The sequence below is a fragment of the Ambystoma mexicanum genome, chromosome 1p, assembly GCF_040938575.1.
Source record: "Ambystoma mexicanum isolate Mex_15411 chromosome 1p, UKY_AmexF1_1, whole genome shotgun sequence".
NCBI classification, from domain to species: domain Eukaryota; kingdom Metazoa; phylum Chordata; class Amphibia; order Caudata; family Ambystomatidae; genus Ambystoma; species Ambystoma mexicanum.
The window spans coordinates 1,111,701,252-1,111,845,430 of record NC_090921.1 but is presented as its reverse complement, the minus strand read 5'-3'; the positions used below and the strand labels follow the sequence as shown (position 1 = coordinate 1,111,845,430).

The following is a 144,179-nucleotide window of genomic DNA, read 5'->3' as shown; positions in this document are numbered from 1 at the left end:
AAATGCAGCAGCAAGTCTTCTTCTTCCAGCTGGGCGTCGAGGGTCAGCAGTTCCAGTTACTCTTGAGTGGAGACTCAGCTTCTGAACGCTTCTGAACAATTTTCAGTGGTGAGAGGTCCCCAGATATACTATCCTGTCTCTCATCCACACTGCTGGCACACACACAGCAGCCAATCACACAGAAGGGCATTCATGCAGTCAGTCAGCCAATCAGGCACACATTGCATTCAGGCCACACTCCTCCCTTTCAGACACTCACAACAAGGAATGTGGATTGGGGCAAGTACCCAGCCATTCAACACTACACACTGCATTCAGGCCAGTTTCGGGCAGGGCTGTCTCAGTCTTTGTCTCACATGCCAGAAACCAGACAACCACAACAAGGAGTGCATATTGGTCACCCACTCCATTCACTCAGGTCCCACCCACAGGAGGTACCCACAACATACAGTCAATGGGAAGGCTCCAGTCAGTCTAGCTGGGCCTTCACAACAACACCATATATGGACCTTCCACCCAACAGCCAGTCAGGGGGAAGGGACAGAGTCAGGGCTTCCCAGGACTTTGGGAAAAACAAGACAACAGGCAATAGAAAGCAAGAGGCCACAGGGGCCATCTTGTTTTCTATCAGGAATCAACTGATCCCAATGGCAGGGCCTGGGTATCCCAAAATGGGGGACACCCAGAGCACTTGTCAAATTCAGCATGGAGCTGCCACCAGCCCATACCCTGCTCTGTGGGCCACCCACAGGTGCCCAATAAAACATACACTAGGGGCACAGGGTGGTACCCCTACCCATGGGTGCCATAAGGGTATCCCATGGGTCTGTTCACCAAACCAAAAGAGAGAGCTGCACTGCCAGGAGTCCCACATGGACTCCTGGGCAGAAAACACGACAGAACACACGATAAAAAGCAGTAAAGGACAAGGATTCAGAGGCCCTGTCCCTCTGATGCATTTCCAGCATCACAGTCGCCCCCCCCCAGACTGAGGTGGAGGGTGCCTAATCTCCCACGGGATAGACACCCTCATCCAGACGGTCAACATACCTTCTGGAAAGGCCATCTGCATTATCGTGACTCTTCCCTGGTCTGTGCTCTATGGTGAAGTCTAGCCCTTGTAGGCTAATCGACCACCTGAGCAATTTCGGATTCTCACCCTTCATCTGCATAAGCCACTTCAGGGGCTTATGATCTGTTTGGACTTTGAAGGTGGACCCCGTAAGGTAGGGCCTAAAACGCCTAAGGCTCCAAACTATACTAAAACATTCCTTTTCAACAGTAGCCCACCTAAGTTCTCTACCCTTGAGTTGTCTACTGATGAATATGATAGGATGTTCTCTCCCTTTGTCATCTAACTGGGACAAGACAGCTCCAATTCCGGTGTCGCAGGCATCCGTCTGGACGATAAAGGGTCGGCTGTAGTCAGGCGCACACAATACAGGTGCCCTACACAGACCTTCTTTCAAGCCATCAAAGGCCCTCTGACAGTCTTCGGTCCAATTAACCTTCCTAGGCTGTTTGGGCGAATTTAGCGCTGTCAGGGGTGCAGCTATGGTTCCATAGTCTGCCATGAAATTGCGATAGTACCCAGTGAGGCCCAAAAAGGCTCTCACCTGGGTTTGAGTAGTGGGAGTCTCCCAGTTCTGTACGTCCTGTACCTTACTGGAAAGAGGCTGGATTTGACCCCCTCCTACCTCATGACCAAGATAGGTAACTTTCCCCTGCGCTATCTGGCACTTGGTGGCCTTGATAGTGAGGTTAGCCCTGTTCAAGGCCTGCAACACCTTATCCAGATGTGTCAAATGCTCTTCCCAGGTGGAACTGTAGACGGCAATGTCGTCTAAGTAAGCCACACAAAAGGCTTCCAGCCCACTGAGCGCATGGTTGACCAATCTCTGGAAGGTGGCAGGGGCATTCTTCAACCCAAAAGGGATGACCCTAAACTGGTAGAGTCCCTCAGGGGTGGAGAATGCCGTCTTTTCCTTGGCATGGTCCGTCAGAGCTATTTGCCAATAGCCTGAGGTGAGGTCAAAGGTGCTCACAAATTTGGCAGCACCTATGGTGTCCACGAGCTCATCAGCCCTGGGCAATGGGTGCGCGTCAGTTTTGGTGACGGCATTGACTCCTCGGTAGTCCACACAGAACCTCCAATCCTTGGTACCCGCCTGGGAACTTGCCTTGGGGACAAGGACCACTGGACTGGACCAGGGACTGGTTGAGGGTTCAATAACACCCAGATCCAACATCTTGGCGACCCCAGCCTGGATGTGGTTCTTGACGGTATCTGACATACGGTAGCACCTGCTTTTGACAGGCACACTGTCACCAGTGTCAATTTCGTGCTTACACCATGGTGTAAGGCCCGGTGTCAGTGAAAACAGAGAGGCATACTGCTGGAGCAAAGCCCTGCAGGCCCTCTGCTGCTCTGTTGTCAAATCTGGAGAGAGACGTACTCCCTCCACTGAGCCATCCTGAGGGTTGCTATGCAGCAAATCAGGAAGGGGCTCACTCTCATCCTCTTCTTGCCCTGAAGCTAGCAAGAGACATGAGACCTCTGTTCGCCTGTGGAAAGGCTTGAGCCTGTTGACATGGAATACCTGAGGGGCTACCCCAGAGGGACCCATGTCAACCAGATAATTGACTTCGCCCATCTTGGAGATTATCCTGAAGGGTCCAGTCCATTTGTCGGCCAAAGCCCTAGGCTTTGTAGGCTCCATCACGAGGATTTCCTGTCCCGGAGTCCAATCCACTTGCGAAGCTTTAAGGTCATGCCAGTACTTATTCAACTCCTGGCTGGCCTTTAGATTTGCTGTTGCCTGACCCATCATTTGTGTCATCCTCCGCCTGAGGCCTAACACATAGTCCCCCACTTGCTTGGCGGGACCTGGAGGAGTGGCCTCCCAGCCTTCTCGGATCAAGGCGAGGGGCCCCCTCACGGGATGTCCAAAGAGTAACTCAAAGGGGCTAAAACCAACACCCTCTTGAGGTACCTCTCTGTAAGCAAACAGCAGGCATGGCAGGAGGAGATCCCATTTCCTCCTTAGGGGCTCTTCCAAAGCACCTAGCATGCCCTTGAGAGTTTTGTTAAATCTCTCAACCAGACCATTGGTCTGGGGGTGGTAAGAGGTGGAGAACTTGTAGGTTACCCCGCACTCTTTCCACATGGTCTTCATGTAACTGGACATGAAGTTGGATCCTCTGTCAGAGACAACCTCCTTGGGGAATCCAACACGGGTAAAAATGCCCAGGAGAGCCCTGGCAACCACCTTGGCCGTAACCGTCCGAAGGGGTATCGCCTCAGGGTACCTGGTGGCATGATCTACCAAGACCAGGATGAACCGATGTCCACCTGAAGTGGGAGGGTCAAGGGGACCGACGATGTCGATGCCCACCCTCTCAAATGGGGTGCCAACCACTGGCAACGGCTGCAGTGGGGCAATGACACTGCCTCCAGTCTTGCCAGACAACTGACAAGTTGGGCAGGTCCTGCAGTGGGACTCCACTTCTACTCCCATCCGTGGCCAGTAGAAATGGGCAGAGAGCCTCTGCTTAGTCTTCTTGGTCCCAAGATGACCAGCCAAGGGCACCTCATGCGCCAACTGCAGTAGGAAGGGCCTGTAAACCTGGGGTACCACCAACCTCTTGCGGGCACCAGGTTCAGGCTTAGTGGGCTCACTAACAAGGAGCTCACCCTCCTAATAAATCCGGAAATTCCTAGGCACCTCTCCTTGTGCCTGGGCCAGGGCCTGTTTCCTCAGTCCCTCGAGAGAGTGGCACTCTCTCTGTCCCTTACAGAAGTCCGCCCGGGAGGGTCCCCCTTCAGCTAACAAGCATTGAAGGTCGGGATGATCCTCCGGGTTGAGAACCTCTCCCACAGGAGAGTCTTCTGCCTCTTCTCCCAAAGGAGTTGAGTTTGGGTTTTCCACTGGACCCAGCCCGTCCGGAGCATGGATCCCAATGGGTGCTGTCGGAACAGCAGGAAGAGAAGGTGCTCCCTCCACAGAGGTGGCCTTCTTGGTCTTCCTTCTTCTTGCCTTAGGCCTCGCCTTTGGTTCGGGTACCTGACCCACAGCCAGACCCGGTGTCACCTGTGACCTAGTGACTGCAGCAGCAGTCATGGGAAGACCATCCGAGATCAACCCTAACTCTACTAGATCATTCCCTAACAAAATGTTAGCAGGGACATTGTCCTGAACCAGGACAGGAAGCTTTGCTGTCTTGTCGCCAATCATGAGTGTGACTAAGGCTACAGGTGATAATTTGGGAGGCCCACCAGCTAACCTGGTGGTTTGCAGAGGAGCACCTTCATAGTCCTCTGGCCTGAGCAGGGTCCTGTCCACCACTGTCATGCTTGCCCCAGTGTCTCTCAAACCAGTAGAAGGCTGGCCATTCAAGAGGACACTTCTCAAAAACCTACGGGTGTTCTGTGGGATAGTCGCCAGTACTTCCACATACTGGTCCCAGGCCCCAAGGGACACTAAGGAAATCTCCACCGGAGCACCAAATGTAATCCCGGCAGAGGAGGGGAGGACAGTGGCCTCCACCTCAGACACGGGGTAAGGGTAGGTCAGGCTGACAGCCTGTACTCCAAGTGCCTTACCTTTACACTTGGGGTTACCCCTTCTGTGATCCAGAGCCCCACAGTCCCAACAAGCGCCAGGAGTGCGGGGTACGGTACTGGAACCACTGGGAGCCTGCTTTGCAGCAGGTGGACCACTACTCTTATTCCCACCCCCAGATGATTTATCCCCACTAGATTTTTGGGTCATAGGAGAGGAAGGTTTTGGTTTACCCGACTGTGACTGCTTGGGGGACTCCTCAGCTTTCTGAGAGGCCCCCTTCTCTTTGTCCTTGTCCTTCCCACTGGAGTCCTTAGGGGACACCCGGTGGGAGACCCACTTGTCAGCCAACCTAGCCAGCTTAAAGGGGTCCAAAATGTTCTGGTCAGCCACATACTGACGCAGCTCTGGTGAACAGGCTTCAGAGAAATGCTCAAAAAACAAGAGGTGGGACAATTCAACAAAAGTCTTAACCTTGTATCCATCGATCCACCCCATCATGTTCATGTGCGCAGCACTCACCCAGTCAACCCAAGACATATTCTCCTTTTTCTTAAAATCCCTGAACCTTCTAAGGTATTGGGTAGGTGTCTTGCCGAACTTGGCAATCAAAGCAGACTTCATACACTCGTACTGACCACTTTCTTCCACACTCAGCTTCAGAATACAGTCATACCCGGTTTGAGGCACTCTGCTTAACAAACACTTCGCCCAATCTCTTTTATCCACATCATGAATCTCACAAGCCATTTCAAACGCTTCAATCCATTGGAGGATATCCGAACCCTCCACAAATACACCAACCAAATCTTTCATAAACTTGGTGGCGGGGGACCTGACACTCTCACTGGTTCTAGCTGAAGTCTCCACTCTAGCTTTCTCTAGCTGGATCCTCTGACATTCAGTGTCCTGGCTCTTGAGTGCAAGGTCCTTATTTTTGAGTTCAAGATCCCTATTCTTGAGCTCCACTTGTTGAGCCAACTCCTCTTTCTTAAGCTCAGCATCTATTTCCAACTTGCGGTATTCAAAGGCCAATTTCATCCTTAATAACCCAAGCTCTAAGGAATTGCTGGAGTTTGGAATAGAGGCAGCAGGAATGGCGGCATTCCCAGAAACAGATTCAGCAGAAACCCCAGGGGCAGAGTCCTCATTGGTTGCATTCCCCCCCTCATCAAGAGTTTCACTATCAGTCTGGTAGTCCACCAGGGCAGCTATCAGCTCAGCCCTAGACTTCTCCACAAAGTCTAACTCCCTAGCTTCACAAGCACTCTGGAGAGCCTCCAAGCTCATCCGAGTTAATTTGCCATTCGCAATAGACTCCATTGTTTGTAATGCAGTTACCTTGTACACAACTAAACCTTCATTTAATAAAGAGCCAATATCGTTTGTAAGTGGCACGGTTATACACTGATTCTTAAAACCATAAGCATCCCACCACTGCCACCAGTGTGAGAGACGGGCCTCAACGACCGGTGGGGGGTGTCTGTACTTCCGCTCCCTATATGGTGGAGGAGAGGCACAGGAGACCCCAGCCAAGATTCTCTATTCGGTAGCAATGGTCGAGCAATCAAGGCCTAGCTTCTCAGGAGGTGATGCAGGCTGGTTCTTAAGTACAGTGTATCCCCAAGCCCTCACAAAGGAATATCCACACTCTGTATTGGTTAGAACACAGTCTTTATATAATCAATAGTTAAGGTTATGTACATTTATCATAGTAACTCACTTTGTACTCTGGCAAAATCTACAATGGCAAATATTTACAATCCTAAAGTGGTACCACCCTAGATCTCATTGAAGTGCATGAACAATACTGTACAATGTCACACAGACCAATAGAGTGAAACCAGCAATAGAGAGAGGGGAGAAAATAAGAGGGTTGAGCAATAGGCAGAATACTGGCCCCTACCACTGGGCACAGTTCTGTGTGGAGATCCCCCCACCTGGGCAACCTGTAAAATAAAGAGATATAACACAAGCCCAGTCCATATATTGCTCTGCAAGTCTTATTCTCTCCTATAATGTTTTTACCCCCCCAATGTACCTGGTGGAGTCGAGTTCCTCGAAAAGGCGTCGACAAACGTCGAGGGACTCGCTGTTCGGCGACGGGGAATCGACGGCCCTTCTTGAATGCCTTCCCTTTCAAGCGGGAGGCACGGGGCGTCGAACGTCCGTCGACAAACGAGGTAGAACGATGTCGAAGAGGCGGCAGCTTCGTCCGAGCGGTGCTCGTCGGCGTCGGGGCATCGGCGTCCTGCAAGGCGGAGGTGTGCGGGGCACCTCGATGACTATAGTTCTGGACCGCAAAGATTGTAGAGACGGGAGCCCAGCAAGGGCGTCGAGTCGTCCGAGTCTTTGAGGTCGTCGGGTGGCGGGAAACCCACCGGCAGGTTTCTCCTCGGCGCGTTGGTCGTCCTCGACTTTCTCCGGCAGGATAAGCGGTCGACGATGCGGTCGAGAGAGTCCTTCGATTGAATGTTCTTAGGCAAAGGAGCGGACGGCTCCAGTCGTCGGCGGCACGGCGTCAAGTGGTTCCCACGGCTGGGCAACACAACTTCGACGGGCCACCAGCGGTTCGACGGCAATGGACTTCGACAGCGTCGATGTCCGGGTGCTTCACTTCGATCTCCTCGGCGGTCCCGTCTCGGGTCGGCAGCCTTTCGAGGGTCTGACTTCCAGGGCGCTTCGGCGAAGATTCAGCGGTGCTCGATGGTCCCTCGGAGCACGGGAAGAGGGCGCCTTACCAGGTCCTCTCTCGGGTCAGTCCTCGACAAACACGGCAGCCTTCGGATCGGTCAAAGCAAATGCAGCAGCAAGTCTTCTTCTTCCAGCTGGGCGTCGAGGGTCAGCAGTTCCAGTTACTCTTGAGTGGAGACTCAGCTTCTGAACGCTTCTGAACAATTTTCAGTGGTGAGAGGTCCCCAGATATACTATCCTGTCTCTCATCCACACTGCTGGCACACACACAGCAGCCAATCACACAGAAGGGCATTCATGCAGTCAGTCAGCCAATCAGGCACACAGTGCATTCAGGCCACACTCCTCCCTTTCAGACACTCACAACAAGGAATGTGGATTGGGGCAAGTACCCAGCCATTCAACACTACACACTGCATTCAGGCCAGTTTCGGGCAGGGCTGTCTCAGTCTTTGTCTCACATGCCAGAAACCAGACAACCACAACAAGGAGTGCATATTGGTCACCCACTCCATTCACCCAGGACCCACCCACAGGAGGTACCCACAACATACAGTCAATGGGAAGGCTCCAGTCAGTCTAGCTGGGCCTTCACAACAACACCATATATGTACCTTCCACCCAACAGCCAGTCAGGGGAAAGGGACAGAGTCAGGGCTTCCCAGGACTTTGGGAAAAACAAGACAACAGGCAATAGAAAGCAAGAGGCCACAGGGGCCATCTTGTTTTCTATCAGGAATCAACTGATCCCAATGGCAGGGCCTGGGTATCCCAAAATGGGGGACACCCTGAGCACCTGTCAAATTCAGCATGGAGCTGCCAACAGCCCATACCCTGCTCTGTGGGCCACCCACAGGTGCCCAAAAAAACATACACTAGGGGCACAGGGTGGTACCCCTACCGATGGGTGCCATAAGGGTATCCCATGGGTCTGTTCACCAAACCAAAAGAGAGAGCTGCACTGCCAGGAGTCCCACATGGACTCCTGGGCAGAAAACACGACAGAACACACGATAAAAAGCAGTAAAGGACAAGGATTCAGAGGCCCTGTCCCTCTGATGCATTTCCAGCATCACAGGTTCATCTTGCCAACTTTCACATTTGTATCTATTTCAATGTTCATGGCTTACGCTTCCCTTGCTTTCTTTACAGTTCTTAGGTCAAAGGCTTTTGACCTACCGTGTAATGAGGCCCTAAGAGCTGAAATAGTGATTCCATTCTAGGGCTCTGGATTTTAGGGACTACCCTGGTTGCCATAGAAGGGCTGACAGGTTTATTACTAAGATTGAAACATTTTAGGGTCACGGTTTGTGTCAACCAGGCGAGATCCCACTCTGACACCATATATAATGGGGCAGAAGCAGGAGACTGACACAGGGAGGGCATGTTTGTTGTGCGGGAAACCTGAAGGTGTCTCCCTAGCTAGTCCCCGGGGATCTGTCATCCAGGTGGTAAGGACATAGCCATCGCTATTGGATCCAGTTCCTGGGGGTGGACCAGTGAGGGAGGATCAACTGGATGGGGGGGGTTTTCGAGGCGTGGGACACCGACGGGTGAGACAAGGTTTAACACCTTTTCCCCATCCTTTTTCGCAGGATGTTCCAAACCACTGCCCCATCGCCCCACTTTTCCAACACAAACACTTTCGCACAACACAAAGGACAACGGCGTAACACCAGAGCCGTTTACCTGACATGTCCCAATACAAGGGTCAGGCAAAGTCAGGCAATTGATCAGAATCACACACACCTTACCGCCCTCTCCCTTCCCCACAGGGATAAAACGTGGAGCCAGACAGCACAGGTTGAGCAAGGCAAACCCGGCAGATAGCACAATGAGACGGCTATCACACGGCAGTTCAAGAGAAGGAGAAAGGCGCCAGGAATCGAGAGGGTGGCGAGGAGAAGAGACCTTGCCCTTTTCGTCCCAGACCCGCTGAACATTCACGGAAGAGAGCCTAAGACTGTGAACAATAGCACAAGAGTCTTGCAGCAGATGTCAATGGTACACAGAGGAAGCTTATGACGATAAGCGGGATCAAGGGAAGCTAACGCACCCATGGTACCGGCCTTGACTCCTGGAAAGCCAAAAGCAAAGCAGTTTATCACAGCCGGTGAGTCGAGGGGAGAATCATTAAGAACCGGCCTGTGTTGAGTGAGTGAATTGCCAAGTTTGAACCAAGTTTAAGGAACTTGGAATGAACTGTAAAAGTGTTAAGGGGAGACCCGCTGCAGAGGGAAACCGGCACCCTCCCTATGAGATCCTCCCGCTCAGTATCACCCCCAGGGGGACTATCGGGTAGTGGCCTCACCACCCTGGCCTGATGAGAAGGGGCTGCCCATAGGGGAGAAGGTACAACATCCGAAGGTATGTCACACAGGTCACTGTCTATGCTGGTGCTCTTGCTGAAAGAGGTAACATAAGTGATATTGAGTCAGGCTCACATTCATTCACCAGGCCTGGGCAGAATTCCTACGGACCTTTTTCAAGACTTGATAGAGGTTTGGGCCCACTTATTCACTATTATTTATAACACCATTTTAATTAAGGGAGCACCATTTCAAAAAAGGGAGCAGAGCGAGCCTGTCAGACTACAGGCCCATCTTGTACTTGACACCATCTTCAAGATATTTGGGAAAGTTCTACTAAAAAGACTTGAATATTGGGTATGCTCAAATAACACCACAGCAGATATCCAATAAGGTACGACTTGACCTGGGGACTGGAGAGCAAGCCCCGCATTTGTATCTAGTGACTGCATATTCCCTCCACATTAAGAAAGAGCCAATCTACCTGGCACAGCCTTTGATAATGTGAATGGGGCCACACTTCGTCACATGCTCACGTCGATAAATTGTCCAACTGACCTGCTGAACATACTTATTGCCATAAATCATAATACCCAGGCATGTGTCTGAAGTGGTGACCAGGGTCATTGCACCCCTTAGTTTCCAATAGTATCAGGGGTATGGCAGGGTTGCATGCTAGCCGCTTTACTTTTTGTTTGTATTATATATAAATGGTTTAAATGATTATCTTGTGAATCTGAATTGTGATGTACCAAAGTTTGGTACTAGGGCCTTTCCCATACTGGCATATGCAGACAACACAGTGCTCATGGCATGTACACAAAGGGCACTACAATTGTTAATTGAAGAATATACCCACCATTTAGATCTAAGGGTGATCATGGTAAAATCTGCTGTTAAGGTATGCAGCCCAGGGAAAAAAGCACCCAAAATACCCAAGATGTTTAGTAATAACTGTTATACCTAGAGTCTTAGAATGTGATTATGTAGGCATTAGTTTTTCTTCAGATTTAACAGGAGGCTGGCACATCACGAAACAGGCCCCGTGAATGCAACAGTCGTTGGGGGGAATTTTTTGCTTTGCTGCCATGTGCAAGTGCCAGCGCTAAATTTGATTTTAACCGTGTATTGCGCCAAAACCAAAGCAGCTATAACATATGGTGCATCTTAATGGGGCTTCTCAAATATTTCCAAGCTCCAAGTTATTGAAAATGACTTTTTAAAGAAGTAGCTTTTGTATCTCCCAAGACCTACTCCAAACTTTGCAGTGCACGCTGAGTTAGTTATGAGTTACCTGAAGGATGACCTATTACTGGAACCAGTCTTACCCTGGCAGCAAATTTGGTCAAACCCTTTGGCTACACTAATCCAGTTTATTATCAAAGAGATATGGGGCCTCATTACACGGATGGCGTTAGGGATTTACCGGTACCGGTAAAATACCGGTAAATCCCTACCGCCTTACTACGAGGTCCCTTTGCGGGTTGGGGGATTTAACGCCTGCTTTTTGCAGGCGTTAAAATCCAACCCGCTAAGGGACCTCGGAGCTAATTACGGCACCGCAAAATTGCGGTGCCGTAATTAGCGCCTTGCCCATTCCCATAGAGCCCTATGGGGCAGAAATGGGAATGGGGAAGGGCAATGGCGGAAGGGGGATTTACCGCCCCTCCAACCTTGGAATGGGGCGGTAAATCCGATTTCCGCCAAGGCGGTGTCAGTATTTTACCGGCATGAGCCATGGCGCTAATAGCGCCATGGCTCACCGCCTTCTGTGTAATGAGGCCCAAGGTGCCTTTAGAATTCCCTGGCTTCAATTAATCCGAAGGTTTTCATCAAACATCCAGGCACAAGCACTTTTGACCCGACCTTGTACCCTGGAGAAGACCGTGAATAAAGATCTTAAAACTCACTCAATCTCTTTTGTCAAGGATAGAAGAGATTCTAGAGAGATGTTAACCCCTTTTAATCACAGACACATTATCGTGTGTTCCCCAGACATCATCCAGGATTATCTTGTGTGGAGCGATAAAATCTATTTATCACGAGGGAATGTTTTAACTGCATACCACTGAAAACCATAACTGCAATATGGCTAGGACAGCGTGACGATACTAGCTGTCCACGGTGTTCTGAAGCAAACGAAGATCTGTTGCACTTTGTCCAGTTTGCCACCATGAGAGAAAAACATTATTTTTTTTCTGGTTTTAAAACAGGCTGACTTTTCACAGTGCTGCTGTGCTTTATGTGACCTATTAAGACAATTCGCCTCTCGGTGCGTGGGCATGTATGACATGTGTCAGACAGGCTTTCTAAATAAGAAATCACCATCTTGTATTATAACTAATTTCATTTGTTTTATAATCCTTTCATACTGCATTTCCGTGTATTGTGCTTGATGTTTCGTGACGTTTTCTTATGTATTTTTTTAAATCAATTTATAACATGTTCTATGACTTGTATTGCTTTGTGGACTATTTATTTCCCCAATAGACACGTTGACTGAGAGAGTTACCTGCAGTCTTATTTGGACTGCATCCCTACAGGGCAGCAACAGGATGGACGAGCGTGTAGAGAGCTCTGGAGATTTCCTGGTAGGCTTCTGCACCCTGGGTTCCTTTTTTTGTGGTAACCTATTTTGTTACATTTTATCCACATTTTCTCAGAGGAAAAGGGTTGGGCTTTATGAAAATGTGTAACATGGGGCCACTTTGAAAATGATTTCCAGGGCCTCTTTTTGGTTCCCAGTCCACCCCTGCACAGGAACTGTGCTGGTCAGTATGTTCTGGGAGTGCATTCACATGTGTTTCCGGACCATCCTACCTCCCCTGGAGAGGAACGCTTGCTTTTGTTTCAAGCGCTACATTCCCAATAGATGTACATAAGGGAGGTGTAAGCATTACATGGCATTGCTGTTATTAAAATCATTATGGTCGTTTACTGTCCCCTGTTTCAGAAAGATTTTTTTTTAAAAGGCGAGATATTTTTGTTACCTTCAAGCAGGGTATCAAATTATTTATTTACGACCACTATAGAAAGTTACTTGTATTCCCAGATGAAGGCTATAGACACAGCCCTGCCGGGGAGGGACGGTTGTTTATCCATATTTTTCCACAATTGTATTACACCGGTTTGTAATGGATTATAGGAGCAGTATCAAACACAGAGTTGTATCGGTGTATATAGCTGGTACGCTTTACAGATTAAATTTTGCCCAGAGCTGGATTCTTGAAATAAATAAACCAAATATAAATAAATAAATGTAAAAAAAGGGCCTCATTACAAGTATGGCGTTAAGTGGTAAAATTGGTGTTAAATCCGTTACCGCTAAATTTACCACTACGACAGATTATGAGGTTGGGCCTGGAGTGTTTTGGCTTATGAGGTTTATCATTTCTGTACATGAGCTTGACTTTTAAATCGTCTAGAAAGGAATTTCAGGTACTAAATATATTCAAGACACTTTATGCCTTGTATAAACAGTGGCGGGGGCAGCACATTCATGAACAACTACATTTTACACTCTACTATATTTCTGTGTGTTGTTATCTTGCATTTGTCTAGCACCTCATGCCACAGTGTATGGCTTTGAGGCGCTTTGTTGTAGCCACAAGTCTTGTTATTGGCACTGGTACTCAGTAGTGAACCCCTCTTCTCTTTTCTAGACCTGACGCCCTCTCACGCAATGAGGGAGCTTTATTGCAAATATTGTTAGGTCCATGATAAAGGGGTTGCACATTCACCACTTGGATGACTTTTGTTTGTGGCAAGAAGGGTGGCAGAGATTGTTCAAACATGCTGGGGGCTTTTAAGGACCTGAAATCAGAGTGGTGTATACCCTCAGCCAAGGATAAAATGGTGGGATCTGCCACCACACTGACATTCCTGGGTACAGAGATAAACTCCGTGGTATTGTACGATTTGACCGTACTGAAAAGGTCGCATGCACAAAAAGTTCTAAAAATGCTACCACCAAAGGTTCGGACACCAAAACTTCAAACCTTTGGTGGTAGCATTGTAGGTAAGTATTAACAAACAAACAAAGACTGCAGGGGTGTCCCCCGCAACCCCCGCTCACTATTCTCTATAGTATAGTGAGCGGGGGTTGCGTGAGAAACCCCTGAAGCCCCCGTTAAAAAAACAAATTCAAAAAAGGACCCTGCGCTGCACAGAAGTGAAAGGGAACTGGCGCTGCAAGGACACAGCATGAAGAAAAAGTTAAGTAGGGTATGTTTATGTTGGGGGTGGGGGTGCGTTGAGGGTGTGGGTGTGTTGTGGGTGGGGGTATGCGTATGTAGGGGTTGTGTACGTGTGTTCGCATGGGAAATATGCAAACCTTTTGTGGTTTGCACATTTCTCATGCAAACTTTCCGGCCGCGGGAAAATCAGCCGCGGTCGGATCACGTAGATCCGACTCCATATCATGGGGTGACAATATGGCCCCACAACAGGTGGCTGCATTTTGACAGGCTATCATGGCTTTGTTAGTCAAAGAGAAAGCAACACTAATAGCAATACAATCATTGATGGGGAAGCTAAACTTTACTCTCAGAGTAATCCCAGCTGGTAGAGTATTCACCAAACATATTGTTTAAAGACAGTGTGACTAGGGAAAACTCTGGGTCATACAGGTTTCCAATGGAATTATGGAAAAAGCTGGGCAACCGGACCATTACACCCCTACATAACCTTTTTTATCGAAGTAGAGAAGCCGGTGTTCTACTCCCGGATCTACATCAGGCCAGTATTGTGGTTATCCCTAAGAAGGGCAGACCCCCTAACGTATGCTCCTCCTGCAGACCCATTTCACTCATTAAAGGGGAAAACGAAATACTTGCCAAGATACTGGCCAATTGCTTACTACAGGTTATTTAATCGCTGGTACATCCTGATCAATATGGGTTCTTTCCCAGCAAGTCCACTGCCCTAAATATCAGGCGCCTGCACTTAGCGATCGAGCAGGTTGCTAAGATCCAGCGGTCCCTAGCACTCCTCTTTATTGATTTCCAGAAGGCGTTTGACTCAGTGTCATGGGGATGCCTATGGGAAATCCTGACACAAATGGGTTTTGGGGAAAACTTCTTCCGGTGGGTCTAACAGATTTATGCAGCTCCAGCTGCAGAAGTTAGGGTAACTGGGATGAACCCCAGATCTCTCCCTCTGGAGCAAAGAACCAAACAAGGTTCACCACTTTCTCCCCTTCTGTTCACTTTGGCCATGGAAACGCTTACGATAAAATTGAGCTCAGACCCAACTTGGAAAGGCTTCCATTGGCCAAGGGGACATGAAGATAAAGTATTTTTATATGTGGATGACCTACTGATATTTTTCGGAAACTCTATATACTCATGACCGATCGTAACACAAAGAGTTAAGGAATACGCAACATTTACTGGACTGAGGGTCAACTTGCATACATCAGCATCTATCCCTATACAAGGGGGATCTGGTAATTCCCTCCCAATTGCCCCTACTCTATCTTTTTTTTTTTAACTTTGTTTATTTTAAATCAAGGCAGGATGGCAAATATACAAATCATGACATATCACAAGCAATGCGTATTCAGGTTCTTCGATCCCCAGTCCTCATTTCCCCCATCAGGCTTCCTCCCTCCCACCTCCCTTCGGCCTCCCCCCCCCTCATGTTTGGAGGTGGAATTTTCTTTCTGGGTTGTCCAGTTCGCCCATTAGCGTCTATGTGTCTTCTCCAGGGTCCTCTTGGTGTTTCAAGATCCGTCGGGCCCTGGTCGGTTTGTAGGTCTGGGCGGGGAAGCGCTGGTCGTATTCCAGCACTGGGCTCCAAACATTCTGAAAGGGGTGGAGCGTTCCCGCCTGTGCTGCCGTGACCACCTCCGCGATCAGGATGTCCCAGAGTTTAGACCACCATTGGGCTATGTGAGGTCCTTCTGGGGATTTCAGGCCCTGACCAACACCGTTTTCCCCGCCAGAAGGCAGTGTGTCAATAGTTTAGACTTGGTCCCGTAGCGCGGGTAGATCGCGGGGATCAGGGCTCCCAGCAAGACTGGTTCAGGTTCCAGAGGAATCGCCGTTCCCGTAATTTGTGCGATGGTCTCTAGGCATGTCCTCCAGAACTGTCGTATCTTTGGGCAAGCCCACCACATATGGAAGAAAGAGCCTGGGTGACCACATCCTCTCCAGCAGGCATGATCCACATGTGGGTTCATGTGGTGAAGTCGAAGGGGCGGGTAATACCACCGGAGGAGCACCTTGTACGCACATTCCCTATTGGTAACGCAGGTGGAGGAGGTATGTGTTCTGGTTCAGATGTCCACCCAGGTTTGGTCCTCGACCGGATGGCCCAGGTCCGCCTCCCATTGAGCCATGCAGCGGGTCTTTGTGGACAGGAAATCCCTTAAGAAGCGCCTATATAGGGTGGATACCCTGCCCCGAGTTGGAAGGTCCCCCAGTGTCAGCTCCAGGGCGGTGGGCGGGCGAGTTGCTGCCTGCAGAGTCTGGGGGTGCGAGCACCAGTGGCGTAGCTGGATATAGGTGAACCTGTCCCTTTCCTGGAGTTGGAACTTCTCCTTGCATTGGGCGAAGGTGAGGGGTGTCCCTCCCATATATAGCTGGTCTATGGTCTCCAGCCCGCCCTTTATCCAGTTCCGGAAATTGCAGGGGTCTGCTCCGGGTGAGAAGGATGGGTAATGAAGACCGGGGAGCGTGGGCTCAGTCCTCTGGGCACTCCCTTCTGCTTTAGAGCCCAGTCCCAGGAGCTAAGGGTGTGTTTAGTTGATAGGAGGAGGTCTCCCCAGTGTGTTCTAAGGGGGGGGGCGGAATGTGTGGCAGAAATCGCAAGGGTAAAGGTGTTTGTGATTGTTCCAGCTCTATCCACCTGGGGCGGTTTGTTATGGTCTGCCATGCCTGAAACTGTGCTAGTTGTGCTGCCACACTATAGGCCCTCAAGTCCGGGACCCCCAGACCTCCTAGCTTGGAGCCCCCCAGCATCGTTTTGAGAGGGATTCTCGCTCTCTTACCTTTCCAGATGAATTTCAGCATTTTCCTTTGGATGTCCTTGAGGGTTGGTGTCGGGATCGCTACTGGGAGGGAGGCGCAGGCGTATAGGAACCTCGGCAGTAGGTTCATCTTGCATTCTGTGATGCGCCCCAGCAGTGAGATCTCCTGGGTCTCCCATCATTTCAAGTCGCCTTCCAGTTCTTTCAGTAGCCGGGGGAAGTTGGCTTTGTATGTGTCTCTTGGGTTAGCCGGGATGTGGACCCCTAGGTAGGGGATGGCCTTCTTCACCCATGTCATCGGGCACATCGTCGTCAGTATCTCCCGTTCTGCTGGAGTGAGCCCGATGACCATGGCTGAGGATTTGTCAAAGTTTATAGTGAAGCCTGAGACTTCACCATAGGTGGTAAGTTCTCGTATTGCCTGTTTCAATGATGATTGGGCTTCTGAGATCGTGAGTAGGACATCGTCCGTGTATAGGGCGATTTTATGTTGGTTGGGGCCGACCTACAGCCCTTTAATTTGATCGTTTCCCCTAATCCTTTGGGCCAAAGGCTCCATGGTGAGAGCGAAGAGTAAGGGTGATAGCGGGCAGCCCTGCCGGGTTCCGCATGATAGGGGGATCGGATCGGAGCTGAGCTGTGTCCATTAATTCTTAGACTCGTACTTGGGCTCTTATAGTTGGCCAGCACCATTGTCTGAAAAGTTGACCCGAAGCCGAAGGCCTCTAGGCCTCTAGGGTAAGTTTCATAAAGGGCCAATCTACTCGATCAAACGCCTTGGCTGCGTCCAGAGCCACTAAGACCAGTTTTTGGGAGTTCCGGGAGGCGAGGTCCACCAGGTTCAGGGTTCTCCGTATGTTGTCTCCCACTGATCGATGGAGGATGAAGCCTGCTTGGTCGGGATGATTGATCTTCGGGAGAATGCGATTCAGGCGGTTTGCCAGGATTTTTGAATATATATTTGCATCAATGTTTAAGAGTGCTATTGGTCTGTAAGAGGCTAGACTCCTTGGGTCCTTTCCTGGTTTGGGCAGGAGGATGGTCGTTGATTCCTGCATCGATGGGGTGACCGCGCCTGTGTCTCTGAAGGAGTTGAACAGGGTCACCAGATGGGGGGTCAGTTGTGGCCTGAAAAGTTTATAGAATCTGGTCAAAAAGCCGTCTGGGCCTGGGGCTCGTGTTTTAAGCGACTTGATGGCCTCCTCGACCTCCTCCCCCGTGATGGGATCCTCCAATTCGTCTCTCGTTGTGTTGGCGAGACGGGGAACCGCTGCCTTCTGTAGATATTCCACCTGTTGCGGTCGGTTCGGAGGGGTTGCCTTCATGATTTGGGTCAGGTAGTCTGTCGCGAGCTGTTGTTTTTCGGGCTCCGAGTATCGGGTGACCCCCTCAGGATCACGCAGGCCTGCAATTGTGTTAACGCGTCTCTGTTTGGCTAGTTTGGCCACCAGGAACCTGTTTGCCTTGTTGCCCTTCGCGTAATGATTGTTTGGCTTTTGCCATCATTAGGGCGGTTTGTTCCGCGTAGTGGGCTTCAAGCTTTTTCCTCGCTGTTCGCATGATCCGTTGCGTTTTAGGGGACCAGCCTTTTTCTTTGTGGATTGCCTCAGCCTCTCTTAGCTCGTCCTCTAAAGCTATTCGGGTCTGGCGTCTGTTCCGGTGGTAGGCCGCTCCCTGAGCGATGAGGGAGCCCCTGATTACTGCCTTCATGGCGTCCCAGTTATTTGCCAGTGAGGTGTCCGAGGCTGGGTTTTCGTCAAAGAAGTTTTTAATTCCTGTCGCGATCTTGTCTCTCGTAGCCATGTCATTGAGAATCGGGTCATATAGAGACCATTTGCGTGGGTTATTGAGATTGGGGCCCTGAACCCGGAGTTCCAAGAACACTGGAGCGTGGTCGGACATGGCTCTCGTGCCGATGAAGACCTCTTTGACTGAGGGGAAGGTGTGCGGGGAGATCAGGAATAAGTCAATCCTTGAGAAAGTGCGGTGTATGAACGAGTAGAAGGAGTAGTCTCTTTCGTCGGGGTGAAACACCCGCCACCAGTCTATTATCTCCAGAGACCTGAACAGCCGGAGGAGGCTGAGTGCTTGGGCGAAATCGCTTGGAGTCGGGGGGTGTGACCGGTCTTTAGTGGGGTCGGGAACCCCATTGAAGTCCCCTCCGACAATTGTTTGGCCCTCCACAAAACTAGCGAGGGTCGTGCCCAAGGAGTCGAAGAAGAGTGATTGTCCCGTGTTAGGGGCATATACCGAGATGAGGGTGTATAGGTCTCCCAACAGGAGGCATTTGGCTGCTGTGTATCGGCCTTCCGGGCATGTTTTTGTTTCCAGGATTTGTGGGTTCAAGTCTTTTCTAAAGAGAATCGCTGTGCCCCCCTTTTTGCTTGGGCCGGAGGCAAAAAATTGAAGCGGGAATGATCGAGAACGAAGCCGGGTCACGTCCGCCGGCAGCAAGTGGGTCTCTTGGAGCATAGCTATCGCAGCGTTTTCGTCCTGGAGCTTTAATAAAATTGCCTTTCGTTTGTTAGGGGAGTTCAGTCCGTTAACATTTAGGGAGAGGATTCGCAGAACCTGGTGGTCCAGAGGTGTCCCATTCTCTATCTCTTGAGTTGGGGGGGGGGGGTCCGGGTCGATGGTTTAGCTGCCATGTTTGTCATGAGATCTTGTAGTACCATCCTGCACTTGAGGTTTTAACGCGGGGCCCCAACGGGGGGCCGCAACTTTAACTGGTGGGTAGACCGACATTGTAGGTACGGGCCTACCCTTGGCCAACGGGGCCGGTTGTCCCATCGTGTATCAAGTACTGTGGGTTTCCAAGGAACGAAAGTTGGAAAGTGTCCTTGGAGTGGGTATGAACCGTGGGTATGGTCCGCCGTCTCCGCCCTCGAAGCTCGTCAGATTAAGCGTTATGTGGTGGATCCGAATTCAGGCCGGGTCAGAGGAGACCAGGGAGAGATGTAGTTGGAACCTGGAGGTGCGGGGGGCGCCATTGTTCATCTCTTTTTGTTGATCCGCTGGGTTGATGACCATGGCGTACGTTTAGGTTTCGGGGAGGAAAGCGGCCCGGAGTCCTCAGCTCCCTCCGGGGTTGGTGTGGAGAGTTCCTGGGGCGAAGATGGATGCATGATCCTCTCTGCATCCTCCAAGTGACTGATCCGGCGTAGGGTGCCTTTGTATGTGAATTGTAGAGCCGCTGGAAACAGCCATCTGTAGCGGACTTGCTGCTCCTGAAGGAACAGTGCCAGGGGTCGGAGTGCTCTTCTTTTCTGGAGGGTGAGTGGTAAGAGGTCCTGATATATTTGGAGTGGCGTGCTCTGAAATGTAATTTCCTCCCCTTGGCGGCTGATCACCAAAATCGCTTCCTTGGTTGTAAAGAAGTGAACCCTCGTAATGACATCTGGGGGGAGGTCAGAGACAGCCCCACGACGCGGGCGAAGTCTGTGGGTGCGATCTAGCAAGAGCTGAGATTTATCCAGGTCTGGGAGGAGGGCCTCAAAGAAGCGTCCCACGTAGTCCGCTAGCTTGTTGTCGGGGACAGAGGTTGGGACCCCCCGAATGCGGAGATTATTGCGGCGCGCCCTATTTTCAAGGTCCTCATGTTTAAACTCCAGGATCTTGCATTTCTGATGCAGGGAGTCAATGGCTCTTCGCATTTCCCCTAGAGTGGTGGCGTGGTCCCGCGAGCGGTCTTCGATTTCTCCGAGCCTCTGTTCGGCCTCCGTAACCCTTTGGTCTTTCTGTTCGATTTTGGTGGTGAGTTCTGATAGGCATGAGCAGAACTCCGACTTGATGTCCGCCATGAAGGCTATCAGGTCCCCTTTGGTAGCGAGGGCTCCCCCGTCCTCTTGTTGTTTCTGTGGAGTGAGTTTGGGAGGCTCTTGCTTCTTGCTTTTATCTAGCGTAGTGAGCATGGTGGAGATATCTGCGCCCTTGCCAACCTTCGTTTGCCTAGACATGATGATCGTGTTTGGCGGTCTTGGCTGGAATGGTTGCGGCGAGGCCAAAGCTGTGTGCCAGCCGCCTAGGAGAGTTCAAGCATGGGAGTGCGAGTGAGACGTCGGAGTAGGTGTGATTCCGCAGTATACTGGGTCGCTAGCTGGATGGATGGGCCGGGGCGCCCCAGGAAGCACTGAGTGGTGCGTGAAGGGAGGGCCCGCGAGGTCGGGCTTCTCTGGGTGGCTCTCGGGGCTTATCTCGTGGCCTTCGTGTTTCCCCTGTCGACCTGGCCGAGTGCAGCCCCTGATGAAGTTCTCACATATTCATCGGGCAACCCCGGCACGATCTGGCTGGATCCGTGTTGGCCGGTCCGTCTGCTGCTCCTCTTCGGTCCCCCTGAAGCCCGTCGCCATCAGGTTCGCAGTATGTTGTTGAGTTCCGGCGCTGCCGCCATCTTGGTTTCTTCGAATGGCGACGGGGAGCGGTTCGGTCGCTAAGTTCTAGGAGAACGCTCCAGCGTTCAGAGGTCATTGTAAGCCAGGTTGTGCCTCATCGGTTCCGATCGCCGTAGATGGCATTGGCGACTTGGATACTCGGTCAGAACCGCTTGAATTTGCCGGCGGCGGCGGACATCCCACGGGCGGCCTCAAGGGAGCGACCACATTGATGGCGCTCCAAGCCACGCCCCCCCTACTCTATCTTGCAAGATGGATTCAAATATGTAGGAATATATATGTAAGTACAGGTTACTCACAATCTCTCACATGCAATTTACATCCCTCCCTGGAATGATTCATTCAAGATGCAAAACATTGGAAGTCTTTTACGATAGCACTGCTAGGGAGAAGTGCTTTATTCAAAATGCTGATGCTACCTAGGTTTACATATATTCTCCAAACCTCTCCACATATTGTGCCCAAAAAGGAACTTGACAGAGTGGACATGGCTTTCAGGAAGCTTCTACATGGAGGATCCCAACCCCAAATCGCCCTGCATACGCTACAATGCTTGGTGTGGGAGGGAGGCATTGGATTATCCAACATTTGACACTAGTATTGGGCGAGTCAACTGGTGACGGTTATTATTGGTTGCTTGGGGACCTCCAATTGCCCGATATTAAGGCCGAATGCGCATGGATCAAAGGGATTATGCCGATACCAACCTCTATACGGGGAGAGGGAAATTCGGTCTTCCTAACGCAACACAACACACTATAAAGGATAAGGAAGAACGTAATTAAAAGTATTGGTTGGGGTGACAAGATTATGCTGACAGATTATGCTGACACAATAATTGTGGCACAAACCGGCCCTACCTGAAATTAAAAAGATAGGCATATTCCCAGTATGGATCCGCTGTAATATCCTGGCGCAAACGGGCGAGTACCGGTTTGAGTACCGCTTACCCGCACTACCCGCTGTACCTGTTTCTGCTCTGCGAGGACTTTTGAAGTTGGACTGCTTTTTCTACTAAGAGTGAATCTCTGTTTGTTTCGGCTTCTCCACCGCCAGATCCGCCTAGTCCAGGCTGGGCTCAACAACTCCGCCCCTATCACAGCGATTGGCCGTGCGAGGAGTCACTCACCTCTACAAATTGTTCGCGCGCGCACACGGGCGAGTACCGGTTTGAGTACCGCTTACCCGCTTTGCCGCTTTTACGGTGGAGGTGGCCCTTTTCATTAACTTTATAGAAAAGTAAGTGCCCTACAAGATCAGCTTCTTTTCTTTCTTTCACTGCTGTCCAGTGTTGCCCAGTGGTTTAAGCTCCATCTCGTGGCCGTTGATTTAGCACAGGCCTGTATGCCAGTGAGTGCGTGAGTCATGTCAAAGCGTAGACAGGTTTATTCGTTAAAATCTGACATGCCTCCCATGATAATAACTAGCTCTAGTCCCAATGGCAACCCGAACACTGCCCCCAAAAATTTGCTGTCTCATAAATCCATTGTGTTGACTCCATGTCCACGACCCACGAATGACCCGGGCATACTACTATTTAAACCGACCTCCTTATCCACACCGAAACCAAATGTTCAGTTGAAACCACAGGCTTTTCAGCCACATAAAGCAAACACTAGCTCTGGCCTACCAATACAACGACCATTCAACAAGCCCATTGCGGGACTAATGGCATTTGGCGAAATATCTGATAACACCATGTTAAATTCACCTCGCCAACAACTCCCGCAATTGGTTGTAAATTCTTCTGAATCTTCTATGTCAACTGACTACACCGCTGATTCCCCAGACAATCAAGAGGTTTCTCTTTATGCAAGTCAGTGCGAGTCTCCAATACCGATTCGCATTTCTCATAACTCACTACATAGTTCAAACTCTGACTCCCCATCCCCAGACCACTCCTTATCTGCTATTTCTTATGTACACCCAACCCCGCGGCGTCCTGCAATACAATCAAAGTGTGAGTCAGCTGAAACTCATCCACAACTGTTACAAACCACCCTGGCAGCAATTAACACAACTTTATTATCCATGTTTAAACTCTTTGAAGTTCTGGATGCTAAAATAACGAAGCAAGAATCAAAGTTGGATGAATTATTAGTATGGACTCCAAAGGTTAACCTGGCTCCTCATGCTTTTCCCCCCGTAAACCCAGGCATACCGTGCATCGATTTAACCAATAAAACGATTGCAACAAGGTCATCTTTACCGTGCATTCCAACTCATTCTGTACTGCCTGCTGTCCCCCACATTATTACAACAAGCCCTCCAAAACAGTCTCTTGCTCGCATGACCCCAACAAATAACTCATGGGTCAGTGTGCAAGAATTTACTGTGAACGATCATGTGTCGGCCCCTGTAATGGACTTCACTCCCTCCCCTTATGTCTGTACCAAATATTACGCATAGCACAGTCCCTGGCTCTGATCCAAAAATTAAGAAGATCAGAGCTACCACTAAACAACAACCACACAAAAAAGGAAAACCAAAAATATGCCTATTCCACGCGTGACTAAAGCATCACTAAATGCTTTTTTCAAGAAAATTACCATTCCAAGTGCTGATGCTCCACCTGTCCCAAAAAGCATTTCAGTTGCCCCAACTAACCTACCATTGCACCCCAATGACCAAGCCCCCTCTGCTATCATCGAAGCCTATGAACCACTAGATGCTTTGGTCAACACTCTTAGTGCTGACTCAAATATCAAACATCATGACCTAGTGTTAACCGAGCAGCCAATTCCCCACATGGTTAACGTACCACCTGTGACCAAACCCACCGAATCTGAATGTCAAAGATCCCTGATTTTGAAGGAAATGCGAAAGGCGTTGGACGCCTATATGGACGAGTGTAACCATGGGCAACCCCAACAACTAACGAAGTTAACCACTGATATTTCATCAAAATCAGTATCTTGGTTCTCCCCGGTGGCTCAACAGGCAAAATCATCAAACTCTGCAACTCACGGTGATGCACATGTTTTCACACGCCCTTCGTGCCTGACTCCACTGATTTCAAAATACACCCCGGATCGACATATGCAGACACGCCATAACGGCTTGAAGCCTAACAAAAATACCCTTTCCCGGCACTCAATTCCTAAGGCCTCTACCTGTCATACATTGATTCTGCAATGCCGTGAGGGTGAATACCCAACCTACAATCTAAACCGACAAAGCGTACTTAATATCTTCAGTGATGTCCGAGAATTAGAAGACTTGACTTCCCAGGACATAGCCCAAGTGGAATATTTGAATGACGATACAACAGCTATTGTGAGGCTTTGGATTCCTTCAGGCATTGTTTTGAATACGATCTGGTTAGCCAAGAGGACCCTTTTTAATATGGGTTTCCTATTGGCGCAAGACCCAGCCCGTTTGAAGGAATATGTTGAGGCCCCTCCCCAACATCTATCACAAATATATTACAGTTCCGGTGCTGACCCCCAATTTCCTAATAATTAACCACCAATTGCACCTCAGTCTCATGTCATTAAAATAGCCTCTTGGAACACCCGAGGCTACACTCATTTGCACACTTCTGTACAATCTTTGACGGACTATGCTATAATTGCACTTCAGGAGACTTGGTATTTGGTCCCCCCTACTTGGGACAACTTTGATGTTATTCTGTTACCAGCAAAGATGGGATTACGTGGTCGCCCTTCATCTGGTTTAATGGTTGCAGTTAATAAGAAACTTGGCTTCAAAATGGAGGCGTGGTTAAATGTTAATATCTTTTTGCAACTAGTAAAGATCACCCACAGTGACCATACCATAGCCCTTATTAACATCTATCGCAATCCGGCAGGTCTATCTGACATAGCCTTCTTTGCGGGGTTAACGGTCCTGTTAGATGAAATATCGGCAACTCCTGGTATCACTGATACCCTGATCATGGGTGACTTAAATATGGACTGTTTATCCCCTGGTAACCAAAACAAGACAAGGGCCTTATCCACCTGGTCCCATCTTATGTATGAGCGCAACATGCGAGTAATCAATGGCTCAGTGGAACGTGATATCCCCCCGAAACCCACATGGCAGCGTGGTAAGAGTCAAAGTATCATTGATTACATGTACATTGACCACTCTATGTATAGTAGTGTTATCTCATTTGAAATAATTGCACAAGCTGCAAGTGATCACCATCTTCTTTCATTACATCTTAACTGGTCAGGTACCCCCCTCATCAAACAATGGATGACCCAACACCTAACGGTTAATAATGCAAAAAACCGCCTAAAATGGTCTGAGAGAACCCTTACACAGTTCTCAAATGCACTGCTCGCAGTTGATAACTCATATGAATTAATTGAGTACACCAATCTTCTTGAACCATACCGGAATACAATCGTACTAAACCCAAAGATAAAAAAACACAAACATCTTTACGACCCTATAATTAAAGCACGCAGGGCCGAATATCGCAAGGAAAAGAGACTCATCCTTAAGTTAAATAACACCGATACTCACAGGGCATTAAGATCCATTAAATGTAAATATTTGAATTGGATTCGTGGACGTCGAGCATGGATGTTTCAACAAGACAGTGAAGCCATGCTGCGTTCAATCGAGTCCAAGAATTCGGCTGAAATATGGCGCCTCCTCAATTCGAATTCTAACTTATCACAGGCACATGCTCAAACAGGTGCGGTTACCGAAGCTGCTTGGATCGCACATTTTTCAGACTTATACTGTGATCCGCTCTTCCATCATAACGCATATAAGCCCCAATCCAAAACTCAGTGGAACCTTATCTGCTCCCCGGCCCTACTTGAAGAACTGATCACAAAGTTGAGCTCTTCACGTGCCGCTGGGCCTGACGGCCTACACAATGCCATCCTGAAAGAAAACCCGAGGCTATGGGCAAAAAATCTCCATGCCATTTTCTCCGAAATTATGAAACGCCATATTTTACCAACTTCGTGGCTATGCTCTGTCATAGTCCCGATTTATAAGAAGGGTGATCGTGCTGATCCTTGTAATTATCGCCCTATTGCCCTTCTATATGTCCCGGGCAAACTTTTTGCTAAACTAGTTCTAAATGAATTCAATCTTTGGACAGACCTCGCTGCCAAGCGAGATCGGCAACAAACGGGATTTGTCGCAGGTATGGGTACCTGTATAAACCTGTTAACTTTAAATGCAATAAAAGCCCACAGCCAGTCTCACAAACAATCCATTTATTTCGCATTCATTGATCTACATGCTGCCTTTGACTCTGTCTCACGTGCCCTGCTTATGAGGAAACTAACAAGAGACAACTGCCCCCCAGATCTTCACGATATTATCTACGCATTTCATGCAGACACTTCGATTCGTGTAAGGCTCACTTTAGATGGCTTGTTGTCTGCCCTGATTATAACAGACCGGGGCCTAAAGCAAGGGTGTTTATTAGCTGCAGCAATTTTTAATTATTTCATCCATGATCTAACTCCAATTTTTCTACAGATTGCCTCCGATGCTCCAGTCCTTAAAGGTCAAAAAGTTACTAATTTAAACTACGCGGATGACATAGTTCTCATTTCAAAAACGCCGCAGGGCTTACAGAACCTCATCGATGCATTTAACGTGTACCTAATTGAGAACCAACTGATAATCAACATTAAAAAAACCCAGATTGTAGTTTACAAGGCAAATCGGCTACATAAATTTAAACCCAAATGGTTATTTAATTATACTCCACTGGAAGTTGTGCAATCATATAGTTACCTGGGTTGTGAATTTAGTGGCTCGCTCAAACCGCACCATCAAATTGACCCCATGGAGGCAAAATTGACTTCAGCAATTTCGCAATCTAAAATCATCTTACATAAATTTGGAAAATTTACAATTCAACCGATAATAACTTACTGGTCCATGAAAGCAATCCCCTCTATTCTGTATGGGGCTGAAACCCTATTGAATTTCAATCACGTACATCTGGAGAGATTTGAGGGAAAGTTTTGGAGGGCTGTGCTCAACCTTCCCCATTGTGTTCCAAGTGCTTGGTTGCGATATGAAGTAGGCCTTGTCTCCATACACGCGATTTATACTTGGCGATGTTGTATGTTATTCCGTAAATGTCTTATGGCAAACCAAAAAATGAATATGTTATCTGTAATAGGTGCCTTCATGCTAACAACCGACAAGAACTTTGTAAAATCGTGGATTAATCTGTGTTTGGAAGCCTTAGCACCTGCTAACATTTCAATCGACAAGTTAATAGCTAATCCCGTAGGTTCCAAAACAGCATTTTATAATCTAGATTGGTCAAATACCATCGATTAATGCCAAAAGTATCGCCAACCATGTAAGTTTCGCTTCTGGCCCAAACCAATGAAATGCCCTGAATCTTATCTTTTAAAATTCCCCTCTGATAAATTAAGAGCAGCTTTCATGAGAACACGATTCGATTTATGGCCCACTTACCAGGTTCAGGCAAGGCGAAATCTGCGATCACGAGCCCTACAAGCATGTCGATTCTGTATGCAAGTTAATACAATTGAATCCTTGGAACATTTAGTCTGTTACTGTCCTAAATTGAATGCCCTAAGGTTAATACATTTCATGAAAGTACTGCCTTGCATAGAAACTGTCGACCAAGAAATTAGATGGACCTTCTTATTGTGCTCTAATACTTATCTTTTGCAGATTGCACTAACCAACTTTTTATTATCCTTAAGCTTAGATAAAAGTTAAACGAGATGTAATCTAAGTCTTATGCAGCTTGAAAACTAAAAGTTAAGGAAAAGAGGTAATCCCTCCTTTTTTTCCTCTTAATTTTATTTTCTATAATGTTAGTGAATTATTTATCTCTGAAGTGTATCTATTTTATCTTAATTTTATTATGTATTAGTTAAATGTGTATATATGTGTGATGAAGGGCAACAACACTTGTGCTGCTTGACTCTGTACATTCTATCATCAAATTCTTCTAAAACTGATGTTATTTTATGATTATAACAAAAATTCATCAAATTATTATGTTCGTATATTGAAAAGTTGTTTCAACAGCTAAATCAATAAAAAAAAAAAATGTATTTTATGTAATAGTACAAAATTGTCTGTGATAAAGGCTTTAGTGCACTTTTTGGAAGCTATATTGCCATGCGAAATCAATCTGCAAAACTAATTTTGAACCGTGAATATCATTTGTAAATATTCAAAGCTATTTTGTGCACTTGAGACACAAAATGTGTGTACATTTTTACCTTTTTCTTTTATTGATTTTAGTAGTTGCTCGTTATCGGATGTATCGTTTTCCTCATGGTTATTGTTATTGTTTTGATTATCGAATGGAATGTGAAAATGTATATTTGTATTAGAATTTTGAAAAGTTGATTTATTCAGCTATATCAAAGTAAAAAATAAAAAAAATATCCTGGCCCTGAAAAACATTGGCCCTCATAAATTTGCTGCTATCCCACCGGTATCATCAAAAAGTTAACCCAATTTTCACTACCAGTGTGGAAGGATTAAATACCAAGCCATGTAAGTATAGGTTTCTTGTGCCAGCCCTCAGGCGTAACGAACCATGAAGAGACCTCAGATTCTCAAAGCAAAATCTACCCTCAGTATCACCACTGCTGCTGCTGGGTCCTGTGCTTCTGGGAGCTCCTTGGTCCCTTCCTTGGATATGACATGTGAGGATGGAGACACAGCTTGTGGTTTTTGTTTGGTTATTTACCCACCCTTTGAAAGACCAGGGCCATGATAATCCCTATGGCCGTTCCCACCCACTAACTTCTCCTCCCAACCGAAAACACATCCTACTGGGATCTGTTTGCACTCGCTCTATTAAGCAGTACATCAAACTTCAGTTTGTCCATGATTTTTCTAAACAGTCTTCTGAGGGATAAAGGGCAGCTGTAAATGGCTACTGGTGTAATAAACATGTCTTAAATCAGATCTGCCTTCAGCCACTTATTTTATACATTTTATAAGTCCTGTTAAAAACAAGCAACAACAAAAGCTACCGTTTTGGGCATCATATGCCCAGGTAATCATCCATGGGGGAGGAGGGACAGCTCACGGCCAACGCGTTTGTCTTTTAAGCAAGACAGCACTGTGCAAGCAGGTTTGCGTTATAAATGATTTTAACATTTGTGTTATAATTATATTTTCTGGCTGCTGCGATTTTATGGCCAGGTAATAACTTTATATCAGTGCCCAGCAAGTGACTATCTCAGTCATACCCACACAAAAGCCCAAACTGTTGACTTTGCCAATGTGTGTTACTATTCTTGCAATTGCATACTATCTAAACAGCGTCAAGTGGCCCACTGCCAAAGGTTGTATTAGCAAAAGTCCCTACAGTTAGCTCCGCATTTTGCTAGCTTTCTGCACGCACGGGTTCCCCCACTCCCACACGCAGCGGTTGATAGCTTTGTCGTGCGAAGGTTTTAACGGGGATCTTGCCCTGACTCTGTCCTGACTATCTGCAAAACCAACGCGAGAGCATCCTGAAGCACTGCACCATTTCCGGGTGAAAGCATCTTCTCCTTGCCAAACGATGTCTATCTCTCCCAGCCAAGCACGCCCTTTCCGGGTGAATAGTGTCTCCACTGTCTCGCGAGGCTCTATCTGATCGTGCCCTGGTATAGTGTCTCGTACTCTGGGCAGGTGCACTACACTATACAGTGTAGCCGGGAGGAAGCATTGTCTGCCTGGGGTTTTATTGTTGATTATTATATAGCGCCAAACTGTAAACTGGACCATTGCATCAAGCAAGAGGAGCGACATGCACCGGCAGGATTCCAACGAGGTGAGTCGGGGCTCGTGCAGGGCACAGGCTGTGCCTCATAACTCGGATGATGGGGGTCGGGATTTGGGCTTCACCTACAATCCTACATTTTCCAGGCCTTCCTCGTAAAATCCGAAGGTGAGCTCACCCGGTCTTGCCTTACAAGATGTCACCTATGCCCAACGTACATATGCATCCCCCTCACTTGCACACAGCGTGGGCTGCAATCTGCAAGTACTGGCTGGCACAACATTGCCAATGGTTGTCTTTATGCTTAGCTTGACGTTAAATTAATAGAGTCCAGTGCCCGCAGCTAACAGTCCACTGCCCTATACACCTAACGCCAAACATCCACTCATCACACACTAATAGTAGGGAACATGTGTTCCATTCAATTTCTCCTGGCAAGTAATAGACACTGATGTGGAAACCACATATAAAGAACATCTTTGGGTTATGCCCAATTTTTGGCCATCGGCCTTACAAAGCCAGTCTGTATATACCCATTGTAATGCACAACGGGCGATTGCTTATTTTTCTTGCTGGAGCCTAACTAGTGGCATCCAGCTAAACTCTTCCACATGATGTCCAAGCAGTCTTATATAGTGTCAAGTTAAGTTAATCTGTCAGATGTCCCAAGATGTTGCGAATACTATGTGGGCAATTTTTGATCACTCTCACAAAGTACTTGCTAATTTAAGCCACTGATTCACCTTTTTGTGGCATGAATTGTAGTGATGCTAGACCCGTTATCTCTTTCCTGCTAGGAGCCGCTTGCTTTAAGTTAACGCTTTGTGCTATAATGATGTTATATTTTTTATTTGGAACTCGTCGTCTTTATTTCAGTGGCGGTATTCATGAAAGTGTGACATGGCATCTAAGTACAGTTTTATATCTAGTGTTTTCGAGGCTAGTGATTCAATGAGGCATTTATAATCACACATACAAATGTGAAGAGAACATTTCAAGAAAACTACTCTCTCGTGTAAATCACACGCACCATTTTACCATAAAACACAGGTTAATCAAGCTTACAAATGCCTCCCTCAGAGCCCACTGCATGGGTGTTATAGAACCAGTTATATATTCAGGATATGGTTCTATGTGAAAATGTCGCCAGTTAGGCGATTTTATTTTCCTTGCACCCCTAAAATCCTTCCCCCACATATTCTAGGACGGGTATTAATAGCTCCAGTAGTAGAATATTTGGGCAAAGTGTTTCATTTTCGTGGGAGTGGGCATTTGGGGAAATGTCGCCGCTTGGTGACCCTTTCCCAGACAACTTTTTCACTGGATACATATAACTTTATTTATCACACAACTTGACATCACTTTAAAAAGATGTTTGTTGTCCGGCAGAGCTCACAGTCTTAACACTAAACAAGCCCTCATCTTCGAAAATCGAGTCACGGCCTCATCCATGCCCATGAAGCACACTCCATACCCTAGTCGCAGAGGCGGACTCTTAACTCCACAACAACAGTCTTACTTACCACACCTTGGGTTGGGCTAATGAAATTGTGAATATTTTGTGTTGAAATGCAAATTTTAGGTTTCGCAGGCATGGTGTTGCTCGCGGAATCAATTTTTATTTGGGAAATGGGCAAAGCAAAGGTGTAATTCGACAATTTTACTTCCTCTGTGGTAATTTCACCCACTCCTACTCACAAGCGAGACTTCACTCTCGCCTGCCCCGCCACACCCATTTTTAGGAGTGCTGAAGGACCAGTTATAATTGCCTTCTACTCGATCCGGATGCAGTGTATGGGATTTTACACATTGCACTATAGTGGAAAAAATAAGGAACTGATGGAATGAGGGGGAAAATCCCACCTGAAACCACTGGATTCAGTATGCCACCAATGACCAGTTCCATCATGCGACCAGAATCTTTTTAATTGAACTAGATTGGATTTCCCCCCAAAGCATAGATCCCAACCACCGGATCCATTAGAAATCACTTGTACCTGCTCAACTGGAATTTCCACTGAAGGCGCTGCAGAGGCCTTCTCTAACCATCCCCTGTAGCCTTCTGTCTCTCGCCTCTGCTCGCCTGCCCTACTCACGGCTAAACAGTGTCACACCCCATTCAACACAGTATACTCCACTTGGTCTCCAGCTCTGACGTGACTTTAACATCATTAACTTGTGCAGCCCGGCATGAACCACACCAGGACGCTATCCGAGTGCACCAGTGCACAGGAGCGCACCCTATATCTGTTTATACAGCATTTTATGTTACATTTCTGTTTCTTGGCTGGGCATGCGTAGACTGGGAATGTTCATGCAGATACATTTCTTATCTCAGTTTTCCTATGGTCCTCCAGTCTTGTACACTGGGTTCGGGAGATAACAAACATGCTGTCTATCTTGTGATATCATTGACTTTCTCTGACACCGAAAACACAGAACTGTTCATCAAATACATTGTTTGTTTATTTTTAATGCGCATCAAACCCAGAGATAACAGGGCGCAGCAGTAAGAAGATGCAAGGCTTACATAGTTACAGATGGCAATCAAGGACAATGTAATGAGCAAAATCTGGTAATGAGATTTTAAAAGCAAATGTATGACTTGTTTCTTTCTGGCTTTCAGCGTGAGGGTCAAGTATACTGGACATTAGCTCAGATGTGCGCACACCTTCTGCACTCTCTGCGAGTACCCACAAGGGTTTCTCTGGGTGTGAGGCTGAATAAATAGAGGGGTACGGGGCCTGAAAGTTGAAAAAAACAATTCCACAATGAAAGAAAAGGGGATGCATTCTTACACAGCGAATATTTCATGGAATGACCTTCACCAGACGGTAGGTTTGATCTCTACGTGTTAGTTGTTGATGATGAGGCGGCCTGGTCGCAAGATCAGGCTAAAGTGGTTGGAGAAGAAACACCCAATTACTAGGGGTCGTGGGCTTTGCTAAGGGTGTAGAACAAACTACACAGTCTGTTAAACATTGTTGGTGCCAAAGAGTTTGACTGTGAGGTACATTTGGGGAGTGTCAGATTGTTACTGCCAATAAGAGTCAAGTGACCATGAGAAATGTCAGGGTAAAGGTTCTGCATAAGAGAAAGTTGTGTTTTTACTGAGTAGAGCGTGTTGCAAATGCTGGAGTGCCTTGCAGTTAAGTGTGAGTGCATGAAGCGTGGAGTGAAAGGGTATTTTTGTAGTTGAGAGCTTCTGAGCCGTGTCCTGATTTAAGTGATGTGGCCTCAGATATTTGCCAGATCACATTTGTGCGATTTGGCAAATACCCTGTCCCTACCTCTCACATGCAGATCAATGCTCTAAAAACTGCCACAAAGCTGTACGCTCAGGCACTGCTAGTGTCGTGGGAGACCCAGGAATTCCTCTCGCACTTGAGCTTGTGAGCATTCAGAAAGAAACAGTAACATCACCCAAGAGGACTTCACAACCTTTTGGGAACCCTTTGATTGTGAACCAAAGCCTGCATGCAGATCCTTGTATTTCAAAGCGTGTCCCAGCGAGAAGAGAGGAATCCTGAGGTCGGTGTACCCAGCAACCTGCACGGAGGGAGAAGCTGCAGACTGCAAACAAGGGGCCCTGTGTGCAGGTAACACAACTATATAATAAAATAGACACAGCGGCAGGAAGAGGGAGCAGTCAACCTCGGAAGCGGGCAGGACACTAGAAGCAGAATCTACACCTCACAGCAGGGCAACACAAGAACTGGCGACTGCATAGGCAGCTGCCTGACACTAAAATGGCCACCAGACCTTTTAACAACCCAGAGAGCCGTTGATATGCAGTGGAAGGGGCAAAAGGAGAAAATGAGAAAAAACAGCCTAAGTGAGAACCCCACACAGCAGAGTACAGAGGGCTATCATACAGACGAAGCAGTAGAAAGACTGCTAATAGAGACCTATACAACGTCAGATAAATGAGAGGGGGTTGAGCAGTGGGGGAGAAAAGAGCCAACAGGGTGGAGAAAGAGGAGATAAGCAAAGGAGGAGAGTGAACCCGGAGGAGCCAGAGGGGTAGCAGGGGAGGCCATGGTCACGGAGATAGCCCTGGTAAGCATTCCTGAACAGGGACCTCAAAAGTCCCTTGAGGAAACTGGGCAAACGTGCCAACTTGCTGTTGGGAAATTTAAAGGAACGGTTTTAAGAGCTGGACCCTTGGAGTCCTGACAAGGGCCACTAAGCTTGATATCCTTGATAGTGGGATGGGCACTGCATACCCTTAATAGTGCACTGGGGCACCACAACCCCTTATGAAAAAGTGACCCATGCCCTATCCTGGTGGCTGGATTACAACAAGTGAGCAGAACTCTATAATCCTGTGACATGGACACCTGGCAAAAAAGCAGCTGCTTGCTATATGACTGTGTCCCAAGGAAACAAGAGGCTGCGTGGTTTATCTCAGTGAATGAGTTTGAGAAAAGAAGTGCCAGGGCACTGTGCTCCTGAGGCTTTGCGTTTGCGCTAAGAAGTGACTTGGGCTACATCTTATTCCCTGTTAGGAAAATCTTTCCCATCACTTTCAATGGAACCACAATATATCAGTCTATGATTTGTTTGATCCTGGACACATTTTTGGGAGTGAGGTCTTTTTCAACCTCACTCCCTGGCTTAACTTATTATTTTGGTGGACATTGGTTAGTCCTTAACCCTACCAGTGCAGGGATGACGCTGCCGCCCACCCAATTTTATATGTTAAAGCACTACAAAATCCTTTAGGACTAGGTAACATTCTCACCCCTTTTTGTTTACCTTTTTGGATATTTGTAAAGCCTAGTGAGGCCCTGACTGTCAGAGTGTCAGAGAAAGGGGTCCTGTGTCCCCAAAGCTGAAAGGAGAATAGAAAACCAGGCAACAATGAAAATAATTCTGCAGACAAAAAAGGATACGTCATACTACAGACAGGTAACAAAGGCAGTGAACAGAAGAGGGCAGGGAATACAACTAAGACACGCATGCAGAGTGTCCACTTGTCAGGGGAAACTAGCCTTCTGAGCATGTTATTACAGTGCCTCACTCTGATGCTCAACGAAAGGAGCAGCATGAGTATGCCTCTGTGTCTGAACCCTAATGCACAGATGTGAAAACAATACTCACAAGAACAAAGCCTCTCTGCGTCCAGCAGGATCAGAGCAGTGACTGGCCCCTAAAACAGGAGCATGCACACTGTTACCAAATACAGCCTGATTAACAATAATGAGACACAACAAAGGAAAGGGACAGGCATTGCCTGATGGAAAACCCAGCAGCCAAGCGCCGGACAAAGGAATTATACAAGTGAGGACTAAATAAAATAACACTGACCTTCACAGAACTATCCAGGGAAGAATAGGAAGTTGAAGTAACCAAGGTTCAAGACAGAGATCCAGGAATCAGAGAATATTCCAAAGGACTGGGAAAAGCAGATTGCAAACTATTAACTGAAATCAAGGAACTGAGGGCTGAACCGCAGACACATTCTGGATAGAAACTCTGGATTAAGTTAACGGGACCAAACTACAGACTGGAAACAAGGAAACTACAGACTGTAATGCTGGGACTGAATCAAGGAAAGTACAGGCAGAGAGCAAGGGGTTGAAGGCCCAAGAGAAGGGAGAGTGTAGACAGTTAAGCAGGGGGAAACTGCAGGCAGGCAATTGCAGTAGCCAATTGCAGTACAAAGTAGGAGGGTCTGGAAACATGCTCAATGCAACAGCAATGTGCACGACAGGTCCTGCAGGTGGCTGCCTAAATACTGACATACCCTGTGCGGAAGCAGGCTCGTTAGCAGCACTTGTAGCACCACACCTGAAAGTACTCTGCCTACTCCGTCTCTGGGAAAGGGAAAGCAGTACTCACCTCTAGGGCTGCTGAGATTGTAGTTCTCAGACAGCTGCACTGGAATCGCCAGATTTTGAGTTCTGCCAAAAGCCACATATAGGTATAGGTGCAAAGTAATAGTGAAGTTCCAATAATGTACAAAGGTTAGGTAACTTCAGAAATGTGCATGAATATAGATCAGGATCAATTGTGATAGTAAATTGTAAACCCCGCCGGGTCCATGGAGGGCTCCTTTTAGTGTCTAGTTAACGGAACCGTGACACAGACTGGCTAGTGGCAGTGGTACATTTTTGTAACACATTTTGAGTGGACTCCTGTGCACCATTTTCTTTTACTGAGTGGCAGCTTTTTGGGCAGTATGCTGCACAAAATGGCTGGCCTTGTCATAGAAGACCCGTCTTTGTGCTTCACTGACCTGGTGGCCATCTTCTTCCTGTTCGGAGGAGAGACATTGGCAAAGATGATCCATCCTTCTTCTCCAGGAGGTCTGCCTGGGAAGTAGGGCCTGGAACTGGTTTTGTTTTGATGAACTACAGATAGCTGACAACTGCCGAATCACTGGACCCAGCCTTCACAGTTGCCATCTGAAGAATCTGCTACACCTCCCACCCCATGGCCTCCAACTCTGGAAGACTGTAAGGGTTATTGTCCTTAATGGCCCCAACTTACTTGGGGCTGTTGGTGTTGATCACGGCTTGAGGGGTGCGTTGCGTACCTGCTTTGACAGCCAACTGTTCCATACTCCTACTCGGAGTATGGAACATTCTGTCTGGGGTCCATCTGGATGGCTGGCATAGGTAGCTGCCCATCCTTTCGCACTTAAAGTAACTCTGTTTTACTATGAATTCTTTATGCAGACTATAGTACTACCGTGATGTTGAGCCCCAAAGCTTCTTAAGGGAGAACTTTGAGATAATTAGTCAACTCCCTCTAAGTATCCAAAACCCTCCTACTTACCTTGAACATTGGTGCACTCTGTCCCTAGTGTAGGGCCTAGGCTCACTGGAGCTCTTTTTCAAGGAATGAGTCATTTGTTACGTTGGCACTGCAATGTAAACGGCTCCCCCCCCCCCCGGACAAATCTTCATCATTTGCACAGCGTACATGTGTGTATGATGCCATTTGCCCTGCACCTTTGCACTCCGCAGTGCAAAGTGAGTAAACGCATGCCAGGCAGCGTTTACTTTTCATTGTGAGCACTGCTTGCCATGCTTGCACGGCGAGTGGCGCACACAATTACAATGAAACCCTCCCCGACGTGAGCATGTCGGGATGGTTTAATTTCTATTGTGAACACTGCTTACCATGCACGCATGGTAATCGGTGTTCACAATTACAGTGAAACCCTCCCCAGAGTGTTGAATTGTAATTGTACATGCTGCCTGCCATGCGTGCATAGCCGGCAGGGGTCCGCCTGCTTTATGCTGGTGCTTAAACCTGGCAGGCTCCATAAGGATCTCCACATTTGCGTTGGTATTAAAATCCATGCCGGCGCAAATGCTGGAGCATTTGTATGGCGGAGAGGAAGGGTAATGTCCCTATGCATTTGTTTACCTTCACTAGTGCTTTTTTAGCTTTACCTTTCTCTGAAAATGGAAACAAACACTTGTAAAGGAAAACACAAATGCAGGTCGAGTAATGCCCCAGCTCCATGCTGCTCCCACAGCTCTAATCCCTTGGCAGTAGGGGTGATGGGGTGCAGCAGCAGCCCTTGCATTTGTGTGTTTTTGCTTTACATGAGAGTTGACTGATGCAGGCTTTATGTGCATTTGCCTTGACGTTTGTGAAGTGCTCAAAGACCGCGAGATTCTAGGGAATACATTCTACTGAAAGGCTGCTGCATATTATCCAGCTAAGATTTGGAAGTGGGAGTAAAATGATTGTTTAGGGAGTACAAAAAGCATGTCCCATTCCCAATGGCAGTCTTTTATAAGTAAATACAATTGTTTTAACTCCAAACCGGAAAGGTTTTTGTAAAATATTTTTCTTTGTACAAGTTTATTATTGATGCCCATTAATGGATACTTCAGATCAGGCAGTAATAATCCCAGAGCTGCTTTCTGTGTCCATGCGTGTACTATTGGTCCAAACATATCAATGGACTTTTCTGAACGGAAACAGGGGGACAAGCTCCTATGTGTATTTCCTATTTTAGTTGGATGTATTTATACGCCCTATTGTTAGTTTTTGGGAGTATTTGCCAATGTGTACGAATACAAGTTGCCGATAGAACCCCTCATCTCTAGGACTGCCACCAGAGCTGGGCAGAGCCCTTCACAAGCGGGGCGTGGTTTACATTTGACTGATATTGCCACAGCCCTACAAGCCGTCAAGAGGCTCTGGCTGCTGGAACGTATAGCTCAGTGCCTATTGTGTGTGCTTCAGAGATCGATGTAGTGTGCAGGTCCCAGGCTATTTCTCATCATCATCGGGCAATCTTTATTTGGTTAACATGACCCGGAAAACCTTGTGGAGTTTGTGGTGGGGGAAGGGTCATGTGTGCGAGTGGGCTGAAGGGAGGAGAGTGCAGCTGCCCTGCCTCCCCCAAAGATAAAATACAAACATGTACATCACATTCGACGTCTGGGATAAAAGTCAATACAATGTGCACTTGACATGTTGCGTTCTAGAGCGGATTTATTAAATGAAAAGTAAAAATACAGTTAAGACATTTAAGCAGTCAAGGCAGTATGTCTTTAGAACCACACACAGTGAATATACTTGCTGACAGGAAACACCAGATTCATGTCAAATGACTTCCTGATCAGTAGCATTGCTTCTTTAATATTTAAAACTTTCTTTAAAATAAGCAATGGTTTTAAGTATTTGGCTATCAATGCCTTAAAGCCATTGCACAAAAATAGAAAGTGACCTGGAGATTCAGGCATGTGTCCACAAACCTGGCACGCTCCCCAGCAATTGGTAAAAGTAGCAACGGTTACAATGTTACACCTCCGTTTTAAAAAGAGTGCCCGTGGAGTAGATGGCCTAACCTCCTACAGTAATGTTCAAAACCCACTTTGGTTTTACAAACTAGGTATTCAGGGCCCGTGCAAAGTAGGCTGCATGCATCGAGCAATTTCCTCAAAGTGAAGTCCACAGCTGACTTTTTTACGCTCACCAACTGTGTTTTGTTGGTAGTAAGTGGGTTTGTCCATAAGGATTCATAGCCCAGTTCGTACTAAATAGATGTTACATGACGCGGCCAAGGCAACACTCTCCATACTTTCAGACCCATTACATGAGTAAGTGCTGCTCTATACTTGGTTAAAGACGGTGTACACCAAACCCTCAACCAATAAAGGCCTGGTCTAAGACTGACCTGTATCGCCATCGGGCAGAGACCCGGCTCCATATGGAGCGATACGTTCGGGCAGTCGAATGGAACGGCAAGCATTTTCTTCAAAAAGAGGTTTTCACTGTCGCTTCGCTGGGGAGGCAGCACCTGCATGGGTCCTATATAGAGTTAATGCTGATGATACCCCCCCTATCCCATGGGAATTAAAAAAACGTCAAGATTGCCCCACTATGTCTGCTGAGGCTATGGCAGACCTTGTGAATTCGGGCTGCCCAAAAAGGCCATTCTCGAAAAATCTCACACCAAGATAATCCTAGAATTTTTTTACCTGTTCCAAATTGCAATTATTTATGCTAATTGGATGTTTTGAGGGTTTGAGGAATCTAGGCGTAAACACTAATGCCTTGGTCTTCTCGATGTGACTTAAAAATGTAACTCCTTACATTTATCTAAAAAGCTTTTCATGGTCGCCCTTAATCCCATTGGTGAAGTGGACAATAGCACTGCATCGTCCTTAAAGAATAAACCCGGAACCGATTCCTCAGCCAGTCTTGGCTGGTCCAAGCAGTTCGCACGAAGTGCTCCAATAACCATGTCGATATATATAGAGAAAAGGAGGGGGGCAAAGACATAGCCTTACCTCACACCCTTTGTTTACTGAAAAAGATTTAGCAGTAGCACCCCCCCTAGGGCTCAATGCACGGAAGCCATATTGAATGAGTACAACTGCTGGATTATGGCAAGTAGGTCTTTTGAAACCCCCCTTCTTAGCAACACCTGCCACAAGATTTTCCAGAGAACTCATTTGAAAGCCGTTTTGAGGTCTATAAAAACGGCATATAGTCTTGACCGCCTCAATGTAACATACTTTTGGGTTATTTATTTATATTTATTTATTTTGGATTTGTAAAGCACACTGCAACCCATAGACATTGAGGCCCATTCCATGAGTAAGTGCCGCTATGAGGTGCATTTTGAAGCATTGGTCGATCGTGCTCCTTCCTTTTTGAAACCCAGCCTGCAGAGGGCCGATGATGTCATTGGTGTCTTCTCAGGCCTGTAAATGCTTTGATTGCTTTTGCGAATATTTTGCCTACACTGTCCAATAGTAATATGGGCCTATAGCTCCCTGGTTCTTCCCTTCCACCTCTTTTATAGATGGAAACTATTATAGCGTTCCTCCATAATAGGAGAACAGTTTTTTGACGGATAAACATGTTAAACAACTTCCATAAAATGGGGGCCCGTACCACTATTTAGTTGCTGTCTATTGGAATGAGGTCTGGGCCAAATGCCTCCCTCCTTTCCTCCCCCCATGTTGCGACCGAATTGCTTCCTCTATGTCACTCAGGGTTACCTCAAAGCTGGGGACATCAACGTTCACTCCAACCCCCTGCACAACCAAGGCGGAACAAGGCCCGACTGGCTCAAGGTCACCTTGGCCATCACCATAAAGATGCATAAAGTGTGTCCTCCAGGTGGTTGGGGTAATACCACAGGTCAAGCAATTCCCTCCTCTCGCTCCATGATTGCGAACCAGCTTCCAAAAGCACTGGATATCTCCCTGATCCGCTGCCTGTTGAAGGTTGGCCCATCTTAACCTAACAAAAGCCTCCTTTGTTTTGATAAGCAATCAACGATGAGCACCCTGAGGCCTACAGGCGTGTTGGCGCTATATAAAAACCCATTAGAATAGAATAGAATTTTTAAACTCCCTTTTTGCGTGCATAAGACTTGTCTACTTTTGGAACGACTCTCAAGCTTCAAATGAGCTCCGATTTGGTTAACCTACATTCTGAGCCAAACCATTCTTCCTTTTTGATGGAGTTTTTCTTAATGCTCTCCATGGGGGTTGTTAAAAGTGGTTGAAGGAGGTTTACCACCTTTTTGAATTCACCAAGGGTTACAATGTCCCCTCGACTAGGGACAACACTGGTCCTACATAGTGTTGTTTTAAATAGTGGGGTGATAAGCTTGGCCCATTTAATGGTACGTCTTGCAGTGCCTGTGACACCAATTGCCACTGCTCCAACGTTACCTGATTCTAATCTTTTTGGTTCAATGGGGTTCTTGAAAGTTACCTTGACCGGTCTTTGGTTACTTTCTAAGCATGCGATAACTTCGTAATCGATAACCCGCTTCCAATCTTTAGCTAAAAAGCAGGACAAAATCTATTCTAGATGAGCAGTTAACTCTAAAGTAGGTGTCCTTAGCTGGCTGGCCGCCCGATAGGCGGCCGTTGCATGTCCTTAGCTCGAGTTCGTTAAATATCCTTGCAGCTTCAATTGCTTCAGGATGGGTCCTCTTGGGGAAGTTGGAAGCAAATGTCAGGATGTCCCAAGCCAAGTCTTTGTCATCCCAACATCCCACAAGTCCCCTACCAACAAAATGTGTTGTTTTGTGCTAATACCCCCCTCTCTTATTAAGTCTTGGACAGTCTGTATCGTATTGGAGTTTAATTTGTTGCCAGGGTGATTGTAGATGTTAAAGACTAACAAATCGTGCTCTTTGCTAAGTCGTATTTTCAGGTATTGCAGGTGAGAGAAGGCTGTCTCACATGATGTCACCCCCCCCCAATATAGTGCTGTGCTTAGCCACATTGATAGTCCTTCTAAAAGGTCTGCCCTTGGCTCCCTTGGAAGCCTTTAAAGAGAAGACCTGAAACCCTTGGAAAAACAACTGCTCTATTGCCCAAGTTTCTTCAAAAAGTATCATGCCACTAGCCGCCACCCCCCCTCCGAACATTTTTCCAACATCACTGACTCCATTTTAGTTTTTCTTTAAAACCATTGTTTCCACGTTGAGAGGAGTGCAGTGCTTAGTAAAAAGGAAACAAAAATAATCAACAGAAAGAAGATTGAATCTGGAAGATTTTAAATCGGAAAACGAGCAGGACTGTGTGCATTAGACTCAAACTTAAGTACTCGATTTCATAATATAACTGCCTGGTAATATTTGTGCATAATTCACAGTAAAGAAAAAATTGTAAAGGAAAAGTGCAATATGAGCATAGCAAATGAATTTCTAAAGCACAACATTTTGACTGTGCATGCCGGAGGTAACCCCTCTAAACATGCCACATAGCATTATTAATGCTGAAAATGCTAAGGGCTGTGTCTCTGTATTTGCTGGATTTTTTTTTATTATCATAGTTGCTTCTACTAGTATTCTGGGCTCAGTACATAATTGTTGTGCAAATATCTGAGCACTGCTTTAAGTGGGATGGAAAATGTGTGTAGGGTGCTGGCGGAAAAAAACGGTGGTGTTCAAGCATTGTCTTCAAGTGAATCAGGCAACGTCAACATATCGCAGTACAGCTGCTGCTAGGAGGTAATGCAACATTTAGCAAGTAGTAAAAATAAGACAGTGAGGTAAAAGTGATTTGCCCATGGTCACAATTTGGGGATGCCGTGATTTGAGCCCTCTAGAGATAACAACGGGCAAAGCACACCTGTCTTAGTGAATTTAGTGGTATTATCATAGCACTTCCTAGTGGTCACTTACATACTCCTGATTTTGGGACATAAATGGACGGGCCCATGAAGAGATAAGTTAATTAACTAGGAACATAAGATGATAGTGATGCGAGGAAGCCGGGATTGGTATTTATGCGTTATCTTGGTTCCAAATTCTACATCTGCTTCAATCTCAGTTTCACATAAACATACATTTCTAAAATTAGATGCAATACCAGTACTGCCACCAAATGTGTATTGGTTAACATGATGGACATTATTTTCTTTGTTTAACATGTTTAACATGAGGACAAAATGCAAGGAAACTGATTTTATCTTTCATTGCTGTTCTGTTTTATTACTGCAATGTGATTTCAATATTTACTTGTTATGGTTGAGCTAGGTCGTGCGGGACCAAGGGCTAGGGAGTTGTTTGCGTTCCCGCTTTGTTTGCAAGCCCAGGAGGGCCACTGTAGCAATACCGTCTAAGCCACGCCCCCTTGCACATAAGTGCCTGCTGCAATTTCCACAGGGCCGAAGCCCATGCAACCAAGGACGAGGGAGTTGCCCTCCCGCTGGGAGTTTCCCGACAGCGGGGAGTTTAATAACTTCAGCACAACGTCATCCGGCAGTTTTTAACATCCCCGTGGAGAGGGTTTCTCTATTGTCCATGGAGACGTAAGGTATTAACCTGAACTTTAAATCCTGCTCAATTTACTTGTAGAGATTAGTAGATATTTGGGTGGCTTCATCCTTTTCCCTACATAAAAACTTAAGTCGGGCGGGGAGGGGGAGACGGACTATGGCTACCCTCTAAGTGGTAGCGCGTCCCCCCACCCGCTTAGCAGAAGTAGTTTGACTAGATTGGCTGCCTTGGATCGCAAGATTTGGGTTACTTTCGGTCTTTGTTGGTGCCCTTGTAGCAGTTAATATGGTGAAGCAAAAGGCCAATTCAGCTTTTTCTACCAGTCTTGGAGCCAAGAGAGCGTTTAAACATTTTAAGCCAATTCATGAGGTGTATGAACTTATTCTGGAGATTAAGGACTTATTGACCGATATTAGTTGCAGACCTCCAGCAAATTGTGGTTCTAATTCTGTCAATCACGAAGTAGGTCATGCTAATCTGGACTTAATTGGTCTAGAAGATGAGGACTTCATCCCAAATCAAGAAAGAGCAGGGGCGACAAGATGTCCAAGGAAGCAATCTAATAAAGACCCTGACAAATGTATAGTGGCAAACAGCATTGGAAAGGAGGGGGGTAGAATCTATGTCATCCCAGTTAGTGACTTGAAGTCAGCTGGACCTGTGGCTGAACGAATTATTGAGATCCATTTATTATTAAAAAAGGCTCCTTATGCCCAGGCCATCTTCATTGATGCTAATGGTGTCATTGATGTCGATGTTGATACTAATATTCATGTTACAGCTGCCCCGGTGTTATTAGTTGATGAAGCTGTGGTTCCATTGTGTAAGACACCTCGAGTGCAGGTCGTTGATGTCGAAGTTTGTGGCGTTTCTGACGTTAATACTGTTCCGGTGTCACCAATTGTTAAAGGGGTGAATAAGATGGATGAGATGAGCGAGATGGGGAGTGTCAGGGATTTAATTAATTTTTAACATCCTCCCATACTTGCCCAAGTGGCACCTGGTGTTAAACTATATAATAGTTTTTTCTTGTTACAGAAGGTGTCTGAGGATTTAGAAATCAGAAGGAAGGGGAGCCTGGGAGGATGTGATTGGTAACATTGTCAACGACCGAATAGCCCCAATTGTTAGGATGGAGGTTGGAACTTCAATTGGGGATATAGTCCCGGGGCACGTATTTAGCTCTGCCCCGACAATGGAAAATCTATGGACAGGGGCCTGTGCATGTGAATCTAACTTGAACTTGAAATATAAGCTAGAGAAAATATTGGAGGAGATTGGCATATTGAAAAACACCATGATTAATCTAGTGAAGATAATTAATGCACAGTCACCTAAAGTTCACAAAGAGTCCCTCGCAACACAAAACGGCAATTCGGTTACTACAGGGGAGAAACTGTCATCTGTAATAGATTTGGTTTCAACACGAGCTAAATGTAATGTGTATGCTGTCGATGGAAATGAAATATATAGGCAAAGGAGTACCGACAATGTAAGAATTATGAGTGGGGATGTGAGAACAATGAGTACCACACATTTGGGGACCCATCAGACTGTCCCTTTTCAGACATCTGTTACTCGCCCAACACCTGGAATTCAAGGGTTGGCATCTAACGTTAAACGGCACACCCCAGGCAATTACCCTATTAGTGAACAGCTTACGGCCAATAGGCTCAAAAGGGGTTTAACTGTTTTTATGTGCAATGTCCTGAAACTAATGATGGGATCTTATGAGACTGAGGCCACTTTGGCAAATAAAAGCATCCATTGGATTTGACACGTTAGGGGCTGTGTCTCCATTATAAGAGAAGATAATGTTCATTGTGTGAGGGGACCAGTGCTGTATGGACAAGGTGACTGCATTCAATTAACGTTAAGGGATGAGGGCCTGGTGCAGGGCCTATTGGCCATGGAGACAAGATGCTATCACACTAGGGAAACATGCATCTCCTTGAGGCTGTCTCCCTATGGTGGACATCAGTGGGATGTACAGGGAGCTGTGAATCTACCAAGAATCGGGGGCTGGGGGGTCTGCATAGCACGCACAGGAAGTTACGTGGGAGCCAGATCTGGATGGGTTAGACTGACTTCCCATTTTGTCGGCCCGGCAGCAACAAATCCAGTGGAAACAAGTAAGTTAAGGGGAGTGAAGATATTATCTTGGAATGCTGTGAGCATTAGAAGACATTTGATTGTTTGCATACAGAAAACTTGGGCCCTAACTAGGATTGACATCAAGGGGTTTAGATCGTATAACACTATGGCATTAAAGAGCCATAGGGAGATACCCTTGGGGGAGTCATCCTCACTTTGATAGCTATCGACTCAGGATGGTTCGCTGAGTTAAGCCGAGATAGCACGCCAGACCGCCAATTAGTTATTGCCAAAAATAAAGAGGGTCATATTTTGCTTATATTTCATTTGTATAACAGACCAAATGAAGCTACGCAATGAGGACGATATTACTGATACAGGAGCTTCAAATATCCTGGGATTCGACTCCAATGGGCAAGATGCACATTGTAGTTGGGGGCAATTTCAATATTCAGTTTGAACCATTAAGAGAGTTGGAGGAACTGTGGGATGAGATCGACCAAGAGTGGGACATCCCTCTGTTAGCGACAACCCCCCTAAAACGGGCCCATAAACATGCCATGGAGATAGCCCTTGTTTTGTATGGCCTGGACTGGAGGGCATGTAATGGGAGGTGTAAGGGTGATCCTATGGGAGAAGTACATTTTTGGTATTGACCGTCCCTCATGGATCAATTACATCTTGGTTCCATTACATGATTGGGCACTCACTGAGGACTTCATTGTTGTGGACCAAAGATGCAGCGATCACCAGCCACTACAATTGGTGTTAACATTACGTGGTAACTTGGTACCCCGGCAGGAGTCATCCAGACCACTTGTGATTATGGGTAATGGCAGGCGTGTGATTAAGTGGAAGCACATAGTCACTGCAGGCTCAAAGCAATCTATTTATGCAGATGCCTTGAATGACATTACTTACATTTGTGAGGCCCATTCTGGCGTGAGGGAGATTATGGCTTCATATGACAATTTGGTAAAGGGTCTAGCGTCATAATTTAAATAAAATCACCAGTCGTGACAAAAGGGAAGAAGAATCAAAACTTCCCCTGGTAGGACGATGACTGCAGAAAGTCCAAGCGAGTATTACTTCATTGTCTTGCAAAAAATGGTAAGTTGGACAAGGAAGATTTAAACTCCTATAGACATTTATATAAGCAAATACTACAGGAGAAGAAGGAAGGTTATTATAAACTTAAGTGGCTTGAACTTGAGGAGGCAGCTATTTCGCAAGATTCTACAACTTTCTGGGACCTTGTGTCTAATAATGAAATAATTTATGATAATAAGATACATTCTATTATCGCACCTGAAGATTGACTGAGCCATTTTACAGGGTTGTACAGTTGTGACCAGAGTTGGGAGGAAGTAAGTACACAAGGATGTGAGCTAGAGGATTTGGAAAGCAATGGTTCTACTATGGTAATAAGATTGGAAGAGTTCAATCAAGCAATTCTAAATGCAAAAAGTAATAAAGCATTTGGCCCTGATGAGATCCCTTTGGATATGATAAAAGATTAACCAGATATATGGGCAGTGGTTTTATAAAAATTATTTGAGACAACTGTCAAGTAAAAGCAAATTCCAGAATCCTGGTCTAAGGCCCTGATTGTGCTATTATATAAAAAAGGCTACAAAGGACTCCTCTGTAACTATAGGCCAATTTTCCTGTTAGATGGGATGGGCAAATTATATGCCAATGTGATTTTGGGTGAACTCAAACAACTTGGTTTATCGTTTTGGCTAGAAATAGCGGCGAAGTAAGGAAATTCTATGTAAAACATGGTGAAAGTGCGGTATCTCTAGCTCTCAACATCTATAAAAATCAATCTGTACCGGTTGCTTTGTATAGAGGGGAACTGTGGGGGTATTGCAACGGACATCAATTTCAGATTATGAAAAATAAATTTGTAACAAATGTGTTGCCCCTCCCGAAGAGTTTCCCTAATGCACTTTTGCAGATGGAATGTTGCCTAGATTCAATTACTGACCAGCTAGCTAACCAATTTTATTTTGGATTAGATTATGGACACCTCAAGGTAAAATACCCTGGACTGAAAATAAAGAACAGTCCATAAAATAAACAGTTTTCCCGTGCTTGACTCAACAGTGCTTGCCCTTACTCATGAATGCAAAAATGATAAACACTGCAGGAAATGCTAAGATACATTGATGGAATTGTCACATCCTTTGGCAAATATTCTAGACCCGGCTGTGCAGCCCTGCAAAATGTTACGCCAAACAAAAAAGGCCCCAGAAACCATAGCTCATTATGAACTATTTCCCACTTTTAGGCAAGGTATGGGGCCACTGAGCAACCAAACATAAACATTTTAATGCTGTTTAAAAGGATTTCCCCCTCTGCATTTAAACCCTTTTTCCTCAAGTACACCTTCGCCAATAGGACCCAAATCACATTCCCTTTTAGAGCACTAAAGATGTCAGATCGAATTAGCAAGGACGGCCCTCTGATGGGATCAAGAATGAGGGCCCTGAAGTAGGATTTGCAATATTGACACCAAGCAGCAATTCGGTAATACTGACAGTAAGCAGGGCATTAGTAATGGTGATCTCAGGCAGGGGTAAGCAATACTGATGAACAGGTATGGGATTGTCTATAATGTTCAACTCTGCATGGGAATTATAAAGCAAGTAGGCAGCTGATTGCCACAATGTCAGCTAGTAACCATTGCTAGAAGATCACCTCTAGTTCAGAGCCATATCTCAGATCTCAAAGATAAGAATGGAGCAGTTAGCAAACAGTTTCCGTTCAACAGCAAAGTTGATGACTTTGGATCAAGAAGATCCCAATTCTAATCCTGGCTTCTTCATTGGACCAAAATTGCTTGATCGTTGGCAAACTTGAGAGTGCCTAGAAACAATTGGAAGGCCGACGAGGGCGCGCCTGCCACCTGGGGAGCGGAATGAAAAAACAAATCTAACAGATCTGGGTGTAAAACTGGAAGACGGCTGAACCTGCACAGAACCAAAGAAGTACTAGCAACTAGGTCACCCAAGGGATTAACCAACCCGGATTGCAGGTTTTGTAAAATTGCTGGGCAGAAAGAAAACCTCTGTCACCTGTTCACAGAATGCAAGGCCCTAACAACAATAAGGACCAAACACTTTGGACGGTTTCTCGAAGATTATGCAACCGTGACTGCCGGAGAATGGTGGCCAACACTGCTAAGAGGAGAAAAAATTGGCGTAGCAATAGCAGCAGTAAAGTTCATAAGTGAAACACTCACCCTAATAGATGAGGTCGTAAACGTGAAGAGGGACTTTTACAGGACCCTCACAAACTGAAAATGACCATCGTAACAGAGGAATGTGTCTCTTAGGAATGCCTTTTGCAAAAGTTTTAAATTAAACTAACATGCAATAAAGAAAAAAAAGAAAAGAAAATTGGAACCCCAGTATACTCGCACAATATTTAGGCATTAATAACTGTCGCAGAGGGCAATGCTGTTATGCGATCAGGAACCTCCGACTCATGGGCCTGTGCCAAAGTAGAGAGCACATAAGCATGGCTAAAAGGGCATCATTATTTGTAATGCCCCACAGTGACAGGCTTTAAAGCTATTAGTACCCAGCCGTGGGGCCAGCTAGCAAGATTTGGCCTTCATTTCCTAAATCGATTGCCATAGAAAAATTGCTAAACGATAGCGAACAGGAAACAGATGCCGAACAGGAAGCAGATGCTCAGAGGCTGTTTGAGGACAGCCTTTTCTCTATTTTAAGAAAGGCTATTGTTCCAGGATGAGACAAAGCTGGTACAAGGCAGGCCATGCATGAGGTCGGCAGGCAAGGAGACGAACAATCTGAGTGTGGTAGCAGTGGCCGACACCTGGAGTGGGGACTGATATCTGTGATGAATCCTATGGAGGGTGGCATTATAAGAGAGGATCACATGGGAGCGAACTGTTGTCAGCGAGAGCTTGTGTCTCCTTTGGGTGTGATTCAGTATTCTCTTGCTCCTGTTGACGAAGATCTTATAATACCTCAGTTGTGAATGGCTTGTTGTCACCCTACAAATTCTCCTTTTTGTAGAACTCAGAAACCCCTTCCTTTAAGATACTCTAAACAAAAACCCCTTCATACCACCAACATACACCACACAACACCACACATACATGACAACTCCTATTTCTGATGTTTTTCCAACTAAAACTCCTAAACAAAATTATTTTAGTAATCCCCTAAATTTTAGGGACTTAACATCCTAAAAAGCCTCAAGTACGGAGACGAAGAAGAGGAGGAAGGAGGTGATGCAGTTTGAGAAAAGCCCAAGTTGAATGTGCCGACTAGTGGTTTGGTTAAATCACAAGTGCACGGAACATTTAAAAATGGCATCAGCATTCCAAGTAGAAGCGGAACGAGAGGAGACCGGGCTGGAAGAAGTTTGGAAACCAGGCACATCCATGCAGCAGTTCGCAAGTGCGAGAATCACTTACCGACGTAGCGGGAAAGAAGGAGAGGCGCTGCAGCCACCTTTGGAGGAACATTGGAGTGCTGGGAGCAGCAGGGAAGCTCTCGAAGATATGGCCGTGCCGAAAAGCAGCATTCTCCATTCCAGGTCACAGTGAGAAGCCAGTATGAGAGCGTGAAGCTTATGGGAATGCTGCAGTAAGGTCTGCAGCACACCAAAGGCTGTCCCAGAGAGGAAGCTTCTTCACAGAGACATGTCGCGGGTCGCAAATGCTATGAAGTATCGGTGAATCTGCCCAGAGGCATTGGGGACCCTGGGGCGTACCGAGGGGTGTGTACACAACCGAATGCATTAAGAACATTTGAATACCGAGCAGATCAAGTACAACAACAAAACTTGAACAAGTCCCCATTATGTCAGGGTGGGTAAAGTCGGAGCAAGGTTACCTTGAGCAAGTAAATACCAAAGACAAAAAAAAACATGACACGATTTGACAAATCCCCATGTATGACATGTCAATGTGGGGAGAATTGGAAAAAGTATTCCTTTAAGCAAACATATAGAAACACAGTGAAGTGATATAACTGTGGCATATTTAAAGAACAGTGAAATCGAAGAGAAGTCTTGGTGAAAGAAGCATACCAGCCAATCCACCCAAAAGTATAAAAGGTTATAAGACATTGTGGCAAAATACCGGGCAGCGGAGTATACCGGGGTATCTGAAAGGGCCATAAAGAAGAGCCTGGCCGACAAATGTACCAGGCACTTTGAACTTAAATAAGAACTTTAAAACTGTGGGAACATGCCTGGCAGGAAGAGTACACCAGGGGATCTGAAGAGCCCACCAAAGGCTTCCAGGCAGGGGAGTAAACAAGGATGTCCACTTAAACCAAGAAAGAGTTGAATGTTATGGAATGTATTGTTTGTACAGGAACTTTCTAAACCTAATTTGAAGAACCAAGGAGATTGTGGTTTGAAAGAGACTATTTTTCCATCCTACCTGAACATTAAGAAACTATAGTTTAAATTAGACTTTGTTTTTCTACCTATAAACCCAGGGGAAGGGAACCACCCTCTGGATCCAAGGGTTTTTCGTTGGAAAATACTTTTCTGTTGGATTTGCTTATTTTCTTTTGATCATGAACACTTTTTGCCAACTATAAGTCGGAGACATTTCCTTGCACTCATAGATGTTTATTTGAGGCTGACGGCCAGATTAGAATGTTTTGGACACAAGGATCGTTTTAAGTTAAAATTTTGACACAGAATCATATTTAGTTTTAGTTTCTTAGGCAGGGGAACTCTCTTTAGAATAGGGATAGAGAGGCAATCATCCAACACATTTCTGTTTAATAAATAAGTCTGAAACTGAGGAAACTATATCTTTGTGTCCGCTTCTCATTTCTGACCTCTCACACATCCCGATAAACACATTTTTATTATTATTATTTTTTAAACCTTTATTTAAATTGCACATTAGATACTATAAAGCGTTGGTGCAGCGGTTGTATGTTCACACATTTACGTTGTTCTATCATCAGTATTGTCAGCAGTTACTCTATTGTTCAGGTATTGGCAGAAACATCCCCATATGTCTCTTGGTCTGTTGGAACGGGGGAGTAAGCTAGCGTATACCTCTTCTTGGTCATTAGCCCATACCATATCATTCGTCCACTCTTCTATTGTAGGGGGGGATCACCTTCTTCCATCTCATTAATATGGTGCGCTTAGCCAGCAGTAGTCCAATGTTGATTAGCTTGCGTTTCGACGCATTCATTTTAAGTGTTTGGCCTAATAAGCCCATAGACGGCTCCCAGTCCACCGGCTGACCCACCATTTCCTCTAGTGCCTTACAAACTCCACCCCAGTATTCAGAGAGTTTCCCACATGACACAACATATGCCTCAGTTCGGCTTCTTCGCTTCTGCACCTAGGACACTTCCCTGTAGTTGTTGCATACATTCTTTTCAGGCAAGCTGGGGTGAGGTGTATTCTGTTCAATTTTTTAAAGTGGATCAATCTGAACCTGGAATTAAGCGATACCTGTTTTGTAAGGGAGCACAGCTGCAACCAATGTGGGTCTGTGAACGTGACCCCCAGGTCGCTCTTCCATTCCTTCCTAACATCAGTCACACGCATCCCCCTCATGCCTAGCACTATCCTGTTCAGTGCTGAGGACGTCCCGGGGGAGATACCGTAACTGAGGCATGGATGTAACTCTGGTTCATGTGGGAATCTGTCCCATGTCGACTTTATTACCGATCTGAGCCTAAATATTGTACCTTCTGAAGTGAGGTGGCACCTATCTGTAGTTTAATATCCTCCCAAGATCGCCAGTTTCTGTTGCATAGTGCGTGTAGGGGAGTGACCAGTGTATTAAGATCATGACCTCTCTGGCTTTACTGGAATAGGAAGTATAGTATTGGTGCTCTCCCCAGCCAGGGGCAAACCTGCACGCCTGATAATCAAGGAAATGTGTTTCCTGCAAGTATAGTATCTGTGCTCCTTGCCGATTTGCATATGCAGCCACCTTTCGCGCTTTCTTAGGGAGATCAAGGCCCCTGACATTCCAGCTTAGTAATTTAAATCCTGTGGTATCAGCCATTGTCCTGAATGTATCGGTATACGAGTTCATTCAGTGTGTGGCTGTGTGTGCTATGGTCTTTACCTGTTGTATCATGTCTGTGCAATGTTTTAACATTTTTACCCCAACTTACAACCCACCCCTAGATCCCCCACCCTCATAGTACCCTGAACTTTGACTATGTATTCCCCTTCTTTCGGTACCCCATCTCTCCCCACAAAACAAATTAACGAAACTATGCACTCGCATAGGGGGATTCTTTTTCCGTGTCGTCTGGGTGTAGCGGCAGTCTATTTCGATAAATTGGTTCCCTCATGCTTGCCACCCTACCAGCATTATCCCGCATTTCAAAAACACATCATAAATACCTTAGATATTACAAGTTACAGACTCCTTCAAACACAGGTACATTAGTCTTTCATATTATGCCATTCTTCTGTAATCCTCTGTATACTTAATGGTCTGGTCTCAGGTTTCTTATCGGTTACTAGTATTGCTTCATCAATGGCTACTCGTTGCGACTTCACATTCTATCCCGATCTGCTTGGCGGACCTGCATTTGGTGAGAGTCTTTGTCTCGTCTCATTCCGTCTCCCCAGAGGGCTGTTGTGAAGAAGTATGTCTTGCTCTTGTATTGCATGCGCAGCCTCTCAGGATACAGCATGGCATAAGGGATCTGGCGTTCTCTCAACATTTTATTCACTCCCATGAATGTTCTTCTTTCCTATTGGACCGCCAGTGTATAGTCAGGGAAAATTCGGAATACGTTGGACCCCATCTGTAGCTACTGCTTTTCCCTGGCCGTTCTTAATAGCAGGTCTCTGTCCCTGTAGTTCATCAAGTGAGCTATGATAGGCCGTGGGGGCACACCTGGCTAGGGTCTCGCAGTGAGCGATCTATGTGCATGCTCGACCAAGAACATTGGAGACCAACCTGGATGCCCTATTATGCTCTCCAGGAATTCTTCGACTGCTTTTTCCATGGGGCCGTTCAAGGCATCCTCAGGGACTCCCACAATGTGTATGTTATTTCTCCTCAACCTTGCTTCCAAATCCTTGCATTTCAGTTTAATGGTGTCACGCCACTTCGGGGGAGACCGAGGTCCAGGGCGATCGCTCTCCCTTCTCCTTCCTGGCGGATCTACCCGCGCTTTCGCGTCTGGGGAGCCGCCAGGAGGAGAGCTTCAGGAACCGCTGTTGGTGGGCTACGGCGCATGCGCGGGAGACCACTGTCTCGGTTCCGCGCATGCGCCGTAGATCGGGCCTGTACATCGGGAAGGGCTTGCCTTCCAAGCCTCGTTTTGAGTCCGCCGGCGCTCGGAGGTGAAACGGCTTGCGTTTCAGGCCTCGCGGGCGCCGGCGGCCCATAAAAGGAAGCCGCAACAGAAGCTAATCGCGTCTCAACGCGGAAGCTTCGTTCGTGTTGCTCGCTCCTGGTTTCCTGTGATTCCAGCTTCCCGTTACCTTGCCTTGTCCTCTGCCTGCCTGGACACCCTTCCCTGCCTGGGTATCCTGTCCTACTTGCCCTGCATACAGCCTGCCTGGGTATCCTGTCCTACTTGCCCTGCATAAAGCCTGCCTGGGTATCCTGTCCTACTTGCCCTGCCCACTGCCTGCCTGGGTATCCTGTCCTACTTGCCCTGCCTACAGCCTGCCTGGGTATCCTGTCCTACTTGCCCTGCCTACAGCCTGCCTGGGTATCCTGTCCTACTTGCCCTGCCTTCAGCCTTCCTGGGTACCCTGTTCTACTTAGGGCCCTGTTGCTTGCTTACCCTTTTGTCTGCTTGGGGGTCCAGTTAGCTCTAGGTCTTTTGGGTCCCTCTGGTTCTAATTTCAGTTCCTTGGTTCCTTGTTCTTGCCCTGCGTCTCCCGGGTTCAAGGGTCCCCCTCTGATTTCCCCTGGGACCTTTAGCTCGTTCCCAATCTGGTTCCCCTTTTTCCAGTCTGACTCCGCCTGGTGCTTGGTGTTCCATCTTCATACCAGCTATCCGAAGTTAGCCTGCAGCTTGGTGCATCGACCTTCAACTTGGACCTCGCCTTGTTTCAACTCTTCAGACTGACCGTTGCCTCTCCTGTCTGTGCTTGCACAGTCCCATCATCACGTTAATCGGGAGAGTGCTTTCCGTGGCGCTGGGAGTCTGCCCATCCTCCACCCTGTGCCATTTGGGTGGTGGAGAGGCGGGTTCCCCGAGTCACACACTCATCATTCAGAAGACTGCAGTCTGGCGGCCCCAACAAGATCCACATCAAGGAAAACAGGTACGCAATCTTCACGAACATCTCAGCTTGACAGATTGAGACGCCTGCCTTCAGACCTTGAGATGGAAGATTCGCAAGAAGTGCGGAATGAGTTACAAGCACTCAGGGCAGAGATGATCGCCTTACGCCAGGAGAACCAGACCCTACGCCAAATGATAACCCAAGGGGTTCCGAGTACCTCACAGGTGGAAGGATCTTTGGCACACACAACGCCAATCAAGTTCGATGGAGACCCACGACGGGTAGCAGAATTCTGTAATCATTGTCGAATCCATTTTCTTTTTAGATCGACACATTTCAATAACGACAAAGCCAAGATCGGTTATATCTTGGGTAATTTGACGGGCAATGCTCTGGCCTGGGCAACTCCGTTTGTGGTTACCAATAGCCCAATTCTGAACGACTTTGCAGCTTTCGAAAAAGCATTTCTTGAGGTCTTTCAGACCCCCAACCTGGCCTCCGCTGCGCAGAACCAGTTGATGGATCTAAAACAGGGGAACGTCGACGTAATAACATACATCAGTCGATTCCGTCTACTGGCAACCGATTCCCAATGGCCGGAAATCACACAAAAGACACTGTTTCGCCGTGGGCTAAGAGAGGAGTTTAAGGATGAGTTACTCCATATACCCGAACCCGAGACTATTCAACTTCTAATTGAGCAGGTGCTCCGAATTGATCAGAGACTGGCAGAACGGAAGGCAGAGAGACGTCGGTTCGAGAGGGGCAGTTCCAGGACAACCAGTTTACCTGCCGGATCCTTCGGGTCTACTGAATCTGGACCAGAGCCTATGCAACTAGGGGCTATGAGGGGTCCTTTATCAGAGGAAGAGAGAAGACGGAGAAGAACTTTACGCCTATGTCTCTATTGTGGAGCTGCTGGGCATTTCCTGGGTACGTGCCCTCTACGGTCTCAGAAGAAAAAGGCGGAAAACTAGTGGACCTGTCGTGTGTTGGGAAGGCAGCGACAGGTTCCTCTCTCTCTTCAGTCCTTTCCGCGTTCTGTTCGGTTCTACATCCCATGCAACCTGCGGTACTACAGACTCTGAAGATTCGAATCAAGCTACCCGGCAGAAGTTTGGAGGTGTTTGCTCTGCTGGATAGCGGGGCTTCCGGTAATTATATAGATGAAACATTTGCTTCTGTGAATCGGATTCCACTCCTGTCCAGAGCCACTGCTCTGTCCGTGCAAGTCATCGACGGAAATCCTTTGTCCTCTGGCCTTGTCCGACAATCCACAGTGGGTCTATCTCTTCGGATCGCCAACCATCTTGAAGAACTCGCTTTGGACGTCATAAAGTCCCCCACCTACAAGGTGGTTTTGGGATTACCTTGGCTACAATACCATAACCCGGTAATTGATTGGAGAAAGCACACTCTGACCTTTTCCTCTGTTGTTTGTGCTCAGAAATGCTGTGTGTCTACGCCAACTCGGGCTCCATCGACCCCCTTGAATCCTAACGGAAATGGGGTCCGTGTGTGTTCTGTCTCTCATGTTCCTCAGGACTATGCCGAGTTCGAGCACGTGTTCTCTGAACCGGGCGATATACCTCTACCACCGCATCGCCCGTTTGATTGTTCAATCGAGTTGTTACCTGACTGCGTGGTACCTCATGGGAAGCTATACGCTTTAACACGGGAGGAGAAACAAGTGCTACGGGATTACTTGTCGGATTGCTTACGAAAAGGGTACATCGTTCCGTCTAAGTCTCCTGCGGGGTTTCCCTTATTTTTTGTGAAGAAGAAAGAAGGTACCTTGAGACCTTGTGTTGATTATCGTGAACTTAACGAAATAACAGCTAAAGACCGGTATCCACTCCCTTTGATACGCACTATCCTGGATACTTTACATACTGCCCGGATCTTCACTAAACTGGATTTACGTGGAGCGTACCATCTGGTACGTATCAAGAACGGGGACGAATGGAAAACGGCTTTCAAGACATCATTTGGGCATTTCGAGTATAAAGTCATGCCATTCGGTCTGTGCAACGCCCCAGCCGTCTTTCAACGATTAATGGACAACATCTTTAGTGATCTCATTGGTTTGTCGGTCTGGATATATCTGGACGATATCTTGGTTTTTTCCAGATCCATCGAAGAACATGTAGAACACGTTCGTGAGGTCCTTCGACGTTTATCTTCCAATCACCTATTCGCAAAGGCTGAGAAATGCAGATTTCACTTGTCCAGCATTGAGTTCTTGGGATTTGTGATCAATCAGGATGGGATAGAGATGGACCCCAAGAAATTACAAGCCATACAGGAGTGGAATCAACCCCATGACGTAAAATCTCTACAACGCTTTTTGGGATTCGCAAATTTTTACAGGCGCTTTATACCACTGTTCTCTCAAATCTCAGCGCCCCTTACCCGTCTGACCAGCAGTAAGATCGCTTTCAAGTGGGATTCTCTCGCTTCCCAGGCATTCGACACCTTGAAGTCGGCCTTTATGGTCGCCCCTATTCTGCGCCATCCTCAGGATGATCTACCTTACATCGTAGAAGCGGACGCATCAAACTTTGCTGTGGGTGCAGTACTTCTGCAGAAAGATCCAGAAACCTCCGTTGAACATCCGGTGGCCTACTTCTCGCGCAAGCTGAGTCCCAGTGAAAGAAACTATGCCGTTATCGAGTTAGAACTGTTGGCTATAAAAAACACGTTCGAGGAATGGAGGCATCATCTACTTGGAGCCCGTTTTTCGGTGGAAGTAAGTACCGATCATCGCAACTTGCAGTATCTACGCTCCTTGCAATGCCGAACACCCCGACAGGCTAGGTGGGCCTTCTTTTTCTCCCCTTTTGTATTTCACGTCACATACATTCCGGGAACAGCTAATCTGAAAGCGGATGCTCTCTCACGATCCCTGGAGAAAGGGGAAGAAACGCCTAGTTTGGATCAGCCTCTGCTTTCCCCCCAACATTTCTTATTGGCTTTGTCCTCTCACCTACAAGCCATCGCTGACGCCACCTGGACGGATCCTGAAAGACCGGCCCTTCTTCGGCGCAAGTCCGTATCGGAACATGATGGACTCCTGTTTTTCCGGAAGAGGCTTTACATTCCCGAGGGTTCGGTTCGTGAAGGCATATTACATGGGTTTCATGATTCTCCCATTGGTGGGCATCGAGGGGTGAGAGCTACATGTGAACTGATATCTCGACAATTCTGGTGGCCTAGGTGGGCTACCGAGGTTAAGGGATTCATCGAGAGTTGTCCCGTCTGTGCTCAATGTAAAGTCCCAAGGAGACGACCTCTGGGATTACTGGTACCCACTGAATTGGCACCATACCCGTGGCATACTATCGCCACTGATTTCGTGGTTGAACTACCTCCCTCTGACGGGTACACTTGCATCATGGTCGTGGTCGACAGTTTCACTAAATATGCCCACTTCATTCCATTCCACAAGATCCCTACGGCTGCTCAGATGGCTTCCGTCTTTCTCCACGAAATCTATCGATTACATGGTCTTCCAGAAAAGATAATCTCGGATCGTGGTTCTCAATACCTTTCTGCCTTTTGGAACAAGGTGTGTAAGCATCTGGGTATACGTAGAGCGTTGAGTTCTGGTTATCATCCACAGACCAACGGTCTTACTGAAAGGACTAATCAGACCTTGGAGGAGTACCTCCGTTGTTTTTCCAACGCCACTCAGTCCAACTGGAAGGCATGCTTGGATCTCGCTGAAGTATCCTACAACAAGACTATTCATGCTTCCATTGGAATCAGTCCGTTCTTTTGCTCTACTGGTCAACATCCCAAATTGGTGCCGTTCCATCCTGTACCCACCAGTACCGTTCCATCTGCTGATGCCTTGGTCTCTAATATTCAACGACAACAAGAATTGGCATATGATATCCTGAAGAGAGCTAAGGAACGGATGAAGGCCCAGGCTGACAGGAAAAGGAGTTTGGAACCAGATTTACAAGTAGGGAATAAGGTGTGGCTGTCCTCCAAGAATCTGCCTCTGCGCAATTTACCGGTTAAACTGGCTCCCTGGTACTTTGGTCCGTTCACGATAACCGAACGGCTATCCTCTGTGGCCTTCCGTCTTCAGTAGCCTCCCTCTTGGCATGTACACCCTGTTTTCCATGTCTCCCTTTTGAAACCCTATGTAGCAGATCCCTATGGTCGGTCCTGTCCTCGCCCTGCCTCTGTCTTAGTCCAAGGGGTCCCAGAATTTGAGGTACAAGAGATTTGCGATGCCCGCTATCATAGGGGGGTGCTCCATTTCTTGGTGGATTGGAAGGGGTATCCGGCTTGTGATCGCACTTGGGAGCCTCATCAGCATGTGCATGCCCCCCGCTTGGTGCGGAAGTTCTATGATCGGTTTCCTTGGAAACCCGGGGCTCCGGGTCTTCCTGGGAGGGGACATAGTGTCACGCCACTTTGGGGGAGACCGAGGTCCAGGGCGATCGCTCTCCCTTCTCCTTCCTGGCGGATCTACCCGCGCTTTCGCGTCTGGGGAGCCGCCAGGAGGAGAGCTTCAGGAACCGCTGTTGGTGGGCTACGGCGCATGCGCGGGAGACCACTGTCTCGGTTCCGCGCATGCGCCGTAGATCGGGCCTGTACATCGGGAAGGGCTTGCCTTCCAAGCCTCGTTTTGAGTCCGCCGGCGCTCGGAGGTGAAACGGCTTGCGTTTCAGGCCTCGCGGGCGCCGGCGGCCCATAAAAGGAAGCCGCAACAGAAGCTAATCGCGTCTCAATGCGGAAGCTTCGTTCGTGTTGCTCGCTCCTGGTTTCCTGTGATTCCAGCTTCCCGTTACCTTGCCTTGTCCTCTGCCTGCCTGGACACCCTTCCCTGCCTGGGTATCCTGTCCTACTTGCCCTGCATACAGCCTGCCTGGGTATCCTGTCCTACTTGCCCTGCATACAGCCTGCCTGGGTATCCTGTCCTACTTGCCCTGCCCACTGCCTGCCTGGGTATCCTGTCCTACTTGCCCTGCCTACAGCCTGCCTGGGTATCCTGTCCTACTTGCCCTGCCTACAGCCTGCCTGGGTATCCTGTCCTACTTGCCCTGCCTTCAGCCTTCCTGGGTACCCTGTTCTACTTAGGGCCCTGTTGCTTGCTTACCCTTTTGTCTGCTTGGGGGTCCAGTTAGCTCTTGGTCTTTTGGGTCCCTCTGGTTCTAATTTCAGTTCCTTGGTTCCTTGTTCTTGCCCTGCGTCTCCCGGGTTCAAGGGTCCCCCTCTGATTTCCCCTGGGACCTTTAGCTCGTTCCCAATCTGGTTCCCCTTTTTCCAGTCTGACTCCGCCTGGTGCTTGGTGTTCCATCTTCATACCAGCTATCCGAAGTTAGCCTGCAGCTTGGTGCATCGACCTTCAACTTGGACCTCGCCTTGTTTCAACTCTTCAGACTGACCGTTGCCTCTCCTGTCTGTGCTTGCCATTTGGGTGGTGGAGAGGCGGGTTCCCCGAGTCACACACTCATCATTCAGAAGACTGCGGCCCCAACAAGATCCACATCAAGGAAAACAGGTACGCAATCTTCACGAACATCTCAGCTTGACAAATGGTGCCCAAGTCTTTGGCCATGGTTGTTACTGTACTCTGCAGGGTCTCTATGGTGTCTTCCACTGTATTGATCCGCGTTTCAGCCTTGGTAATGCGCTGTGTTGCTGTTTCCATTTGCATCCGCATTATGGTGATGTTAATATTTATGCCGTCCAGCTCATCGTTCATAGCTGCAAATTCCTTGGGTTTTCTCATATGCATAAATGTTTACCTATTTTCTTTCTTTTGTAACATGTGTACAATGCATTCTTTCATTTGACCATCATATTTGATTCATTTTGACTTGTTGCCCCTTATTGTCACCTAACTTGGTGCCTTGTTTGTTACAAATGGCATTTTTACTTTATATTTTGATCAGTATGTGGCAATATTGTGTTGGATATATTAATGTAACATATCAGCCTCAGATGAAGAGCCAGTTGAGCTCTAAACACGTGTCAGGCTGTTTAGACCACTCTGCATAAATACCCGACGCAGTCTAATATTTGCACTTCCTTGGCACAGTGTGTTTGTGGACCATCTGTTTATTGTTAATGCACTGTGGTAGTACATTGGCAGTGTACCCACACCTCACAGACACCTGCTGCCTGGTGCTATTTGCTTATCAACTGTACAAGCGCTGTGGACATTTCTGACTTACTCTGCCAATCTCTGTTGTGGTCTTATCTGTTAGAATCTTAAAACGTTGGCCTTTCCAATGTACTTATGAGATACAACAATATGAGTACTAACGTTTTATTTCCTACTCCCTAGGTTTTTTCGTTTTGTGCTTGAAACTCTTAAAGGGAAAATGTGTTTAAAATGTGAGCTGACCATAATCAACAATGCAGACACCGCATTGAGTGGTAATGCTCTTGTGCAGTATACATGGTATGTTATGTTGATTTATACCATGCAGGGGTGGTCTCTAGGCGCTCACACGGCTTTGCAAGAAAAGTGGTCGGGGTGTGTTAGTGAGCATAGGATAGGTTCAGAACCAGGAGAAACTGGCACCTGTGTGCATTGTCTTGCGTGTGTTGGTTGAGCGGCCCAGCTTGTAACCGTAGGGGTAAGACTCAGTGCCTCGAATGTGTACTAGTGTTTATGTTGGGTGTGTAGGTTGTATGTGATTAGGGTGGATGTACGATCGTGCACACTGGTTAGTTGTATCCGGAAGGGGGGGGTCCAGTGTCACGGTTGTCTTTTAGGTATTTGGTGGAGTTGTGTTGGTGTGTGGGTGTTGTGAATGGATTTATTGAGTAAGTGCTCTGGGATGTTTCATCTACGGTTATGTTCTGAGTCTTTGCGAGAATTAGAATGAATGCTAGGTGTGTGTGTGTGTAGTGTGGCTAGCCCATAATCATGTATAATGGTGTAGGTTATGTTGGAGGATTGGTTAGTACATTGGTTAGTCTCGACAGTGCCTCAGAAGTATGTCTTCAGCGCATATCCGGGTGCCACTCATTGGTACCCTCCAACACTCTTAGTTGTGGTCCTTTGGCCAGCCCCGCCTCCTCTCCTAGCATAGCGGCTAACTTCCCCCACGGTTCCTTTGAATGCAATGGGTTGGTTGCATCTAGTATGTTACTAGTTACCTGTCAGGATTAGGAATAATTGTGCTTTGGCCTCTTGTGAGATTGGCTGCTAACTGGACGCACGGCTGGTTCCAATAAATTGAGGAAATTATGCACAACCGAGCTACCCAAATATCTGGGCGAGACATGGTTAGTTGAATGCTTCAATTTAATGTGTCGCATGGCTGGTCTTTCCTGAATGTATACATTTTGCGCGTGGGTGTCTTTCCCTGAATCTGTCTGCTATGGGGAAGGCTTCTTTTCCCTGATCTCTATAGCTGTGGCACTTGACTGGGGAATGGGGTGTGGAGGAGGTGGGCGGTCGGGTATTTTTGGTCCTTCTTGATTTTGCTGCTGTCATCTGTGATCATGTCCCTTAGTGCGTTTCCTTCATTAATTGTTTCCTGAAGGTGAGGTGGTCTTCTGTGGTTTAATTTCTCTGTGGTTCTAATATCTTTGGGCATTGTGTTCCATAGGTTCGCAATTAGGCGTGAGAATGCTGTTCCTCTGAATTTCCTCTGCTCGTACTGTTTTGTCTCAATTTTGTAGGTCGTCGCTTGATCTTAGGTCCCTTCTTGGCTGGTAGCAGCTGATCTTGGCCTTGAGGAATTCGGGTCCTTGTCTGTGTAAGGATTAATGGGCAATGCAGAGGGCTTTGAATATAATGTATTTTTTTACTGGTAACCAATGTAGGCTTGTCAAAGCTGGAGTGATGTGGTCTCTTCTGTTTAATCTCAGGAGGATCCTAGCGTCAGTGTTTTGGACACCTTGCTGTTTTTGATGAGTCTTTCCGGCGTTCCTAGGTAGAGACTGTTTGCGTAGTCAATTCTTGTAGTCGATTCTTCTTCTTTTTTTTTTTTTTTATAACTCTGTTTATTGCATTTAAACAACACAACGACAACATAGATATTAAACGTAGGCATTCATCAGAGAAAAACAAGGCAATATCGACAGCGGCAAAGACACTGCTGGGCTGAGGGGCCGTGAGACGGTTGCGAGACCGATGAATGCTGTTCATTGAGCATCGAGCCATTTCCCCCATATCTTTTCAAATTTGCGGGGACAACCCCGCGCGTTATAGATCCGGCGCTCTGAAGCTGCACATCTGTCCAGTTCATTGCTCCACCGGTTCGGGCACAGTGGGTCTGCAGAGCCCCAGTTAGCGGCGATGAGCCTTTTGCCCGCCCCCAGCGCAACTGGCCAAAACATTTTTTTTGTATTTTGTCAAGTCCACTTCTCCCCAGATGCCCAGAAGTGTCATTTTGCGATCCTTAGGAATTGGCGTCGCTAAAGACAGTAGAGATCGTATTGATGCAGTCCCCCCAGAAGACTTGTATCGCCTGACCGTCCCAGATCATATGGTAGAAGGTGGCCGGCATAGTTTTGCATCTAATGTATGTCCCATCCTCGGCCTCCCCCCCACTTGGCCATGACAGTGCGCGAGTAATAACAGCGATGGAGGATTCTAAGTTGTATTAGTCTAAGGTTGGCTTCTATCCCAATTTCTCTAGGGGACATTAATGCATCTATCCAGTCTTCAGGTTCAAGTACACCTACTTCCCTTTCCCACCTTTCTTTGAGCCTATCGAGTTGTGTGGCCCCGAAGGAGTTGAGTGCCTGATAGAGGGTAGAGGTGACCTTGGAGGGAATGCGTTGCGGGAGGACATTGGTCTCAATGGGAGAGCAGGGGGGAATAGTTGTTGTATCTGGGAACTGGGTGCGAATGGCGTGGGCCAGCTGCGCATGCCGAAACTGGTCCATAGGTGCCAAGCCGAACTGCTCCTGCATGGTCTCGATGTTTAGGAGGTGACCCACCTGGATCACATGCGCTAGTGCATTTATCCCTTTTGTCCCTCAGTGTTCGAAAGAGCCCATTTTCACTATTTCCAGGAGGTGTGCATTATGCCATATGGGTTGGGATAGTGTTGGCTTCCCTTTCCAGCCGGCCAGTTTATGTGCGTCCCGCCAGGCACGGCGGATATGGTGTGTTATTTTTGGTAGCGTTGGGAGTTGGTTGTTGTTGGCATACAGGACCTGTAGTGGGGGTATTGGGGACATGGTCTCTATTTCAATACGGATGTGTGGTAGTGTGGAATCTGCGTGTAGCCAATTATTTACCACCCCTATCTGTGTCGCTAGATAATACGTGCATATGTAGGGTAGGCCGATGCCTCCCTCCCATACCGATCTTTGGAGCGTGCTAAGGGCAATTCTGGGTTGTTTTTCTCCCCATAGCAGTGTGCAAAGATTCTTATCAATAAGTGTGGAAGTTTCCCAGAGGATAGTGGGCGGGGTGTTTTGGAGAACATACAGTAGTCTGGGGAGGGTCATCATCTTGAATAGTGCTGCCCTACCTATTAGCGATAGGGGGAGTGATTGCCAGTGGGAGACATCTCTATTAAACCGTTCTAGTACGGGCTGAAGGTTGAGTTGGAGGAACCCAACCAGTGCCGGGTTGAGCAGTATGCCCAGATATTTAAATTCCCTGATACAGACATGGTAGGGGCAAGTCTCTGGAATCGCAGACTCGCCACCTTGGATCGGGAAGTAAATGGTTTTGGCCTCGTTCACCTTCAGGCCCGCAAAGTTTTGGTATTCCTTAAGGATAAGGGAGATGGTCGGGCATGAGGTACTCGGGTTGCTGAGGTATATAATGAGGTCATCCGTGTAGAGCGAGAGTCGATCTTCCCCTTCCCCGGCCAGGCAAATCCGGACCAATTATTGTTTGCTCTGAGTTCTATTGCTAGTGGTTCGATGGCAAGGAGGAAGAGGAGTGGAGACAATGGGCACCCCTGCCTCGTACCTCGGCCTAGAGGGAATGGTTTGGAGGACCTGCCTTTCACCCTCACCGTGGCCTCTGGGAATGCATAGAGGAGTTTGACCCATGATATGAATGTTTGTCCGAGGTTCATTCTATTGTAGTCGATTCTTGGTATCTATGACTTAAAACAAATTGGTTATTCAGTATTCAAGTAAGACATGATTTGCAATCTGTGTTTTCTGCTTCTGTCCAAACGGACAGTATTAATGACTGCTGGTGAAAAGAAATTAACGGTAATAGCGCCAAGAGGCTATGCAAATAGTAGCAGCCCACGGCATAGAACATAGTAACATGTCAAATAGTAGGTGCTAGGAAAGAGATGAGGAGTACAGTTTTGTCCACTGTAATATTTCAATACATCCTTGTAATCTAAATCTCCTTGTTTAATGTTTAAATTACAGGTTGCATTCTTTGATGGTTCTGCCTATTTCTCTGAAGATGAGTGGACGCTTCTGCAAGAATGGCAGAAAGAGCTTTATGGGAATGTCATGAAAGAAATACACCAAGCCTTGATCTCCTTAGGTAAAGTGGCACAGTCTTTATTTACTTGCAGCTTTTGCATTCTGAGAAAGCCAGGATTTTCAGTATGTGTTTTTGTATCTTTATGTATTTCCAGCTTATAGCAACTTTGTGCATGCAACAAAAAAATCTAAAAATGATAGTCCCTATTCCGTGGCCAAACCTCATACCTCTCGGACCTATTTTCTCTTTGTGCTTTCTGAACAGCCTTCTGAACGTTAATGGCTTATTTAAGCAATAAGCCCCGAGCAAGGGGTGCGGGGGGGAGGTTAAGGGAGGGGGCATTACAACTTCAGGTAATGCCCCGGGGCCCATAGTTACAAAATGTTTAAAAAATGACAGCCGGGGAAGGGAAAATGAAGTGATGGTTAACGGGACAGCTCAGTGGAGCAGCCAATACAGAAAGTATCTATTGTTGAAGAAGTGTGAAGAGTAATTAAGGGGACGAAAGAAGACAGGCAGTGATATCTGGCCTCATTATGAGTATGGCGAAAGAGGTAAAATATGGCAGTGATGGATTTACTGCCATATTTACAGCACTGCCATATCACAACTGTTGAGGTAAGCTTGAGGAAATATTTCCACCAATTAGTTGGAGGCACTTTCCCAAGGAAAGAAAATTGAGGATTGACCACTAGCGAAATTACCACCCATGTTAAATCCTCTAAACAGCAATGAGGTCCAGTAGGACTCCTTAATGGGGAATAATGTCACCTCCCTGCCAGTCGTAATATGGCAGATTTGACGCCAAAATGAGTCGTAATAATGGTAAGTGCGTTTGGTGGAATTACCACAGGTGATGGCATCTTTGCCGTTGGACCTGCCACATGTGTACAGCATCTGCAACTAGCAGTCTCGACTCAGCACTGTCAGGCAATTAGAACTTCCAGGCCATGAATTGTAACCGCCATTTGTGATGAGGTTACTTTAGAGGGGGTGTAGGAAAGAGTTGGGAGACCCTGGGGGCCCTGGCCGTCTTCCCTCTCCGCAATGCTAGCCCCCGAGACAGAGTAGAGGGGATTGCTAACCCCATCCCCAGCCTCTTGTGTCTTGCATCCCATAGGGCTTGAGGCCCACTCCGTGGTCCATAACATGCAGGCAGAAGATGAAGCCTGTAGCGCATATGAAATGCTGCTTGGCAGTCTCTGTCACTGGGTTCTGTGAGCTATGTACAACAATTCAGCCCCACACTGAGATGGGATGGCTCGTGATTATTTCACAGAGGCGAGAGATCAGAGCTTGAGGAAGTCAACAGTTGTACACCAGGATAAAACTGTACTGGAGTCCGGAAGTCATGAAAGAAGGGCCACCAGACTCCAAGAATGAGGACAGCCCTTTCATCTCCTTGGTGAGTGGAGCTGCAGTGTGGTTAACCACACAAGTAAAGAAGCATGGGGAAGTTGTATTATGTTGAGGTCCCCATTCAATCAAAGGACCCGCCCCATATTAGCAAGCAGCTGCCACAAATCTCACAATTATTACCCTATTTACCATCCTGTATAGAGTATAAAATAAGAGCCAACCAGATGGAATGGGGTGTTAGGTGATTGATGTAGAGCACGAAGCATGGTAAGTAGGGAGTAAGGCAGAGGAGATGGGAGGGAGAGGTTGGAATGGAACGAGCGAGAGAAAGTAAAGACAAGGAGGAGGAATATATAGAGAGAAAGAAAGGCGAAAAGGTGCATTTGAAACATCTAAGGAGATGGGGAAGAAAAAAAACAAATGCTTGAAGCAGTAGTGGAGGGAGAAGTGAAACACTTAAGGCAAGAAGACGAGTTGGAAGAGAGACATTAAAGAGAAAGGAAGGAGAGGAGTTGGAGGAAAGACATCTTGGGATAGAGGAGAGACATCTAGAGAAAGAGGGAGGAGGTAGAGGATAAATACACTAAGAAAGAGGAAAGAGAGAAAGTGGAAGAAAACACTTTCCTATAGGATAAGGATTGAAGGCAGAAGATGTGCAGACAGAGATAGAGGAAGAAGAACACCTAGAGAAATACAAATGGAGGAGAGGAAACACCAATAAAAAGAGCAGCCGGGGAAACATCAAAGAAGTGGAGATTAGAGGAGAGAGAAAGCAGGATGGCGGAAGAGTCAGAGAGGAGACGGGTAAACAACCGGTGGAGCGAGAAAACCAGTAGAAAGGGAGAGCAGTAATGGGAGAGAAGAGAAAGAAGTAGAGCTCTTTAAGAGCTGGGCCAGGAAGGTGCTCCTAAACTGGTGGAGAGGGCCGGAACAAGGGCTAGACCCAAGTTTAAGATAGGAGACTAGGAAAGGTTGTACTGTCTAGCACTTAGTTGAGAGGGTGTACTTCAAAACCAGACAGGTGTCTGTTGAAGTACCATGAGGTTGAACTATTCATGCAGTGTCTTGCTCCTGATTCCCCAAAGGGTGGCCTAAGGTACTGGTGTGAGTATAACGTTGTTTCATCAACAGTCATTTTTACGATTGCCTTTTAAACGAGTATAACATTACAAAAAATGTCATTGCAATTCTTTTGGGGGGTAAAGGGCAGATAAGGGGGGTAAAGGGCAGATAAGGGGTTGTGGGGTCGGGTATAGTTAAAAATTGGTGGGGTGGGGGGTTGGGAGGCGAAACACCCCCTTACCCCCCAAACTGAATTTCAATGACCTTTTTTGTAATTTTGTACTCATTTTAAAAGGCAGTCATAAAAATGACTGTCGATGAAAGAAAAAAGAACCCGGGCGTGGTGGTACTTGGTTGCAGAGTCCTGGAGGTCCAATGCAAGACCCTGGCGGCCCCTGCACCAGGCAAGAAAGACACAGAGTGAAGAAAGAGGAGTTCAGGTCATCGACATCTTGGCAACTGTGACTGTGTGACAGCTTGACCCACCCCGGGCCGCTGATTTCCTGGCTCACTAGAGAAAAGAGGACAGGACAGAGTACTGTGGTACTAAAGGACATACATGATCTGGTAGGATACACTGCTGGTTGTTGTTTAGTTTCTAACTCCATCACTGTTGGTTAATTCAACCTTAATCCCTTTTCGTATCAAAATAAAAGTAACTAGAGACTTAAAGTTGGTTATGAGATATCTGATGGTCCACCGGCAATCACAAAGTCTGGAAAATAAGGCCTCAAGTCTGTGACATTGACCCAATATTCCTCAGACCCCAACTTCGAAAACCCTCAAGGAAAGCCTATATCTGGCAGAGCCCATATTAAAGTGACCAGTAAGTGTGTGATATATAGAACAATTTAGTATCCCATATAGCCTGAACTCAGAGAAGACATATAATTTAAGTAGTATAATCAGCTTCTAGAGCACCCTTTGCCATCATTGATACCGGCAAGCATAATCTGAATTTTGCAGAATTTCATACAGCCTGTAGCATTCAAAGCATACTGTGCTTGAGATCTAAAGTGTCATGGTAAAGATGTACATCCAGTGAAAAGTCCTAGAAGACCAGGGCAGAACCAAGGTTTACCGATCAGTTAGATTTATGTAGCTTTTACTGGTAACAAACATGATTTCTCACAAATAATCTGCAAACATGAACATAGCCCATAGACCTTTATAACCTTGAGGACTGCTGGAATTGTAGGCACTGGATCCCTCTAAAACAACAACATGTGTTATGTTCATACAGCTTGGTGCCCCCCTACCAGTGACTCTTATTTGTTTACCAAATAGTTCAGAAAGTAGCGGATTAGCCAATGGTTCCAATACTAAGATGAAAAGAAGTGGCGATAATAGAAACACCTTTTTTCACAACCGATGTATCTGAGATGATGTCCCTGGTCTTAATTCTAGCTAGGGAGTAATCATAGAGGAGTTCGACTAGTTTCCTAAACTTAATTCCAAAGTTCAGTGATTCTGTGACGCCGAGCATAGTGCCAGCCTACTGAGCTGAACACCTAGCATAGTTTGAAATTGATGGAAGCTGGGGGCTGTTAAGCTGCTGCATCTACCCTCAGAGAGCCAGTTTAGCTTAAGACCAACAGTTACCAGGAGAAACATTTGGCTCCCGGGCCAACTGGTGCCTTACAAACATGCATATGTGACATTAACTTTGAGTGTTTGAGAATGTAAATGAATAAGAATTAGGACACATCTACGACACATTTAAATATAGAGGATCATACATAAGGGCAAAAGGTTAGTGTGAATCTCAAGTGGAAGTTAGATTTGCAGCGTGCTGTGTACTCACTCCTGGTTCCTCAGCGGTAGCCTAATGGGTGATGCCTGACATGGAGGAGCCGGTTTTAGCTACTGCTCATCAAATCTTCATTTTGAAACCTGACCTAGTGTACATTTAACAAAACGTAACTCTTAAATTAATCATCCAACCAAGTATGAATACTTTCTGAGATCTCATACTCCTGCAGAATTGCTGTTAACTGAGTGTGTTACCCTGGACAGAAGTAGTTTAATTAACGCCATATGCATGCACCTCTATGCTGCTCCTCTACTAAATTGTCCACCTTTATATTGTCTTAGATTTGGTGTTGCCATCCCTCTACATGCTGCAGATTCATGTTGCATTGAATTTGTCTTTTATAAGGCTTCTTTCTGTGAACCCGTGAATTACCTTGCTTTGGATTATAAATATATGAACAACCTGTTTTCTTTTTGAAGTCTTACATTTATTGTAAAATGAAAAATAATGAAATAAATTACATGTCATGGTGCTTAGGTTCATCATGCTTTTATGACCCAGCACACAACCATTCAGGGATTCATGTAGGGAGTAAGTGCAGAGGTCTTAAAGCCGGAACCTTGCTAAGAATTGTGTAATCAACACCCAGCTATGACAGGGGCACGTAGGGAGTGCAATTATTTGGATCTATGCCTGGGTTGAGCTAAACCATTATTACTGCTTCCCTCATTGTTGTAGGTAGCCTACGGCTCAGTCACATTATATTCTTCAGCCAAATTGGGCAACAGGGTATCTATCTACTTGGCTCCAAGAGGATGACTCCCCCCCCGCTCCCCCGCCCATGTTCCATAGTGTGGCTGTTGTGCTTTGTGATCTGCCCTTCCAAAGCATGTAAGTGGAAGTATGAAGGTTATTGTGAAACTCCTCTGCCATTTGTTCATCCTCTACTGTGTGGGGTGAGAGTGCAGAGGTCCGATTATAATCAAGGAATACACCATTATATGTTCTTCTGATTTCTAATTGTGCCATCTGACCTACATATACTCATTACATTTTGTCTAACTTCAGACTTTTTGTCCTACCAGGGCTTCTCTTATATGTGTATTGCATACACTCTCAAACCTGAAAGTCTCTTATACTGGTTTGGTTCTTCCCTTTAAAGCAATGCTCACTTGCTCTTGGTTCTTCATATGCTTCATTACCAACTTTTCGGGTTTGGCATGGATGCCAATACGCCCCACTGTCCCTGCTTCCCCCGGGTGAACTAATCGGCTTTTGCTGGCATATTCTGTTTCTCCTGTGGCAAGTCGGTGGTGGTTGCCGTTGTCTCCTTCCTTCTCGTCGCCTCTGTTTCTCAGCTTCTCTGCCTCTCGTAGTTCCTGCTGTGCTCTTCTGCGTCGTTTCAGGCTTCGGTAAGGCAATCTGCAAATGGCCAGAAGCCTTCCGTCGGCTTCTGGCATTCCCGCAGCGTGTTTTTGCTCGCACTCTGCTTCCATTTTCCTTGTCCTTGAGCTGATTGGCTTCACGGAACACTCTCCAGCCCCAAGGTCTCTCTATCTGTACCGATAGGAGCAGCGTTCTCCCGCCAGTAGCGTGCCTTAGTCAGCTGCTTGGCCTGTTTAAATTTCCCGGCTGCAGGTATGTGCTCGCAACAACTAGATCGGATCTTGTGCTCTTGGCCTTCACTGGTCTGTATTACTCGGTGAATCTTCTTCGTCACAGTATTCTTGTATTTATGGGAATGGAAGTCCATTCTTGACGATTTGCATGTAAAGTCTGGGTACGTTTTCTCAGTGATCTTTAAGGGCAAGTTAGTTCTGCATGACCTTTAGGTAGAGACTTAGAAGGTGTTTTCATGAGTCTTAAAAGGCCAGGCATATTTGGATGGATTGCATACAGATCTTGTGAGAAGGTTTTCAGCACCCTTCCTAGGTGGATGAGGGGAGGTATGACAATATGCCATTAAGGCATTGGGCATGGATGGGGTATCCTCAAAAGAAAAAGGGGGATACCATGTCTCATCTGATAACGCCATGACAATCCCCCGGAGAGTGTCTCCCCCCATGTGATCCTCCCTCATATGGCCGTCCCCAGGGTCAGGATCAGGTAGCGGCTGCCGTCCCCTGGCTACATGGGGAGAGGTCACCGCTGATAAAGAAGAGATGACACAATCGGATTCATCACACAGGGCAGGGTGGGTAGACAACAGGACAGGAACCAGTGAGCAGCCCTAACTCGGTGAAAAGACCCATGTGGAACAGGAGAGCCAGTCATGAGTGCCAACCTATGCAAGACGATCTTGCTGCAGTGTTTGATGGGCACCACATCAGTTTAGTAATGATTTTGCCTATATTCGCTCATCAATTTACCCTAGGAGGAAAGCATTTTTGCACTTTTTTTCCTGTGGTTAGATGGTTAAGATGCTCTATTTGACATTGGATTAGAGCAAAATGTTAATGGTTATGTGTTTTAAAGAAACACTTATTTTATTTCAAGCCCCAACTAATTTGCTACGTTGATTTCACCTTCAATGAACCATTGTGAGTTGGAGTTTTAACCCCAGATATGTTGACTCCATATGGATCAGCCGTGTGACACTGACTGGAGCAACAGTGGGCGCTGTCAACAGTAGACATGGAACTGCCTCGGCGTGCAAGAAAATAATGTGGTCCCTGGGGGGGGGGGAGAGGGCGGGGGGAATAGAGAGAGAGAGAGAGAGAGAGAGAGAGAGAGAGAGAGAGAGAGGGAAAATAAATATTGCCCATGTCAACCCTGCTTAATGTGGCATGCAGTGTGAGCCATAGAACCCCGTCTTGATGCTAGACGCACAGTGCGATGGAAACACTTTCATATCTAGTAAACATGATCTGTGAGCATTAACTTATTATATTGAAATACAGTACATTTGAGGTTTTTTCAATAGTCTGTGCTTGGCGCCAGCAACCTTGAGTCCGGTAAATTACAATCCTCTGCTATAAACATAGCTGTTCACTGCTCTGCAGAGGTTTTGTTCAATAGTCCTGGCCGAGCGCCAGAGACCATGAGCCTGGTACATTAAGATTCTTTAGTATACGCAAAGCTGTTAATTGCTCTATTGGCTTTTTCTGGGACAAAAGCCAATTTTCAAATAAATAGTAAACAAAAGATAAAAATGCAAGCGGAGGAACTACAAAACGCTGTCCTTCTGTAGTTCATACAGGAGCAATGCTGTCCGCAGATATTTTTGTTGGAAAGATGCCTAGTGCTGGATGATGTGACCATCCTTGCTATTGCTTACACAAGACAGATTAGTTCACTGATATTATTTGTTTAGAAATATTTTTAGTGATGGATGAACTTTAGCGGTTTCAGGTGTGGAACAGTGAACATCTCAATAGAATAAATAGACCTGACTCAAAGCCTAGACAGCTGTTTGGGACGGCGCAGCTGCCAAGTATGTGAGAGGTAGACGCAGACGACTGGAAGACTGAAGAGAGAGCATAGGGGCTTTCCAGTTGCAAGGGGCCAGCCCCTCTTTTTTTCTTTTACTGGATTCTAAAGCCACCAATCTGGATTCTGGCTGTTGTGAATCATTTGTAGTCCCTGAAGGAGTCTCCCGATTGACATTCGAGCAGAACGTGGATTCTGTTTGTGCTGCTTGGGCAACAGTTTTGTTTTTTATCCCCAATGCAAATCAGCTCACCACCTAAGAGCAGACACCTTATTCTGGATTGGCTATATTGTGGCACCAATAATCCCAATGGACATTTAATTCTTTTCTGAAGCATTTTATCCTATTGTTGATGCTTTTTTGATGAAAAGATAATTGTGCATTAATGGGTGGCTTTTTAAGCTTTTTAATATTTGTGGGTGGAATTTTTCAATTTTTCTTGAATTGTGAATATTCCCAGGCATCCAGTAATTCCCAGCCCTCTCAACTCTCACCTTCTAAAGAAAGTGAGCATGGAAGGCCTTTTACCCTTCATTTGATATCACATTGAGAAAAGGTATTGATTTATTGATTGAGGCAGATTCTTCTTTGAGGTTGTCTATCATGATTTGGTGAGGCAGATGCTAGATGGCCTAGCATGATTTGTGAAGTTGCCTGTCACAACCTGGTGAGGCAAGTAGTTGCTTTTTAAGGTGACTATGATTTTCTGGAGAAAGTGGATCAGTCTTAGGGGGTCATTATAAGTTTGGCGGTCTATAAAAACAGTGCTGGTATTTGCGTATACAAGCATTTTTCCAGACCGCCAAACTACAAGTTTGCTGGTGGGGATACACTGATTTACCTCCAGCTAAGAGCTGGAGGTAAATCAGGCCCCCACTGGCATAAAATAGCCAGTATTTCCGTCACCGGAAATACCAACAATCCCTTCCATGGAGTCCATGGAATGGGGATTTACTGCTGTTGCCGGCAACTGGAATACCGGGATATCAGGTTCTGGTAGCAGTAGGTCTGTTTCCCGGTATCCCGTCAGAATTACCGGCGGGATACTGGGAAATTTATAATGACCCCCTTAGTCTTGATTTGTGGTAGAGGCAATGACAATGATTTCAGCTTTTTCATTAATTACTTTTAGCTTTTTAAGTGGGTTGTGTATAGTGACGATAATAATGGCAATGTTTCTTTATTATACATTTCTCATATTATTTTTTAATCATTGAGTGTACATTCCTGAGTGATAAGTATTTCAGCATGAATTTAAACAATGGGGCGTCTATCTAAATGCATTGTGTATTGATGTGTTATATATGGAACTTGTCTTTTAATACACATATGAAGGATTACTGGATAGTGTAAGCAGTGGAATATCAATAAAAATATATGTGACATTGGTTAACCCCTCCTGTGCTGATGAATGAGTAACAGCCACCCAATGCAGGGGTTTGATCACCTGCTCTCATTACAGATGCGCAGCGACAGGTATATGCTTTTCTGTACCCCTACTCTTACCTGTGAGAAACCAAAAGGTGTCTCACTATCTAGACCCCGGGTATCTCTTTCTCAGGTGGCCAGGGCACGGCCATCACCTTTGGATCAATACCCTGGGGGTGGACAAGTGCGTGAGGATCACCTGGGTGAGGGGTCCTCTGGGAGTGCGGGTTAGATATCCGATGACAAGATGCGGTATCTCCTTCTTCACAACACAAACCTACCCAACACTTCCTCCACCTTTTATAGGTTGTTGTAAGTCTTGTGCCTTAGCCCCCTCCCCAATTCCAACACCCTATATCTCACAAAAACAAAGCCATTGCCCTTCTTCTGACAATGATTTTACCACCTTTCGAAAAAACTACAACTCCCACAATTCCTACCTCCACTCTAGAAATCACATTGGCCAAACCTCTGGGACGAAGAAGAGGCGAGAGGGAGCTATGAAGATTACCCATAGTAACCAATGCACCAGGGATTCCTATTGGCAGCCACCATTTTGTCCCTTTACAATCATTCCCACCTGAAACCTGTTAACTCTCCCAGGAAGTATAAAAGTCTGAGCACACAGGCACACTCTGAGCGAGCTGGGGATGCTGCACCCTGCACAAAGGCTGAGAGGAGAACATTTGAGCTGAGAGACCCTGCAAGGCCTGGAGAAAAAAGACTGCATAACTGCTGGGCCTGTGAATACAGGGGAGGCTCTAGTGTGGAGAGGGAGTTCTAACTCCAGGGAGCCAAACCATGTGCAGCTGGGGGTTACTTGGCAGTGCCCACACTAGAGCTCCTCCCTTGGGAAAAACAGGAAAGCCCAGGCCTTTGAGGGGCAGGTGGCGAGACCCTGACCTCAACAAGTTTTCCCCTTAACCTCCTGCAGCTCACAAAACCCCAGAATGCTGTATAGGGGAGCTGACGAAGTGGGAGCAAAATAAGAAAAGTGCATTCTGTTACATGAAGTCCAAAGACTTTAAAACTTTGCAAATCAAGAGTGGTCCGAGCCCGACTGAGGGAGATCTGTGTGACAAACTTTTTTTTTTTTTTAAAACCTTTATTTATAACCGACAGGTGCTACACATGTATATGGCAGTACAGTTTTTGGCATATGGCTACTTGATTTCATAGCAGGGGTACAGGTATACATATCAGAGATGATTAACCAGAGGCCTCTGGGCATCATAGTGAGTCCGTAGTATCCGATTCACGGGAGTCTCTAAGGTAGGTGTGTAGCGGAGCCCAAATGTCTTTGGTCTACATACTGCCGAAACACTTTTTAAATAACTCTCTTCACACTCCTGCACATATACAAGGTCTCGTAGCCAGGCCTGCAGGGTAGGAGCAATTCCTGACTTCCAGGCCTTAAGGATATTTCTCTTGGCCACTGCCCCAACTATGGCAAAGAATCTGCGGGTTTTTGTTGAGGCCTTACCTATGTCACCCAATAAGTATTTCTATGGCGTGGCCGAGATATTCACCCCAAGCATGTCACTGGCCAATCTGGCTACTTCCTCCCAATAACCCCATATAGGGGGGGAAGTTCCAGTACATGTGTATAGTGTCCGCTGATTGTGTACGACATTTGGGACAGGTTGTTTGTTTGGTGTGGTCAAATTTAGAGATTGTACTCTGGGTAATATGCAGCTCTGTATTTTGAATTGGATTAGTCTGAAGTTGGCGTTTATGGAGATGGATTTGGTGTATTGGCAATAACTGGCCCACTGGGAGTCTGCAATGGAGATGTCAAGATCACGTTCCCATTTCTGTCTCATGGTGTTTCTGGACGGGGTATGTGCTTGAGTGGCTTTATATAAGCTAGAAACATTTCCTGTAAAACCCTCCTGGGTCATAACTATAGTTAGGAAGTGATGCACAGGGGGGGCTTCTGGAAATATAGGCCATTTGCATTTACAAGCTGCTTTTAGGCAGTAATATTGAAGTATCATAACGAGCCCTGCTCCCACTTTATTCTGTAGTACCTCCAGCGGTGCAAATTTGCCCTCCGGGTAGAGTTCACCCAGTAGCATCTCTTTATTGGGGTACCACCTACGTTGTAATGCTGTGTCAAACGTGGGATCCAGGTCGGGGTAATGCCACAGGGAGGTGTACGGCCAGTAGGGGCTACTGCATCCTACCCTGTGGAATATCCTGGACCAGGCACGTATTGTGGAGTTCCGCCCGTCGCTCTTAGCTCGTACGAGCCGGAGGTCTTCAGTACTGCGCTCAGCTCGCAACATACAGCTCTGCGTATCTGGATTGAACGCTCGCCTTTGGCTACATATCCACGGCCACCTGAGAATGCTCATCCACCTTTGCAGCACAGAGGTCCGGTCAGCAGCAGGTCCACATTAACCCCCTTTCTTTGGTACAATACGGTACCAAGTATCCAACATTTCACGCTGCCCAGCGAGCATCCATCATTTTTGAAGCCCGACCCACACACCGAGGAATACGCATGGCATCCATTTCTAAGGATGTCTATTCTCACAGACGCCTACATGGCTTTTTCAGCTAGAAAGTGTTTTTCTGAGCAGCCAACACACTGCACCAAGATATGTCTAGATCATCCAACCCCCAGTAAGAACTTATCACTGCTGCCCTGAGGAAGGCGGAACCAACTACTCATTGTATTCTAGTTTTCTTTCTCCGCCCGAGAGGGATGGTGGTTAATTTAGAACCACCATGTTGAGCCACACTTGAAAAGACTCAGCTCAAGTGTTCCATTTATTCTTTGTGAGATTCTCCCACATCTACCATAGTTTTTTATTGATGTATATGATGACAAATTCTTGAATGTTGTAATTGTTTGCAATTTTCTGATATTTTCCCTATCCCTCCCTCCCGCCCCCCTTTCCTTTTGTTTTTCATTAGTGTATGATTTATGATGTTTCTTGGCACAACGGAAATTGCAGGTTGTACTGTCTTTGAATTAATGCTTGAATTCCCTTTTGCACTTATACCTAAACTATTCCATGTGTTTTTACATGTCCTTGTATATTTGATGTTGAATTTTCCTGTTTTGCAATACTATTGTTAATTTACTTTGATCACTAAATTTAATAATTCAACACTCCAACCCATGAGTCGGTTTGATCTTTTTGCCAATAGGCTTGAATGCGTTTGGTTCTAATTTAACAAATGAATATTTGTATTCCAGAATATAAATTAATTTTCTGGACTAATAAGAGGTTGACTTTGAGTGGTTATCCTAATTCACTTAACCCAGTCCCTCTTCCCTGGCACAGCAACAACCCCCTCTTTTCTGTTTAAAACGTATTGTCGAGTTGACTGGGTCAATTTACTTTGTCTCGTTCCTGGGCTTGGCGTATGGCATTGCTTGTATGTTAGCAGGAGCTACTGCAAACTTCTCTGTGCGAAAATGTGCATGTTTCTCCACAGTGTCTGCCCAATGTTTTGCAAAATGTGCCTGTGCTGCTTCAAAATATAGGACGAAGTCAGGGGCCGCTAACCCCCCTGTATCGTACCTCTCGCACATCTTGGGCCACTGACATCTCACCATCTTCCCGCTCCAAATAAAGTTGGAGGCCATCTTCTGTAATTTCTGGAAGAAGTCTCTACCTGGCCATATGGGAATGCCACAAAACATAAACAGTAATGTCGGTACTACCACCATTTTGAGCAAGGCTACACGTCTGTATACGGATATTGGGAGTTTGTGCCAGATTTCAAGCTTTTGTTCTAAGAGTTGTAGATAAGGGGTATAATTGTTTTCATACAGAGTGGTCTTGTCAATGGCCATTACTATACCCAAATACCGGGCTGAGGTGGCTGACCACCTGAAGCCGGACATAGCTTGTGTTTGTGTGGTAGTCTTCCGACTTGGCTTGGTTAACTCTATATCCGGAATACACAGAGAATTTGTCTATCTCTTGCATTATTGGGGCAGGTGGGTCTCTGGGCCCCTAACATAGATCATTGTGTCATCAGCGTACAGGGACAGGAGTTGGGGGGGACTCTCTGATGCGAATACCCCTCCATGTGTGTTTGTGTCTAATTTTGGCCGCCATCCCCTCTATCATGAGCGCAAATATGAGGGGGGGACAGGGGACATCTTTGACGGGTACCCCTGCCCAGTTTAAAGGTAGGTGACAGCATTTTATTTGTTCTTATCGCCGCTGCTGGGTTCTTATATAACAATCGGATATAACTCATGAACACTGGCCCAAATCCCATTTTACCCAGAATAAGAAACATGTAGTTCCACGACAGAGTCAAACGCTTTTTCAGCGTCTAAAGTGATTGCTGCTGCTTTGACATTCAGATCCAGCTGCGAGGAGATGGCAAAGAAACATCGAAGATTCAGAGCCGTCGAGCGGGTAGGAATGAAGCCTGATTGGTCTGTGTGGATTAATTTGTTCATATATAGGAGAAGGCGGTTCGCAATGGCCTTGGCATATATTTTTGCGTCTGTATTGATTAGTGATAGGTGGGGTCCTGAGGAGGTTTGTGGGGCGTGATTTGGACTGTTATTATTGCCTCCCTCATTGTTTCTGGTAATATTCCCCTCTCTAGTGCCTCCTCCCAAACCTCCAGCAACTTGGGAGCCAATTCCGCCTTGAATACTTTGTAGAGTTCGGCTGGAATGCCCTCAGACCCCAGGGTCTTGCCTGTTTGTAGATCTGAGATGGCTAGTTCTATCTCCTCCAACCTCAAGGGTTCTTCTAGTAGTGCCCGGTCCGATTCACTTAGCTCAGGCAGTGGAAATGAGCCCATATATTCCCGGAGCTCTTCCGGCGTCACTGCATCCGCATTGGCCTATAGATTAATATAGAATTGTTGGAACACATTATTAATTGCCCGGGGTGCAGTCTGCGCTGACCCGGTTGGGTCGACTATGCTCGTTATCTGTTTCAACCCCAATTCTGATTTGATAAGGTTCACCATTGTTCTGCTTGCCTTATTGCCTTCTCCGTATTTTCTGGGCTTCTTTGGCTGCGTTATGTAGTACAGTTCTCGTTCCGCCAGAGTTCGGATGCACTCCAGTCGTTCCTGTATTTCTTGCAATCTGTCGCCTCCATTGGTCGCAGAGTAATGGTTCTCTAAGGTTCGTAGTTCCTGTTCCACTCGACCCAGTTTCTTCCCGATTTCCCTCAGTGCTCCACAAGACTGCGCCATCAGTAGGCCCCTTAGCCACACTTTAAAAGTCTCCCAGACAGATTTACTGGTGGGTACAGAGTTAGTATTTCATTGGAAAAACTCAGTCCGGAGAGGCTCTACAGTTTCGGGTAGTATGTTCCATATCTCTGGGGACCAGTTCCAGGAGTACCGGGGAATGGTCTGATAGTGTCCATGGGAGTATTGTGCATTGTCTTGCTTCCGCGATCAGCTCAGGCGTACATAGCCAGTAGTCTATTCGGGAGCTAGACCTGTGGACCCCAGAGTAGAACGGATATTCTCTGTCCCGAGGATGCATTTCTCTCCATGTATCCATGAGAGGCAGCGTGGCCATCATCTGGAGCACCACCATTGCCGCTTTGGATTGCTGCCTGTGACCTATCGTCGTTCGGTCTGTGTCGATGTTCAATATTAAGTTGAGATCGCCACCCCAGATGACTGCAGTTGAGCCCAGTGGTGAGAGAAATTCCATTATTTGTAGGTAGAACTCAGGAGAGTCTAGATTAGGGCCGTAGGTGTTCACAATGACTATCTCCCTGTTGTGTAGTTGACCTCATACGATCACATATCGACCTTCACCATCCACCGTGGATTTGGACATCTGGAAGTTGGTCTGTTTGTGCACTACCGTGAGGACTCCCCTCTCATGCGTGGAATAATTTGTGGTGACTTTCACGGGGCCCCAGTTGTGTGCAAACATGTCTGTTATTTTCTTGGGTGCGTGCGTCTCCTGTAGGAGGAGGATATTGATCTTGTGGCGGTTTGCATATGTTACAATTTTCCTTGCCTTCATCTGGTTTACCAGGCCTCTGACGTTCCATGTAAGGAGTTCAACCTCCTGTACCCACTGACTCACTGGTGATGCCATTATAGTTCCATTCTGATTTACGTGGTGGGCTGTGTGCCTCTATGTTCTGTGTGCAATTCCTGTCAGATTTTTCATCGATCTCGTCTAGCCTCCAATTTAACCTCAATTTCCTATCGACTCGCTTACAGTCGGGCCATCCATTATCGTATGGTGCCTTCCCCTTGTAACTTGGGCAACAGGCCGGAACCCCTCCCCACCCTCCATCTTTACCATCCCTCCAACTGGACAGTGTAAGTCCCCCCCAACTGCACAACATTCGAAAAGGTGGGTGGCACTGCATGGTTGGTCTATCCCTTACTTCCTTCCGACCGGAACGCAGTAACGGCCACCGCGCCATTGTAACTTGGATCCAGGTTTACTGAAGTGATCCCATTTCTGTCCATTCCTTCCACTTTCATGTGTTCAGCTCGTGCGATGGATTTTTGTCTCCTGGTGGTTGTGGGATGTTGCGCTCGATATAGCCCATAGCTTCCTCCGGTGACTCAAAGAAATATACCTTCCCAGCATGTTGCACTCGAAGTTTAGCCGGGAATAACATTGCGTATGGAATAGATCTGGCTCTTAACGCTCTCTTGGCCTGGTCAAAAGTGCAGCGGGCCGACTGTACCGCATTTGAGAAATCGGGGTATATGTGTATTCTGGTGGAGTCGTACATCAGAGTTCCCTTCTCTCTGGACAGCTTGAGGATCAGGTCCCTGCCGCAGTAGTTTAGGAGGCGGGCAATGACTGTGCACGGAGGTGCTCCTGGTTTTGGGGTCGGTACTAGGGCACGGTGGGCTCTCTCGACGAGGAACTGATTTGAAAATTGCGCTTCCGGGAGTAAAGCACAGATAACTTCTTCCAAATAGACTTCCATGGGTACATTAATTGATTTCTCTGCCAAGCTGACCACTCTAACGTTATTACGGCACAATCGTGACTCCAAATCGTTGCACTTCATTTGCACTTTTTTCAGGTGTTTCTTAATATCCGTTATGTCTTTTCCCTGGGTGGCAGTTGTATCTTCCACTGTACTGATCCTGTTCCCTGCCTCCTCCACACGTGCATTCACCTGTTGAAGATCTATTTTGATTGAGGATATGGTGTTGTTGGTGTAGTCTGGAGTTCACTGCGGCGAAGCCAGCCTGAAGCGCCATCATGTAGGGGTCTGTTGCCGCATTGGTGGGTTGTTGAGCTACAGGGAGGCTTAGCGGTGGGGGGGCCCTCCCCTATCCTCCATTTGAGTGTTTGTGAAGGCATCCATGGGCCTTTTTCTGTTCTCTTTTTTTCCTCTGGTCATAGCTGGGTACACGTAATTTTATAGCAGAGGGGGAGGAGGGGGTACTGAGCTTGCTTAGTGCTTTACCTGTCTCTGGAGAGTGTATTTTCGAATTTGCACTATAGAAGGGCTCTGACTGAGGTCCTCTCAGGTGTACGCTCACCCCTCTCCCCATCGCCACACCTTGGAGCAAGACCGTCAACCATGATTAGCCCATATTAGTGGGCTGCTCTGCTTGAGTTGGGGCACCGTTTCTCCACTGCTCCCCATATATGGCACGTTCCGGAGGGGGAGGGGGGGGCAGGGGCAGCACAAGGCTGATGTTGGGGGTTACAGGCACCAAGTCTTTGGAAGTGCTTTTGTGCCAGTGATCACAGTCGGGCCACTTCCTGATTAGGTATGGGGATTCACATTAAGAAGTACTCACGACGCCAACGTTGTGGGGGGGGGGCTCCCTCAACCCCGGCAGCCCCACCGCTCGCTCACAGTGCACACTGCGGCCGCCGGGGGAGGGGAGCCCGCTGCGGGTACTTCAGGTACGGAGTGCACGTAGGCGCAGTATCCTTGTCACCAGAGATTCTCTGGCAGTCGCCTGCAGCCTGGGAGGTACGTTCTTGTCCTCCCCGCTGCCAGCCCAGCAGTTACAGAGGAGTCAGTCGCGCTCGTGCCGCTCGTGCCGGTCGGGCCGGGGAGGCAGAGGCGAGTCGCGGGCGAGGGGGAGTCCACAGGCCCTCGATCCTCGCTGGGAAGACGGTGGTATCCTTGTTGTAGACAGTCATTGTTTTCAGGCCACCAAAGCGTCCCCTCTGGGAGCCTCTCGGTCACTGCAATCTCACACACTGAATTTTGTATTCATTCAGTTCCTGGATCCGAAGGATTTGTATCAGGATGTTAGAGTTATGACGCAGCTACGTGTTCAGGAGGCCATCACCGTCGGCGTCCAACAGCGCCCCCCTCCCCGCACGCAACAAACTTTAAGGAGGGTTCCAAGTCCGGCTGAGGGAGACCCATGAGAGGACAGATCGAAAGGGAACAGTGGCTCCAACATTGCATTCGAAAGACACCAGCCACAGCTGTGGTATCGTCCTTGGCTCCCAAATCCAGGATACGAACAAAGAAGCTAACACAGCCGGTGAATTGAAGCGAGCAAGTGATGAATAATACACAAACAGTAAACAGAGTGGACTGGCATAGTGACAGTGCCCGATCAAAAGTATCTGTAGAGCGAGTTCTCATTTGAGCCTAAAGGATATGAACTGTGTTTGCTTTGAAGGCAAGAGAAGCCTAAGGAAAGTGAATCACATTGAGTTGCAAAGTGAGAGGTCCGAGCCCGGCAGAGGGAGATCTGTAGGACGCAGCCACGACAAACGAAACATTAACCAAGGACCCCGCCCCATTCATGCCAATGTTTGGAAATCCCGAATTCCCCCCGGGATTGGACAAGGGTGCGTTCAGCAAATGGGAGGAAGGGGGGTGCAAGATGGTGGGTGATATGCAACAGAGCCAACAGATCAGATCATTCGAAGACTGCAAAACACTTTTGAACTTAACACCGAAAGATCGATACAAGTACGAACAGATACATCACTGGCTCAGCACTCCACGCATGAAAGAAGCGATGCTCAGGGACTTGACCCCCTTTGAGAACTACATCATGATGCATTCTGGATCTAGAAAATGTGTTTCCACCACGTACAAATTTATTAATGCCCTAAAGGAACCTACCACTTGGCAGGGGAGTTGCTAGGTCTGGAAAAGACCCGGGGTTAAGCTTATGTCGGAACTGTCGGGACTGGGGGCTAGCTAGTCTTTTGGCTGTAGCTCCTGAGATTCTATCCGGGGCTACAACCAAAAGATCAGGGGCTATAGCCCCCTTAGCCCCCCCCTAGCAACGCCCCTGCCACTTGGCAATACATGAAAAAATGGGAGAAAACTCTAGGCTACACACTCTCCAAAGAGAGGTGGGAATACCTATGGGGCATGATGCCAAAACTGACAAGAGCCATCCAAATGAGAGAAATGTGGGTGAAGATGATGGTGCAATGGCACTACACACCGGAGAGACTGAACACAATGTTTGCAACCTCCCCGAACATCTGTTGGAGAAAATGTGGTGGGCAGGGAGATTGGAGACATATCTGGTGGGATTGCCCTAAGATACGCCCATTCTGGGGTGAGATTAAAACTCAAATGATTGGAATGTTCCCGGGAACAGAGCATTTGGGAGAGGAAATATGGCTAGGGGGCTTCTGGGATCCGCACGACAAAACGCTAAACACTCTCCAGAAAAGAAATTTTATGGGCCTTCTAATAGGAGCATGGCTGGAAATCGCTAAAAACTGGAAGCACGATTCCCCACCATTGGCGATAGATTGGTCACGAAGGGTGTGGTCACATCTGGCTCTTGAGCTAATAACTTATAACATCCAAGGGGATCATGGGAAATTCAGAGAGGACTGGGGAAAGGTACTGGAATTTCTTCAAAAGGAATATAAAGAACAATGGTGCCCTCACAATATAAGGATATTGGACTTATTTACGTGAATGAGAAACGATCTTCCGTTGAACAATGAATACAGACTGAGATATGAAGCTCGCGGGGTGGGGGTGAGGGTTTCTATTCTTGCTATTTGTTTTCTATATGTTGTTATGGTAACAGAAACTAAATAAAAACAAGTTATAAAAAAAAAAAGAGGGAGATCTGTAGCGAACTTTGGGAAAGTCAGAGTGGTCTGGCAGAGGTCTATAGTAAAAGCCTTGCACATTCGAAAGTCTTTGACATCAGTAAAAGGTCAGACCCTGACTGAAGGAGACCGGAAGTGTGATAAGTTAGGGGAAAGAAACCCCTAATGAATGTGAATTAAGCTTGGGGAAGGGAACCCCTGCAAGTGCTGTGATTGTGAACTTTTTGTTGAACTGTGAAAAAACTTTTGGAACGCTGGAAAAGTGACTTTAACGTGGAAGGGCAGGCGTGCCTCGATCCACGTTTTGAACTACCTTTGTTTTGAGAACCTGAGCCAGAGTGTGTCATCCTGTCTACGGGGGCTGCCTTACTCGCACCTTGAAACACTTGTGTATAGGCGCGTTATAAATGCCATATCATATCATATCATACTCCATGCTGTCCAAAGTGGGTAGGAGAGTTGACTCCGCTATCTTGATCTTTTATGTTATAACACTGATTTTCCTTTACATACACCCTTTTCCATGCGCCCATTTATTGTAATATCATAAGGGCTGGCCATAGGTTTATTTAGTATAGGCCACTTTATTTTGACAGACCTGACTAGGACTGTGTTATTTATTATTTGATGGTTGAGTGTGCTCCCATCTTTAGATATAGGGCCAGATAGGAGTTTTTCCAACCCTTGTTGTTCAATAAACACCCCTGAACCTTGCATCTCTTGTGTCTGTCTTCACTTGTGATACCATGCCTCCCTTACATACCACAGAGCCTGTTGGGGGAGGGGAGGTCTTGGACACTCCCTGGTGGGTGTAGGGAAGGCTCTGGAGGTAGGGGTGATCAGAATAAATGCATCAAGAGAGGGTTATGGAAAATTAATCCTGCCTCTCTCAAATGGCTCTACCACCCCAGGGACACGCATGGTAGTGTCTTTCTCACCCCAGCTGTACAGGACAAGCTGGACGTTCCTCACTGTAATGCCCCTGGGACGGCCACTGGATTGATCCAGAACCACTGAGTGTCTGCTTATGTACCTCGCTTGCACCAAAGAGGAGCACTCAGCCCTACTTCTCCAGCTCTGGTGAAGGTACAGCAAGTGACAGGCTAGCCACCTCGCTCATGCTATGTATCCAGGGCGTCCATTCACCTCAGGGAATGAGGTAGAAGACTGTTCACTGGAGATCTGTGTCATGGCACCCCCTCCAATCACCACTGTCTTGAACTGTTGCCCCAGGTCTGCTGCTTCAGAATTAGGGTATGCACCACTCAGACAGACATGCAGCGCCATCTTGATACGCCACAGTAGAGCTGTTATCCATGTTTGTGTGAGAGCCTATGGGCTCTCAGTTCCTGTTAGTGTTATCCTGGAATAGCTGACCACCACCACTTTGATGGAAGAATGCAGGCAGACAATGGAGACAGAATTGCCCTATTTTGCATAGACTTGGGTAGAAACACTTCCACTGCCCCACAGTACAGACATTTGGCTTCCCCACAACCAGGATTTTTCCATGATGTCATGATCTGTCAGATGCTTGCAGAGACACCAAGAGAAATGTGTTTAAATTGTCTGGTGGATAACCATGCCTTGGGGTGTTGAGAATTTCTGTCAAAGCTAAAGGGATATAGATGCTGGCCAAACAGATGAACATATTATTAACTACATTAGGGCACAGCATAGGTACTTGATTACTCAAAAAAGAAGTTCTTCTAGTTGAGTGTTGCTACTGAGGCACTTGGCTCGCAAATGATCCTGCCTGCTCTGAACCCGCACACCGGACTGTTCCAGAGTCACTTGCATGGCTTAGACTCACTGGGTAAGTCACTTCTTGGTGCTCTTCTCCTCGTTCGCAGGACTGAAGCCCTTCTGGCTCCCTCCGACCAGGTGCACCATGTCCTTTCGGTCCCCGCCGCCTCAGCCACATTGGTTTGGAGTCGTCCTGACTCCCAAGAGTCTCCTGTGCAACCCTGCTACCTGAGACCTTTCGACTGCTCACACTATTCCTGCCTTTCGCTGCGACAGATCTGCACGGGCTAATCTTCTTGGGTAAGTATTTCTTCCTCACGCTTCCTGCAGCGCAACCTCTGCAGTTTGGGATGGTAGAGGCATAGACCCTTTCATGATTGATAGTGGGCCTGGCATCTTCCAGATTCTCCACTCCTCTCCTGCAGCATGCACAGCCTGCGCTTCTTCTGCTTCTCAAACTACTTCTGCTTCTTCTCTTTCTCTACTACCTGCACCTGAGGAAAAACATTTATGCCTCCCACTTTCCCTAAGGGATAGGTCATTCCTGTCAATTTGCTGACCACCTCTACATCTTTTTTCCTCTGTATCCCTCTTCCTCGTCTCAGTACTGAGGGAATTATAGGATTTGAATGAAAGAGTTGGTTTTCTTTACTCTTTCTACTTTACATAAGCCATAAATATATTAGGATCTCAGGGAAAGTTAAATAACAGATTCGCCCCTTCCTCTTGAAGTGTTTACTTCCTCACGTGATCCTCTCGCAGAACACCACCCCCAGGGTCGGGATCAAGAAGCCTCTGCCTTTTCCTGGCCACATGAGGAAGGTCCAAGGCTAAGGTCTTGCAGGGGAATCAATACATATTCATCTCTAACCTCTTGATGTTCTCCACCTGCCACCTCCTGATGTCCTCCACCTGCCATCTCCAGATGTCCTCCACCTGCCATCTCCAGATGTTCTCCACCTGCTACCTCCTTTTGCTTCCCTCCTGCCACCTTGTAATGTTCACCTTTTGTTGCGCATCCTGCCATCTCCTGATGTTTACTTCTTGACACCTCCTCTGGCCATCTCCTGATGTTAGCCTCTTGGCCCCCTTCTGCCATCACAACAGGATGACCTCTCTGCCAATGTAATATTGCAAATGCTTCCTTCTGGGTTCCATTCCCAGAGGGATTCGTCAGTTCTCAGGTTTGAAGGTCCGTGCACTTCTTTGTTTCTTTGCTTTTTGGGGTTTGGTCATCTACTTCTTGTGCTTGATGTAGTGGGGCGGGGGGTCCTTTCTGTGAGTCTCTGGGGCCTAGGAGCGTCTACATGAGTCTCGCCAGTGTATGTTTTGGTAAGATAAATACTGATCAAAACCCTAAGGCTCCCACCAGGTGATTGGTAAGCTTACTTTTTCTAAAGGTCATGGCTCTATTCTCGTAAACCCTGTCCTCTTCCTCCTTGTCGACGGGCTGCACAGATCTCGTTCCCAATGCTACCTGTCATGCACCCCATCTCCTCTGTTTCTCCACTTGCACCTCCTCAACGCTTGGCCAAGTGCTTGTATCTCCATCCTTCCTAGACTTCCCCCCAGGTCAGGCTTTGGGCTCACATGTATAGATTGGAATAAGTTCATGGTTGGTCAAACCCCAAAGCTCCCACCAGAAGACTGGTGAGTTACTTTGTTTATAAGCCCAGTGTCAAGTTTCTCACAACCTCCTTTTCTTACAGTCCTGGCTCTGTTTTCACGAACCATGTCCTCCTTGATGGCCACACTGATCTTGTGCCTAAAGGAACTCCATATGGCCGTCCCTGTCTGTCTCTTCTCCTGCACCTCCTCAGCGCTTTGCCATGTGCTTATATCTCCACCCTTCCTAGACATCTGTTATCCATAATCTGTGAGACATAATCCACAACATCACTGGACATTTTGGGCCACCAGCACCATCGTTGTAGCAGTTCCAACGTTTTCTTTTGGCCGGATGAGCTGCTACCAGGGAATCGTGACCCCAATGCAGTGCATTGGTACGTGTGTCCTCTGTCGGTAGGTACAGGAGGCCGTTCATAAACGGGAGACCATCTCTGATATCGAGACGCAGTTCATGTACCTCATGAGAATTACGTGATACCCAATCTAGATCTCCTTCTTCAATGAGGGCTGAACTGAACAACCACAGACAACGTGTTCTGCCAGTAGAGGTGGTTTGGTGTTGTTTAAACTGTCCACCCCGGAGTGCATACAGGAGAGGGTTAAATAACAGATTCAGAGAAATAACAGAGAGGGTGTCTGCTTTGTCATCTCCTTAGCGGGTCTGTAGGAGATGCGGAAATCGAATTGGGCAAAAAACCGAATACCAACGGGCCTGGCGAGCCGTAAGGCACTTCATAGTTTTGATGGCCTGTAGGTTACAATGATCGGAATACACAACCACTGGGTGTTTTGCTCCAAGAAGATGGTGTCACCATGTGAGGAATGCGTCTTTGATAGCCAACAACTCTTTCTTGGTCACCGTATAGTTTTTTTCATATGGAGCTAGCTTGCATGAGAAAAACGCCACTGGATGTTCCACCCCGGTGTCCTTGCAAACCTGGGAAAAGATTGCACCAATGGCCTGATTAGACGCATCCGCTTCTACGATGTACGATAGTTCAGGATCCGGGTGTTGCAAGACCGGAGCCGTGGTAAACGCCTCTTTAAGTAGATCGAACGCCTCCTGGGCCTCCGATGTCCAGCGAAATGGATTTTTGGGACTGGTTAGTGTAGTGAGCGGTGCCACCACTCTTGAGAAGGAATGGATGAAACGTCTATAAAAGTTTGCAAATCCCAGAAAAGATTGCAGGGACTTGATAGAGACGGGGACTGGCCAGTCCAGGATGGTTTTTACCTTGGATTGGCTCATTCCAACTCCATGGCTGGTGATGTCATACCCCAAAAACTCTACATCCTGAGAGTGAAAGACGCATTTTTCTGGCTTGACAAAGAGATGGTTTTCTCTTAACCTTTGAAGTACCTTGGATACATGCTGTATGTGTTCCTCTAAGGATGCCGAGTATATCAATATGTCCTTCAGGTATATGACCACAAATTGATCCATGTAATCACTAAAGATATCGTTCATAAAACACTTAAAGGTTGCGGGTGCATTGCACAGACTGAAGGGCATGACGAGGTACTCTTCAAGGCGGTCTTCCACTCGTCACCTGCCCTGATCCGTACAAGATTATACGCACCCCTCAGGTCCAGTTTAGAGAAAACGACCGAAGAGCCCAACTGATCCAACAGGACGTTAATCAAAGGTAGAGGGTACTGGTTTTTAACCGTTATGGCATTGAGAGCCCTGTAGTCAATGCAGGGTCTCAAGTACCCTTCTTTTTTAGGGACGAAAAACAAAGGAGATGCAGCCGGGGACTGAGAAGGACGAATAAAGCCTGACTGGAGTGCCTTATTGATGTATTCCTTCAAGTCTGCATCTTCCCGTTTGGTAAGAGAGTAGACTCGACCGGTTGGTGTCTTGGCCCCGGGAATCAATTCGATAGGACAATCGTATTGACGATGTGGAGGCAATGTTTCAGCCTTGCCTTTGTCAAACACATCGGAGAACTGTTGGTATTCCTGAGGTATTGGTGACTTAGGGTGACGTCAGTGCACTTATTCTCGACAACCCTTCAAGGAACGCCAGGACAGGGGTGTCATGAATCCAAAAAGCAGTTCTCATTGCAATGATCTGAAGGATACTGGATATGACCAGTGACCCAATCAATCACAGGGTTATGTAATTTAAGCCAAGATAGACCCAAAATCAATGGATACTGAGGTGCTGCGATTACGTCAAAAACCATTTCTTCAGTGTGACCGTCAGGTAAGGATACTGTGATAGGCAACGTTTCTTCCGTAACCAGACCAGAAGAAGGTGCAGAACCATCGACTGTCTTGACTGACTCGGGTACTGCTTTAGTGGTCATAGGTATAATTGACTGTCTGGCAAAAGTGATATCCATGTAGCTATTAGTTGCACCAGAGTCTATCATAGCCTGGGTCTGGACGGTGGTGTCGTTAAAACACAAGGACACCGTTACTGCAATGGAAGAATTTAAAGACAAAGCAGAGTCCGTTTTGGTACTCGGCAAAGGGACCCCCACTATTGCCGAGCTCTGGCGTTTCCCGGCTTTTTTGCCGTTTTTTTTGGGACAAGAATCAAGTAGATGATCCACAGAGCCACAGTACATGCATAGGTTATTCTTGCGACGGTTTTCTCGCTCAGCGGCGGATAAACGACCCTGAATAGCCCCTATTTGCATGGGTTCAGGTCCGTTAGAGGCGGTCTGAGTAACTCCAGGTAGGTTTGGCGCGGACAGGAAGGGTTTCTTTTCGCCCTTTCTGGCAGATCTCTGAGCATCGATCTGGAGAACTAGATCGAGCATCTCCATGTATCCTGATGGCACGACAGGTACTGTGTACAAGGCGTCTTTCAATTCCTCGGACAGCCCTTTATAGAAGACCGCAGTCTTCTTATCTTCTGGCCACTGTGTTTCAGCTGTCAATTGATTGAAACGTGCGAGATAGGCCACTAGTGGTTGGCTACCCTGTTGTAGATTCAACAGTTCTAAATCGGTTGCCTGAGTGGCATACCTCATGTCAAAGACCTTACTCATTGCTGACAGCAATTCGTCGCAGTCACATAACAATGGGCTATTGGTCTCCAGCAAAGGGTTCGCCCAGGCTGCTGCCCTGCCCCCCAAATGCGACAATACAAAAGCTGCTTTGGTTGTCAAGTCCGGAAATGAACTGGGTCTGCACAGGAAGTGGAGACGACACTGAAGAACAAAAGTGCGGTAGGTCTTGGGGTCTCCCGTAAACCTTTCGGGTGGAGCCAGGGGGAATTGTGTTGGCATTAGCACCTGAACGGATTCCCTTTGAGGTGCAGACAGACCTGAACCAATTGGTTCTGGAGTAACCCTTTCTTGTGAGGAGGCCCGTATGGCGTCTTGCATTACGTCCATATGATGGCGCATGGCATCCTGTGCTGTGATCATTTCCTGTCTGAAATCCGCCACCAATTGGGTGAGGACAGTCAGGGGATCGGAAACCTCCATCATGGCTTCTGATTCTGTTATAACCAGGTTTGTGATAATGAAACACAACAGATGCAGAAGGAATGTCTAAGGTTCACTTAAAGGATACAGACTGGTAGTTGCAAAGGATACACTCAATGTCTTCTCCCATCTACGGTTGTCAGAGGTAGAACGTAGTGTCTCAAGAGAAACCTTCTAACTAATGTCACTCTATGACTAGTAAAACCCACAGTCAAAGAGAGCTATTAGTGAGAAGGGCAGGAGTGGACCAAGATTCACCAGGCTGTCGAGAGAGTGGATAAATTAGAAGCATATTGGTACAAAAGGACAATAAGAACCTATGTTAAATACACTAACCTGGATGTACAGCCACAGGTAAGTCCGAACAATGTCCGATGAATCCAAGGAAAAACAACAACAAGGAAAGGGTAGTGAGGAATCTAACCCGGGTGGAACGAGGGCCGCACTAGAGTCGGGTTGGTGCACACAGGTAAGCGTCCAAAGTTCTGTGCACTTTGTAGTAGGAGGAAAAGAAAACCTTGATCCAGGAAGACAAACCCTTTACAATAGTTGAAGGTCCAGATCAGGAGTGAGTACAGAGACTGTCAGACGAAACTCTCCTGCAAGTAGGATGGGATTTAGCAGAGGAAGTATATCCACAATGGAAATAAATGTCTATGGAGAATGACAAAGAGTAATGAGGTTAATAGTATTGCCGAACTGGATGGATATGGAGTGGAACTCTGCCGGGTGTTGATTGCAGTACGTGGAAATTGCTATGTCACGTAGGAATTTGGCGGGGTTCCGTCTTGGAACGAAGCAACAGGTTGAGGAGCTTCACGTAGGAACGCGACTGGGCTCCGTATTGGAACTAGATTAAGTTAGTAGAATGCTGCGTAAGAACGCGGAAGAAAGGAGTAGCTCTGAGACGAGCTGGGAAGTTGCCTGAAACTGCGTAGGAACGCGGGGAAAGGCAACCGCTTCTTGCAATGAAAAGAAGAGCGTCTGCGAAGAACAGCAGAATCAAGCACCGGAACGCAGATACCAAAAACGATCAGAAGCGCAGCTGTAAGGCATCAGCCTAGTTAAATAATGTCAGCTGACTTGCACCTGACCAACGCAATGACGCGTAAGTTGGTCATGTGACGCAAGTTCTCTCAGTAGCGTCTCCCGGCCAATTTCCATTGAGTATAGAACGGCCTGGCCGTTGTGAAGGATGAGGATGCCGGAAAATAGGAGCGTTTGGGGTAAGTAACGGATCCTGGGGTGGCAGGCATGACGACATCTCCAGGCCAGGCATTCTTCTTCTCCTATGCCTTCTAATAAGTTATTTCCTGACTGCACTTGTTCTATTCTTGCCCGTCTTTCATCTGCCATTTGTGCATATCCCTCAACCTCCTTCTTGGTGTTTCTTCCAACCTCCTTCTGGATATGCTATTTCCCCTTCATTTTAGTGTTCTTCCCTACTTCTTCTCCGATCCTCTTCCTACTTGCTCTTGGATATTCCTGTCAACCTCCTGTGCAATGTCTTCCTTTCTATGTCTCCTGCGTCTTGAAATCATATTATTTCATACACTTGGTTGTTCCACCAACTACCTGTGTGTTCTTCTCTCCATTAGCTATCATTCCTCCTCAGGCTACCTCTTTCCACCATCTTTCCACCTCCTTTCTCTGTTCTGCAGACTTCTCTGAAGTTCCTCGTGCCAATCCTCCTCCTAAGACGGTCTCCTCCTTCCTCTCTGTCCCTTGCACCTGCCACCTCGCTTCTCAGTCATTCCTCCTACTCTTCTTTTTCCGTCCTGTTCTCCTCATTCCTTCCCTCTCCTCTTTCCTACTTCCTTCCTCCTCTGCCTTCTTTGACAGTCTTTTGTACTCCTGAAAAGTATATGGTCCCGGGTTGACCATAAGGTTCCCAGGCCAGGGGGGCTTCTTAAGCACCCATTTTTGCCTACATCGGTTCTAAGGGGTGGGGTGGTGACAGCTAATATTCAGTTTTAGCTTCACCGTGGGTGCAAGTCGATTTGCCACATTAAGAGCTCAATGTACCTCTCTGGTACCCATTGGAGTACTAATGATATGATATGATATGGTATTTATAACGCGCCCATACACAAGTGTTTCAAGGCACGACGAGGCAAGGGAGGGGGAACAAAGGGAAGACAGAGACAACAATCCTACTAGATCAGGTGGCATTGAGATCGCGCAAGTGCAGGGGAGGGGGGAAGAGGAAAAAGTGTGAGGGGAAGAGGATGGGGCAGTGCGGAACCTAGATTAACAGTAAAAGTAAATAAAAAACAATAAATACAATAAATAAGAAGTGCAGCCCGGTGATGGCAAGTGCCGGGGTAAGTGCAGATGTCAGTGTCAGGTGCTGGTAGGGAGCTATAAGGATACAGAGAACAGCTCCTGAGTGCAGGGGGCAGTGCATGTGTGCAACTGGCAGGGCGGGGACCTGGGCCCGAGAACAGAGGGAAGGCAGGTGACCAGTACATGTTCAGTTTCAGCCAGGAGATCGGCAGGGGAGAGGAGGAGAGAAAGCAGAAGCAAAGAGGAAGGTCTTGAGGTGCTTCCGGAACTGGAGCTGGTTCTCCTCAAGTATCAGTGAGGCCGGGAAGCTGTTCCAGAGGGAGGCCCCAGCCAAGGAACGAGATCTACCACCAACTCGTTGCTTGGAAAAACGACTGACACCGAGGGAGTTGGAGGCAGATGAGTGAAGGGCTCGAGATGGAAGATATTTAGGAAGAAAGAGTTGACGATATCGAGGCCCCAGGCCCCAGAAGGCAGTACAGAGATTTCAGTCCTGGAGAGATATGATCCCTGGGCTTAAGGCCAAGGACAAGACTTGCAGTTTTGTTTTGGATGAGTTACAGAGGGTGGAGTGTAGATGCAGGCAGATTTAGAAAGAGGCTGTTGCAGTAGTCCAGCCTGGAGAGAACCAGAGCTCTGACGACGGTGAGCTTCTGGGGGAAGAGAGGAAAGGAAGAATACCTCTGAGGAGGTGCAGCTGATAGTGTGACTTTTTGGAGATGTCAGAGATGTGAGGAGAGAAGGAGAGTGTGGAGTCGACGATGACCCCGAGGTTTTTAGCCTCACAGGTGGGAGCAGTAGGGGGGGACCAAGAGAGGCCGGCCAGAGAGTGACAGGAAAGGAGGGAGCAGGTGTGGAAATGAGGAGAATCTCAGTCTTACTGGCATTAAGGCAGAGATCATTGGCGGCACACCACTTCTGGATAGCAGACAGACACTCTGAGATGAGAGAGGGAGAAGAGGTGGCTGAAGGGAGCCTGAAAATGAGTTGAGTGTCATCCACATAGCACTGAACGTTGGGGCAGAGAGCAGCAATGCAGTGGGCAAGAAGTGCCAGGTATTGGTTGACCAGCCAGGGAGAGAGGTTAGACCCCTGGGGGACACCACAGGTAGAGATAGAGATAGAGTAGAGGAAGGACCTGAGTTGGACCTGGGAGGGTCAATCGGAAAAGGAAAGAAGTCAGCCACTCCAGGGCCTGATCGGTGATACCCAGGTTATCATAGACACAGTTCAGCAGGATGGCATGGTTGACTGTGTCAAAGGCAGAAATGAGATCAAGTAAGATGAGAACACAGGGGGTGTTGGAATCGAGGTTGGAGAGCAGGTCTTCACGGATGTTCAGGAGAGCAGTTTCCGTGCTTCTGGCAGCTTTGAATGCCTATTTTTTAAAGTCCTACTCTAGGCCTCTTTGTATTAGGGGCTTCCTTTGTTCATGGAAACCAGGAGGCAGGCTTCCCACCATGGCCTGTCAAGTAAGGCAACCACAAATTGAGGACTTGTTATACGTTTACAGTATTAAACTCACTGGAGCATTTCTTAAAGGGACAGCAGATTTAGATGTATTGAGCAAGTGACAGTTCCCCTACCATGGACCTGTGTTGAGGTGGGGGGGTCGGAGGGATCTCCCATGCACCTTCCTCTGGAACCAGTATCACGCCACAGGTTATTGCTCCCAGCCCCTGTAACCCCCCCTTCCATTATCTATAGGCAAAGGCAGGGGACTTCATACTGCACCTTTATAGTAACAGAGGAAAATAGCCAAAAGCCATTGACAAAGTCCACATTCCAGTCTGGCATTGAAATGTCCTTACAGAATCGTAAAGGTGCTATGGTATAGGTCACACCTAGATGCAACAAAACATTTAGAATCCCTAAATAGGTCCTCCACGTAAATATTACAGCCAATGCCAAGGATAGTTATGGGTAGAATAAAAACCTCTATCCACGATTTTAATAGGTTCCCCAACATACCAATCCAGGGATGTCGACAAGTAAGTGGAAAGTATGTTGCTCAATCAGCTTCTTCCAGAGGGCATCACAGGAACACTAACATCGACACCCAGTGATCGTGCTCTGATCCAAAAGCCATGTCTTTTAGAAACACAGACCTTTGAAAGGGATTAAGCTGCCAATGAAATCCTTATCCCCAAATACATTTATATATGCACAATTCCAAGATAAACCCACATCAAATCCTGCCAGGGACCCAGACAGATTTTTGATAATGGCTGCTGAGCCTGCTTCCGTGCTGTCATTACAGGGCTCGCAAATTCTGCTAGCCAACTCGCATTGGTGAGAAGATTTTACAAAGGGGGAGCACCATTTGCATGGTACTCGACCTTGCTCGCGAGTATGGGGATGTCTGAAACTTTTATTAGACATTTACTGCATACAAACCTTGTTTGCAGTACATTGCAAATAAAGGTTTCACCTTGTATGGCTGGCCTGTGCAGCATTGCACCAAATATGCAGTGTCCTTATTGTGACATGCACCATTTTACAGAACGTACCGTTAAATATTTTGTCACCATGGGGCTAGTGCATTTCTCCTAGGTCGAGTATGTAAAAGTAAGCACTCTCCCTGCAGGTCTAGTGGGATTTAGAAGAATTTGCAAAGCCTGCATTAGGTGTACATCCTTACTCTTGTTGGCTGCCATTCAATTGCGTGACACCTGGGAATGTTAAATCAAGCCTCTTCCTTGCCAATCGCGCATGCACATATCCATACCCTTAATACCCTCCAGTGGTGATCGAAGCCTATATTGTAGGAGGCTCCTGCTACTACCTATGCTCATGGCTGTGTCTATGCCAGCCAAGTGCCGCTCCATACATTCCTCACACTACTGATAGAAGCGGCAGAACACTCCTTGCATATTGTCTGGTGTTAGCCCCCATGTTAGTCGCTACATTCCTACTCTTCTACGCTTCTCCCTTACCTGATGAGTACTTAACTTGCTCCCCGTACAGCGCTACATGCTAGGGTGGCAGGAATTCCCACTGAGACAGGAGTCCAGGTGGACTGGTCGAGGCATCCATGTCTTGAGACTGAGCTGGGGCAGCAGCGAAACAGTCTATCCTATGAAATCTTGGCATTGACCATGTAACAACATGCTCTGGTATAAAGAATAGTTTAGGAGGAAGTTTGGCAGGGGACAGTACCAGGTCAGGAAAACTCGAAAGGAAATGTTTTAAATGTTGCAAACCTTGATGGATTGGGAGTATAAAAGACACCCCAGCCACGATCAAAGGGTTTTCTGTTAATCTGTCATGAGGAAGAGGCCCAAGGAACAGAAAGTCAGAAGGGGGTGCAGGCATCATCCTGCCTTTGATGGAAACGAGAGAATCAGACGGACTTGATTCTCCCCTTTTTGTCCACTGTTTTAGATGAAGTCTGGAACTGAGAGTTAGTTTCACAGATTTGTGAGATGTTTATCAGCCTGTGTCTGGAGGTCTATCCGACCCAAGTGTGCATTATTCATAATTGGAATGTGCCCCAAACATTGCAGTAGCAATCGCGAGCGTGGTTACGATAAGCCACACACAGGATGCAGAATGTGGAGCCAAATATGTTCGGTTTGCTCCCTGAAAAAATGTGAGTTTGTTCCTTAGCGCCACAATCAAAGGGTTTCACCTTAGACATTCTTCTGAAATACGTCAGGTTCAATAGAATGGTTAATTTGAGAGATACATTCTTAGTAATTTGGGAGCATGCAAATCCTGTTCACATTCTCACATTCCACAAGGATTGGGGAAAATTCTTTATGCCTGGAGACCTCTTTAATCTAATACTCCATAGAGGATGGCAAACCGGAAGACATCTGGGCACTTCGCCTACCACTAAGCCAGTGCATGCTTCGCAGAAACAGATTGCCTTTAAATCTTCACACCATTTAGCCTTACCACAGTAAACATGCATTAACAGAAATGTATCCCGCTGCCCAATGGAAGCTGAAATATGATGCAAATCCTGTCCCAAGACACCACTAATTCCAACATCGCACTTGCCTGGGCCGCACGCCTTCCTACTCAAGTCTCATGCCTCTGTGGAAGATCTGGTTTAGCCCCATATTCCCTGAAATCCTCCACACTGAATGTTCAGTCTGACCCTAACACACTGGATCCTCAATCGTACCTTTTGGAAAGAATGCGGATCGTTCAACAGGACAAATTCTAGAAGAGGGGGAAAACATATTTTTGACCTCCAAACAAAGACCAGTAGAATCATTGTTACTGTGAAGGATCACATTCCGACAAACATTGGGGTAATCATGGCAAAGAGTGAAAACACATGAGACAAGGGACCCACCACCCTTGAAAGACAGCATCCACTGGCCTAGTATCAGACACCCAAAGTCAGCTGAAAAAGTCTTTACCTGCCTATTCCAACTCATTGCCATTCGATCCACCCAAAAGAGATTCCATCCTGTTGGGTATCCCTACATATTATCCCCACCAGATATATCGCCATACATATGGTTGTTTGTCTCGCCATAGGCGTGTCCCCCGCACATTTAAAAATAATGTGGGGTCTACGGGGTTGTATCGCGATATTTTTGCGGGCATATTAACACATGAAACCTCCTGTTGATCTTGAGAAACACATCACCACTGTGAAGTGTAACCAGTCAATCCCATTTCTGATCGGCTACGAATGCCAGTCGACTACAGTGTTTCTCAAAGTCCATTTGAATTACAAAGCCTGTCGGCCTACTTGTTCTCATTCTTAGCAAGTCCTCACTCTGGAAGAGGAGACCTCCGCACACAGAAACTACATTAGCTCAGCCCCCTGTACAGCAAACTACACCAGACATATTGTTGCTGTATATGTTGGTTGTCTTTTTCTATTACTGTTGTTTTTATCAGACACATTTGCTATGTTTATGTTGTTGCCTGACCACATAGGATTCAGTGGATTTCATTTCTGCCATCCATATTTTGTTACACTGTCTATGCCTGTCACTGAGCTGGAGATAAATTATTAATTTTAGTGTGTTTGCATTTCATAACAGGTCCTCTTATTGCTAGCACTGTGCTTTCATTAAGAGGTAAAGAAAAGGAAGGGCTGTGCCGTGTGGATAACCAGGACACCAAAAGAAGACACAGTATTAATCATTCTCCAAGTAAGTGAGAAGTGGTTTGGATGTGACCTGTCACATTATCGTCCACACAATCATCAAACACTCGTACAGATGTGCATGGCTCTATAAACTCCTCTCAAAGGCACACTCTGTATAGACCTACACCAGCTTCTTTGTGACATAACATACAGGGCATTAAGGGGGTTAGGTTTCTGCAAGTGCGGTACTGCAAGTTTCCATTCTGCTTTCAATTGTGTTTTAGTAGGGCAGAGGGCAATATCCCGATTTTTAGTCAGCCATCGATGTGGATATTGGGGAAGATGGACACGTTCCTACAAACTACCGTTTCCCTCTAAAGTAAGATTGCACAATACTGGGAGGGGTTCCTGTAGGTTTTCTTCACCTTACTATTCAAGGGGGGTAAATAGTGGGATGGTAGGAGTCCATGTTCATCCAAGGCTTTTTGGAGAGCCCAGTTGAGTCTGGGATCAGCCTATCAATATACTACATGCCCCATATATTCATTTCTGCTGCTGACTCTCCTGTTGGTGCTGCCTGATGGTCATTGAAACGTCATGATTTATATTTATTCCCGCGTTCCAAATAAAAAGTAATCGATAGACAGTTCTTCTTCTTTATGGATTTTCTTTCCCCCAATAAATCCTGCATCCCAACTTCCCTGATCGTATGACTAACGGATTCAATTCACTTACCTTTTGTTTCGTGCCTCCCAGGTTTATGATGTATTTTGAATTCCAGTTTCCTAAAAGTTTAACTAAAGTTCTAGGTCCCCATGAGCCCTGCCTTGCTGGAATGTGGTTGCATCTTGGATCCAGATGTTTGCTTCTTGATACGCTTCTAGGTTTTCTACTTTTTTCTTAGGTTTTTCTTGCACTTAAACAAGTACATTTGGCTCACATTACCTTAGTGGGGTATTTTGTAGCCTAGCAGTCCCACTTTTGCTTGTGCATCCACTGTTGATCAAGTTGTGTTGGCTTCTGTTGATATTTAAAAGACAGGTACATTTTGCCGCATATATATGAGGGTGGAGACCCCCGCAATCCCCTTTAACATTAATTATACCCCTATACCCACCCCACATATATATGCAGCAACATTTGCCAACAATGTGCGACCAATTCTCCAACGACCAAATTGGATGCACAATAATCAACCAATTCCACATTGCAATGCTGAGCTCCGAAATCAAAGCTTTTTAAGCAAGAGGTAAAAAGAGGGAGACTATTAGTGAGTGGAAAAAAGGAAATTAAGCAACACAGAGAGAAAAGTCGGGCAAGCAATGGGGGATGGGGTATGCCAAGCACAAATGTAAGAAAGAGGAGAGACCCAGAACGGAGGAAGAGAGCAAGGGGCCAAGCAAGGATCTAGACAGAGGGCAAACAGTTAAAGGTAAGAAAAACACAATGCCAAGCCAGGGTGGAGGGGGAGGAAGCCAGCACAGTGGAAACGCCAAAACAGGGAAAAGAAAGAGGAAGCCAAGTAACATAGAGGGAAGCATACGCGAAACAAAGGGAGACACACATGTGAGAGAAATAGAGGGTGATACACCAGACAGTGTGATATAAGGAGAAGATGAACTAAAGAGCCAGAAAACAGCGAGCCTCTTCCTTTTCACTGGGTGGGACGACTGCAAGCTCTCAAAATGCACAATCGAGTAATTCTGAAGGGAATGATTCAAATATTAAACCAAAAGCAATTATGAACTAGTTCATGCTGGTGTGTTAAGTTGCTTGCTGTCTTTATTGGAACAGGCACCCTGGCCCATCCTGATATGTTATTCAGAGAAGAAGAGCAATACCTGACTCACCCTCTGGATGCTGGAGGAAGAGAAATCAATGATTGTTTTAATACAGGTGAGGAAACACAAATTGTTTTTATATGGGTGAGGAAACCCAAATGCTTTAACCATGCTATTCTGATTAAAAAATGCACTACGGAGATTGTAGTGCAAACTAAGATGTGTCACAAAACCTAGTTGAATTAAACACACAAACGATCTATCTTAACATCTTTTTATTGTGTCATCTTGCAGAGGGAAAGCCAGCAAATTCCCTCTGGGCTTAGAATGGGCATATACAAGGCGCATTCATGTTCAGGGTGGTTCTTTAACATAATGTCTAGCTCAGGGAAATACAAAAGTGTTCAAAAGCAAAGTTCTTTAGTTCTGGTTTAGTTCGGGTGCCGATCTATATTGGGCACTTAATGCAATAGACGAAATTTGACTCGGGTCATAGGGTGCCCCAATGTATTCCAAATGAATTGACTCGCACAAGTATTCTTGCAGCTTCTTGGGTGCCCTCCTCGTCAGTCACAATCTTTCAACAATGTCCTCAATATCTGGTGCCTGCAAGTTTTGTAGGCGAGTTTGAAGTGGTCTATTGGTTGGTTCAGAATTCAGCCACGGACATCAATTCACCAAAATGCACTGGGCAGCAATAAATATATCACATACCAGGTGACATTACGGGCATCACATGACCTTTGACTCTGATATCACAGGACGTGATGCCATATGCCCTTTTGCCCAAGTGACATTGCAAAAGTAAAAAAAAAACTCCAATAAGTGTATGATTAATAAAATAATAAATGATGCTCAAGTAGACAAAAGGCCATTTCTCGTTTTTAATCATATATGAACTGCGGCGCTGTCTCAATAAGTAATGGGTGCAGTAATGATATGTCAGGATGCTCCTTGGCAGAACTATCACTGGCCAGATGCACTCTTTTCCTTTTCCAGTAGTACGTCATACGGCCAATCGCCCCCATTTTATATCTGTGAGAGTCTCATATGCCAGGTACAGCCTTACTATGCTAAATACTGACTCATGTGCAAGGCCCTGCTATTAAATGCGAAGTGCAACATCATCTACCCTATAGTGACCTCTCACACCAGGTTGAGCCTCGTGTACCATGCATAGTCATCATATGCAAGGTACAATCTTACAAACCCATGCTGTGATCATTGCCAAGTACAAACTTAATCACAGGAGTACTAGCACCTTATCCCAGGTAAAGCCCGAAATGTTAGATACGTGATTCAGCTTATTTTTCTTTTACAGTTTGAACTTAAATGAATCCCTTTCGGTGTTCTCAATTTGAGAAGTTATGGAAAATTAGGAATTGTCAGGTAAAGGGATTTGCCCGGGATCACACATGTTGGTCAAGTAGAGAAGACGGACATGTGCCTATTTCACTCTCTCCAATTTACTCTATTTGACTCAGTAGACCACATCTCCTACATCCCATCTTTAATTTTACATGAACATACTAACATTTTATATTGTGTTCTTTTATTGAGTAGACATAGTTATTTGTGTTTAATAAAACGCATACGTGAGGCACCAAACCAAGTTTTAAATAAATCTGAATTTTAAAAAAGAAATAAATCTCTATTGAATTTGACAACATATTGAACCAAACCCCAACTGTACCCAACACCCCCCACCCACAATCCCCCCACTCCCCACCCCAGAGGCGACCCAAGGTGCTGTCCTTGGCCCATTCCCGTCATGGGCCGGTTGTCGAAGTTCATTGGCGATCCAAATGTTTTAAGCGTTGGGGGAACCACACTACCCGATAGTCATCCTTGAGGAAAGCCAATGTTTCTCCTCAGTCCTTTGTAAAGTTGTGCACTTCGTTGTTTATCACATATGTAGCCCACTCGAGGGCTATTATTTCCCATATTTTCCAAAGCCAGTCCCTATCATGGACACCTCGGGGCTTTTCCACCTGTGCGCTATTGTCATGGCAGCGAGCGTTAGTACAACCCTCTCCTTTTCCCGTGATCGGGTTGCCCCCCCCTTGCCGGGCCCCCACCTATTCCCAGAAGGGTCTGTTCCAGTGGTACAGTACTCCCTGGTCTGTATGCCTGTTCCTGGGCCCTACACACCTCCCTCCAGAATGGCTTGATTTTCGGGCACTTCCACCAAATGTGTTCTGCCGTGCCCTCCATCCCGCAGCCCCCTGAGGTTCCCGGATAAATCTTGTGAAGACGAGCTTGTGTGTAGTGCCAACCGACCAGGATGTTATACCATGTTTCTTGCAGCTGAGATGCTCTTGCCAGTTTAGGGATCTTCCTCCACAAACTCTCCCATTCCTCCCTGCTTATTTCCCTCCCCAGGACCTGCTCCCACCTTTGCATGTACTGCCATTGTTGCCCAACATTAGCGTTGTCCAGTATCCTATATAAATTGAAAATTAACCCCTTGGTCCCATCATTGGTTAGGAGGAATTTCTCAAACTGTGTTGGATCCCTGGTCGCTGCACACTTGACTCCGGGATTCAGTGCCCAATGCCATATTTGCGCATATCTGAGCCTCTCCCCTTCCTGAACTGCAAATTCCCTTTTACCGTCCTTGAATGAGAGTATTCCCTCCCCTCAGAACATGTCACACAGTTTACTACACCCTCCGTCCTGCCATTGTTTAAATGCCCCTTTTTCTAGCCCACGGGTGAAGCCCCCGTTGTTGAATATGGGCGTGAAAGGAGACGGGAAGGTCGTTATCCCCTTGGTCCCTGCCAGTCTATCCCAGTTATCCGCCACCAATTTGGCGATTGTGCTTTCATATAGATGCTTTGGCCTATGTTGTTTTGGCAACCACAAGACCTCCGCCAGCCCACGATGTGCCACTGCTCTGTCTATCTTCACCCATTGTTTGTCTTGCATGCTCCCCCCTTCCCAAAGCCATTCCCTGATCACTCTTAACTGCGCTGCCTCATAGTACTGTTGGAAGTTCGGTAGCACCAGCCCTCCCTTCCGTCTAGGCGCCATCAGAAGTTGTCTACTGATCCTCGCTCTTTTTCCTCCCCATAAAAACCTGCTAGTTAGGCCCTTTAGTTCCTTAAAGAAGCTTGTCGGCACCGCCTGGGGGATTGCCTGAAAGAGATACATGATCGTGGGAGCGTGACCATTTTGACTGCGGCTAGCCGTCCCAGCCATGAGACGCAGAGATTCCTCCAGCCATGAAAGTCCCTCTTGAAATCCCTCAGTAATGGGGGGTAGTTAGCTGAGTACCAGCCCGCTAGGGTCGCTGTAATTCTTACTCCCAGGTACCTGATTCCCCCCGGGCTCCATACAAAAGGAGTGGCTGCCTTCAGTGTTTCACAATCCTCTGCGTTTAGGGTTAAGTTTAGGATTTCAGATTTGGCAATATTGATTTTCAGGCCTCAGAACTCTGCTAGTAAGGTTCGGCTTGCGTGAATCGAATCCACTGGTGTTGTCAGGGCCAGCAGCATGTCGTCGGCATATGCAGCGACTTTTTGGTGTTCCCCCCGAATGGAATGCCCCATATCCTGCGCGCTTCTCTTATAGTCTATAAGAGCGGCACCAGGTAGATTGCGTAAAGCATCGGGGACAGTGGGCATCCTTGTTTTGTGCCTCTGCTCAGCCTATAGGGTCTTGACATTGCCCCATTCACATACACTCTTGATAATGGTGTCTGATAATTGGCTTGCACCATCGTCAGAAACTCCCCTTCAAGGCCTATTTCCTGCATAAATCTGAACATTTATAAGAAATCTTTATTTGCTGAAACGAATTGGGTAAAAAACGTTTGATTTATTCCAATGGAATGCAGGAGGAACTTAATAACTAGAGGTAATCTATTATTTGAAAGAGCTATACCTTTGATTTCTAAAAACCAAAAAGTGAATTTCCTAAACGTACAAAGGTACTTAAAACTTTACACTTAAGTAAACTGCAAACACTGAAGTTGCACACACATACATACCCACACACATACACAAATATATGCATAGAATTATTTTTATGTGGGTAGCAGTATTCCTGAGCATACCATTGCAAGTGCTATGGTGAAAACGATTTAGTTTCCTTATTTCTTTTTTTTTGTATTGTATATGGTTGTAAAACAAATTCCAACCTTTTACAAATATCACACATTTATATTCTGAGGATATCATTGCAAGTGCTATTGTGAAAGTTATTTTGTTTCCTTATGCAAATAGACAACAAGTATGCTCTTTCAGGACTTACTTATTCTGGTAGCTCCCACTCTGCAAGCATTCAGAATTTTTCCTGTGAGTACTTCAGCCTATCAACCAAGCAATTTCTCTCTCCTCCTCAACGTTTTGCTGCAAGCTAGATACTCCTCCTTTGGTGATCCCCACCATCCACTAGCAAGGCCAGATAGTTGATTTTGCTACAAACACTCTGGAATGCATTCTGTCTCGGAAATTGTTCAATTATTAGTATTTGTGATGAACACACCTGAAAGGTCTACCTTGTGAACTGCACAGACAAAAAGTAGTAAATTGTCACTGCCAGAAATAGACAAAGAATGTCTCTTTACCAAATATGGAAACTGTATCAGAAAAAGTTGAAAAAGGTAAAGCAGCAGGGTAGTCCCGGAGAGGTTTGAGGGAAGTGCAAATATGTCTTGCCTTTGATTGCTAAGTCTACATATCACTTTTCCGTCCTTGCCAGGTTTTGGCATTTTATTTAAGTTAAATGAGGCCATTCAATGGTAAGTGACAAAAAGGTATTTTGTGTATGTACATAAAGCTGCGTGTGGCCCACAAGAGTCAAACTACATTGTTGTTTTTTAATATCTCGCATAATGCTGTACTTGTCCAGCTTCTAAGGCCCGGACCACGACAGAAACCCGTGTTCATAGCATCTTCTTGTTACCCAGGCGAGCACGTTGCCCTTGAGCTATCCGCCTGAGCTCTTATGTAAAATGAATTTTATTTAACACAAAACTGCTCCTTGCGTCAAAACTCAAAGAAAAAGTGTCGGGCTAGTCTTTCCACAACAGTTCCACCAATTCATGGGTCTCTTTCTAAAGATGACATGATTTTGGGGGACCTCCCTGGCACTTACCTGCTCTATGGTTCTTTCTCAAAAACACCTCTGGCTTGTCTCTTGATGATGGTGGACTACGACCACCTCCAATCCTTCATGTAGGTTCTGAAGACAAATTAGTGTCGCGACAACAGCCGTAAGAGGAGCTGGAGCGGTTTACAGTGATAATTTCGCCAACAAAAATGTCGAAAGTCAAAATATCGAAAAAAAAATGTCGACTTTTTTTTTCAATGCATTTGGGGGGTTGCCCCCCCCAACCCCCCTTTTTTTAATTTTTTTTAAAAAATTTTCCCTTTTTTTAACTCCCGTACCCCTAAAATAAATATATAATTAAAAAAAAACGAAAGTTGACATTTTTCTTTTCGACATTTTTTTTGTCGACATTTTTGTCTGTCGACATTTTTTTTTCGAAATTATGACCACCCACCAGCTGGAGCTTCTCTTCCACTTGTGGACACTACCAACCGGGTTTGCTGTACCCAGTTTCCACAGAGGAGCTTAATAGGACCTTATGATCTTCCTTCCCTAGGTTCTTGATTTCTACCCCCTGAACCTCCTCTCACTTCTTTTTTGGTCCAGTCCTAATGTGGGTTTAACCTCTTCTGATCTGGATTCCCTTATACACCAGACCATGGGCAGGGGCTGCCCACTCATTCCTTTCTGTTCTTGCAAACAGCCACCTCACTAGCGCTGGGTTCTTTTTCCTGCTTCCCCAACATCCTCATGATATTTCCTGGAAGCTGAACCACAGCTTTAAGAGTTGGTCTGCCATATTGAATACTGTGCCTGTGCTAGTGTACGTATGCGTGTGAACCACCGCTAAGGGCAGTGCAACTGTGTCTGGAGCGGGACCTGTGGTAAACGTTTTCAGTATTTCAAAGTTGTAATGATACATTTTGAGCCTGGGATCGGTGGGGTGAGGAGAATTAATCAATGTTAGGTGACGACTCTCCTGACAAGGCACTTTGAAGGACCATTAGCACTTTTCTATGCAATGTAACTGTCCCCTACCCAGGAGCCGGATCTAATTGGAGTGACCAGGGCATTCGCCCCACGTCACCCCACGGGGCATGCTGCATTAGTTTGTGGAGGGCTCTGACTTCCTTGGCCACTCCACGAAGAGTCCCAAAATAAGTCAAAGAACTTTATCAAAACACATTTCACAAAAGCCCTAGCATACACATTTATGTTCTGGAGGTTTCTTTTTACAATGAACAGTTGTGCTCAGTTGCCTCCTTGTCTGCAATTCTGTGTTCTGTTATTTACCAGCATAAAACATGTTTTATAATGAACAGCAAAATAAACAAGGCTTCAACATCCAAATGTAATAATACTTAGAACATAAATCTCTTATATTCAACATCCATTAAAGCCAGTCTTTATTCCATTTCTTCTTAAAACAGACATCTTTCTTATATTTTCCCTCACGAATGGAATCCAGTCCACTGTAACACTAGGGAACTGATGAGCTCCACGAATTATATTACTTACTTGAAAGACTTGATGAAAAGAGCACTATTGGTAATCCCTATCAGTCTTCTGGGCAAAGCTTCTCTTCTGTCACTACCCAAACAACATCCTCCTCCGCAGGCTTCTGTTTTTTTATCAAAGGCCTTGTAATGGGCACCCGGCCCAGGTTCCTATTCCAAATGTGCTCTTTTCATTCCTGGAGGTCAGAAAAAATACTGCAAACAAAATGAGCAAGTCAAAATAGTTTACAATCTTAATGATCATTTCTACCGATCTACTTTGAGCAAATAACTGCACAAACTGTGGTAGATCATTTTTACCCAAGGCAATCCCACAGAGTCTTTTGAAGGATCATTTTGTGCCAGAACCAGTGTATTCCTTGGCCTACAGGGGTTTCGTTACAGGCGATTTGATCGAAGCCAAATCCATCGAATTGTTTTAGCCGATTTTGGCCGTAAATATATGTGGGGGCTGGGTAAGAGTAATAATTAGATGTGGGGAGGAAATGGGGGCTGCAGGGAGGACTCCCCCACCTATAGTTTCAGCCAAATGACTTAAGAGAAAAATAAATTAGATAGATTTGGATTCGACCAAATTTCATCACATATAACCTACTCGTTTACATGCCTCTTGCATTGCAAGATGCCATGGGGGAGGTGAGTCTTTTTCAACCACAGGAACAGCCATCAGAGTAGTATTCTTCATGCGACCTGAATTGATCTGCATTAATTGGCTCCCTCATATTCCCTATGGCAAAACAGAGAAGGGAGATTTCTTAAGCAAACAGAAGGTAATTTGTATTTTCTGCTAAGGGAAAGTATGCCTCCAAGGTAAGAACGGTGTATGACTTGTTTAAGAGAGCTGTAGGGTCTTTCACTGTCAGTGTGGCCCTTTTGCTCTGCACCAGAAGCCGAACAGCAGTGGCACTGAGGAGATTTGCTGTTAGGCCCTGGTAGCCACGTTCAAAACTAGAGAAGCAGCTTCAGAGGAGAGCAGATGGGCAGGGGCATGGAAGAGCACTTCAGAGCTGGCTCTTGGGTACCTGCTTAGCTTGGGTTTCTGGCAAGACCTGAATAGGGTGGTTGTACCGAATAGTTGTTGAGGCCCTGCAAGCACATAAAGAGGGTATAAAATATGCAGTGTTTCACTGGTGTGAGCCCTATGGGCCTTGCAATCCCACTCTCCTAGATTTGATCAAAATACCTCTTTTGTGTATGCGCTTGTTTCCCCAGCACCATTGGGCTTTTATAATGGTGGCCTAAAAAAGAGATAACAGAACTTGTCCCAAAATCAGTGGTCTAAAAAGAAGTCTGAAGCCCATTTGACTATCCGCTAGTATTTACACTGACATTGAGGCCCAGTGACTTGGATAAGAGTTCCTTAAGAACAATCGCCAAAATAAGCCTGCTAAATAATAGCACAGGGCGAGGGGGCGAATTAAGTCAAACCATTGAGTAAGAGTTCATAAAAACACATGGGAACCAAAGAAAAATCATCACAGTGGCATAAAGCAACACAAACATAAGTGGAAAGCACTGACATAACTTCATACAACCTGCAAACACCAGAGAGCAATGGTGACTGAGATTGCCCAGCCACTTAGCCTGACATGGGAGGATGCAGCTGAAGACCTCATACAACTTACACACTCACTTAAACAAGAACTCTCCAACTAGCTCCACAATGTGAGGAAAGATGCAGAATTTGGGATTATGCTTTATTATTTCATGGTTTTTAGCTCAACCAAGGCCTCATTTGCCGTGTCATAGTGGGGATTTTTGATAAATCTGATTGCTGTCATATGATGACCAGAGAATTATAAAAATCTGAAATTGGACCTGAGCCTAATGGACATGTGGATTAGACAGATCTTTAGAACTTTTCTCAAGTGCTCATACCGTATTTTGAAGTTTAGCCATACGTGCATTCTAGAGGACGACGGCGACTGTGCATGTACAGCACTAGTGATGCTGCAGATTGAAACAGGAGGCAATACGTCTCACAAATTAAGTTAACATATCTGTGATCAGAGGTCTGACTTGAATGTATTTCCTAGTTTGGGTCATGGCACAGCTGGAGTATTGAGTGTACAGGGAATGGTAGACAAGGAATAATACCCTAAAGTCATCCCTATGATATTGATGTTTCTTATCAAAATTAATGGGGCAGCCCTGCACTTGCATGACACCCGGCTAAGGCTGCTTTGCTGTCCAAGCCTGGACGTTATTAAAGATCTATCCAGGGTGAATCAGTGACATTGTTCTAGATATGATGTATGCTTCTTATGGGATGCAGGTGAAGTGACCAGCTTACTATTACCATCTGGTTCAAATGACAGCTTGCCAATCATCTTAATCGCTAGCTTCTTAACAGATGTCTTTGCTGAAGGTTGTTTCCCATAGGTGGTGGGCCAATGGAAAGCCAATGACTGGTCAGAGGGGTTAGATGTACTGATCATCAGCGTCTCCGTTGTTGAGTTATTTCAGGCCAACCAGTTGGTTAACATCCAAAGTCGGATGTCAAGCAACGGCTGACTCACACCCTGATACAGCCCTGCCTATGCTCTACTCCTCCATTTCAGAGACTCTTGATGCTCTTGCCGCTGTCATGAGGATCCGTTTGAAGTCCAAAGCCAAGCGCAATTCTTGGTATGACTCAGACCTAGCTACACTTAAATGTAAGTGTAGTGTGGCTGAGAGGAAATGGAGGGCTTCCTGTTCATCCTCTTACAAACTCTGGCCTGTCGCCTGCTCCAAAGGCAATACAGGCTCTCTATCCACGCTAAGAAGAGAGCCCACATCCAAGCCTGAGTCTTTGCGGCATCTAACAATTCGGCCGAACTCTTTGAAATCTGCAAGGAACTTGCCAACCCTGCTGCAGTCTCTACTTCTCCTGTCGCCTCCCACAGCCCTTGCCTCTCACTTCATCTCTAAAACCCAGGGTATCCCCTTCACCTCACCTCTCCTCCCCTCTCCTTCTTTGAACCTTGGTCCTCCTACAGTCACCCCCCTCCCTCTTTCTCTTCCTTTCCTCTCTTTCCCCTGATGAGGTCTCTAGACAAGTCTGATCTATGAAAGTCTCATCAACACAGGTTCATCCCTGTTCTTCCAAAACCATCAAGGACCACATTGACACCCTGGCTGATTTCTGCAACCTCTCCTTCTCAGGAGTCTTCCCCTTCCCCTGAAGCACTCTCTTGTGCACCATCTTCTCAAAAATAACACTGCTGACCCTTCTTGCCCGGCATCACCCAATCTCCATCACTCCCTTTCTGGGCAAACACCTGGAAAAGCTGGCCATCTCACAGCTGAACCTCCATGCCGACTCTGTTGGTTGTCTCTGTGACCATCAATCCGGCTTTAGAGCTGCCAGAAGCACAGAAACTTCTCTCCTGAACATCCATGAAGATCTGCTCTCTAACCTTGATTCTATCATCCAATCTGCCCTCATCCTACTCAATCTCTCTTCCACCTTTGACACGGTCAACCATACCATCCTGCTCAACTGTCTCTGTGACAACCTGGGTATCACCGATCAGGCCCTGGCCTGGCTGACCTCCTTCCTCTCTGATCGACCGTCCCAGGTCCAACTTGGCTCCTTCCTTTCATCTATCTCGCTTTCTACCTGTGGTGTTCCCCGTGGGTCTAATCTTTCACCCTGGCTTTTCAACCATTACCTGGAAACTCTCGCCCACCGCATTGCCATCTTCTGCTCCAACTTTCAGTGCTATGTGGATGACACTCAACTCATTTTCAGGCTCCCCTCAGCCACCTCCTCTCCTTCCCTCATCTCTGGTTGCCTTTCTGCCATTCAGGATTGGTGTGCTGCCAACAACCTCTGCCTGAATGCCAGCAAGATGGAGATTCTCCTCATTGGCACACCTTCACCCTCCTTTCCCGCCACTCCCTGGCCGGCCTCCCTTGGCCCTCCTACTCCTCCTACTCCCACGTGCGAGGCTAAGAACCTCGGTGTCATCTTTGACTCAACGCTCTCCTTCCCTGCCCACATCTCTGATGTCTCAAAAAAGTCAAACTTCCTACTGCACCTCCGCAGAGGTGTTCTGCCTTTCCTCTCCTTCCCCCAGAAGCTCGCCGTCTCCCGTGCCTTGGTCCTCTCTAGGCTTGATTATTGTAACAGCCTCTTTCTAAATCTATCTGCTTCTACTCTCTGCCCTTTGCAACTCATACAGAACAGGACTGCGAGACTTGTCATTGGCCTCAAGCCCTGGGATCGTATCTCTCCAGCCCTGGCCTCTCTCCATTGGCTCCCACTGGCTGCAATGATTAAATTCAAAACCCTTTGCATTGTCCACAAGGCTTTCTGGGGCCTGGGTCCAAAATACCTTCAGCTGTCCCTACATAAATACCATCCCGACCTCTTCACTCCTCTACGGCTAACTCCCTCAGGGTCAGTCTTTTTTCAAAGAAACAAGCGGGGCGTAGATATCTGTCTTCGGCTGGGGCCTCCCTCTGGAACACCCTCCCTGCCACCTTGAAACTTGAGGAGTCCCATCCCCGGTTCTGGAAGTACCTCAATACCTTCCTCTTTGCCTGTGCCGTCACTCCTTTGCTGCCCTGCTGATCTGCTCTGACTTGGCACTGTGCAGCACACTTACCCTCTGACTTTCAGGCCCAGGTACCCGCTCACCCTGCCACCCACCCGCAATGCCTCCTGGCGATTCCTTGCACTGGGGTCTGTATTCTGTAACCATACAACCCAATCCCCCCTCCACACTTTCTGCACTTATCAGACACACCCCGTCTGTTGCCTTATACCTAGCACTTGCCATTTGCTGGCTGCACTATCACTGTTTATTGCTTTTTACTACTTAATTATTTATCTATTTATTTATCTGTATTCCTTTGCTCAGCACTTTCCACCTCCCCCCACCTCCCTTGCACTTTCCCCTTTCCCCATGCCATGCACTTGCACGTTCTCAATATCACGGGGACTAGTAAGATTGTTGTTTTTTTGTACTCCCTTGTTCCCCTCCCTTGCCTTGAAACACATGTGTACGAGCATGATATAAATAAAATATCAATATCAATCCTACACAGTCTGAGGATGACTGGCCTGTAGAGGTCGGCAACCTCTTACCCTACGTCTTTATTTAATATTCGTGCTGTAAAGTGAATAGACCCATAATGCATCTGTTTTTTTCTCGAGATGAAGTAGAACAAGCAATTCATTCCCTTACAGGCAACAAGTCACCCAGACAAATCTTCTGATATTTTTGATAGGAAATGTGCTACAGTACCATAAAAATAATTGGTAAAAATGTTTAACTTCTCTTCAGAGACGGTCATTATTACCAAATTGATCACCAAGACTACCATTACAATGCTTTCTAAATCGGGAAACATTATTATAGAATGTGTGCAATGAGTTTAATACATTTATATGATAACCAACATGAAAAACACAAAGCTGTGAAAACAAAGATATTCTCCAGCATGGGGTCTGGCATGGATTCACATGCTCATGAATATTCCCCGTCGTCAGGCTGGGAATCCTCGGTAAAGAAAAAATCAGTATCAGTTTCGTTTCTGATCTGTCTTTCGTAGTAGTAACCAATCAGTGATCTCTGCGTCATACTGACCACAGCCAATGACTGCCCTCTACCTAAGCCCCGTCTCTGGCAGCCATCTTCAGATTTTTACCGCACGTTCAAGTGTTGGGATCCTCTTGCTATTGCTCTCGAGCGTTAGTGCTATTTTTCACGTTTTTTCTCAAAAAATGTCTTTTTTTTCGGTCAAAAGAGCCTCAAGCTCCACCGTTTCTTCATCCGATCAACGGGGACCCATGTCGGATTCGTCTACGCCCCTCAATGGTGAAGATTTCGCGAGCCACGCTTTTGGAGGACTCCAGAAGTTTCTCAGGCCCATCTCGGACATGGCCCAGGAGAAGGGAAGCTCGACGCCCGGAAAGCTGTTCAGGGTCTGCCCTGGATGCCAGCTTCAGAATGTCTTTAAGGAGGACGAACACTCCCTTTGTCTTTACTGCCTACATGAGGACAAGACGCACGTGGAGAAGGACTGTGCGTTTTGCGGCAATATGTCGGAGCGGACCATGAAGGACCGCCATCAACGTCTCGCCAACTGGCTGGAAGGGAAGAGCCCGTCAGGCGAGAAGAAGAAGAAGTCCGAGCGGTCTTCTAAGACCTTTGAGGGCGCCCTGGCGATGGGGGTCCAACAGAAGGCCAAGCACAGCGAGTCCGCTGGCAACGGGAGCGCCGAACGGTCGGGCTCTACGGGCGTCAGGCAGGGCGCATCCTCCCCGGCGCCATCAACCACGAGCCAATGCTCTGGCTCGGGTAAGAGGAAGGCCGAGCACCCGGCGAAGCTCTTGGAGAGACCCCGGTCGAGCTCGAAGGCCCCATCGGAGTGGGAGAGAGGCGGTGACCCTCCCCCCAAGGAGAAGGCGGTGAGTGCACCTAAGGTGGTGAAAGCCTTAATCCATCCGGCCAAGGCCTCTATCAAGACAGTCGCGGCGGCCCTGGCTCAGCCTGTGGAGACTACACCAGTGGTGGCGACCTCGGGGCTCAGAGTCTCCCTGCTACCGTGGAGGGTGTCCTCTTTCATGCCCATCGACAGGACCCCCGTGAAATCTCCGATGGAGAAGAAAAAGGGGGGGGCAGGAGGTCGTCGTGGATTCGGCCTCAACCTCTGAGGAAGAGCTGATCGAAGTCTTAAGCCACGGCGTTGGCGTGGAGGAAGACCAGCCCGTCGGGAGGGACCCCGATGTAGGGGACGACGAGAACGTCGAGGGTGCCGACGGGGCTCCTGACCGCCCATCGGACTCCCCTCAACCAGTGCCGCAAGACAACTCGGCGGCCATTTTGTTGGCTATACAGTCATTATGCTCGGAGATAAGGACGAGACTGCCATTACCACCAACGGAGGAACCACTCCCGACGGGGGACCCGGAGCCAGGCCCTTCTGGGAGCCCTCCCCCTAAGAGAAGAAGGATTCATTCGCCACCTCCTTTTCAGCCATCGCGCCCTGTGCAGCCCTCCTCCCCGTCCACAACACATGGGGATGATACGGGGACTGACACGGCCGCGACGGGTACAGACGATGAGGTTTACGACGAGGATCTCCCGTCGCCACCTCCCCCCCGGGCTTCCCCGCCCGACGAGATTGGATCGTTTCACTGCATGATCGCCAGGGCATCCGAGCTTTTCCAGCTCTGCCCGGAAGAGAAGAAGAAGGAAGGTTTCCTTTATCAACGGCGCGAGGCCAAGAGGAAGACGGTCCTCGCTGTACCTCTACTGGACGATATTTGGGATGAGGGCCTCGCCCTCCTCAAGAACCCATCCACGACGCCAGCTAGAAGGGATCGGTACGAGAAGAAGTACCGGGTCCCGGACGGGGCCCCCTTGTGCCTTCGGGCACAGCCGACCCTGGACTCTGTCGTCTCCGCGGCGGCCAGGAAGAAAGCGGGGGGGCGCGGCCTCTACGTCGACCTCCCCGCCGGACGGCGAGGGAAAGAAATTAGACACGATGGGACGCAGAGTAATCTCGTCGGCAGCGACGATGATTAAGGCGGCCAACGCCTTGGCTATCGTAGCCCGCTACGACAGGGAGTTGTGGTACAAAGTGGCCCCCCCTGCTGGACTTCCTACCTGACGACAAGAGGGCGGAAGCCCTAGAGATCTTGCAGGAAGGAGAGGTGGCGTCGGACCACGCCATTACGATTGCGACGGACAACGCTGAAACTGGATTTCGCCAGTTGGGCAACGGCGTGTGCCTTAGGCGGCGTGGATGGCTCAAGGCTACTGACTTCCGTCAGGACGTACAGACCAGAGTCTTGGACATGCCATTCGACGGAAACAACCTGTTTGGGAAAACAGTGGACGATTCCCTTCAAGCCATCAAGGCGGACACGGAGACGGCCCAGGCTCTTGGGGTTCTCCAGCAACGGCGGCCGCCCTTTCGGAGCGGCGGCGGCAAACAGGGTGCCTCCAAAGGTTCCAGCGGCGGATTTTCCACCTACCGTCAAGCGGCCCGTTCGTCGTCACGGGAAGCTTACAGGGGACGAGGCAAGTCAGGCGGACCCCGCCGTCGTCGCCAAGGAGGACAAGGCGGCAAAGCCTCTTCGAAGCAGGACTGAACTGGCCGTGGGGTCGGGCCCCCACCAAAGCACTCCGGTGGGAGGCCGGCTGGCAAGCTTCGTCAGCGTGTGGGAGTCCATCTCCACCGACCGTTGGGTGCTGGACGCCCTAGCTCAGGGTCATGCGCTCGAGTTTCTAAAGAGGTGCCCGCGCGTCCCCCCTGTGGCCAGGAAAGAACATCACGTCCCTCAACTTCTCTTGGAGATAAAGGCGATGCTCAAGAAGGGCGCCATCGAGCTCATCCCAAAGAGGCTTCGAGGCTCCGGAGTTTACTCAAGATACTTCCTCGTGAAGAAGAAGACGGGAGGATGGCGTCCCATCCTGGACCTACGACGACTAAACAAATTCATCAAGGCACAGAAGTTCTGGATGGTCACCCTCCAACACGTCCTGGGTCAGCTGGAGGAGGGCGATTTCCTATCGTCGTTGGATTTGGAGGATGCCTACTTCCATATTCCCATCCTAAAGGGACACCGAAAGTTTCTCAGGTTCGTGGTCCATGGGAGTCACTACCAGTTCAGAGCCCTTCCCTTCGGATTGAGGTCGGCACCCAGGGTGTTCACCAAGTGCCTCGCACCGGTGGCGGCGCAGCTGCGCCGAGAGGGGATCCAGGTCTACCCCTACCTGGACGACTGGTTCATCCGAGCAAAGTCGAAGGAGCTCGCCGTGGAGCACACGGCAAGGACCGTCCAACTACTCACAGACCTGGGATTCTCCATAAACTACGCCAAGTCCCACCTGGTGCCCGCGCAAGATGCACTGTTTATGGGAGCGAAGCTCGACACAGTGTCACTGCTGGCCTCTCCGTCGGAGGAAAGGACGAGGGCCATCTTGGGCAAGGTGCAGCGGATGCTGGTTGCGGACGCGCCCAGTATGAGGTCCATCAAGTCCCTCCTTAGAATGATGTCTTCTTGCATTTATCTCATCTGCCTTTGCAGGCTCCGGATGCGCCCCTTGCAGGAGTTCCTGGACGCGCGCTGGATCCAGATGACGGGCAGCTTCGAGGAGAGGATCACACTCGACGAGAGTTTCCGACGAGCGATCCGGTGGTGGGGCAGCCGCGCGCATTTGACGGCGGGCATGGACTTCCAGACCCCCGGCCACCAGGAGACAGTGACCACGGATGCCTCCCTGGAAGGGTGGGGAGCGCACACCGAAAGTCTGCACGCGAGAGGCCTTTGGCTTCCGACGGAGAAGTCCCTCCATATCAACGTCCTGGAGCTCCGTGCAGTGTTTTGGGCCCTCAGGTCCTTTCTTCCGTCCATCAAGGGCAAGGTGGTGAGGCTCTTCACCGACAACACCACCACCATGTTCTACATCAGGAAGCAGGGCGGTACCAGGTCCCCAGCCCTGTCCAAGGAGGCGCAGGATCTGTGGCATTGGGCCGTCGCCCAAGGGATGTTTCTGGTGCCGTTTCATCTGGCAGGGATAAAAAACACCATCGCGACTCGCTCAGCAGAGAGCTGCGCTCGTGCCACGAGTGGGAACTACGACAGGATCTAGTGGACCGCCTCTTCCGACAGTGGGGCACACCCCAGATCGATCTGTTCGCGACGGCGATGAACTCCAAGTGCCGGAAGTTCGCCAGCAGGTTTCCCCAGCCGAGGAGCATGGGCGATGCTGTCTCGTTCCCCTGGGAGGGCCTGTTTCTATACGCGTTCCCTCCATTGCCATTGCTGATCCGGCTCATCAACCAGCTCAAGAGGTCACGGTGCAGGATGATCCTCGTCGCACCTGCGTGGCCGAGGCAGATATGGTTCCCGGACCTTCTGGACTTGTCAGCGTCCCCGTCAATCAAGCTGCCAGTGGACACAGATCTTCTCTCCAGGGAAGGAGGCGCCATCCTCCATCACGACCCGAAGTCGCTGAACTTGCAGGCCTGGCTCCTGCAGCGTTAGAGTTTGGAGGATACGACATACCGGCCGACTGCAGAGAGGTTCTTGCAAAGGCCAGGGCGTCCTCAACTCTTAAATGCTATGGACACAAATGGAAGAGGTTCTCTGTCTGGTGCCACGCACAGAAGATTAACCCTCTACGGATTACGGCTCCCCAGGTACTGCCGTACCTTCTGACGCTGGCCAAGGCTGGACTGGCGCACGTGTCCATCAAGATTCATCTTGCTGCGATCTCCCGATACACCAGAACCACGGGGCGGACATCTTTGTGGTCTCATCGTCTGGTGAAAGAATTCATGAAGGGACTGTTCAGATCGTTCCTGCCGGTGAAGGCTCCGGCCCCGGCGTGGGAGCTCAACGTGGTGCTGACCAAGCTCAGGGGTACTCCGTTCGAGCCTCTGCACTCGGCTCCGTTGAAGTTCTTGTCGTGTAAAACAGCGTTTCTTGTGGCTATCACCTCCGCACGAAGAGTGGGAGAGATTCAGGCCCTTTCCTGCAAGCCCCCGTACTTGACTTTTCACGACACGAGGGTAGTGCTCAGGACGCACCCCTCCTTCATGCCCAAGGTACCGTCGGACTTCCATCTCAACTAACCCTTGGTGTTGCCTGTTTTCTTCCCGTCGCCTTCGTCGCCGGCCGAAAGGACTTTGCACTCGCTGGATGTAGCTAGAGCGCTGAAGTTTTACGTGGACCGCACAAAGTGTTTTCAGAAGACGTCACAACTTTTTGTGAACTTTGGACCTGTCAATCAGGGGAAGGCTCTCTCAAAGGCCTCCATTTCCAGATGGCTCTCCGGCTATATTATGTACTGTCATCGGTTGGCAAACCGACCGCTGCCTGGCCGTCCGAGAGCTCATTCCACCAGAGCGATCGCAGCTACCACGGCGTTCCTATCTGGTGTGCCCTCCCTGGACATCTGCAGGGCTGCTACGTGGAGGTCGACACACACCTTCACGAAATTCTACTGTGTCGATCGGGATTCCAGGGAGGAGTCCAGGGTCGGCCAAGCAGTGCTGCGCAATCTGTTCGCCTAAGGTGAGCCTGGTGAGGAGGTAAGAATTGCTTAATGTTGAGTTTGATGTAATGCTTAATGTTGAGCCTTTGCCACCTCCCGTGGTTGTGCATGTGTGTACTGCTATGTATTCTTTATTCATGAGCGTGTGAATCCATGCCAGACCCCATGCTGGAGAAAGAACAAGTTACTTACCTGTAACTGTTGTTTTCCAGCATGGATTCACATGCGAATCCTCCCGCCTACCCCTCTGCGGCTCTTCACTTGGTCATACTGCCACTTCACGTGCTACCAAATCTGAAGATGGCTGCCAGAGGCGGGGCTTAGGTAGAGGGCAGTCATTGGCTGTGGTCAGTATGACGCAGAGATCAGTGATTGGTTACTACTACGAAAGACAGATCAGAAACTAAACTGATACTGATTTTTTCTTTACCGAGGATTCCCAGCCTGACGACGGGGAATATTCATGAGCATGTGAATCCATGCCAGACCCATGCTGGAGAACAACAGTTACAGGTAAGTAACTTGTTCCTTAGTGGGCAGACTGGAATGCAAAATCTCATTTCTGGTTGGTACACATCAATCTGGTTTTATTCCAAAATAGAAAAGAAATAGACAAGCATTTTGGGAAATTCTTTTCCACTTTAGAGAAGTGTCAGAGTGAGATATTTAGGAATGTGCAGTGCAAATGCCTTCCATGCTATACTTCTGAAAACGACTGCCCACGCTTATTCATTACTTAGAGACGCATCAGGTACTAATTCCAAAATCAGAATTTGCTAGTGTAAAGTAAATTCATCCAGTTTGAGTGAAAGAAGACCTGAACTTCAAGTAAAATCAATGCTTTGAAAAGAAGGCTTCAGTGGTGAATACTAAATCGGTTCTTCCAAGCGATGCAGCTCGGGTAAGTCAGGCGTTACATGATGGTGCTGTGGCACCATGCACAAAGACTAGGAGGATTCCCAAAATGCAGTCTCAAAACCTCTCTTCTGTCACTGACTTTCTTAGACTCTGTACATCTCTACATTTCCCAGAGGTTAGGGTGAGAGCTTTAATTCTCCCAAAATCCTTACTGGACACTTTTGTACTTTGGACTACATTTCCCATCATGCCATATCCAACCCAAAATGTGTCCTCTTACCTCTTCCTGCTCCTTCTCAGGTTTGCCTGTGGATGACTAATTTCAGTAGGTTCTCTGGCTTTTGCTCTCCTCTCCAGTTGTCCATTGCTTTGTTCCAAGTCTCGCTAGTGCAGTCACAACTTCTACTGGTGGGGTCTTCAGTATCCATTTCAGCTCTGTTGGTGCCCACTCCAGGATTCTCTGCCATATGCGATTTCAGGCTGTTAAGTAAGATTTGCATAGTAATGATAAATCTTCCTGACCTGTGTCAACCCCAGAACTTTTTTCTTTACTGGTGGATTATTATTTTTCCTTATACCTCAGTGAGTGGAAACATTTTCCACACTCACAGAGTATTTTACTCTTTTTATGAGTGTCATTTATTTAGACTCTCCGCAGTGTCTTTTTAATTGTATCCTCTTTGCCAACTTTTGGAACATACTGCCTATTGTTGCTAGTTGCCCTTTGTGCTCCCTTTCTAACTTTCTCTCGCTAACTTTATGAGAAATACAGTTCCCAAGGCTAGAAAGCATCTTTGGATCCCTTTTACATATTATTTGGTGAAACCAGTAACTGCACATTATGTGGAGTGCTGGGGAGATACAATGTATCCCCTTTCACACTAAAACTGTAACAATTCTGTTACAGGGACAAGCAGGTGGCAGTGATTCCTTTTATTAATTTGTTGCACCTTTACCGTGGTCTGTGTGCACAGCCCCGGTAAAGGCATCCATGGGTGCTCATTTGACCAAAATGGCCACTGTCTTGATTTTTTTTTGCCATTTTAGTGTTTCTTGTCCTTCCTTCTTCCTTCTCATGATATCCAGGGCAGGACATTCCTTTGTGTGATTTTTATCTTCAGCGGGAGTCCCATGGATTCCGCACTCGGGCTCCAGTCTGGAAGCGCGGAAGGAGTCCAAAAAGTCCACAACCGTTTGTCTTCGTCCTTGCCTGAATGGGGACAAATCCCAGAAGGAGGCTGGCTGTCCTGATTGGACAACCAGACCGCCCCTTGTTGTAAAATGCAGGGAGAGAATGCAGAAGTTGTGCTGTAGTTCCTGTTAAAAACTCTGAACCTGGAAGCTGAACACAAGTAGATCACTGGTACCAAAACCGAAGAGGATGATGAAGGAAAAGAGGCTGAGACTATTTCCAGCGACCGGAGAGCCTGCTGTGTAACTGTAGCCTGCTGTAGCCTTCCCTTCCAATCGACCGGGGGTCTCTGAAAACAACGTCCCCGACCAAGAGCCTGGTGAGACCCAGTAGACTCAAGAAGACCTGCATTTTGAGCCATCCCACGCTGTGCTGCGACCTTGAGGGGCTGCAATACCCTGGGACCTCGAGCCATTGTGCAGTGCACAGACTTATGGCTTCTGAATCTTGCTGAAACCCTGCCGGATCTCTAGAGGCACGATTACAGTCTGAAATGTCCCCTCACCAGAGTGCTGTACCTTTGTAACGATGAGAATACAACCGTCGATATCCTGTCGTCTTCTGTGCTCCTGAAAAGGCATCAAATCCACAGAGCCGCATCCAGCCGCGAGGAAAACCTTTCCTAGAGCCTTCCCCGTTGATCTCTGCTGAAAAGTCCCTTCCAAGGTACTGTTTTCAGTCACCAGACAAGGAATCCACTGACCAGGTGTGCAGATCCTGAAGTCCTTCTGCTGCAAAATCTTCATCTGTGCAGAGGTACTGTGCTGGCTTGGGTAATTACTTACCTTAAGTCTCATGTGATTCCTGTGTAGTTCTGGGGTGTTTTCTGTGATTGGTAGGTCTCTCGTCCAGTTCACCCAGGCTCACTGGTGGAATCTTCCTAGGGTGTCTTGGACACCCCCTGGACCCTCAACTAACTCTAAAGTAAAATACTCACCTGTTTGAACAGTCTTCCTTAGGAACTCTGACTTTTGCTACTTAACAACCTATCCTGACACTGCCAGTTGGCCACTAGACCCTAGTGACCCCCTTCTGCCACTGAGAAAACTCATGCTCCAAGAATTGGGCCTTTTGCCTAGAAAATAGAATTAGTGTTTAAAAGTTACTTACTTGCAAACGAAGTTGGTTGGTAACTGTAACTCTGAGACTGAACAGTTACAAAAGTTATTACTTACCTTAGAAATGTTCTGCCATTCTGGAAAGTAGATATAAGGTTATTTTACGCACCTTTGAATTGGTTGTGCCTCTTTCCAAAAGTAATGCTGTTGGTTTCACATCCCTATTCCTCTTAGGATAAATTTATGAGTGCCCCCCAACTGGGTCTTGCTTCCCCTAACTTGCTGTTAGTCTGTACAGAATAAGCCTTTATTTCGTTTTACCTACCTACAATAACCTTGAGTCATGTATAAAGAGTAACACTGGGTTTTGCTTTCCCTGTTCTGTTTTAGACCGACACAAAAACAGTCTTAGGGTTATACCTGCCCCAAGTTGCTGATAGCTCCTTGCAAAAGTATATGGGTTTTACTTACCTTGGGTTATCTGCGTGCCATCCTAAAATAAGTTACGAGTTACTGTTTATCTTGATCTGTGTTTCACTGATCTCAAAAGCACCTGTAATTGAATATTACATCCTTAGGTTTTACTCACCTATTATAACTGTGTGTTTTCACAACAGTAGTTATAGGTTTTTACTGTACCTAGAATAAGTGTTCCACTATTCACAAAACATATATTGACCAGTTGACTTGTTATTTGATTTCCTGCTGAGCATCACGTTACAACTGTTAGGGTCTACTACCCTGGTATTACTGAATGGAATCTGAAAGTAACCATTGCTTTTACTGCCCAAGAATAGGTGTGTCCTATACTGAATAAGCTTAAAAATGTTTGACTTCCCTTGTATTACTGTTAGGTGTTCCAAATAAGGTTATATGCTTTGGTCTGTGTTTTTCAAGCATTGTGGTGTGTTTTTTAATAATGTGTTTGACTTTGACCAGTACTTACTTAAACAAAGACTTAACTTGGCCTAAATGTATTTAACCCCTTAACTGTTAAGGGTTCAATGTGGCAAGGTCCTTTTTTGGTGGTTTGGGTATGTCGCCATTCAATCCCCTGTAACATTTTTGTTGCATGTGATATCTGTCAAATTTGGCCCCTTTTTTCCCACATGTAGGCGGTCATAACACCACCAAGGAATCCTAGTTTGCTGTAAGGGGGGTGGGGGGGACGAGAGAAAATAACCAGAAAACGAAAACATTTTGGGTTTTTTCAGAAAATGCCAATAAAATAATGTACAAAGAAGTCTGTGTTGTTTTTCCTTGCAAGAGCTAGGAACAAATGGTTTGCTGTGCTGAATTCGCCATTTTCCAGGCTTTCAAGAACAGGTTGAGTGGAAACCAATAAAACATATTTTGATATGGTTACCAGCCGTTTTGTGAGAGGTAGGCGATTTTGTCCTTTTTTTTCCAATAGGGCATGTGTGGATGGAATGGAAGCGAATGTATGGGAAGACAGAAAGGTATACATTTCTGAAAAGTAGACCGAATTCCAAGTTTAGGAAGGGGTTATTTTCACAGGTCAGACAACAACTTATCTAGGGAAAAATTCCATAGTTTGGGGGAAAATCCGAAAAATTACAGAAATGAGGTATGTGATGTACATGGTTGGCCAGGTACGGCAATGGCTTCCGTGAATTTTGAGAAAAGCAATGGTCTGCTACATTCCCCCAACTATTCCAGTTAGGAAATCACACATTTTTCGTAATGTTTCACAAAACAAGCAATATCACAAGCCAAAAACTGAGCCATGGTACACAGGTTTTTTATGCTTGCGGCATAAACAGACGTACTTACCATGTGTATGTAAAGAAAACAAATGTGGTGAGGAAGGGCACGCATACATTTTTTGAAAGCGCACAGGCACACCTTTTGAAGGGTAGGTGACTTGTGCAGGTTACAAAAGTGTATAGTGCCTAAAGCAGCGACTAAATGTAGGTGACATTCGGTAAATTAAAGGGTTGTGTGACAAAGTGCAGCAGCAAATGTTCGAAAACGTTATGAAAACCATCTAAACACAACAAATGTCCTACCTTCCTGCATTCCCACAGGTGTCCCGAAGAAAGCGGTACCTCACATGTGTTGGTGCACCTACCTGGGGGCAAAGGGAAAAGGCTAAACCACTGGTAACCCCAAGTCTTTCGGCAGAGCAGATGTTGAGGAATTTTGCTGTTGTAAACAACCTACAGATTTGGGCCTGCGGTGTTGCAGCCACCAAGGAAAACAGGCAACATCATGCATTTCCAAAAAGAAGACACCAGTGGCAATCCACAGAGGTCTGACTTGCGTGAATAACCCCAGAATTTATTACCCACAATCCCCAGCAAAGTCTGAAATTTGGCGAAAAAAACACAATTCTCAGACATTTCCCTCTGCCAACCGACCAAAACACGCCGCCAAAACCACATGTCCTACCTTCCCGCGTTCCCACACGTGTCCAGATGAAAACAGTACCTCACATGTGTGGGTGCACCTACCTGGGCGCAAAGGGAAAAGGCTAGACCACTGGTAACCCCAAGTCTTTCGGCAGATCAGATTTTGTGGGATTTTGCTCATGTGGGCAACCTATAGATTTGGGCCTAGGGTGTTGAAGCCTCCAAGGAAAACAGGGAACCCCATGCATTTCCAAAAAGAAGACACCCGTGGGAATCCACAGAGGATGAAGTTGCGTGAATCACCCCAGAAATTACTACCCACAATCCCCAGTAAAGTCTGAAATTTGGTGAAAAAAACACAATTTTCAGACATTTCCCTATGCCCACCCACCGAAAAATGCAGCAGCAGTCCGAGGAAGCCCCGGCAGGGTCCCCATCCCTTCCCAGAGGTAAATTCTGTAACGCATCCCAGCCAGACAGGAATCTGCCCCCAAGGAGGGCTAAATGAGGTGCCCACCGACCAATACAGAAAAATCCTGGTCGTCTAGTGCGCCCGCACACAAATCCTTTTTTTTTTTTACCTTTCCCCTAGGGGCAGATGGGTAGATCCTAGGCTAATTATGTGTAGGTATTTTGTTTTGCTTCCTATTGGCTTGCTGCCTTATGATTCTGCGATTGGAAGGTCTATGGTTACTGAGTGTGCGCGGGGTACTTGAGAACTTGGCTGCAGGTGCGTGTCAGCTGTGTTTTGGTGAGAGAATTATATTTCCATGCTGGTATGTATAACTTGTGTGACGGTGGCTAAAAGCATGGTTAGATTTGGGAAGATTTATGTGATCCTTAATGCACCTCAGGACACAAAATCACCCATGCTACTGCCAGGAATAGCTCACTAAACATTAGCAGTGTCTGTCTGCATGTGTGCTCACAAGACGTGACCACAGGATCAAGAAGGGATTGGACACCAGTCAAATGTTTGACTGGTTCTGAATTTACATTTAGAAGCATACGGCAAACACAAATTTAGGAATAACCCGTTCAATGTATGTGTCTTGGTCTTCATAACATGCCCTTTCTCCCTTCCCGCCCACCTTGGATCTGGCCATTTCATGGTGGTGGGTTCTATAAATGTGATCTAAGGTGAGAGCAGCCAGTTCTGCAGCTATTCCCGGTACCCAGACAGGTCAGCTCTTTATTAGAAACAAAAGGGTAATCAAGAGCAAATGAAAAGACTTACCCTAGGAGCGAGATGTGAGGTGTAGGTAAGTACACTGAACTCAGTAAATACTTGGGCCCAAAGGAAAATCGTACACACTTGCAGTTGTAGTAAAATAGTAATTTATTTCATATACAAAAAGTAAAGTTATATTCAGGTAAGTAAGTCACGTCGTGGAGTCTGCCTTGCCTGTCCTGTGCTCCACCTTTTATCCCTGTGGGGAAGGGAAAAGGTCATCAGGTGTGTGTAATTCTGATCAATTGCCTGACTTTGCCTGACCCTTGTATTGGGACATGTGAGGTAAACGGCTCTGGTGTTAGTCCGTTGTCTTTCGTGTTGTGTGAAAGGGTTCTTGTCAGAAAAGGGGGGGCACTGTTTTGGAACATACTATGTGGTAGGATGGGGAAAAGGTGTTTAAAGAAGGGGGATACCACATCTCACCCGAAGGTGTCCCACTCCCCAAGGACCCCATCCAGATGAACCTCCCTCACTGGTCCACCCCCAGGAAATGGATCCAAAAGCAATGGCCATGTCCTGGCCACCTGGATGACAGATCCCTGGGGACTAGATAGAGAGACACCTTCAGGTTTCTCACAACCCAAACACTGGAATCAGAACTTCAGCAACAAAGGAACGACAGAATGACTCAAGGTATGTACTACCACGTGTCCCTCAGTGCCAAAGTAGTGTTGAATAAGAGACAGCTGGATTCTTTTACAGTGCAGCAGCAGTGGACACAGTCTCCTGTTCCTTGGCTGTGGTGACGAAAGACAGGAATATCGCAGCAGCAGTCGAGAGAAAGGACTTCCAGCAAAGGATTCTTCATGCTCCATTGTCAGTCTGCAGTTTTGGCGTCTCTTCATACACTCCAGTGGGGTCCGGTTCTCGTCCATACGATTGACCTCACTTGCCTGATCCTGCACTCTGGTGAAGGGACTTTGAGGAGGGGGATCTTGCCTCTGGAGGTCTGGAAGGAGTCCACCAAAGTTTTGGGAGAGTTCGGTCACAGAAAGACGATGCACTGCAATCAGGCTCACGGTCCCGGGGTATTGGCGGTTTGCAGCCCGGGAAGGTCGCAGCACGTTGTGGGATGGCTTGAATTGAAGGTCGTCTTAAGACTGATTATTTCCACCAGTCCAAAGGAGGAAGTCGTCCTCTTTGGGGCTTCCCTGTCGACTGAAAAACAGCAGCTGTTACTTCAGTTGACTTCACCGATTGCTGGAAGGTGCTGCAAACGTCTCTGGGCGTCTTCTTTTTCGGTTCTTCTTTTCCAGTGGTTGACTTGTCTTTTGCCTCAGGATCCTCGCCTTTAATGTATTTATAATGCGCCGGGAGCCTTTTATCCAGGAACCCAGCCAATCAACAGTCGTGCATTATTCAAACATTGGGTGGTGGCTGTGCTTTCTCGACAGCCTGCCTCACAGTTGGAAATGGATCCAGGCAGGCATACCAGAAGACAAAGGGCTCTGGAGATTCAGACTCCTCCCTCGGTTCCTGTCTTCACAGACACTCTGGAGTCTCAGCGGGCTTCCCAAAGGATTACTGCCAAAGACAAAAGTCAAACCAGGACTTCCCCCACCCAGGTTGGTAGAAGAGGGACCAGGAAAAGACAAGCATGCAAGAAATGGCGAAAAAAGGAGGAGGCCACCATTTTGGGTCAGTGGTGACCCTTCTGTGCACTACCGCGGCTGTGAACACACCCAGGGGTAGGAAAAATGAACAAACATTGGTCGAACACACACACTGCCACCAGCCATTCAGGTATGCAGTGAGAAAGGGGATACTATGTAACCCCTCAGCAATCCACATAAGGTGGTGTGTGCTGATCTCACAAATTAAAAGGTAATAAGGATACAAGTATCCTTCTATACTTGGGAACAGTATTTCTCACAAGGAAAATAAAATAATATAAAAGGTAAAGCCCAAAGGGCTCCCAGCAACACTGCACAAAAGGTGCTGTGTGCTACAGAAGTAAATCACAGATGTCTTTGAAAAGTATGTAGGAAAGCATGACTCCATAAAACAAAGTAAAAACATAATGAACAGGGTTCCCATGGTCATAGCAAAAAGAATGAATTAGGGGAAAAAGATTCCCCTCATTCAGGAGAACAGACAAAAAGAGGTCCAGAAGTCCAGCAAAAGTGCTGGGGGGGTCTCACTGGTAGAGGCGATTTGGCATACATATGAAAACTCTCCCTAACAACTACCAACCAAACTTTGAATTTTCTTCTATGGTCTAAATATACACTTTTGAAATCTGAAACTATGTAGCTTTTATGGACCTTTCCACTGCTTTTGATCTGATAAATGGTGTTCGATTATAGTCCATTTTGTTAAATTTAGGGATCCCTAAAGACCTCTTGTACCCAGCCATTGCACTACACACACATTCAGAATAAGTGGTGAGATTTGACATAGAAGGGATGTCTACAGAGGCTTTCTGCACCACCATAGGACTTTGACAGGGATAGGTCTTAGCTACTAATTATTGAATCTTTATACTAATGACTTCAGAGTCTTTTAGAGCAGGCATTGAGTGATGTTATTCAAATAGGTGTGAGGGGAATGCCCCTTTCAGCCTACACTGAGGATGTAGTGCTCTTAACTGGTAATCCCAGGCCACTTCAAACACTATTAGTAATGCTCTATTTATTTTTTTCATTTTATTTGTAATGCACACCGACAAAGCCCGTAGGCATAAGAGCGCAGGGACAGACAGATAAGACAAAACAAATCAGGACGAAAGGCAGGGCAAGTGTGGGCACAATATCTAGCAGAAAAGGAGTGTCTTAAGTGCCTGTTTGAATTTCAAAAAGCTGCTACAAGCCCTCAGGTCAAGCAGAAGATCATTCCATAGCCTGGGGGCTGTGTGGGTGAAGGAGTTCTGTGCAACCATGGCCAATTTATGGTAGACTGAGGCCTGAAGATAAATGCTAAGAGGTAATCTGTACTTGTCATTGGGAAAAATCAGAAACGGGCAAGGACATTCTAAGATCAGGTGAAGAACAGTAATTCCTGTTCTAAGACACATGGGGTTAGTCAATTTAGACCTGCATTCTTACACATACTCCTGTTGCAAGATAGATTTGATCACGGGTGACACATTCGTTTTGAGGTCCTTGATTGTGATTAGATAAAGACTGATTGATTCATTGTGAACTGTTATTTATATAAAGATATTTAAAGATAATACGATTTAAAAAATGTTCATGTTTTCACACATTGTTTTAAATATGGGTGTTGTATTTGTATACATTATTATGGATGTGGATATAATGTTTTTTATATGAAGTCCTTTTTTGTGTGTTTTTTATGGCTGTAAGTATCCGAATAAAACGTGATGATGTTGACTTGGGATTAGGGGTAAGAACATGGACTAAAAAGGAGAGGTCTGCTCAATGAATGTAGGAGTTTGCAAACATGCTCACTCGCAAAGAAATAAAGTAGTATTGTTTCCAAAGTGCATTTATTGCCTGGAAGACTGGCTGCTTTGTCTTTACAGGATATCCATTTTTTGATATTGACTTTTATCTGATGGAAAATGTGGACATGAGAAAGTTGTGATATGATCGATATAGCAGGATGAGGATAGAGGTGATGCATTTGTGAAAAGTAGTAGTAATAAAGTAGCAGTTCATTGTTTTGTTTTAGGGTTATTTGGAATGCTGAAGTTTGTTAATTAGAGACAGGGCACCGGGCAAATTGACTGGGGCGTATCCCTTAGCATGTTTTGGAGATGAATGAGAGTAGGGAGAAGGGTAGTAATTGGATAGAGTGAGGGTTTGGCTGGAGAATGTGGGTAGATAGTGGATTTTAAGCAGGTTTTGAAACGGGAAGCATCAAACTGGGGAGAAGGGATTGGTGGAGGTTTTGGAATAAGTGGTTGCATGATGAGACTAAGAAACGGGGGTAAGGACTTGCTCTAAGAAAGGGAGAGGTTTGCTCAATGAATTCAGCATGTTCAGAGAATGCTCATTTGGAAAGAAACAAAGTTGTTTATTTTTACAAAGGCTGAAGCTTACTGTAATTTACTGCCCTTACAGGATTTCCATTTCTTGATACTGACGTTTGTATGAGGAAAAAAGAAGAACCGGTTCAGATTTTTATTGATCATCTTGGTGTGGAAGTTCAAGAAAGCGGCACTGATCCCATTGCAGGTATTTTACAAATGCTCCTACTCTGATTCACTGTTGTCATTAGTTAGTGAGTACATTTAACCAATTGATTTTTCTTACATTATTTAAAATGTCAATACATTTCAAATCTGCTCCTGGGCTTTTGCATCACCAGCATTTGGCCAGTGTCCATAAAACCTTGTCTATGATGAAATGCTCTCAGCTGGCCACAAGTATTGCCAAATGGCTCACTTAACATATTTTGTCAGAAATCTAAAGTCACCAGCTAAGGTTAAATGTCTTCGCACTTTCATTATGGTTACAGCTTCTTTGGATTAAATGTGTGTTGTCATTTCATTTATTGGTTGGGTGCAAGAGGTACAGACCCATTGCAACCATCTTAGTTGGTCTAAACTCTGAAGTCATAACCCACATTATCCATCACTGGAGCCTGGCAATGGTTATCAACCTAAGCTTCCTCACAGACCCAGTATTTCAGCATCAGTGTTGAAGAGTTTAAAAATGATTCCCTCTTTCTTTTAAAACACGTTTGTTGTGTGCCCAAGGTAAGCATGCAGCTGTAAGTGCACACCAAAAGAAACCCTTTACAAAAGAGATTCTCCATTCCAGAGACAATGTCCCCACCAGTGACCCGCTGCTCCAAGTCCTCACGCTCGAATGAGGGCAGGGCAGATAGGAAGTGTCGACAAAAAAAAAGGCAACCCAGACTATCCCACTTACTGTGCAGTACTGAGTCCAGATCCAGTTGGCTGCTTCCTTCTGCTTTTGACCCACTGTTATTTTCTAACCACTTCATTCCCAATGCATCTTCATCACTCTACATGTGGTTATTTAAGATGCTCATCCTCATATCAATTGGTAGATAAAAAACTTTATTATTTGCTTCCTTCAATATGAATTCGATAAACCTCCTATAAATCTTTGTTGGTTCTAATAACGTTTCCCACAGAAAATGTTTCTTTGGTAACATATACATTGTTTTATGTTTTTATATAATGCATACATTCATTTGTATCTTTCAGGACATGGACTTATTTCATCCCGCATAAAAGTGGAGGAAGAGAGCACTTGTATAGCCCCTAAGGAACGTAAGAGAATAGACCGCATAAGCCGTCCTAGAGGTGAGCAAATATAACTGTGTGCTTAGGATCAGAAGATTAAGACACTTGCAAGACCTCTTATCCTTGTGTGCGCTTCTGAATATTCTAAAATAACCTATTTGTATTTGGTGTTTGCTTGTACAGGGGTTTCTTGTTGGAATCAGGTTGAAATCAGGTGATAGAGTTGCACTTACTCGTTATTGTCTACATATTTGTACAAGAGCTAATATTGTACTATGATGTTCTTTAAATTGGTTTGATATTTTTGGCTCATTTGCACAGATCATTTTCCTTTGATAGTTGTTTGTTCTTGTTCCTTCCAGTTTTATAGTGAATAGTTGCTAAAGTTCTGCTAAGATAAAAAATAGATCTCAGTATGATGCATTTTTTAAGATTTCCGTAACTATTCTTTTCAAATAGTTCTGTGTTCAATTTTCTTTCCTTTTTTATGTTCAATAATTATGGCATATTTATAAAAATAGCAAGGCCGGGGCGAGCAAGAGTGTCTGTTTTCGTAGGTAGAATTCCAAAACATGCAATTCCTGCACCACATAACCAGCCAGGTATTTTATCTAGAACCCTTTGCGCCAGTGACATAAATCTAAGGGTGCCAGTGACCTACACCTAAGGGCGGTAAGTGCATGTCTTCTATATGCCTTTCATCTGGTCACTAAATTGAACAGATTAGACAAAAATGCTAAGAACCACAAGATAAAATTGTTCCTATGGGCCATGTAGGAGAGTCATGCTTTAGCCCTCTTCTTTTTAGATCTGTTAGCTACCTGTAATGCTTTTGATCATCATTTAGATACCTATACCTGAGAGGATGTGTGGGGATCCGAGAGACACTCTTGCAATGATTTACCAATGTTGAATCAACACGTAACCACTGGAATCCTACAGGTTGCATTTGGGCTCCCTCAGGGGTCCTTTTGCAAGAGCAGCCTAGCGGCATACTTCCACCCTCGCTTGGCTACTGAGTCCACCCAGCTGGAGTCTGTTTTTTTAAAATCCACCCAAAAGGACTTAATAAAACTATACCATGGGCAATAGAAAAACTCCAACTCTTAGTATGAATCTGTACTACCTGATATTAGGGTAGCAATGGCAGAGCAGCCAGGCTTATCGTAGAACGGAGAGAGGGCTGTACAGAGGTACAAATAACTTGTTACATACATATGGTCCAAAGAAACACTGATACACTGATGTATTGTAAAAAAATAATGGCTTATTTTATATATACATAGGCAAAGAGAATTGTTTGCTAAAGGTAAGTACTATTATAAGTCATGAACACAATTATAAAAACCAACACAATACTTATGGGGCGTAAACCCAAGTATAAACCTTATTTAGAATAGTAATATGCAGTTAAAGGTGAGTAAAACCCAGTGTTACATATTTAGAATGGCAGTATGCTATTCAAGGGGAGTGAAGCCACATAAATAGACTTTTAGAATGACAGTGGCCCTCATTACGAGGCCGGCGGTAACCATGCCAGTACAACCGGCAGGTAGCCGCCAGACCCGTGATAGTTTACCGACGCCTGACTTGCCGGAAACACCGGGGCATTACAACCCTGGTGGTCCTCCGGTAAGTCAGGCGCCAGTAATTGTAAATCCCCATTCCCATAGGACTCAATAGGAATGGGGACCACGGAAGTGCAGGCACCGTTAATAACGCTGCCGGTGCTTCCATGAAAGTCTGCGGCCGGGTGCCATTCCGCCAACCAGGTCTGCTCTTGCGGGCGGTAACACACACGGCCGCAGACTCATAGTTTGCCAGTCCGGATACAACGGTGCCGGTAAGCTTACTGGCACCGTTGTTTCCGGACCGGCAAACTTGTAATGAGGGCCAGTATGTAATTCAAGGTAAGCAGACCCTATTGCTAGTAAACTGTGTTACTTATTCAATTTCAGGAATAATATAGTTATACCAACAATGTTACAAGTAAGTCCCTTGCAACATATGTAACTTATTCTTCTTTCAGGAATGATACTGTTACACCTATATTACTTTTTATAATAGTGTAACACAATTCAAAGGTTAGCAATAACTTACTTCAGAATGGCAGTATGCACTTCAAAGATAAGTAAGAGCCCAGTAATACACATTTAGAATGGCAGTATATTATTCAAGTTGAGTAAAACCCTGCTGGTAATAAACTCTTACACTCCTTCTATTTCAGCAATATTCAGTTATACCAGTCTTACTTTTCAGAATAGTGGAACACAATTCTAAGGTAAGCAAAAACTATATAAGACTTTTCAGAAAGGCAGTAAGCAGTTTAAGCTAAGCAAAGTAAAACCCTATTTGTAATACACTGTTACACATATTCAGTTAATAATACAGAATACCAAGTCTTGTTACTTTCTAGAATAGTGGAACACAATTCAAAGGTAAGTAAATAATTGTGCATACTTTTTCAGAATAGCAGTAAGCAGTTCACAGGTAAGTAAGAACTTTGGAACACTTTGTAATTTATTCTATTTCAGAGATGACCAGTTACAGCACTAACACATAGAAAGTAAGCACTTTACAATTTACACTTTACACTTGTTCTATTTTCTAGTCAGAGGCATTATACTTTAGAGGTCCTTCCCTATTCTAAAGCAGTATTGATCTCAGAGGCAGATGGGGGACACTGGTGGTCCAATGGCAAAAGTCAGAGTTCCAGATGATTTCTCGTCCAACAAGTAAATACAGACTTTAGAGTTAGTAGAAAGTGTTCAGGGACTTTGTATAGGGCTCCCTAGATGCGTTCCAGCGTTAGACCTGGGGGAACAGTATGGGCAAACTCCCAAACACACGAATCACCCACTCAGACACACAGTAGCGACACATGACTTTAGGTTAGTACTACCCAAGCCTAGACAGTACCTCAGCAGTGAGGAAGAGCTTGCAGACGGATGCCTTCACAATGCAGCAGCACAGGCCCTGATCTCTGGATTCTTGGTCGCGGTGACGACAGAACAGACACTCGATGGGAACTTGGTGCAGCAGTCGACAGAAAACACTCACAATAAAGGATTCTTCAGTGCTTTTTGCGGCTCTGTGGATTTGGCACCCTTTTCATAGTAACAGATCTTTGAACGGTCGTCGTCTGATTGATTTGCCTTGCTATCTCAGTCCAGCACTCTGGTGAGGAAACTTCAAGGAGTGGAATCCTGTTATAGGAGGTCAAACAGGAGTCCACCGAAGTTTCAGCTAGATTTGTTCATGGGAAGACGTTGCACAGCACTCAGCCTCGAGGTCCTAAGGTATTGGCGGTTTGCATCCCAGGAAGGTCACAGCTCGCCGTAGGATGGCTCGAAATGGAAGCCTTCCTAAGACAGATTGGTCGCACCAGTCCAAGTGTTGGAGGAGTCGTCTTTGGGACTCCCAAGTTGCATGGAAGAAGGGGTCAGCACAGGCAGCGGTTAGAGAGCAGGCATCTCCAGTCGCTCATTGGATTCAGCTCCAGCGGTCGACTTGTCTTCAGCTTCCAGATCCAGGCCATTCATCCAGGAACCTAGCCAAACAGCACACATGGTACATTCAAACTTTGAGGGGTGGCTGTCCTTTTAGGATAAGTAGCGTTTTGTCCCTCGGCCTGTTGGATTGTCCCATCGTTACCTTATATGCAGAACTCGTGGCGGTAGATGGTAATCGGGAAGTAGGTACGTTAGGCGTGGTGCTTGAGCATGCATCAGTCATTGTGGTAGACACAGCCTACGGAGGACACCACCCCAGCCTTCCAGCTTCCTACTGGTCTTCCTAGAGCAGGGGTTAGCGCCTGAATGTTTAAATAACAATATATTCATGGTACAGTATTCTTTATAAGCGGTCCTCCTTCACTGAGCATTTCTCTTACTTGAAAAATTAAGAATAAATAATAGTACATATTTGGAATCTGCAATATTTATTTGAGTTAATCTAATTGTTCCCCCGATTCCTCAGCTTGTGGCATTTCACCGTAGTTCTTTTGGTACATCAGTTGTAGTTGTCTAGTGCTTAAAGTATAAGTTATGAAAATAAAAAAAATAAAAACTTGGTTACCTTTTTATTATTTACTTATTCTTATATTACTAGCTGTTACAGGCATAAAATGCGCCGTTCTAGCATATCTTAAAGGTCAATATCGGTCGGTAATTCATAGGTTCACTTCTGTCCCCCTTCATAAATATCAGAATTACCACTGATTGCTTCCAGGAAAAGGGGGTAGGTCCCTGTGACTTATTAATGGTTATTGAAAAGGCTAAACATATCAGATGGAATGAAAGGTTGTCCCTGTGAAGGCATAAGATTGCGTGGTAGCATAGTTACAGCACCTGCTTTCAGTTCTGGCTCGTGAGGAGACATTCGTCCTACAGCATTTCGCATTATAGAGACTGATGAAACGTTGAGTCGGTAATTAAGTGTTCATTGACACTGGAACCGATGATAGCTGTTGTCGAAGTGGGTGCACTTTGCCATTTGGACAGCAGAGGGCAACCAAACACTGATAATTACATCAGCTGAGTACGGAAACATACCTAAGTGTTTTATACATATATATATATATATATATATATCAAAAGGTTGGAGTGTAGCCAAAGTAAGCGCTCTGCCTCTATAGGTAGCCGGTGCTATTGGGCTGGAGCAGGTTTGGCTCAAAGGTATCAAAACAACACATTTTCACTGTAGTCTTAGATGATAAAATAACCACACATGTGAAAACAGAAAAATGCCCACGCACTCAATACCATGCTATCCTTCTAAAAATAACTTTATTCACATTAAAAGTGAAACTCCTAAATAGATTAAACTAATAACGTAGGATTCATTTTTAATTCAACAAATTAATAACACTGGTCGGTGTATTGAGGAAAATATTAATTTGAGGTGTCCAATAGGTAAGAAATAGTTACCCTTTAGCTAGTCTTTGTGAGACAAGTAAAGTTAATTTGAAATAGATCATTGATAATGATTAGGGACACCGCCCATTGATATTACTTTTTCAATATTTTTATTTCCATCAATGGTTTGGGACTTATTGACCATCAACCTTTGATTGTGAGACCTATTTGGAGTCAGTTTTTCTTGATTTGTCTTTCTTTTTTTTCAATGGTTTGGTTTTAATTAATTTTATTTGAATGGCAATGGACTTTCGGAATGACACACTGGGCCTCATTACAACTCTGGCGGTAGCCGTGCCATTAAAAACGGCACGGCTGCCGCCAGAGTTGCATTTTTTCCGACACCCATGAAAGGGCAAGAACCGGGTCATGCCGAGCTCTGCGGACACCTTAATTGCCCATTTGCGGGTCCCGGAATCAAGAGCCTCCCGATCCCCATTCTGCCCCATAGGGCTGAATGGGAATGAGGAAGTCGGATGCCCATTCAGAGATGTGCCGGTGTATCCGAGGTGCTCTGCTCGCGGGTGCCGTTACACCTGCCAGGAAAAACCTGGCGTGTGAGATGGCACCTGCGAGCAGAGCTCATAGTATGGTAGTCCGGGAACTACAGTACCGGCATGCTTACAGGTACTGTAGTTCCCGGACCGCCATGCTTGTAATGAGGCACGTTCTGTTTTGTTGAATTGTTGTTTCATGAATTATGGATATGGAAATGTTTCAGGTCCTTTTTTTCTTTGGGCATAATGAATTTAAATGATGCTTTATTATTTTACATGAGGTATCTAATCAGTTATTTGTGTAAGGAAGTTTGTTTCTGAATCTACAGGTTGCACACTCCTAGTTATGGCTTTGGAAACATCAATTGAATTACTTTGTGTAGTCAAACAGAACTAGCCATGATGAAGATGAAGGAAGGGAACAAAGGGTCTATATAATAATTTCTAGACCTATTAGGACAGTCATCTAATTGTTGTTCTATAGAAACACATATTGGATATGCCTGTGTTTTTTATTCAAATGTCTTAATGTGTTGAATTATAAATACAATTCTTAAGTTATTAGTTTAAACTATTCACAGACATGTTGGCAATGTTTATTCTGTGGGTTAAAATTGAGTATCTTTTTATTGTTTGAATAATTTATGATAATGCAGTGTTTAATTTTGTGTAGATCACCTTTGTCAATGTTTTATCATCATTTTGGGTAGTTATTTGTTTGAAGAAAGATAAAAAAAGTAAACAAAATATAAAAATAAATTCAAATTTCATTTTCCCTAAAGATGACCTATTTCCAGAAGCAAGTAATAAATAAGTTGATAATAAAAAGGAAACCAAGGTGTTATTTTTTACATATTTGAAATTCAGGAAATTCAATTGATTTGCTTTTCTTTAGGTCCTTCCTACATTTTATGAACATGTTAAAGTCTAAGTCACACCATTTATATAATCCCACAAACATTTCATCTCCTCGCCCCTGTGCAGTCTCCTATGGATGTCTTTTTACATTTTCATTGGTCCCAGAAAGGAGAAATGTATCTTGAAATGCAGGAGTGATGCTATCACTGTGGGACCCCATTACGTCCTTCAACTGCCTCCTTCCTGGTCAGGGCTACCAGACAATTGTGATGTGGCCCGCGCCATGTATTATGCAGAGGACATTTCACATGTAATCCAGTGTGAAACATCCTGTGCACAATACATGTAGTGCGATAGGGGACAGGACGGCCCCGGCCAGCTAGGGGGGAGGTGAGGTAAGTGGGGAGAAGTGTGTTGTGAATGGGGGACAAGTGGACAGAGGAGTGGTGGGGACCTGGAGAGAAGCAGGGAGGAGAATGGGTAGGTGGGAGTGGCGGGAGTTCTGGAGGTGTCCAGAACATAGAATGAAGGGGGGCAAATGTACCAGGTTTCCGGGGGTGCCCAGGCAGCAAGGGGACGGGAGGAACGCAGGGAGCAAAATGTCATCCTTTTCGCAAATCCTGTTGCGCTAGAGACTGATCACAATGGGAGTTGGAAAAAAGATGACATTTCAAAAAGGCCATACAGTGCCTCTCGGGCACTGTTCATGATGCAGGTAGCAGTAATCTGTAGCCCTTTGGAAGAGAGTCCGACTGGGAGGATGGAATGGTGGCACATAATGGCAGGTTCATTATCAACATTTAAGGAAAATATTGTTGCCCCTAGACAAACAAATGTATTTAAAAAGAACACTGGTAGTTTAATCCTAGGACCTTATTTGGTTTCTTTTACTTGAATGAGACCCGTTTGAACTTCTTCTGATGATATAGAATGTTGCACAAATTATATGATTGAAGGTTAGGTTTAGGGGAAGTATACTAATGCTCTATTCTGAAATGGTGCCCAGTACAGAGCAGTAATGAAAGAACAACATATTAGCAATAGCAAAGATTGTAGCAGAGCCACTCATCACTCGACTAATGTTTCTATACATAGGACCCCAATGCACATCTAAAAATACTAATGAAAAAAATATAGGTGGGACAATGTTTTACTAGTTGACCACCATCTAGCCCTTTCCCAAATATTCTAGGACTTTCTATTGATTTACTTGTGAGGCGCTACAGCCCATAAACAAGTGCTTTACCCGTACACCAACAAACTGTTGGCCTGCTCATTGGAGGTTAGTAAATTAGGAAGGTTAACAAATTACCCCAGTCGTAGAATATGTGGGAAGTGCATGTTGTTATTGGGAATTCAATATCATCCCAATGACAGTGCATTATGGTATTATCACATAGCACCCAATAAACAGTGTTTCTTAATCAATGTTAAATATGTTGCATACATGTACAGTGTTAATATTATTTTCCTCGTAAATGAGCAAGTGCTGCCATTGACTATCTTGACCCTTGTTGGAGATGCAATGACCAGAAACTTGTTGAACAGTTTGAATGACGGAGCCCATGCTGGTGAGTGGGAAGGCCAATTTCTACATCCGGTTAGCTCCTTGTTCGCTGCAGAAACTAGAGGTAGGCTGGCAAGAAATGCCTGGTATAGGGCTGATCATAACAGTGAGGAATCCCTAGAAAGAAGACGTTTCATAATATAGTGTTAACCACCCATTCTAAGGGCTGGAACGGGTGGTTACAGGCTGTGGCCCGAGTTAAAGGGGTGAGCGTAGCAAGGGTTTTTAACAAGGACCTCAGGACTTTACCACCCATTCCAGCCCTTGCAACCGGCGATTAACGCTATTTGCACCCCGGGTTGCCAATCAGGTAACCCGGGGTGCTGAGAGAGGTGTATTTTCTTCCGATGAACGGACGCCTCATTGCATCCTGTTCATGGAAAGAAAATACTTACATGAGATGGCCACCACAGAGCTGGATGGTGGGGCTCCCTACGGAGCCCATCTTCTATTTCAAGGGGGGCCGGCAAGGGGAGACGGAGCGAAGCTGCGGTGGCAGGCGTCTCCACCACAATCCCTAGGGCTGGGGAGGGAGGTTGAGGTTACTTCAAAAATGAAGGGAAGAGCGGGTCGGAAGAAGATGGTGCTGCAGGTTCGGGGAAGCAGCCAATAGGTTCCATGAAATGCAGGCTTGTATCAGTAGTTTGAGTTTGCAATCCAAGGAACCTGATTGGCTGCTCCCCCAACCCGGGTGCTAATAGAATTTAAATATCCAATACAGGGCGTTCACTATCAGTCACCGATCAACAAAATCAGATTAAAACATGTGTCCAACAGTTGTCGTGAAAGGATAAGGAACAAGATGGAACGTAAGGCAGTAAATGTCATACACCAAATAAATGTGGGTTTGTGGGGCTGCAGTGGCAAATTAAATTGTATATAAAACAAGCAATGCAATAACCACAACCAAATTGTTGTTGATTTTGAAGACCATTTCAGCCTTCAATATTCAGTTATACTACAGTTGAATAGTTTGACATGAAGCAGTGTTCTGTTAGTGGCCTGCATTTTTTTCAAGATATATATTTTTCAGGTCAGCCACCATTTCCATCTGCGTTTTCACAAAGTCTGAAGCCTAAAAAAGAACCACAATACCAGACGGAGCAGAAGCCTGAGGAAAGAACTACTGGTGAGTGGGAGTGATGTCGCATGTGGTCACGAATTGGATACCAGTGTAGAACTGGCATGACAATCCAAAATTCGGAAATATTTCTCTTCAACCTACTTCATTGTGCAAAGCCAACCCCATTGAGTAAAATACTCCATGCAGGCAAATATTTGACTGTTATAATGTAATGGCTTTTGGTATTTGTAAAACACCAAAAGTCACTGGTGGGGCCTCCTAGCACTGAGCTGCCGTTCATTAGTACATTGCTGAACCTAACTCCATTTCCAGGAAGGCCATAGTCTGAAACATACTATACACTGCTAGAGTAATTATATACATTAAGAGACAGTTTGTAAGCACACCCGTGGGGCTGTGGTGGACTGTGGGATGCTAAATCAGTTGCTGCAGAAGAAACGTTGGCTCAGTTGTAGTACTGGTCTGAGGATACTTCAAAATCGAGGCAATAGCCCTCATATCAATTTTCCTTATTTTAGATGTTCATCCAGTAGCTTCATTTTCAGTTGTTTTAGGGGCGGGAAATTGAAATAGGACTGGAGTAATTGCCATCAGACTCGATGATCTTTAAAAGAACTGGGAGTTAACGCTGAGTAAAGCTCAAGTCCACTTACATACTGGGCAGAGCCTATTGTACACTTAATGGTTTTATTATGTGTAGATTACTTTTTGTGCTGAAGTCATACTGCATGGCTGTGATCGGGGCTGCAGAACAACAGAAGATGTTTCTATGCATTCCTCTACGTAAAAACATCTGATTGCTTGCATTTCATCTTTGTCCAACAGATGGAGGAAGAAAACGAAACCGGAAAAGACAAACAGGTTGCTCTGTAGCTTATATTGAAAGAACATCGTCACTCAAAGATATGTTTGTAAGCATAGATGAGGAAGCCAAGGAGCGCAAGAGATCAGAGATGGGAACAGCATCTACAAGTCCGCTCTGGACAGAACACAATCTGGAACCCGGAGAAGGGAAATCTATTCCGGGTGAAAGTAATTTTATTAGTCCAGAACATTCTAATGGCACCCCAGGAACATCCAAATTAAAAAGAAATGATATGTATGACAAAATAGCCAGTAGCCTGTGGAGTACAAAGCGTCTCACAGGCCATCCAAGCACACAGACACATCTAAGGCCATATGCATGTACTGAATGTGAAAAAAGCTTCAAAATGAAGCATCATCTCACGAGACACATGCGAACACATACTGGAGAGAGACCTTTTCATTGCGCAGAGTGTGGAAAAAATTTCAGTCTGAAGCACCATCTTATTGGACACCAAAGAACACATAACGCAATGAATGTGAGAAAAGTTTCAGTCAGAGGGAACACCTTATATCGCACTAGAGAGCCCATGTGGGAGTAGGCACAGGTTTGACTGGTGTTGGCATAAGGCGGTCTCAGTACTGTCTGAATATCCACCACATGCATGCTGTAGTGTTAGGTCAACGTGTACTTTCTTGACTCTCCCACCAGACATCCCAGAGAGAAAGGATCTGCCCCCAAGTGTACATAAATTCCCAAAGGTTTGGGGTAAGTTATATGGAAAGCTGAAGGTTAAATGGAATTTGTGGTGTTTTTGGTCCCATTATGGAGCACATTGCCCAGATCACCTGGAGCACGACAGGTCATACAAAATTAAAATTTTATGTCAACTTAGAAATGCTGGATACAAAGGTGTTCTCTTTATAATTTTTTTTTAAAAAAAGAGGCATTGCTTGACAAAATACAATATTGAAGAGATTTTACATCTCATGACTTTAGCAACTTGCACTACAAACAGTTTCCTAACATGCCTAGACTCTAAAAGGGAAAACCTTAATTTGAGTAACAAAAGCAGAGACGCATGTAAAATGAAAGTTAAAGCATGGCTCTGCAAAGTTACAAAAAGTGAATTGATTATTGAACATTGTGTTTGTGACTCGATAAACCATGTGTATTTACTATTGTGAACTGTACAATTAAATAGGACAGCACAAAAAATGTGGTTTTAGTCCTATGTATGTACAAAACCCCCATCTTGGTGCCAGTCATTGTGCAGGAGTGAAATTACTGATGAAGCTGTATTGAAAAATGAGTCAAAAGGATGGTCTCATTGTATAGACATTTGGCAACCTTTTAATTATCTATCATTTTTTGCTCTCAGAACTGTACCCTTAAAATACCCCTCCTGTTGTCAGGGAGGACCCCAGAAGACTTTCCATTGAAACTCTTTCTTTTTAACACATACAGGATGCTGCATAATTAAAAGGACTGTCTTTTTCTTTTAAAGACTTAACATTCTACACACTGGGTTGGGGACTTCCCTCCTAATGTTCTGCTCCTAAAGGAGCATTTTCAGTTAACTCTTGTTATCCCACTTCTATGTCTCTGACTGTCACCTCCTGATTTGCTGGTGTTTTCTGTAATTTCGTCCTTTTCATTTGTTTCCTTTTTTCAGTTTATTTGCGGTTTGTTTTTCATTTTCTTTTCTTCTGATTCTGTACTTTGGATTACTTGTTTTAGGGAGTCTGTTTAGTAATCAAGAGGCCTTGATTATTTTTATTCTTGTGGAAGGTACATGACTTATTTTCTGGGTCAGTGGCACAGAAGATGGTTCAGTGTTGGAAGTAGTGGGGGTGATTTGCGGTAAGGATGTGGTCTGTCTCTGTCCAATATATGACCTGCTATTCCCTCCTCCATGGAGTAACGAGAAAGAAAACTAATTTTTCAGATGAGGTTGGAAATCGGACCCGTTACTCAGCTTCTACTCTTAAACTCAGAGCCAGAAAGGCTATATTTTGAAGAATTTCATATCAAAGTGCATCGCAATAAACGTTTTTTGAGTTACAGATGACCACAGTTACAATATAACAAAGGATCCATTTGAAAAATTTGACTTCATGACCATCTGAAAGTAATGTGCTTAAAATTGCATTACAGATATATGGGTGTAGGGATATGCAGCTGTTCCCAAGGATTTGACTCCAACAGCTGTGGAAGACTCCCAAAGGTTAAACGTATATCTTGAGGACAGCGCCTTAAAAGTGCTCATCCCGTGTTCCTACCAGGAACCAATAACATATGAAGAAAAGCTGGTGGGTGCTACACAAAGCTGTTGTCTTACGTAAGAAAATTTCGATCTTCTATGTCACCTCATTGTAATCTGTGCTTCGCAATAGGAAATGCATCAGAATTGCAGTATGGGCGAATGTAATCCATAAACTGTTAGTTCCCATGGGCAAAATCTGATTACTACTAATTTGGCTTACGTGTTCCAGATAATCAAATGTCTATGGCATAACATCTTATCGAATGAAGATAATCCCCTGACCAGCCATCGTTCTTTAAGCGATTATATGATTTTGCAGGAGATTGGTCCCACTCTGCAATTTGCTCATTGATGCATGGTGTACAAAGAGGGCCTCACCAACTTTCCTCTTTGCACTGCCAAGGGGACTAGCCACGTGCCCATAATTGTCAACTCTAGCATTTTCTGCAAATACCTTATCCATGTTATTTAATGGGCTGCTTCAGTCTCTTTGGGATCTTGTGTTGGAGAAGAGCACAGATACTTGAACAGGTGAAAATCCATATGATCACCAATCTATACCTTGTACTATGGATAACCTATTGCACCAGGATTTGAAGTGAAGGAGAAAGATAGGGGCTCCCAAAGAAATTACAGCAGGTAACACAAAGAAATTGACTTCTGATCATAATAAAACAGGGTACTTGGTCTGTGAAAAATGCTAATCCAAACCTCTGTCTTCTAAGAATGCCAAAGGCCACCAGGCGAGACACAGATGCGGGAGCTTCGAAATGGGCATAAGAGTTGGATATAAAGCAAAGAGTCTGATCTAATCATTGCAGTTGTTTTCTTCACTTCAAAACACTTTTCAATGGGGAATTAGCCTCCCTTTTATCCAATTTTGTTTTCGGATCCCATGCATCGTAGTGTGAACGTTCTTGCCCATTTCTCATTTACAAAACAAGCACAAATGTTTCTATAAAGTTATAATTTCAAGAACTGAACCCAGCAGGAACTTGGTGCTGCAGACAACACCCAACTGATTTGGGGGACTCCCTAAGTACAGCTTGTAGGGTCTCAAGTTTGATGAACACTAGTGCATTTTACGTATAGTCTCCTCTCATGCCCCGCCACTTGCAGCCAGCAACCCATGGATCCCTCACCCATGGGGGCTCCCGATTTCCAATCACCATTGCCAGCGGCTTAGTGTGTTTGTGGCTGTTATAATCATTATGTTGTCATTTCATGTGTTCTCTTATCCTATGAGTGTCATGTGTTTCAAGTTTGTTGATAGTCCCAATTGGGATGACTGTTGGTCTCTGATGTGGCAGTGTACCCACTCGTGCTCTGGATTGTACACCAAACGAATGGCTTTTCTTCTTTCAGCGGGTGCATGGATGGCTGGCAACCATGCTGGTCCTCCCCATAGCAGTCGTGGAAATGCTTTACGTATGGGGACAAGATTTGCTAAATGATTAAATACAAGTGTCCCAATGTTTAATAACTTGTACTTACTTATGTAACACTGATTAAATGATGGCATACTTCCACAGTGGCCTGCATGGTAGTCTTCCACAATTATCCATTCTAAATAACAGTCGAGTGAATGCAAGAACAATGCATTGCACTGTCAACTCGGCCACTTCCAATACTCTGCCCTATTTGTTTCAGCACCAAAAAATCAATACATTGGTAAGAAAACGTGTGTACCACTATTTCAATCTAAACAACTACCATGGTTAAATTCACTAATAAACTGAAGCACATGCTGTTAAGCTTTTGATTCGGAAGCAAAAAGAAGAGAAACAGTAATACACTGATTGGTGCAGTTCTCTGTTCTGGGCTACCCAAGGATATACCCACTATGCCCACTGGTTTTCAACATCTACATTTGTCCTTTTGTGCTGTTTATGACCCAGTGCCAATTTCAGTTTAAAATGTAAGCTGATGCTTTGCAGTTTCGCCTGCGGCTGGACAAAATACCACAAAACGGTGACATCACAAAAGGTCTTAAACAATCTACCTCTGTTTGAGGAAAAAGCACATAGGCCTGAATGCAACCAAAACAGAACTATTTGTGATTGTGGACACCAATAAGGCGCCTCAGGTTCTGGGTGCTGCAATCTTTCTTGATCCAGAAAGTAAAGAGCCATGGTTTTTGGTTCAGCCCAGACTTCTTGTTCTCCCCGTAGTTCGACCCAGACATCTTATTCTCTATGCAAATCGACGCAGTAGCCAAAATCTTGAACTTCCACGTCACAACACTCTATTGGGTTTCAGTTGGGACCAAATCACAGAGCTTAACTCAGACCAGCTTTGGGTTTATCCTGTGAACTACTTTAACTTTGACTATATAAGAGCCTATAAAATGGGTGTGCAGAAGAATCTAATTTTGTGAGTGCAGAAGAATCTAATTATATAATTATAACCCGACTTGCCAGGCTTGAACCTCAGAAAAACAAAATTCCTATGTGCATGATCTTCCATTGACTTCTGAACAAAGAGGAGATCAAGTTTAGGGTCCGTTCTATCATTTTAAAAGCCCATGAACCAAAACATCCTGATCAGATTTAAAGTCTGACAAAATTTCAGTAGCACCAACTTCATGAAGCAGAATTTCAGAGCGGACAAACAGAGAGCAAAATCATCCGGATACTCGGCTTCTCGCGTCTGGAATGCCTTGGATCAAGTTCCAAGCAACTCCAATCTGTTGATGTTCACAAAATATCTGAAGAATGCTGTTTACAGAGGCTTTCCCAACCAAATTCCTGACTAATTATATAACTATACCTCTTCCTAAAAGGATGGGCAGGGCGTCCCACTCCTCCATCAAATGCTCATCAATAACCGTGAATAAGAATTGTTGGCTATGACCCTCAAGTCCCCAATGGACATTCGATGTGATTGTTCCAAAGCTGATGCATGGTAACATTCCACTGCCATCCACAAAAATAAAATAAACACTACCTTGTGGGAGCGCCATCTTTTCTTTGCCTTTGACCAATAACAAAGGGTGGATTTGGCAGCAGCTTGAAAATACTACATTCAAACAAATGAATCTTAATGACATGATCCCATCTTTTCACATGCAGCAGCAGTATGGTGTAGGTATCCCTCAGCAATCTTTCTTCATGTTCCTTCAAATTAATTATTTTTTATGGGAGGGACAGAATCCCTCCTAGGGAGCCCAATAAGATTGCTGATC

General features: G+C 46.2%; 1 protein-coding gene across 1 annotated transcript; it reads left to right on the top strand.

Annotated features, from left to right (window-relative positions):
* Positions 1-29,539: 29,539 nt before the first annotated feature.
* LOC138448938 (zinc finger protein 282-like) lies at positions 29,540-139,938 on the top strand. The gene is made up of 8 exons (XM_069604731.1): positions 29,540-29,675; positions 64,504-64,624; positions 97,707-97,817; positions 99,548-99,649; positions 127,849-127,962; positions 128,964-129,062; positions 137,874-137,969; positions 138,750-139,938. The coding sequence occupies exons 1-8, from the start codon at positions 29,652-29,654 to the stop codon at positions 139,328-139,330; spliced, it is 1,248 nt and encodes a 415-aa protein (XP_069460832.1). The 5' UTR covers positions 29,540-29,651; the 3' UTR covers positions 139,331-139,938.
* Positions 139,939-144,179: the final 4,241 nt, after the last annotated feature.

Coding starts and splice junctions, on each gene's coding strand:
- LOC138448938 (XM_069604731.1), top strand. CDS start 29,652: ATGCACCGGCAGGATTCCAACGAG. Junction 64,625..97,706: donor CCAAGCCTTGATCTCCTTAG/GTAAAGTGGCAC, acceptor ATTTCATAACAG/GTCCTCTTATTGCTAGCACT. Junction 97,818..99,547: donor CAGTATTAATCATTCTCCAA/GTAAGTGAGAAG, acceptor TTATTGGAACAG/GCACCCTGGCCCATCCTGAT.